Genomic DNA, 117779 nt, shown 5'->3' on the forward strand with positions numbered 1-117779 from the left:
CACTAACGTAAACAATTTTCCATAATATTTTCATACATTTTCAAGTGTTTGTTATTGTTTATTTTTCCTATTTTTCTTTTTTCTTTTTCCTTTTTTCCTTTTCTCTTCTTTTATTTTTCCTTTTTTCCCTCCCTCGTCTCAGGTGAGGATAGGGCTACCCTCTCAAGCTCAAGTGAGAGCAACCCTCGCATGAGCAAGGGCGAGGGTCACCTAATCCTACAAGGACAATCCTCACCTAAGACTGCCAACCAACGTTGGCCACCAATGAGGTCCAGCCACAATGGTGGCCAACAAAGGAAAAAAGGGAAAAAAAGAAAAAAGAGAGAGAGAGAGAGAAAATTTATATTAATAAAAAAATAAAATTTTAAAAAATATATCAAAATATTATTTGAAAGTGTCCATATTAGAGCCAGTTGTGCCATGTAGGATACAAGTGTATGTCAGTAATTTCTGGGTAAAATTGGTTGAATATACTTAATTGGCAAAAAAAAAAAAATCGAACTCAATTGGCAAAATTAAAAGGTTTATAACTAAATTGACAAATAACTTTTTGGATAATTTTTCCCGAATTTAAGTATCATCTGACTTTGAAGAAAACCTTCTCCAGCTCTTCTTTAAATTGACATTTAAATTTTATTTGCCTCCAAAGTCTCATTTGCATTTCATGAAAGTTAAGGGTCAAATCCGTAGATAATTTAAGCTCTTATTAAATGCATTTACAGTCTCGCATTCTCATGCAGTGCTTTGCTGGGGATGAAAGTATCATCTGACTTTGAAGGAAACCTTCTCCAGCTCTTCTTTAAATTGACATCTAAATTTTATTTGCCTCCAAAGTCTCATTTGCATTTCATGAAAGTTAAGGGTCAAATCGGTAGATAATTTAAGCTCTTATTAAATGCATTGACAGTCTCGCATTCTCATGCAGTGTTTTGCTGGGGATGAAAGTATCATCTGACTTTGAAGAAAACCTTCTCCAGCTCTTCTTTAAATTGACATCTAAATTTTATTTGCCTCAAAAGTCTCATGTGCATTTCATGAAAGTCAAGGGTCAAATCCGAAGATAATTTTAGCTCTTATTAAATGCATTTACAATCTCGCATTCTCATGCGGTGTTTTGTTGGGAATGAAAGGTCGTAGCGATTAGGTGGCACACCTGCACAACTTGACAGAAGAAGAAGAGTGAAGTTGGGAAAAAGGAAAAGAAAAACCAACAAGAAGACAAAAAAAAAATAATGAATTACAATACATCTTAGCCATTGAATTCATATGCGCTAGTCATGCGCAAATCTAAAAAAAGACTAACTGGTCCCTTCTTTTTTTATTCCCAGTTCATTATTAGGCTTTCCTGAACAACCAAGACGAGGACAATTAATCTCAACAAACTCTTAGGTGCAAATTCAGCTACTTGCGCAGCTGCAACCTAAATGCTCTAATTGAATTTTCAAGAAGAAAAGAGAAAAAAAAAGAGAGTAGAAGATAGAGTGGAACTATAAAATATATTAAGACATGTCACATTTTTAACTAATTTCTTTTGCCAAACATATTTAACTTATTGAGCGTTGTAAAAATGAAGAGAGATGAAATCAAATAGAGAATATTAAAGAGGGCAACGGGGTTTTTTTTAACAATTTAAGCCGTTAAATATTCGAACATTCAAACTTTTGTGTACTCTTTAGTTATTTTTCTTTTGTACTAATTTCCACACTCCAACTTTAGATTGACATTTTAATCACTTTGTGTACTCTTTAGTTATTTTTCTTTTGTACAAGAAAATTACCAAAAAAAGTTCTGAAACCTATGCACTTGTGCCAATTTAGTTCTAAACATTTTCACATTTTGTCAATTAAGCCTACCCTATCAATTTTGGCCAAAAATCGTTGATGTGAAAGCCAACTAGCTTACATGACATAACCGAAGCTAACATGGACGTTTCTAATAATATTTTAATGATTTTTTTTATCTTTTTTGGTTTTCTATTTAGCTTTTTAGACTAAAGGCGGACCCTCACAACCATAGATGACCAGCGAAGGTTGCAAAGCCTTTGTTGATTTGGGCGGGAGCCGCAATGCCCTCGCTACAATTAGCAAGGGCTTTGGGAGAGGGCCACCATGCCCTTACTGGCCATAGTGCAGTTGAGGGTTGTTCTACAACCCTCTCCAGCCCTTAAAAAAACCAAAAAACTAAAAATAAAAAGATTGAAAAATTCAAATTATTAAGTATTATAGAAAATGTCCACGGTGGCATCATTATGCTAGATAATTAGCATCTACATCAGTGATTTCTAATTAAATTTGACCGAATGAACTCAATTGGCAAAACATGAAAATGTTTATGATTAAATTGGTGAAATCGAAAGGTTTATGATTGAATTAGCATAAATACGATTAGTGTATGACTTTTTTGTGATCATCCCGCTACTATGCTCGAGATGGTTTCTAAGGTTGCTAGTTTGCTGGGCACGATGGATGAACAATTAATAACGAACTAATCAATTTGACTTTGAGAATTAAGAAAAAGAAAAAAAAACAGAAAGGCAAAGGATGCTGATTAATTGGTTATTCTTTATGAATAGAATATGAATTGACCTATAAAAAGACTTTCTGGTCTTTGTTTAGTCCAAGTTTCCAAGATCCGATCGCTGCCATGTTGTTAAGCTTCCATAAGCCATCACTACGAGCACAATCTCTTGCTCGAGCCACTTCATACATATGTTGAAATTTGTGTGTTTGAGATATGAAGGCAATTAATTTCAACCAACTCTTAGGGGCAAATTAAGCTAATTACCCAAATTAAATTTTCGGAGAACTAATAAAAGAGTTGAAGTATAAAAAGGTTAAGACTTCTCACATTTTTAATTAATTTATTTTGCCAAACATGTTTATCTTAAGAGAGATTATATCAAGGAGAGGAAATTAAAGAGGGTATCAGTTTGTTCTAACATCTTAAGTTGTTAGATCTTGTAATGTTCAAATTTTTATAAACTCTTTATATATTTTTTATTTGTGACTAATTTCCACACTCGGCTGTGATTATGCCTAAGAGATTGCTTGCATATTAAGTAAATCTAAGGTTGCTAGTTTGCACGATGGATGAACAATTAATAAGGAACAGCTAAGCAATTTGTCTTTTAGCATCAAGAAAAAAGAAGAACATAAATGAGATTGATTGGTTGTCTATTTTTTCATGAATATAGTATGAATCGATATGAAAAAAAAAAATGTACTTTCTGGTCTTTGTTTATTCCAATTTTCCTATGATTATTTTAATTGGATTTCTTTATAAAAAAAAAAGAATATGAATTGATCTAGAAAAAGACTTTCTTTGTGTAAATATGTGAATATCATTAATCAAACGAGACATAAAAATTTAGAAAAATTCTCTAATATTTTAAAAAGACTAATTACGCAAGAAGACTTTCTGGTGTGTGTTTATTCCAATTCCAAGATTTCAACTTTTGACTATTATTTCAGTACTAGGTTTTCATGAACCATCATATGAATTGATCTAGAAAAAGACTTCTTGGTCTTTGTTTATTCCAAGATTTCAAGTTCGGACAGTTGTCTTGTTGATCTAGAAAAAGACTTGTTGGTCTTTGTTTATTCTAAGATTTTAAGTTCTAACAGTTGTTCCGTTGACCTAAAAAAAGACAGACTGGTTTTATTTATTCCAAGTTCTGACTGCTGATCCAGAAAAATTTTTGGTCATATTACTAAGCTTACGTGAATCACCACAAGGACAAACTATTTCTCAAGCCACCTTCGTTGAATTCTTTGTCAGAGATTCAAGGACAATTAAGAGATCAATATCTTTTGTTACTATTATTACTAGCAAAAGCATACGGACACAAGATTTGTCAGCAAAAGGTTGACATAAAAAAATTTCACAAAATCGTCTTTGCACGAAATATTTGAATCATTAGTTGATAGAACAAACTTTTCAATGTAATTGTAGCGATTGTATAGATACGTACAGAAAGAGAAATTATCTTAATATTATTTTTATCTGTTTATGAGATAAAAAAAGATTCAAAATTTCAAATTGAAATATGTTAGATATGAGACAAAGTTATTAATCAATACATTTATCTATTGATAGAATTTTTACAAAATAACTCATGAAAAATAAGAATTCTTCTTTATTTTACATGAATAATTATTTTTTGCTTCAAAAGACGTAATTGACTTGAGCACGGTGTAAACAAAGCCACGTGATTGCTGCTAAGTGTCCGACGGAGCCACAGCCTCCGTTTTGGGATGAAAGTTGAAATAATAGGCAAAAAGGTGATGGGTTTAGGAGTTTGGATCACTCCCTCTCCTTCACAAGTTTCTTCTCTAAAGCTCAAATTCATCGTCTAAGGTGCATTATACTATACAAGGAATGCCTAAAATCAACAATTGCGATTCACTTGATCTGTTTGACTTGAGTCTGTATAATTTTTTTTTTTTGTAAAGGATCCGTGAACCCCTTTCACTTATATCGGGGATACGATGACACCATTGGACATCGTGCAAACACTATTTAGATATCAATATCTCAGGGGAAACTGGCCCAACAACCCACCGTCAGGCCCCCACTTAAATCGCGATAGTAACGCGGGGATTCAAACTCTCGACCACATTGAAGCCGAATATTGACAGGTGAGTTGAGTCTGTATAAGTATTTCCTTCTCTTTTTATCAAAAGATGCATTTTTCCGTTGTAATTAATTTTGGCATGTCTTGAACCTCTACGTACGGTTCGCATGGAACATGAGGTCTTCTACTCCTTTTGGGCAGATTAAAGGCGGTGCAATAATTATTATACCTTGCATGGGTTAGGTGGGCATGTTTCCTCTCCCCCACCAAAGCATTGACGAGTCTTCACTCCATTTCCTTCGATAATTATAGAATGTGCAAAATATTAAATTCTCTATTAGGGCGGAATCGACGTAACCTCATAAGGGCTAGGATCTTATAAAGCTCGTTTCGAATCTCCATGTTCGAAAAATATCTTCTTCGATCCAATATCCCTAGACATTAGAATCTCACCTTTTTTGTTGCTCTGAATCGATTCTTCCCGAGAAAATGGCTTTCATACGCAACATATGGCGTGTGCGGTTATTTACTCGCAAGGTCAGAGTAGCTGCGCAATCAGCGCGCAAGAACGGAACAATCCGCAATGCATCCACAGAAAGATTGAAGCACGGCCACCCACACCAGCCTGAAGACCACCACGTTCAGCCGCCACGGCAAGGACCATCCGAGGTTCTCCAGATTGTGGTCGTGAACGATGGGGCTGAAACCGACCCTGAACAGCTCATCTCCATCAAAGAGAAACTTGAGCAAGCTCACAGGCACAACGAGGAACGCCCATGGGAAAAGCTCTCCATATACCGGATCCCGCACTCTCTTAAGCATGGCGAGGACAAGGCCTACGTCCCTCAAATCGTCTCCCTTGGACCGTATCACCATGGTAAGAAGCGCCTCCGCCAGATGGACCAGCACAAGTGGCGCTGCCTCGACCGCATCCTCTCGCGTACCAATCACCAGATAGACCTCTATCTACACTCCGTGAAGCAGGTCGAGAAGAGAGCTCGCGCCTGCTACGAGGGGACGATATCCATGAGCAGCCCCGAGTTCGTGGAGATGATGGTCCTTGATGGGTGCTTTGTGATCGAGCTCTTTCGGGGATTTAACGAGGGGTTTGAGACACTCGGCTACCTTAGCAATGAACCCGTCTTCTCGATGCAGGGGCCAATGCACATGATTCAGCGGGACATGATCATGCTCGAGAATCAGATCCCCTTTTTCATACTCAACCGGCTGTACTGCCTCCAACTCGGCCAGCTTGGCCACCCCGACCTGGAGAAGGAGTTGGCCCTGCTGGCGCTCTTGTTCTTCGACCATATGAAGCCAACAGATGCGACCAACCACAGCAACAGGCTGGACTTCCCGTTATCCGACCAGAATGATCTCCATTGCCTCGCATTGTTCCGGCAGAGCCTCCTACACCCTGGCGTGAAACAGGAGGAGCACAAGGACCCCTTGCAGAGGCAGCAACAACTCGTCCATTGCGTGACAGAGCTCCGACAAGTCGGGATCAAGTTCAGCAGGAAAAAGACAGACAAGTTCTGGGACATCCACTTTGAGGACGGGAGCCTCAAAATCCCCCGGCTTGTGATCCATGATGGGACAAGGTCACTTTTTCTCAACTTGATAGCCTTCGAGCAGTGTCACTTCAAATACAGCAACGACAGTAATGACAGCAAAGACAGCAACGACATCACCTCCTACGTAGTCTTCATGGACAATTTGATCAACTCCCCAAAGGACATTAGGCACCTCCACGACCGCGGGATCATTGAGCACTGGCTTGGGAGCAACACCGAGGTCGCTGACCTCTTCAACGGGCTTTGCCAGGAGGTGGTCTTCGACATCAACAGCAGTTATCTTTCTAAAGTGTCTGCGCATGTGACAGAATACTCCTGCCACAGGCGGCATGGCTGGGCGTTCCTTTTCAAGCACAAGTACTTTGGCAATCCCTGGTCAATCATTTCCTTCATTGCTGCTTTGGTTTTGCTTTTGCTTACTTTCACACAGACCTTCTATGCAGTCTATAGCTACCACAGGCCAGGATCTTGATTTCTCATATGGTGGAAATCATCTATTGAGCACTTTACGAATGTTAAACTTCTGGTGAAATTCAAATAATTAAGATTGTGGTTAATTGACTATTAGCAGCCAATATGCAGATGAATGCTTGAGATGTGGAGGTCTCACCTCCTAATGAAGAGAACAATGTGATGGTGGTCAAACTCAGACGGCGTGAACTATATTTGTCACAAAACTTTGAGTTTAATATGGCAATATAATCTCCAAGAACTATCTTATAATTTTTGTAAACCACAACTTTCCACTCGTGAATCTTTCTACCTTTATTTTGCTTTTGTTAAATATTTAAATTATATAACAAATCTAATGTTTTCCGATGTTTCCAGATGAAATTGAGCAAAAGTTGTAAAGCATTCCTTAGAGGTGATAAATGAGACTACGAAAAAAGTAAAAGACAATTGATCAAAAGAAAAAATTAAAAAATTTGCCTTTTTGCTAGGCCAAAAAGAAACTCTAAACCTCTCTCTCTCTCTCTCTTTTATTTTTTGGCGGTAACCTACGTGAATTCTGAGCGGCCTCCTCTTTCCTGATAAAGTTCGAACAATTGGCAAAAAATCAGAAGATTTTAGAAGTTTGGAGGACTAGCCCCTCTCCCTCGCCAATTTCTTGCTCGGACTTGTGTGCATCAGACAAGGTGAATTGCAACCATTGATTTTATAGACCACATGCGAATCCCTTATGTGGATCTCATAAGATCAAAGGTGGTGATTCCCTTAATCTACTAGACTTGAATCTGGATAAGTATGTTCCTCTCTTCTTATCAAAAGAAGCATTTTCCTGCAATATCAAGTACAATTAATTTTGGCGTGCCTTGGGCCTCTAGATACACTTCACCTATCTACCCAAGCCTGTGAGCTACGCTCTGCTATTCTATAATTCATCCTAAAGTATCACTTAAAATAAAGAAGTTTAATTAATTTGACTTCGAATCTTACCTATGTAAAATGGATTTAAAAGAGGGCATTCCTTAGTAAGGGGATCTACAACAATTCTCTCTAGTTCTTTTCCCAACAAATTGAGCTAAATGAAACTTCACTCCATCTCCTTATACACACCATGTGCATGATATGAGAATGATACGAGAAAAGCTTATGGGTGGACAAGATAAATGATCTTTCAAAGTACTGTTAAATTTTTGATGATATAAAAACAAATAGTGTAGACATATGATTGGTTATGCAAATGTCGAATCAGATTAATTAAACAATGCGGGGCAATTTCGTTTGTTCTTTGATATTAAGTATTTTCATTAAACTCTTTCAAAAAGCTAAAATATAATAACTCGGTTGAAGTGTCCGAATTATATATCTCTGGTGCATTGTGATAGAATAGCTTCCATTCTTCTAATCCTTTCTTTCAGATTCAAGCCATAGCATGCGGTAATATAAAGCGATATGATCTTGCTAATCTATGGCTGCGTTTGGTTCAGCATTTGCAATGGGCTTTGAGTCCAATGCAAATGCTGAAAGCCCTAAGCTACTTGGGGAAAATGCAGTTGCGTTTGGTAAAAAAAAAAAATTTGCAAATGGACTTTGAGTTGAGTGTGTGTTTGGTAAAAAAAAACTTTCACAAAGGGCTTTGATGGGTATTATTTTTTCTTTTCTTTTTTTTTTTTTGAAAATTCAGCTAAACCCTTCGCCGGACCGACGAAGGGCTGCGGCCGCCGGCGAGGGTCGCGCGACCCGGCCGAGGGCTGCCGGAGGTCGCCCGACCTCGGGCGACCCTCGGCTAGGGTCGCGCGACCCAACCGAGTGCTACCGGAGGTCGGGCGACCTCGGGCGACCCAGCCGAGTGCGCCGGAGGTCGCCCGACCTCGGGCGACCCAAGCGACCGCCCCGGGTCTCGCAGCTGCGGCGGCCCTCGCCAGGCCTCGCGAGGGTCGCGCGACGGCAAGGGCCGCCTGCGGCCGCGAGACCCAAGCGGCAGTCGCCTAGGTCGCACGACCCCTAGGTCAAGCGACCTTGGTCGCCCGAGGTCGGGCGACCTCATCCGACGGCCGCCGACACTAGATCGGCTCACCGGCGGCCGTCACCCTTCGCCGGTCCGGCGAAGAGTTGCTCCTTTTTCGTTTAAAAATAAATAAATATAGGAGTAATAAAGGAAATATGAAAAATTAATGATGATAGTTTAGGAAGAAATAAAATGATTTCAGCATTTCCAAGGACTCTACTTTCATTTGAAAGCTCCTTCAAGAGATTGCCAAACACCCTTATTTTGGCTGAAGGGGCTTTGGGGGCTGAATGGGCTTTCTAAATGCCCATCCAAACGCACCCTATATCAAGCAGGTTATATATAAGTGTCGCGACCTTTCGAAGGTGAATTACCCGAAAGAAAGCTAATGGATTAATAAGTTTGAAGACTTAGCATGGACCCCCCAAGTCCTACCAATCATAACTTGACACTAAAAAATTAATCCATTTAAATGTACATTTATACTCAATTTGGAGCTGCCACTAACCAATTAAAGTTGATTAGAAACCCAAGTAAAATATGAAAGAATACTTTACTTTTGCAAACTAGAGATTCAATAGGTTCGAGGACATGGTTACGCTAGATTAATTTAACGTCCTTTCAGTACCTTTTCATTTTAATTTCAAAAATATTTTTACAAGTAATCTTGATTAATTTTAACATAAGCTACTAACATGCGAAGGGTGGTCATGCAGATGCACAATCAATAAAATAACATTCAATAAACCGGATTGATAGATTGTAAGAAATTATAAATTACAACTTTTATCAAGGTCTACTCTCTAAAAAAACTTACAAAAATGCTGATAAAAAATGTATGCCCTAAACATGATTTCTAAATGACATGACACCTAATTTTTCTTCTTTTTTAAATATTAATTATATGCAATCTTAATTTAAATTTAATATGCATGATTTTTACTCTAATGACATGTGAGGTGCAATTCACCTAACATAACTTGAACCATCACAATATATATTTGCAATCCGATTTACATGATCCTAAATATGCATGTGCTACATGATACGGAATAGATGACATGGTAATTCTATATGCATTTTTTATGATTTTTACTTTTCTGTTTTTTATAACTTTTCTATTAGAATCATATTTAGTATCCTATCATCTAAACTGAAGAATAACTAAATCTATCTTAACCACAAAATTTCCTACGTTCCTATATTATCCTTTAAAAAAAAGGTTCTAACATGAAATGCAAGCTAACCTATTATGTAATGCGATTTTTATAAAAAGGATTTTAAGAAAATTTACTAAAAATTAACATGAGAAATGTAATTAGCCACATAAAAGATAATTCACCCCAACTCAAGATGAAAAATCACAATAATCAAAAATCTAATCCGACATCTCTCGGCTCGGTATTTCTTATCATTGTGATTCTCGACATAACAACCTTCTTAATCAGATAATGTCTAACAAATCACAATTAGAAATAAATAATAGCACACTAAATAACAAAATATCAAAATGACCAAATTAAATTCGGTTAAAAAGGATTACCTAGTTCGGAGAAATTATCTGCGAGAATGAAACCAGGAAGGAAAAATGCCAAGCTCACATGGCTGAATTCCCAATGGACATGAGAATTCTGGATGGCTCGAGGATGTTTTACAGCGTCGGTCAGAGGCGTCGAAGAAACGTGATGATGATATTCATGAAGGTGTGGGCTACGAGAACACGTGGCACGGCAACCGGAAGCGCAAGAATAAATTCGGTGATGACTGGGGGCGCGACTGGTGTGTCGAACAAGATTGCAAGAATGCCGGGAAAACTCGTCGGCGTGGCCGAAAAAGGGTCTTCACCAGAATCGGGCCATGCGAAACAAGGAACGGAAGCGTCGCTGGAGTTACGAGTTGTGCTGGGGAATTTGGCGGCTGCAGGGGGAAGGCTGCAACACGCTTGGAATCTCACTGGTTTTGGCTGCAAATTTCTTTCTCTCTCTCTCTCTCTCTCCTTATCTCATTCTCTCTCTGTGTCGCTCATGAGCACTTGCAAACTTCTTTCTTCCTTCCCTTCAACCAAACCCCACCTTAAACGAAGCCTCACCAACGCTTTGCAATTTTTTTGCGCCCCCCTTTGAAATCACACGAGCACTTTTTGTCAAAATCTTCACCCCTTTCAGATGAAACTCCACCAGCACTTTTTAAATTTCTTCCCCACACTAGCACGAAGTCTTGCACTCTCTATTTATAGAGAAAAAAAAACAAAAACAAAAAAGAGGGGATATGCTCAACCGTGGACACACTTTTTCCACTACCTCCAATAATATATCTCAAATTGTTCCTTTAGAGTTTAGAACGATTTGTATAGGGCACAACACCTTGAGATCTGATCCCGGGCCTGCCTTTATCGTGTGGAAATTTTCTAGTGTAGATAATTTACCGCGATGGTCAAAAGCATACGAATAAAGTGATCACATGTGCAATGGAGATGGACCCAAGTGCTTGTAACATGCAGCAACAGATGACATCAGTGGAATAACGGTGGAATTGGATTTATCAGAAATTTCCCTTAAAGATGAGACTGATGACCACGCGGTGCACCTTAAGAGGTATCGAATCCTCCACCCAAAATTAATTAATAAGAAAAAAAAATTGCAACAATCTCAAGTTTTCTTCTCTTTCTTCCCTCTTTAATGGAAAAACGATTACTTTCCTTTTCGTAGTGATAATAATCTAACAGATACGAAGACCTAGCAGGAAAAGTAAGTGTTTGCGTGTTTTTTGTTTTCTACTAAACGTGGAATCAAAATTGAGCCCTCTCATGACCTTCCCCACGTAATTCTTTAATATTAAGATAACATTTTATATTTTATATAATCCTATTGTTTCTCACATTTGCATTTAAATTGCCCCGGATTTGGCCAACTTGCCCTAGTTAATGGCCTGAATTCAATTGGTTTATGAGGATTGTTGGCCTGATCTTAATTGGTTTATGAGTATTGTAGGTTGTTCCATGGGTTTACATCCACTAGACCTCCTTAATTCGTTTATGAAAAGAACCATATATTAATATTCTTTCAGCATGATTTTTTATATTTGTTGACCAGAATCCATTAGCTGACTATATTTTTAAGATATGTTCACACAATTAAGTTCTAAAAATTGCAAAAAGTATAATCAATTCTTACAACTTATTAAATTGGTACAATCGAGTCCTTCGTTAACAATATCTAATTTAACTAACAGAAAAATGCTGACATGGCTTTTTTATTACTTTCTCTCTACTATGTGGCGTTGACGTGGTTTAAACAAGTAAAATAAGTCCAAAATGATGTTGTTCTAGTCTAAATTTATTTTTATTTTTTAATAATAATACTAAGAAGATTAAATTTATAATTAAAAAAGCAACCCGACCATTGCCACTCCACTATCTCCACAAAGGGTCAATGCTGGTGGGGCGAGAGTTGGCCAGAGTCGCCGGGCCTTGACCAGTGGCCGATGACCTTGATCGATAGCAAGCCCTCGCCTAGATCTGGGTGGGGCAAGGGTTGATCAGGGCGAGGGCTACTACTAGCTGTGGTGGGGCTAGTGGCCGACAACCCCCACCTTATTATAGATGAAGCCAAACATTTATTTTTAGGGGCTTTTTGTCTATTCTATCATATTTACTTTTAAGTTAAAAGTGATATCTTTATATTAGCGATAGCAAGACACTGGCCGTCAAGACGCTAAAAAGGAAATAGAGAGGCAAGAAAAAGAGAAGAAAAAAAGTGAGTTTTTTCTTGATGAGAATTTTCAATCTCTTTGTACCCCGATCTTGAGAGAATAGAGAATATCATCATTGTATTCCAACTTTTTTCGAAGCCTAGTGGATTCGCAAAGTGCCTCTGCGCAAAGATGTAGCCTAGGTTTGGGTGAACTTCAATAACAAATTTTCTGGCGTATTCATCTTATTATGTTATTTTATTATTATGTTTTGCTTGATGAATTGTTTGCGAACGTTATTTTTCTAGAATCGACGTGCGATTTCATAACAACTGGTATCAGAGCCTAGGTTGGCTAATCGAGAACATCGAGGGTTTTTCGGTGATGTTCGATTGAAAGCAAACACGATGGCAGAAGATAAAATCAGAATCGATAAGTTCAATGGAGAGGATTTCGGATGGTGGAAACTACAAATAGAGGATTATCTTTATCAAAAGATCTCTATGCACCACTTAAAGGTTGGAAACCCGAGATGGCGGAAGTGGATCCAACAGCAAAATCTGGATGGAAAATTCTTGATCGAAAGGCATTAGGTGCGATTCGTCTAGAGTTGACGAAAAAGACAGGGTACCATATTGCGAAAGCAAAAAAAAAAAACCATGGATATTCTAACAAATATTTATGAGAAGTCGTCCACATCAAATCGGGTATTTTTGCTGAAAAAACTGGTTAATATGAAGTTATCGATAGAGGTTCTGTGGCAGAGCATATTAATAGTTTCACGCAGGTCACGGGTCAATTGGAATCCGCAGGCATAAATTTAGATATGAAACTTCAAGCTTTATTATTTTTATGTTCTCTTCCAAAAAGTTATAATACCGCAGTGCAGGGAATTTCGAGCACCATGAAGGATGATTTAACTCTTAATGATGCTATGAGTAGTATCATGGATGAAGAGATGCGAAGGAAAGTCTCAGGTGGAGATAATTTTTCTGCATCTACATCTTCAGTGGCACTTGCAGTGGAGAACCATGGAAGAAGTAAAAGTAGAGGAAATTTCAGCGGGCGTGGCAGATCACAATCAAGGGGTAAGATACAGGTTGCAAAAGATGAGTGTTGGTTTTTTCATAAAATCGGACACCAGAGGTTTCAGTGTGAAGCCTACAAAAAGAAGCAACAAGATGAGAATCAGAGAGCTAATGTGGTTAGCGATGAATCTTTGCTAGATAACTTGTGTTTGTCTACAGGGTTTGACTTGACAACAGATAAATGATTTATTGATTATGGTGCTTCTTTTCATTGCACCTCGCAAAGAGACATATTTGATGATTATGTCAGTGGAGATTTCGGACAAGTGGTTGTGGGAAACAGCCACATGTGTCCCATTATTGGAAAAGGAACCGTGACTGTGAACATCTCAGGTGGTGGACATCTAGTTTTGCGTGAAACTAGGCATATTCCGGAATTAAAGAAAAATCTAATTTCAACCAATAAACTTGACCAAGAAGGTTTGGTAATAACCTTTGGCTGCGGAGAGTGGAAGATAACCTCAAAGGTAAGAGTAGTAGCAAAGGGAAAGCGTATGAGTACACTTTACCTTCTCCAATGAGACAATATCAGTGATATGGTTATAACTTATAACTACAATGGCTACAGGTAATTTATCTACTATTTGGCATTATCGTTTGGGACATCTTGGTGAAAAATGTGTAAAGCAGTTACACTCGAGAAAATTACTCCCAAGCTTGCAGAAAGTTGGAGTGCGGGACACCTGGAGTGCCATAACTTGGTACGCCGGGACACTTAAGTGCCATAACTTTAAAATGGTACACTTAAGTGCCATCATCGGAGTAAAATGGGACACTTAAGTGCCACTCCGGCGAAAATCCGGCCAAATGGCTGACGTGGCGACTTTCCGGCGAGCTCGGTCCAAAACGGCGTCGTTTTGCACGCTGACATGGCGGAAAAAATGCAAAAACGACGTCATTTCGCGTCTACGTGTAAATAATAGTATATAAATTAATTAAATTAGATTTAAAATATTCAAAAATTTAAAAAAATTAAGAAAATTTTAAAAATTTTAAAAATTAAGAAAATTTTAAAAATTAAGAAAAATTTAAAATTTTAAAAATTTTAAAAATTAAGAAAATTTAAAAAATTTAAAAATTAAGAAAATTTTAAAAATTAAGAAAATTTTAAAAATTTTAAAAAAATTAAGAAAATTTTAAAATTTTTTAAATTAAGAAAATTTTAAAATTTTTTAAAAATTAAGAAAAATTAAAAAAAAATTAAAATTATAAAAATTATAAAAAAGGGGGTGGGAGGCCGAACAGGGCGGCTCCCTTGCCGCCACCGCCGGCTCCCTCACCGCCGCCACCTCCGCCACCGCCGCCTCCCCCACCCCCCTTTTTTTAAATTTTTAAATTTTTTAAAATTTTCTTATTTTTTTAATTTTTAAATTTTTTTAAAATTAAAATTTTTAAATTTTCTTATTTTATAATTTTTTAAAAATTTTTAAAATTAAAAATTTTAAAATTTTCTTATTTTTTAAAATTTTTTAAAATTTTTAAAATTTTTAAAATTTTTTTAAATTTTTTAAAATTTTTAAAATTTTTAAAATTTTTTTAAATTTTTAAAATTTTTAAAATTTTTAAATTTTCTAAATTTTTTTAATTTTTTAATTTTTTAAAAATTTTTAAAATTTTTAAATTTTTTTAAATTTTCTAAAATTTTTTTAATTTTTTTAAATTTTCTTTTTATAAAAATTTTTTAAAATTTTTTAAAATTAAAATTTTTGAAATTTTCTTATTTTTTTTAATTTTTTAAAATTAAAATTTTAAAATTTTACTTTTTAAAAAAAATTTTAAAATTAAAATTTTTAAATTTTACTTTTTTTAAATTTTTTTAAATTTTTTTTAAAATTTTTATGCCGATTTGGAGCTCCGCGAGCCACGAGGCAAAAAATAATAATAAAATATTGCCACGTAGGATTTCCAAAAGAGTCGCCGGAGGTGGCACTTAAGTGTCCCACTCGAAAAAAAAAAAGTGGCACTTAAGTGTACCGCATTTTGAAGTTATGGCACCTAAGTGTCCCGTCGAATTATGCTGCGCACTTGTGGTGTACTTCTGCCCAGAAAGTTGAGTTAAATTTTTGTGAGAGTTGCATTTATGAAAAATAGAAAAATGTTAGTTTTCAATTAAATGGGCAACAAAATAAAGGCTAGAAGCTAGAATTGGTTCATACTGATGTATGGGGACCTGCTTAGGAACTCTCTTATGGCGGTAAGAGATATTTTGTCACCTTCATTGATGATGCAACAAAGAAAACTTGGGTCTATGCTCTTAAAGAAAAATCAGAAGTATTTAGGATGTTCAGAATGTGGAAGACCATGGTACCAAAAGAAGCAGGTTATCAGATTAAAGCTCTGAAGTCTAATAATGGTGGTGAATACACAAGTAAAGAATTTGCAGATTATTTGAGTTGAGAAGGCATACACGGGTTAAAGACTATTCCTAGAACTTCTCAAGAGAACGGTGTAGCTGAAAGGATGAACAGGACTATTTTAGAACGTGTGAGATGCATGAGGCTACACGCGGGTCTCCCACTACACTTATGGGCTGCCACAGTTGATGCAGCTGTTTATCTTATCAATAGAAGTCCATCTAGTGCATTGGATGGAGAGATACCACAAGAACGGTGGCCAGGTAAAAAGATTAATTATTCTCATCTAAAGGTGTTTGGTTGTATTGCATATGCTTTGATTGACAGGAGGATAGAAAAAGCTTGATGCTAAGTCCAGTGCATCTTTATCGGATACGGTGGTGACGAGTATAGGCTTTGGAATTATGAGAATAACAAAGTCATCCGTAGTCGCAATGTGGTATTCCATGAAGAAAAGATGTACATAGATCGTCAGACAGAGTATGAGAATGTAGTAGAACCAGAGTATGTTGAATTAGACATAATACTCGTGAAGATGTTTCCAGTAGATCAAAATGCACTTGAAAGAGAGGTTCAAGATAAGCCTATTACCAATGAAGAGATAGTTCAAGAGGAACGCAATGATTCGAAGCAAATTAACAACCCTGAAGTACCTGTCTTGAGGAGGTCTACATGTGTGAGAAAGCCAAAGGTAATTTTTGATCCATCAGCTAATATTGTTCTGAGCCATGTCTTATATACACATTTAGGAGGACCGGAGACTTATGATGAGGCAAAGGCAGACATGTCTCACTTGCAGTGGGAGTGTGCTATGAAAGACGAGATGAGCTAGTTACTTCATAACAAAACTTGGGAGTTGACCAAGTTGCCCACAAGTAAAAAAGTTTTATTAAACAAATGGGTGTACAGGATTAAAAATGAAGCAAATAGTAGTATTAGATATAAGGTGAGACTTGTAGTCAAGGGCTTTTCTCAAAAAGAATTGATCGACTACTTCAAGATATTTTCACATGTAGTGAAAATGACATCAATTAGAGTTCTGCTGAGTATAGTTGTAGTGGAGGATCTTCATCTTGAGCAGTTAGACGTAAAAACAGCGTTTTTACACGGTAACTTAGATGAAGAACTATATATGGCACAACCTAAAGGTTTTGAAATCAAAGGTAAGGAGCACATGGTATGTCACTTGAAGAAAAGCTTGTATGACTTGAAACAAGCTCCACGACAATGGTACCTAAAATTTGATTGTTTCATGAATGAAAAAGGATTTGCACACTATGAATCTGATCATTGTGTTTATTTTCGCAAATATGATGATGGTGACATTGTGTATCTCGCTTTATATGTGGATGACATGCTAGTAGCTAGTTCCAATATGAAGAGAATCGTAGAAGTGAAAAGGATGTTATCATCACAGTTTGCTATGAAAGACTTGAGAGAGGCCAAGAATATTTTAGGCATGAAAATCATCAGGGATAGGAAAAATAAGAAATTATGGTTGTCGCAAGAAGACTATGTGAACAAGGTGTTAAAGAGATTTAACATAGATAAGGCAAAACCGGTTGCAAGTCCTCTAGCGAGTCATTTCAAACTTTCCAAGGATATGTATCCAAGCGTTCAGGTTTTGAAAGATGAGATGGCAGTAGTTCCATATGCATCAGCAGTGGGGAGTTTGATGTATGCCATGGTGAGCACGAGACCAGACATTGCACAAGCAGTAGGAGTTGTGAGTCGATATATGTAGAACCCAGGTAGAGAGCATTGGAATGCAGTAAAATGGATATTGAGATATCTAGTAGGTACTTCCAATTACTCACTTTGTTATGGTGGTACATCTCTAGAGTTGCAGAGTTATGTAGATGCAGATCATTCGGGTGATCGAGATAGTGATAAGAGTACCACTGAATATGTCTTTACAGTTGCAGGTACAACAGTGAGTTGGGTATCTCAACTATAAAAAGTAGTGGCTTTATCGATGACAGAGGTAGAATACGTGGCAATCACAGAAGCCTCCAAGGAAATTATGTGGTTACAAGATTATATGGAGGAGTTACATCGAAAACAGCCAGTCAGTACACTTTGGAGTTATAATCAAAATGCAGTGCACTTAGCAAATAATGCAGCTTATCACTCAAAGACTAGACATATCAAGAAGCGTTATCACTTTATCAGGTCAGCATTGAAAGGTAATGAGTTAAAGTTACAGAAGATTGATGGCTCGAAGAATCCAGCTGACATGATGACCAAGGTAGTAGACAGAGAGAAGCATATTTTCTATACTACTACCATTGATATTACTCCATGTTGATTGCCGTGCGTCCTTCATCTTTTCCAGCAACGGCCCAGCAAATTCCAGCGAAGCCGAAGCCCAGTCCATGAGTTCTGCCGCAAGGTTTAGTCAATCCAGCCTGTCTTTCGGGCCCAGCAACAGCCCAAGTTTCGGCCCAGCTCATTCGTGGATCAGTCCATCAACAGCCCATCTTCTCTTCAACATTTGAAGCCCACGAAATTTCAATAGTCCAGCCCACAAAGAAGGCCCAACCACAGCCAAGTCCAAGCCCAATAATTTTCGGTGGGCTTGCAAGTCCTTTGGGCCCAGTCCAAGCCCGTGGGTGTTGTCCCGAGCCCAAGTTTGGCCATCATCGCGCTGCCGTCACGGTGATCTGGTATCCGCTTTGCTCAAGTGAGTTGTGCTCACTAATCCTTGTTTATTTTGCTAATTATTCTTAAGCGTTGATTAGATTTAATTAATTGCAATTAGGTGGTTAGATTAGTTTAGAGTAATTTAATTAGTGACTTAATGATGCATGTTAGGTGTTTGGTTCGTGTAATTAGCCAATAGAGACGTACCTCTATTTATTAAGTACATCTCGGATTTTTCCCGATCCGTTCTAGCGTTCAATTAGGCATTACAGCCTAAATTGGATTTTTAGTATTTAATTATTAATTTTCGAAATTAATTAAATTATTTATTTATTTTCCAGAAATTAGATCGGGATGGTCGACGACCGGAATTTTATGCTAATTGTCATGGTGCAATCCGTTTATTTAATTGAGCTTTATGTTGTGCTGAAATGTATTAATTGTGATTGTAAGATTATTTTCCTGAATTGATTAACTTGGATAATTAATTGGAAAATAACCGAGTGTCAGTTAATAGCACCAAAAATGTTTTGATGGACTATAGATAAGGGTGGGATTTGTGGAAAGGAAATCATAATATTTTTTCTAGGGCCAACCGTGTGCCCATGCACGTGTACTTTTGTCAAAAATGAATAAATTGACAAATTGATTGTACGTTCGAAGTATCATGTTATAAATATTGGCTCAGTGACCCTATAGATCATTTTGTAGAATGGACGGTATGCAAATGTCTGCTCAGTGACCCTATAGGGCATTTTGTAGAATGGACGACATATAATGCCGGTTTGGTGACCCTATAGGTCATTTTGTAGAATGGACGGCATGCCATAACGGCTTGGTGACTCAATATATCATTATGTAGAATAAACGTTATGATGAATATACTTGGTAACTTATAATGTCATTTCAAAGAATTGATCATTTAGAATACTGGCTTGGTAACCCAATGGGTTATTTTAGATAATGAACAGTATTGATTGAAATGACCAAAAATGGTTCATTTGACATGTAATCAACTAGGTTGATTGATCGATGTTTGAATTTGTTGTGATCATTTGGGTGCCAATTAACTGTACTGAATTGTAGATGGAATCTGAGGCCAAGGTAATTCCTCCAACCCGTGTGTGCTTAGGCAACCCATAGTGTATTGGTTTACTAATTGGGTCTTAGGGGGTAGAACTTGCTGAGATGTTATCTCAATGGTTATTGAATAACCATTTTCAGGTCCTTAGATGGCATTGGTAAAGGACTGGAGACCCGAAGTGTGGAAGGGGAAGCCTGAAGAATTGATGATCCTATTGGACTAGCTAGTCATAGGACAAATTCTCTTTTGATAGAAGTCAATTCCATTTTGTAGACTCTGTTTTAGAAACTTGGGGTTTAAACCTGACTTAACAATTCGACTTGTATATATTTGCACTGTGTTTGGCAATGTATATAAGTGTGAATGCTTTTAATGTAGAAATTTGGAATCCTACTTTTCTATCACATTGCTTTATTGTCTGGGGATTTTATATGCTTCTGCATACGTATATTAAATAAATGGGTCGGCAATGCGTCCTCAGACGTCACTATTAGTTGACCAAGATAAGAGATGGGTGCGTACGCGAGGATTGACATATCTATTGGGAAAATCACCAATGTGGTGATTGTTGGAAATTCCCTTATTGTTTTGACGATGACAAAAACAATCAAAGGCTACTATGTGTATATTGATTGAGTAGTACCATGTGGCCCATGAGTCAAAATGCAGTATGACAATAATCAGCACCAAATATTATAATATGAAAAGTACTTTACCATATTTCCAAATTACTATGTCAATATCTGAAATGAACAAGATATTGAGCATTGAAGATGTCGACAAGCTGGAAGAGTCTTTAGATAAGACGAACAAGGACCTTGATCAAGGGTGAACAAACCAAGAAGAACGGAGATGTTCGTGATGGGTGGAGATATAAAGATTGGTGAACAAGCCTTTAACAAGAATGTTTGGTAAAGCTTGGAAAAACCATGAAAATGAACAACTTGGCAAAGTCAAAATTGCTAATATACTTGGAAGCATAAGAAAGATTAGCATGGTTATCGAGTGGAGCAAATTGTTATCGGAGCAGCTTATTGTTGGTAAAGGGCAACTACCTTATACAAGCGAGATGGAAGATTGAGAAAATATCAATGACCTATGTGAGTTTAGTGAAGACTAGGTACAAGGATGAGGATCTTGACAGGGAGGTAAACAAGTCAAAGATGACGAGATGTTCATGATGACTTGGAGGCACCATGGTCAATCTTTCATCAAGGTGACGTCTTTGCAAGCTAAAATACTTAAGAGGATCACTGGATGATTGATCACAAGTCATTTCTCATGGTTTATCAACAAACAATATGAACAGACTAGTAATAATCTTCACATCTTGATTATGGATGAGGGATTTTGCTGATATTTAGTATTGGAAGGTGCTAGTCACTTGATCACTTGAATAGAATATCAATCAAGATAGAAATAGCCATTACAAAGGTTTTGAACCTGAAAAAAGATCACTAGAGTTGAGCAAGGACAATTATGACAATAATCAGCAAGACTAACAAAAATAACGCTGACACTAGTCTAGGAGATTGCCACTAGCTGATGTCAAAGAGCGATTCCGACAATTTCTAGCGACGACCTGCTGCTAGCAACAGTAGAACCATTAGCTACTTGAGGATTTCGATGGGTAATACTCATTTAAGGGTGGATGACTATATAATGCAAACAAAATGGATCACGTGATTTCAAAGTCCTTTGCTCTGTTTTTGTGATAGTTGCTCTGTACTCCTGATGTTAATGTCTGGGTCGTGCCAATAATTGTATTCAATGATAAGAGCAAGTGTACAAAAATAATAACAATTAATGAGTCCCGATAGTGTGATCTATTGGAAACACGGTGCTCGTTATTTGTAACTTGTCTTGAAGATTACTAGTAAATTCCAACCTTATTGTGGTTGTTACTTTTGAGAGTGGATATAGGCTTGGTGATAAAGCCAAACCACTCTTCTATCTCTTCACTATTAACATCATTTGTTCATTATTATCGCCATATTTTAAATAGCAGCACACATACCTGATTTTTACAATTTGTTTCCATGATGTTTTAAAGTCTAACTTGTTATATTCCACAAATGGTTTTTTTATAGTATTCAAATAACATATTCACCCCTCTAGATTATATTATTACCCCGACATTATCAACTAATTATCACATGCAGAGTTTTTATCCAAATACAAATTCTAGAGTTCTCGTCTATTAAGACTCCATGTAATGTTTTTGTGTTTGTTATTGTCCTAAAAGTTAACCCAACGGTTCAGCTTAAATAAGCAAATCCCAACACAAAAAAGCAATATAAAAGAATCACAATCAATTCATCAAGGATAATAATGAAAGAGCAAGTAAAAAGTAAACTGTAGTAAAATAACCCGATATAAGGCGGGCAAATAATACAGCCTCATTATTAAACCCCGGGATAGCAATCTCATGAGCTAATTCATTTAAATCTAATTTTCCCTAAAAAGGCTAATATGCCTACTTAAACTTACTTAGGCTAGGAAATCACCGGAAAGAACCAACTAGATTGAGTTTAAAAGGCAATCCCAATCTAAAAGCAGATGAGAGATTTTATTTTTTTTTATCACTTTTCTTTCTATTATTTGTTTTAGCCAAAAGATACCGAACAACTACATTATCAATAGCGGAACAGATCTCATAACGGGCAATTCAACGTTAATGGCGAAATGGACCAACTCAAACCAGTGATGAAATCACTTGTATTACCTTAAATACATGATGATTTTCTGAAGGAACCACAAGTTTAGTAATGACTCTAAGCCCAAAAAAAAAGGCAAACGCATACTTTGCAAACACATAGCACGCACTTATTTTTACATTCGCTCATACCATTCTCAGCTCACTCCCACTCACCTAACGCACACGCATGATAAGCAAGCAACGCATAGGACCAGTGAGTACATCAATTCACTCAAAACACCTTCGAAGTGGAGATGCACACGATGAACAGATTGGCCATAGACGACAATGCATTCGGAAAGGACACACAAAAGATGAACGGACCAGCAACTTCGAATGCATTGTATTGACTGATACCAACAAGTAACAAGCAACCACAAGTTAAAAAAGTTGACCCAGGCTATAATTTCCATGAAAATCTTACCTAGGCCTACCCTCGTAATTCTCTTTAAGAGTGACAAAAAACATATTGATAGCTTTGGAGGCAAGAGTACAATTCTAAAGCAACTGGAATATACAAACTTACTCGGCTCACTTCACCAACACACAGCGGATGCACTATTTCTGTATACCCACTTCGAGTACACGATAGGGAAAACTAAAATCAGCAAAATACAGGAGAGAATTTTACTGAAGTACTCTGCTAATTCAATGGCTGAACAACATCAAGAGTCAATTCCATTTATTTACTTTCTGTTCTCTTGCATAAGTACCATGAAAGGAATTAAGATAACACTGGTTTTTTGGGATGATGAGTAGGAAGGGTTCAGCATGTGTCATTCTTATGCTATTAATGAAGGAGCCTTGTACAATGACTTGCCAGAGAGTTAAATAGAAAACGACATGTTTTTTGCACCCATGTACTTTACGGCACATCACTTCATAGGAATGTGACATCACATGTGCCATAATTTTCATATAATGCTTATTTAAAAGCCATAATTTTTTTTCCAATCATTTGAATATCAAAAAAATTTAAAACATTTTACCCAAGTGCCTAAAATTCGAGATGGCTTAGGCATTTTTAAAAAATTATGATGCTTAAATAATCAATTGAAAAGTTATATGTCACTTATGTGATTGAAAAAAAAAAGTTATAAGACTCAATTGAGTATCATATGTAAGTTATTGCATTCAAGTGATCGGAAAAAAAAATTGCCACTCAAACGAATGTTGTATAAAAGTTATGAAATTTCTGATATTCTTTTCTTCACTTCACTTCACATCACTCAATGCATTCATAAGTAACATATCTCGGATAGGAAGACCACGCTAATTGGAACCCGCACACACGTGTTGAGAGGTCCATCAAGCACACAACACGTACACAAGCACACTTCACTCATGCAATTCAAACGTACAGAGCATTCACTAATTCACGCACGCTACTCACGACAAAATACATCATCATATTACTTCTCTCGGTCATCTTATCAAATGCTTTCTCTGCATCACATCAGGATTGCAGGCAACGGCTTCAGAATATATTTCCTCAATGTACACGAACAGAGTAGTACAGCAACAAAAGGAAATGGAAATTTCCCTCGTAAAATTTCTAGTCATCATTGTTCTCAATGCAACCGTCGTATCATCAGTGAGGTACGAGAGTTTCGAATTAGGCAATATTTGTGCAACTGGTAACTGTATGACCGTTATGACGGTTAAGTGCTGCCGCCGAATTGTTGTCCTCCTATGAAAGTTGGACAAGTGATTTTATTAAAGAATCTGTTGTCAATCTCCGAATTTAACACAGATCGTTGTCGGTCTCCTAATTTGTCACAAAAAATTGTATGTGATTTTAACATGCGTGTACAAAATTCTCTAGATTTAATTTCATGTGGCTTAATGTTTTAAAAATACTATAATTTTTTAGTTTTCCTAAAAGAAAATTATTGAATTTCGCCATTCTACAGCTTAGCGTAGTAGTTGCAACTTATGTGCGAAATGTGAATATTAAAGAATTTAGTCAAATAACGTAATGTGCGTTAAAAAGTTCGACTTTTCTCTCGTCTGTGCGAGCGCCTCTCTACCGCCATGGTAGTGTTGTCTCCTTCCAAACCCTAAGATCTCCCTGCATTTCCATTACCATTTCCCATTTCACCGTCCTTTCCCGTTAAGCATCCATTGGAAAAAAAAAAAAAGACAAAAGACCATCCTAAATCTTCAGATGTTGCTATGTTCGAAATCTGATTAGCTAATCAACAATGGGATATGCCGATCCAGTCATCTGAGCAGCTTTGACAAATGGGTTGTGCCGATTTCGCCATCGAGGTTGCATAGGTTTGGTTTCAGCAGTTTCTGTCTTTGATTTTACTCTGGGGGATTGGAAAACTGTCGTTTTGCTGGATCTTTCGCCTTGGGTTGTTTGCTTAAATTTTCTGCTCTCGGAGGTTGAGGAGGAGAAGAGGATGTCGATTTTCTGAGTAGCCACTGGTTGATTGTCTCAAGTCTGGTCTTGACAGTAGTGAAGGAGTACTAAGTGTTTGCTTTTATGTGCCTGAGAAAGATGAGTATTATTGCTATTTCAGAGCAGGTAGATTAATTGATTCACATATCAAGGTAGTATCCATGGAGAGTAAAGAAGAAAATGAAATGCGAGTGGCAGCACTTTGCAAACGTCTGGGTTACCTTTGGTCTGAGGAGGACATTGTTGAAGCACCCACTGAAGTACATCCGCAAAAAAAGGAGGAATGTAAACGTACACTCCTTGGCAAACTCTATTCCAAACCCAACGTCAATTACCCAGCCTTTGTATCCACAATGAAGAAAGCATGGAAAGCTGAAACTGTTACCTGTTCACAAAAGAACCTGGCCTATTTACTTTTATCTTTCAAACGGAGGAGGAAAAAGAAAGGATCATGAGGTTATCACCTTGGTCCTATGCTAGTAACTTACTGGTGTTGAAACAGTGTGAGCCGGAGGTGTCAAAGCACTGTTATGAGTTTTCTAAAGCTGCTTTCTGGGTGCGTATTGGCGGCATACCTCCTGGCTGGAGAATGGAGCAAGTCTTCAAAGATCTGGGAAGTAGGATCGGTCAAGTTATAGATGTTCACCTTGATACAGCAGATTACCATCAACATAAAGGAGGAAGAGTGAGGGTAGAAGTTGATCTGAATGAGCCATTGAAATCGGGGGCAATTCTGGACATTGGATCCAAAAGGCTTTGGGTGGAATTTAAGTACGAGCGCCTTCCACATTATTGCTATTCTTGTGGGAAAATAGGGCACTATGCTTCAGATTGTACTGACATTCCCTATGCACAATCACCTTGGGGAAACAAAAAAAGTAGGGCTATATGGACCCTGGCTAAAGACAGAAGCAAGTGAGCACAGCCCTTATTGGGAAACATTCTATGGCAAAATAGAAGAAGAAACTACTGTGGAAGAGACCGTACCTGTAACACCTTCCCCAGATAGTGACATGGATATTGCAGCTCACGAGGTAACTCAGAATATGCAGATGGTAACTTGCAGCAAACGAAGAATCGACAGCTCCTATGGCATTGAGATATCCCAAGAAAAAGAAGGGTCTGTCAAAATAATCAGAGAACATGGCAAACAGGTACAAAGCTCTGAACACCATAAACTAGTTCTCTCAAAAGTAGGGAAATGTAGTAAGAAGAATATGAAGATTCAGAAGGCAAAAAAACAGAAGTGCATACCTGAGAAAACCCTTCTTTTGATTGATGATACTGAACTTCTGGAAACCCCTGTGAAGTTGATTGAAGATGAACAAGTACGGGCTTTGGTGGCTAGCCCTAATAAGCCATCGATGACGCCATGAAAATAGTGAGTTGGAATTGTCGGGGCTGGGTAACCCCGACAACTAAGAACTCAAAGCCTTAACGGCTAGAGAAAGGCCCAATTTACTCTTTCTTATGGAGACTAAGAATAAAGAAGCGATGGTGGATAAAGTTTGCAAAAAATTAAAATTCCAGAACGTTTTTCTAGTAAATCCATCAGGTATAGCAGGGGGTTTGGCACTTCTGTGGAATGAGGAAGTATCTTTAAAGGTGAAAACCAGTTCAAAGCACTATATAGATGTGGATTGTACTGATCCAGACAGCATGCAACATATGCAAATTACTTTTATTCATGCATCTACTAATTTTGGAGAGAGACTGACCTTATGGCAGATATTGGAACATCTCAAGCCTCATAACTCCTGCCCGTGGATCTGCATGGGAGATTTTAATGAGATTTTGTATGTTTGGGAAAAAGTTGGGAAAAAAGAAGCTGACAACAGTCGCATAGCAGCATTTAGAAACATGATAAATGAACTTTCTTTCATGGATATGGATACTCATGGGTGTGCATTTACATGGGCGAATAATAGAGATGGGGAGGAGCTCGTTAAGAAACGACTAGACCGAGTACTATGTACTTTGGAGTGGAGACTTACCTTTCCTGAAGCTGAAGTGCAAGCATTTCCAGCTGTTGGTTCAGACCATAGTCCTTTGGTTCTTAGCCTCTATCCTGGGAAGAAGAAGACAAGAAGATCTTTCAAAATGGAGGTTTTCTAGACAGAGCATGAAGAGTATCATGATGTTATCCAACAAACTTGGAAATCTGAACAGGTCCAACCATGCACACTTTCAGAAAAATTACAGCAGACATCAAAAATATTGGTACAATGGAGCAAAGAGAAGTTCGCCAATGCAAGGTTGCAGATCAAAGAGCTAAACATGGCCCTAATAAAGCTTACTAATCAGTCTGAACAGCACACCAGCAAAAAGCAAAAACAGAGTATTATTTTCCAGATTGAAAAACTGCGAAGACAGGAGGAACAATTCTGGGGTATGAGGTCACGCATTAAGTGGATGCAATGGGGAGATAAAAATACCAGTTTTTTTCATGCATCAACCATACAGAGGAGGCAGCGAAATAGAATCACAATGCTGAAACTACAAAATTCAAACTGCAGAGATCCTATGATACTTCGCAATCACATACTATCTTTTATAAAGAGCTATACAAATCAGAGGGTCAAAGGCACTATCAACCGATCCTCAATCAGTGTCCATCACCCATAACACAACACATTAATGAAGAATTGGTGGCTGTACCTTTGATGGAGGAAATTCAGGATGTTGTTTTTCAGATGGGAGCACTTAAAGCACCTGGCCCAGATGGCTTCAGTGGCATTTTTTATCAACACTCATGGGATATTGTGAAAACTGACCTGTTTCAGTTAGTTCATAAGTTTTTTCAGACAGGTGTTCTGGATCCCCTGCTTAACCGAACTCATCTTTCCTTAATCCCGAAAGTAAAGATCCCTGAAAACATCAGCCAATACAAACCTATCAGTTTATGCAACTTCAGTTATAAAGTAATCTCGAAACTTTTAGCCAACAGATTAAAGAAATGGCTGCCATCCATTATTGAACCGGAGCAGTGTGCATTTGTTCAAGGCAGACAGATACAAGACAACATCTTCATTGTGCAAGAAGTATTGCACCAATTGCGCATCACAAAAAAGAAGAAAAAACATCAGGCCATACTGAAATTAGATATGCAGAAAGCATATGACAGAATCGAATGGGATTTCTTGAAAGATTGTATGCTGCATATGGGGTTTTGTGAAAAGTGGGTAACACTCATTATGCAATGTGTGTCTACAGTGTCTTTTAGTGTGAAGATTAATGGAGAATCCACCCCTTTCTTCCATCCTTCGAGAGGAATTAGACAAGGCGACCCTCTATCGCCTTATCTATTTATCTTGATTTCAAATGTCCTAACTTGGTTGATGAACAAAGCAATCACCGATGGCAGTATCCAAGGCATACAGATTAACAGGTTTTGTCCTAAACTTTCACATCTGTTGTTTGCAGACGATGCAATATTTTTTCTGAATGCTACTATTTTGGAATGTCAAAATCTGGCATTGATACTTAACAATATTGCTATGCTTCGGGACAAGCAATCAATTTAAACAAATCAGGGGTGTATTTTAGTGCAAATTGTCCCCTACCATTGAAGAGAAACATGGCCACAGAATTAAGGGTCCCTGTGTTTGAAAAAACAGGGAAGTATTTGGGGATTCCTACAGACTGGGGACAATCAAAAAAAGAACTATTCGCATGGATATTGGCCAGGGTTAATACGAAGCTAGAAGGGTGGAAGGAAAAACTACTTACTAAGGCAGGAAAGGAGGTGTTGATCAAAAGTGTTGTTCAGTCCATACCAATGCATGCTATGTCCATCTTCAAGCTGCCCGTTTCAATATGCAGAGCAATAGAACAACAAATTGCTTCATTCTGGTGGAAAAAAGGCGATCATAAGAGAGGAATTCATTGGAAAAAATTGGAGGTAATGAAAACTCGAAAGGATGAAGGAGGAATGGGTTTCAAAGACTTGATTACCTTTAATTATGCCATGTTAGGCAATTTGGCGGCTATCAACGTCCCCTTCTGCCTTGTGTAGTAGAGTGTTGAAAGGAATCTACTTTCCTACAGGGGATCTTTGGACAGCAAGCACAGGCATACGCCCCTCATGGGGATGGCGGAGTCTGTTAATAGGCCGAGACACTATCAAAGAAAATATCAAATGGTCAGTTGGGGATGGTCAATCTATACGTATTCGAGAAGATAAATGGTTAATGAAAGGGGTCATTGGAGGTCACACGAATCAAACAGAACCAATGATGGTTTCTGAACTTATACAAACAGATGCCAGAGAGTGGGATGCACAGAAGATTCAACAATTCTATAGTGCAGACACAGTCGAGGAAATTCTAGCTATCCCACTGAGCTCACAACCGCAACCAGATTCCCTACTTTGGACAGGCAATAATTCGGGGAAATATTCGGTTAAGAGTGGCTACAACAAAGCAACCTCAGCAATCACAAATCACAACCACAATACGGCCTCATGTTCATTTCGACCACCACGCACCTTATGGACCATCATCTGGAGCCTTGCTGTGCCCCCAAAACTCAAAACTTTTCTTTGGGCTCTCTGCCAAAACGCCCTTCCCACGAGAGAAAACCTATACAAACGAAAAATTGTGAATGACCCATTATGCCTACTCTGTCATACGAAGGTTGAAACGTCTGAACATCTGTTCTTTCTATGTAAGTGGACAAAAGGTATATGGGAAGACACAAACTGCAGAGGAATCAGTCCCACAAACAAGATCAGACGGACAGAACAATGGCTTATGGAAGCGTTCCGAAAGCATACAGACATACCCGAGAGAGAGTATACCGGTCTGCTTCTGTGGCACATTTGGAAGGCAAGAAACGAATGGATCTTTCGATCAAAAGCTCCGAAACCTACAGATCTCCTGCAAATCGCTCAAGATCAGCACCTTACCCTAATCAGAGGAAAGAAAATCCAGAATCGTGCTAACCCTTACAGCACTTTACCTGGGCGATGGAAACCTCCTGATCGAAGTGAACTGAAGATGAATGTCGACGCTTCTTGGATACCGGGTGAGTTTCTATGCTATATTGCTGGTGTCGTGAGGAATTCGTCGGGGCAAGTACTCGAGGGCTTCGTCTGTTCAGCTAGGGTTTCTTCATCTCAAGAGGCAGAAGTTGAAGCCATCTCACACGGTCTCTTTTATATCAAGGACTTAAAGAAGCGGCACGTGGGTGACTTCCGAAGCCAAACACTTCGCTGGATATGCGAAAGTGACTTTTCCCCCGTTGTTGACCAGCTCTTGGGCCGGGCCGACATTCACTGGAATTTAAAAGAGAAGATCCTCCGCTGCAGACGTGAACTGGATCAAATTGAAGAGGCTATGGTCACCTGCTGTACCCGAGAAGAAAACGGTGCCGCGGATTGGGTAGCACGAAATTTTCGTTTACAAAAGCTTCCGCTTAACTGGTGGATTAGTCCTCCATTGCCTTTATGGAATATTTTATGCTCGGACATTAGTCCTATTTCGCGTTGTAAGACTTTTATTAAGTGAGTATAAATCATCTTTCGTCCAAAAAAAAAAAAAATAACGTAATGTCAAAGCATGCAATCTGTTGGAGGAAAAGGAATCCATGCAATATAACAGTTGAAAAATAGATCTTTTGATTCAAACGCACACATAATGTTCGTTATGAAACAAAACTCAAACTTAATCGAGATTTTAATCTTATTTATATTGTCTTAACTCGTTCAAAAACATAACTCACTCAAATGTCAATTGGCTTTGTAAGACCAGACATCGAGATTACATCAATAAATGACTCAACCGTAGCTTTTGCTTGCCCAATTTATTTTGCATAGCACGATTTTGTGGATGGTTTAAGTATTGACGTAGTATCGATAAATGAAATTGGCTGATATACAGCTCTTTATGTGCGTGGTGCATACTAAACGAGTTTCTTACTGGAAAGTATATCACATGATAAGATAATGTAATAAATCAAACTTAAAAGTATAGTATGTTTGATCACGTGGACAATTCCATTTACTTAAAAAAATTATTTGATTTTCTAATTAAATATAAATATAATATAAATTTTGAAAATGAAGAAAAGATAAGCATTTGAGTTTGATCACTTTCATTCAAGCAATTTGTTTCAGCGAATGAAAAAGTTTCACGGAGTCAGAAAACTCAATTAATTAAAGTTGAAGTAATTAAGAATGAAAAGGAACGAAGGAAAATCTATCTATTATTTATAACATAAGTGGTCTTGTTTCCAATAGTTTTGAATTCGATTAACACATAAAAAAAAAATGAAATTGACAAAATCTGTTCGAAATATTGAGAAAAAAAGAAAGGACTTGCTGGAACGGTATTTTCCTTATAATTTATATATTCTTTTTCCAAAGTTTAAGTTTCGCTCAATTTAGAATAAAAGTATTCCATCCAAGCATATAAATAAATAAAAAATCAGTATACTTATCCCTTTAAGTCAAAAAATTTCATATAATATAGGAATATATGTTGACACTTTAAATTTTGATCCAAAAAAATTCCAAAATCCGTCGACTTTGCTTTTTATGGGTTGACTCTGGGCTAGATTCATTTTGGGAAAATGTCACAAATGGTCCCTATACTTTTACCCAATGTGCAATTTCGTCCTCGAACTTTCGATTGGCTCAATTTGGTCCCTGAATTATTGATAAATGTCCAATTTAGTCCCTGAACTTTTGATCGGCTCAATTTGATCCTTGAACTATTCATAAATGTCCGATTTAGTCCTTCGTTACTGTTTTTCCTTTTTTTTTAATTTTTAAAAATTTTTTAATTTTTTTAATTTTTTTGCTTTTTCTCCCTTCCCTCCGCCGGAAGGCGGAGGGAAGCCGGGCGTCCGGCGAGGGTAGCCCTCGCCGGCGTCGGGCGAGGGCCGTCCTCGCCGGACGCGAGCGAGGGCGGCCCTCGCCGTCGGCGAGGGGCTCCTCGCGGATCCGGCGAGGGAGCTCCTCGCAGATCCGCAAGGGGCTCCCCTCGCCGGCGTCGGGCGAGGAGCACCTCGCCGGATCCGGCGAGGGCCGTCCTCGCGGACGCAAGCGAGGGCGGCCCTCGCCGTCGGGCAAGGGAGCCCCTCGCCGTCGGGCAAGGGAGCCCTCGCCCGACGCCGGGTGCTCCCCGCCGGCGTCGGCGAGGGGCTCCCGGCGTCGGGCGGGGCTCCTCGCCGATCATCGGCAGGGGCTCCCCTCGCCGGCGTCGGGCGAGGGGAGCACCTCGCGATCCGGCGAGGTCCGGGCGAGGGCCGCCCTCGCCCGACGTCGCGAGGGAAGCTCCTCGCCGGATCGCGAGGGAGCCCTCGCGGCGTCGGCGAGGGAGCCCCTCGCTCGACGCCGGCGAGGGAGCACCCGGCGTCGGGCGACCCTCGCCGGACGCGGCTTCCCTCCGCCGGAGCCGGCGGAGGAAGGGAGAAAAAGAAAAAAAAAAATTTAAAAAAAATTTAAAAATTTTAAAAAATTTAAAAAAATTTTAAAAAATGAAAAACAAGTAACGAAGGACTAAATCGGACATTTATGAATAGTTCAAGGACCAAATTGAGCCGATCAAAAGTTCAGGGACTAAATTGGACATTTATCAATAGTTCAGGGACCAAATTGAGCCGATCGAAAGCTCAGGGACGAAATTGCACATTGGGTAAAAGTATAGGGACTATTTGTGACATTTTCCCATTCATTTTTCTATTATCAATATTTTAGTTATTTAGTGGTATAATTATGTATAACATAAGTGGTCTTGTTTACAATAGTTTTGAATTCGATTAACACATATAAAAAAATGAAATTGACAAAATCTGTTCGAAATATTGAAAAAAAAAAAAGGACTTGCCGGAACAGTATTTTCCTTATAATTTATATATTCTTTTCCAAAGTTTAAATTTCGCTCAATTTAGAATCAAAGTATTCCATCTAAGCATATAACTAAAAAAAAATTAATAGACTTATCCACTTAATTCAAAAAATTTCATATAATATAGGAATATATGTTGACACTTTAAATTTTGACTCAAAAAAAAAATTCCAAAATCCGTAGACTTTGCTTTTGATGGGTTGACTCTGAGCTAAATTCATTTTTTTCTATTATTAATATTTTAGTTATTTAGTGGTATGATTTCCGATAATGTCAAGGAAACTTATGCTGTAGTAAACAAAGTTGAAGCTATGAGAGGATAGTACGGAGAGGGGGGAGGCGGGGGCTGGATTTTATTGTTTGTAAAATTTTAAACGCAAGTGAACCTCGATCAACTAATATAATAATAAGAAAGAGTATCTTTCCCACGGAGATCGATTATTAATAAACTAATTAAATACTAAAATAGATTAATTCTAAAATTTATCTAACATATCAAAATATAATTGAGAATAAATTAAAAATAAAATTTGGAGATTAACTTGGTAAATCAAGCAGATAAATATGTTAGAGCATCCGATTTCACCATAACCACTAGATATGAATTCCATAGTGTTGTGGGTACAAGAGCGATCAAACATGTGATAGCGAAATTTCCTAATTTATTTACTATCCTAACTCTAGGTATATAAACATAAGTGCATTAAAACTTATGAATATTCCCAGCTTACAATGAGTATTTTGGATCACCTTATCACCGAATGCTACTCAAATAACGTGGTATATATCTATCCACATTTAATTCATGGTTATATATTATAATAAGCAATTGCATATTATCATTTCTTAGTCTCAAACATACACATCAAATCATTCAAGTGGTGGCCAATCACTCAAAAGCATTATGTGCAATAATATATAACTCACATGAATGAAATCAATTGTAAGATATAAAAGTTATGAAATTCACATCATTATGGTTAGATTACATCGGAACCCTAACAAAAAAAAAATTAGAACATAGTAAAAGAAGAAATAAAAATATAAATCAAACCCGGCATCTTGAATCAAAGAACAAGAATTTTATCACAATTTTTGTCTTCTCTTCAAAATACTTGAAAAACTCTCAGAAGAGTGAAAAAAGATCTAACAAAAACCTAGCTGCTCTCTATGGCTCTCAATGTTCTCTATTCATAGGATATATTCAAGATCCTTATCTCCAAGCAATTGCACATAAAATTGGGGAGTAAATCATAAGATCTTTGATTTGATATCTATCTCCCACTGCTTTTACGGCGATCTCTTTATGTATCCATCTTTGGCGACCTTTTTTCGTGCCTTTCTCTTGGAAGTGAGCAGAACCATGAAATTTTCATTTACTCGTATGCATATTAGTTAATTAATCTCTTTCAAGCAATCCAAAGATCAATCAAATCATTCTCTTGATCTCACCTTATGCATCCACGTAGGTTTTGTTTCATGAAAAATGGATAATTTGAAAAATGTTTTCCTTAAAATGATCAATCATATCATTTGAAATAATTAGTTAATGAGAAAAGTTTTAATTATCGACAACAACAACAAATTATGTTTCAATAGTTTCATGAACAATGAAAATATTTTTGATTTATTCATTTTTATATGTAATACAAACAATCGTGTTTAGGAAAATTATTTTCCAAATGATACATTTTCCGTAAAACAAACCAGGCCTCAAACTTGACCTGATTTTTTTATCAATGTTCTTTTAACTCATCGAGATAAATGGCTTGCTACTGATTATTGCTCATAAGATGAGCTTTGAATATGCATTAATAAGCATTCTTTGGAGACCAAAAATAGAGTTATGCATAGGGAGAAATTATCAAATAACTTTTGCATGAGCTACTTTGGGCTTTTGGCGAATTTGGAAGTTCACTGCATATATTGGGTGCAGAAAATTCCTGAGTACACTTATGGACTCAACTAATCGGAACAAAAACTGTCACATTAGTATCTATGTCTGTTACAAAGCACTATATACACTTGCCATTTGAACCTATCCAATGCATAATTCATCAGGAAAAAAAAAAAAAAAAACCTACAAGAGTGGCAAAATTCTCCATCAAAAAGTCAAGGAGGACCACAATTGATCCATGAAATTAAACTTCCACGAGCACGAGTACTTCCTAACCTAATCGAGACTCCAACAGCTATCCTCAATAACCAGATAATATATAATTACCTAAACCTAAACATTAAAATTTTAAGAAATGTAAAAAGAAGGAAAAGGGACATTGCAAGTGCCATAAAATTTGTATAGCTAGCACTCGTTTGAGTGTGGTAATTTTTCTAATCATCACTTGAGTCCATGGCTTTTAAAAATCATTCACTTGAATACTATAGCTTTTTAATTGATCACTTAAAAATCATTCAATTGAGTGTTATAAATTAAGTGTGATAACTTTATCACAAGTTCCATGCCACATCAAATTTTTGGTACCTACAATGGATATTTTAAAAAATTTGAAAAGTGATTGATTGTTATAGTACTTAAGTGAGTTATGCATTCAAGTGATTATTAAAATATATATAATATTTTAGTGAATGTCATACGAAAGTAATGTCACACAAAAGTAATGTCACTTGTGATGTCTTTATCCTATAAAAATAACATAAATTTGACTAGATATGTAAAGTTACTTTAACACAAAGAAATTTAATCAAATATCTTCATGAATAAGAATGACAATCACTCATGAGTAGCTATATTTTCCACTGCCTGGTGTTTTAACCTTCACGAGGCAAAAGCAGAGGTTGCCATCCACTCTAAAAGACCAAAGTTGGATGACAACATCCTTTGTGAGTTCGTTCCGCTCGTAGGGATGCGCAACCGCATTCCACCTCTCCGTCAACATATAAGAAAAATTTTTACTTGTGTAATTCCACTTCTTCAGTTGCAAGCCGTGAAAAACTTCGAGACACGGCTCAATGAGGGAAACCTTAATGCCCTCCTTCCTGTCTAGGGTTCGAATCTCTTCTTCACTCAAGAAACATTGCCTTATCTGCTTCTTGGGTATAGAGAGCCTACTTTGGCCCCGGCTCATGTCGGTCGCGGTAAGTTTCTTCTCCACCACGAGCGTCACATCCCGACCACATATCTCCTGTACTTTGTCCTTGTAGTCTATCGGCAATTCGCTTGGTCCGATTAGGGTCCCGAGACCTGTCTCCTTAGTTTTCTTGGGTATCCTACCCGTTTCTCGGATTTCGGTGGAAGGAGTCAGACTGAGCTTTCCCTCGGAGACCAAAGCAGCTGTGTCCGCCAAGAGACGAAAAGATGAGAGATCGAATTCCATCTCTCTCTCCCCCATTGAAAGACGATTTGTAAACCGAAAACGGACCATCGCCTTCCAGAAACTTTGGTTCCCCTACTTAGTGCTTCCTTCTACCTCTATCAGCAATTTGGGTGTTAGGGTTTATGATGATGGAGGGTTTTCAGAGAGCGAGAGCCAGGGAAAGAACGAAGCCGCAGGGGATTTCAATATATACGTTGCTGAGAGAGAGAGAGAGAGACCAGACGTGGCGATAAACAAAGGATAGACAAGCTGGCAATTCTTGGGGTCACCTGCTGAATGTAATGGAAAGTTGTGCGTGAAGAAATCAAGAGATATTAGGATTACTGTAGGGATTAGCAGATCCATCCTAATCGGAAACATTTAATCCATCCTATTAGGATTCGGAGAGAAATAATTCCCTTTAGTAAATCTTCAAGAACGCAGATCTGATAGTTTCTTGCATTGGATGGTATCTATTTGAAGATTTCTTAGATTTCACTTATGTTATACGTCAATATCAATATCCATGACTCTAATGATTTCATCGTTGATAATGAGACATGAGAGTGAATTAGCTTTTCGACCTGCATGTATGTAGGTATAATGTGATCAAAAAAAAATTCATAAAAGATAAAATCTTCCAATTCTATATTTTAATGCATTAAGATAGTGCATTAAGGGAATAGCTTAAAGTGTTGATGATGAGCAGACGTAGATGAAAATCAACTCAAACATTATGTGATCGCTCTAGATAAAAGTTTTTTTTTTTTTTTTTTTGAAACTATATAACCTCTCTGCATATTAAAACGAAACCATAATTTATTTATTTTTTCCTAAAAAGGGAATCGAGCAAAAAAGAAAAAGAAAAAGAAGATGAGACTCGCAATATTTGTGCGACAATAAGATAGGAGAGTTTCAAATTAGGCAATATTTGTGCAACTAGCAAATATGTGTTAAGTGCTTATACCCGCCAAACTCAATCTCCAAATCACTCTCTCTCCCCTCCAAACTTTAATTCTCGTGTTTGGCGGATTATTTCTTCTTCTTCTTCTTTTATAATTTTAAAGAAATTACAATTCTTATAGACGCTACATATACACACGCCTTTATGGCAATCTATGTTGTTTTCATGAGATTTTCTTTATGACAAATAATATTAAACTATTATGAAGCAATATTAATTGAATATTTTAGTTGAAGGTTCTCAGTAAAACATAAATTTTAAAACCTCGTATAATTATAATCGAGAGTCACCACGAAAAGAATACTTTTCTTGTTCAAATACTAATTCAGTTTCATATGAAAAATTCAAAAACAAAATTTTCAAAAAATGGAACTATATTTTGGATAATTATTAACTGCTATAAATTGAATAGTGTGCAGGTTTATTCAAAATTACCATGTTATGATTTTTTTGACTCCATATTTCGTTAACGACTTTCGCCTCCCTCCCACGGTCCCACCCTACCTTCAACGCCTGGCTCCGTCATTGGTTAAGCCCTAAAAATGACTGGAAGTGCTATAATTAATTCAATTTATATTATTAATTACTATTTTTATGCTTTTATTTAAAGTATAATTTAACTCGCTGTTATAATTAACTCAATTTAATTTCTTAATTATATTTTATTTTTTTGTGAATTACTATCTGATTGTCAAGAATTGTGAACGAAAATGGGATTTCTACTATTAATAATGAGAATTATATTTGGTAATACTGGTGTATTGTAGACACAATTTATTGATAAAAACCCTAGGTAGTTATTAAGGTATGAAATGGAAGATGCTCCCGGTTGCATTAGGAATGGCCATTCCCGTTGACTCAAATCAGGAGTGCTAAAAGGAATTAAACGTTAACAAGTTGGGCCCAATTTCGTTACTTGATGAGAGAAGAAAAGAGAAACGAGGTTGAAATTTTCAAGATGGAAGTACAAGAATTGGGCCGAGCCCATGTGAGGACACAGTTCATGGGTTTGCGATCCGACCCGATTTAATAAGATGTTCAGCTTTCCAGGCTTAAATTAAACTGAGTTCTGCGGCTACCCATACCAGATCATGGTGCGGTGGCATTGGCAATTGCAGTGGACAAGGTTTGACCGTATAACACTCCTATCCTTTAACCCTGTGATCAACGAATATCATTCTTGGAAAGCTTATAGTATTAAGGAAATTTGATTACCGATGAAAATAGAGCGATAGTTATAGATCTTCGATACTTTGATGCGTAACGACAATCATTGTTATTGAAGTATTATTAACCCCCACTATTATTGTTGTCGAATTTAAAACTAATATATCCTTAGGATATACACTAAAATCACATAAAAACTAATTTAGCAATTACTCAATTTCTCTCTTGAAATTTTATCTTGAAGGTGTTATCAAACTTAAAAAGAGAGAAAGAAGAGAGACTTGTTGTTGTTATAAACAATTGGGATAAACAATGTATGATTTGGTCATATTTATAGACAATCAATCAACACATCTCTCGTACATTTTCCCTATTATCATTGCTTTTTATGATCAACTATCACTTCTCTTAATATCAACAAATATTTCTTTTCATATCCAATAATCACATCTTTTCATGTCCAACAATCACTTCTTTGCATGATAATAAACTATATTAAAAATCATCTGCTTAGTTTGTTATTTATACTAATTTACATAAATTCATACATACATGAAGGTATCCGTTAAAATTTGAACTTTCAATTAGCGTAAACAATTCTATCAACCAAATAGATAAAAACTTTTAACCATGACTCCATTTGTTAATCAAATTATCACACATATGAATTTATACATATTCAATTAGAAATTTCATATGCCTTAGCACTTTTATAATCTTGCGCTTCCTTTACATGCATGAACATTTACAAAAGTTCTTTTGACTTTTGTTATAAGTGGCACCACTTCTTATGTTCATATAGGTGAAATTCCTAAATTATTGCATTGGCCTTGCTTTGCTAAACCTTGAATTTTATTAAGAGTGCTTTCTTATTCTCATCCCTCTAACTTTCCGTGAGTATTAACATTGCGCCCAATACTCAATTATTATCAAGATACGATAATTTGCTGTTACTCATTAACTTTGACAATTTTGTTAGAAATTGTAAATTTGGGTTTCCACATGCTTGACTATTATCAATTGGTCTAAGATTAATTCATATGGCAATACTGCTACCTAAACCTCTCAAAAGTCCCTTAATGGATGAATCAATCAAGTTATAAATTGTTCGAACATAAATTATTGAAATGCTTCCATTGGTAATTAGTTGTCAAACATACTCATGTCACAAGTCAATAGCTAGATTTTCTATTGTATATTTTAATATATAACTTAGATATTGTTACCTCACTATCGCAACGTAAAGATAAGGCTATCATTGGTTGTGGTTATAACTATTTATTCAATAGCAAATTTCTTAACCATTTAGCCTCTTTTCCAACCCCAAACAATGCTATAAATTCATTTGCATTCATTAAATGAATTAATATTTGCTTCTTTGATGCCCCTAAGATTTCACCATTTACAAGATTGAACCCATCCAAATGCCAACTTGTTATCAAATTTTGCTAGTTATCAAACTAGCATCTAAATATTCTTCTAGTACTATTGGTTGTCTTCCATAAAATAGACTATAATCCATTGTTTTCTTTAACTAACCAAGAATTCTATTTATAGCTTCCCAATGCATGGCACTATAACAACTAGTAAATTTGGATAATTGACACACAATAAAAGATATATCCAATCTAGTGCAATGCATCAATCTTCTAATTGTACTAGCATATTCTAATTATGCTAAAGGTTAACTAGTATTTTTCATCAATTTAATTGATGCGTCATATAGTATATTTGATTCTTTAATTTCCATATCTAATATTTTTGAATATTTTCTCCACATAGTGGGATGACTTAAAGCATGACCTTTACTATCTTTGGTCACTTTCATATCTAAAATTGTATTCACGTCTCCCAAATCTTTCATTTTAAATCGAGAACATATGCACTTTTTAGTTTCATCTATGTCATGCATATTTGTACCAACAATCATTTTATCATCTACACATAAGTAGATTTTAACTCCACATTCTTTGATAAACTTTGAATAAACACACTAATTAGCATTGTTATGCTTAAAACCACATGATAATATCACTATTTTTTTTTTTTGGCCACTGTTTCAATGCATGCTTCAAACCATTTAATAATTTGTTTACTTCTTATTCCTTTGTCTCCAGTTATGTTGTCATTCTCAACAAATTGAACATTGTTTGCATCTTTTATTACATAATTAGTCTCATGATCTAGAGAACCATCTTCAATTCGAATAGGTTTTGTGAAATCGTCCACGATTAGGCTCTCAAACATGTGGAGAAGTTTCTTTCAATAATCATTTCAAGTTGAAGGCAATTTTAAAATAATTGCAACAACTTGAAGAGGTTTAGCAACTTCAATCATAAGGTCTTTGAATTTGGCAATATAAATTTGGAATTTTTCCACTTACTTAGAGACAAAATTTCCATAAATCATAGTAAATTGAAAATATTTTCAAACAGTAAATCTATCCATACATTGTTTGTCAATATTGCATTTGATCTCCTATGCATTCCAAATGCCTCTAAGATTTGTGCAAAATTGGAAATTTTCATATAAATTATGTGACAAAGCATTGAGAATCCTTCGTTGGGCTCCCTTCATTATCAATTGCTTCTTTCAAAATGATGCATCTCTAAATGGAATTGTCTCACTATTCTTGGATCTTCATCTAAGTAAAATAACATGGGTAATTTATTTATAATATATTTCCTATCTCCTCCTACTAGGAGAGTTACAAAATGATAATAGAAATCTTTTGTTTTTGTCACTCTTTGACTTCTTATATGCTCACTTGGAGAATCAAAACAATTTTCTTTTACTTGATGAAGGATTGCTTGCATTAATTGCTGTTTGTGAATATGTTGAGGTATCACTTGAATCTTCAAGAAAATTGTAATCGAGAAATTCAACTTTTCGCGATTCTATAATAATAGTATATTTAAAATCTAATCATTGATAAGCTTTTGGATTTTCAGCATATCTAACAAACATGATTCTTAATGCCCTTAGTCTTAATTTGGTTCGCTTAGGATTAGAAATACTATAATACACTAGGCATCCTCATACTTTAAAGCATTGGATATTTAGTACCGTTCATTTCCATAATTCATATAGAAATATCTTCAATTTATTTGAAGGAATTTTGGTGTGAACATGACATGCAGCAAGTAGTACTTCTCTCCATAAATTAATTGGCACTTTTGGTTCTAAGATCATGGAATTAACCATATCTAGCAAACATCAAAAAATTTCTTTCTATCAATCAATTTTATTGTGGTATATAATGTCATTTATTTGATCCATGATACCATTTTCTTCATAAATATCATAATGCACCAGTAAAAGTACTATAGTAGAATTTTCTATTTTGAGAATGAATTTTTAGTCATCTTTATTTGTAAGCATATTTCATAATCCTTCTTCACTATATTATTACATAAAATTTTAAAGTAAATTAGCAACGTTAGATAATCAATCTTGTCACTAGGAAGACAACTCAAGCATATAAACCACAATAAAAATTTCAAAAATATTTAACTGTCAAGATTGCGAGCACTTGAAGTATCCATTATATCCATCTCCATAATCATAATACCTCAATATTGTTGAGGAGATTCAATTGTTGATGAAAATATAGCTATGGTTATAGATCTTTGATACATTGATAGGGCCAATTCCATAAAAAAAGCACGAACTTTAGGGTTTGGGACAAATCTGGCCCGAACTTTATTTTGTCTTGAAAAAAAGCACCAACTTTCACTCCTGTCCCAAATCTGGCCTGCCGTTAACTCTCCTTCACGATCATCCGACCTGGCATTTCCAGGTGGCGGATCTGGCCGGCCGAAACCCTAACGGAGCCGACCTCCGCCCCAACCCAAAGCGAAGCGATGAAGAGGATTTCGCGAAGGAGCTGCTCTATCGCCTCCCTCTTATCTGCGCCTCCGCCCTCTGCCAAAACCAGCAATCTCTTCTCTTTTTTCCTTTTCCAGCTAACTTCCCTTTAGCGGAAGCAACAACCCCTTCTAACTCCTCGGTAAAATTCTCCGACGAGACCGTCACCTCTTCTTCGTCCCGATCGTGCGCCTGCTCGCTCACTTCCTCCCACTCGAGCTCCGCCGCCAGATTCCTCTGCGATTCCAAGTCGAACGAGCACACGTTCTCGGATTCCGGATACTCGAATCCGAATCCGAATCGATGCTCACCACTCGCAATCCGCGCGCAGCGGATCCGCCTCGTCATCCGCGGCGCGTCGGGCGGATTCGGAGACCGATTCCCGCAGATCCGAATCGATCCTCGGCCCCGATTCCGCACCACCACCAGCGGCGGCTCCGGGTCCGACCCCGACGGCGTCTTCAGCACCGCGGGCCGAGCCGAAACCGTTGGATCCCGAATCGGAATCAGAATCGGAATCGCAGGCCAGCGAGTGCGCGGCCGCGGCGGGGCGACGGAGCCTCCGGCGACGTAGAAGGGCGAGGGAAGGTGGGGTTGATGTACCACTCAAAGAGGAAGCCGGGTTCTAGGTTTCGGGATCTTCGGGCGGGCGCGCCATCGGGCGGGGGGCAAATCGGCTAATCGGAATCCGCTCCCGGAATTCCCTCGGACGGAGGATGGCCACGAGAAGATCACGAGGCGGCGGCCATTGACGGACTCCTCTCGTTCGTCAGTGATCCAGCCATTGATGTTCTTCTGGTTCAGGAGGCGTTCTCGTGTGGAGGGAGGGAGGATAGGCAGGGGAGGGGCAGGAGACGTTTTCGGATCCGCCCGCGAATTTGGCCGGCCGAAACCCTAACGGAGCACCAACCCTAACGAATGACCGTGAAGGAGAGTTAACGGCAGGCCAGATTTGGGACAGGAGTGAAAGTTGGTGCTTTTTTTCGAGACAAAATAAAGTTCGGGCCAGATTTGTCCCAAACCCTAAAGTTCGTGCTTTTTTATGGAATTGGCCCTACATTGATATACAATAATGATCGCTCACCTTGATGTATTATTTACCCAACTATTGTTACTAGCGTGTTTAAAACATATATACTTCCAAAATAAACACCAAAGTGTAGAGAAACAAGTTCAATAATTACTCAATTTCTCTCTTGAAATTTCACCTTAAATGTGTTATGAAACCTATGTGTGGAAAGAGTATAATAGAATATTATGAAGAAGGAAGAGTTGTTGTATGAACGATTGTGATGAATATACATTTGGGATATACAATAAAGTCATAGAGGCTCTCATGGAATATCATCTTGAATATGTTATTACACCTGTGTATGAAAAGAGAAGAAGAAAGAATATTACGAAGAAGAGAGTTGTTGTTTTTATAAATAATTGTGATTAACAATGCATGATTTGATCATATTTATAGACAACCAATCTACACATCCTTTGAGAGTAGGTATCTTATCTACACCACCACAATCACTTTTTATAATCAAACATCACTTCTCTTCAAGTCAATAAATACCTCTTCTCATATTTAACAACCACCTCGACAATGGTGGCGCTGAGGTGGTTGGACCAATAGGGTAGTTCGTCAGAGGGGGAAGAGAGAGGGGGAAAGGGTTAAGGATTTGGGTTTGCATCGAGGGCTAAATCAATCGTTTTGGCTTAGTAGTGTTTTGACTGGACAGCAAAGTGTACATTTCCAAAAGTTGAAGATACCAATCGCTATTGGTGAAAAAGCCAGGGAATAACATCCTAAAATCTTCATTTCAGCAAATGATTGGATGGATAAAGGATTATGCGACAAATGTGACTCAATCCATTCTTACCCGCTCCATCGTGGGATACAGCGATCTCATCTCTGCCCTAAACTTCACAGATGATAAATTTTGCCTCCAGTAATCAGGCTGTATCATCTTGGATGGCAGAAGTACAGTAGTCATCCCTGACCCTACCAACCTAAAGGAAAATTGAAAAACAAACCGTGACAAAGAATTCGAAAATTGTACCATGCTGGAAATTAAAAAATTGGACCATTTTCCAGAACATGACATTAGTAGGTGAAACCTAATGGGAAATGGGGTCCATAAGAGAGAGCTCTTCATAGTTTGAGCCAAACACTGCTGCTGCAGAACATGATGAAACCTCCCAATGTACAATTCAGACACTTGCCCGTATTAAAAAATAAGTGCTGCGCCGAGAGATTCAAAGACACCTGCACACTTTGTCTCCTTACAATGCATTTGGCCCATTGACCACATCAAGCTTTTGCCTTTCTTGGTTTTCATATTTTAGCAATTTCCCTCTTATTGAGGGAATGCCGTGAGATTTCACGAGAAAATTTCACCCACTGGCCATAGCTATACACAGTCTTTGGTTCTTCCCCGTTTCAGATTCAGTAAATGAGAAAGAACAGTTTTGAGTCTTGCCATTTTTTTTCCAAGATGGGTATAGGAAACAAGGCTGCCCAGCTGCTTCCGACCATCTCTTATGCTCCGTTAATGCCGCTTGTTCGTTTTGTCAGCACATCTGCCTCTTTTTCGTAGTAGTCATGGTTGTGGAGGTGTTTGACAAGCTCCTCACAACTGTGACGCCCTCGTAACTGTAGTTATTTGTTGCAACTTTCAAGAAATTATGTCAGTTTTGAGTTCTTTAACTTTCAACCATGTATTACCAAACACGTAACTTGCAACGCTACACAAAACAATTGCAGTACAGCTTTATCTCGAAAGGTAATTAATTCATTGTCGTGGTCGTCATTATACTTGGTTCCAGGACAGATAGAAACAGACATAATCATCTCATGTTAAGAGTTGATTTACTCAGTCCTTATAAACATTACGCATGAATCAAACGCATAGGAACCTCTCGTGTACTTCTGGGTAAAATGGTATTTGTTCAAATGATCTAAAATTGATCTTAATCTATTCCTGTGCATTTTCAGATATGGTGCTTCCAGAAAAATCTAAATTTGATCGGCTATTTGAAGGACTGTAATCTTGCTTTTCATCCAATATCAATCTCCTTTCTTGACTCATGTTTGCCCAAAGAACGCATTCGACGAAATAAAAAATTAGAAATGTCTCCATTGGACATACCTAGAATGCACAATAGTACCACAAATGAAAAAACACTCCTTATCAGCATAAATGTTCACAAACGCAGTGTCCATTCACGATACTGAGCGAACAAGGATACCATATGTGTAATAAGTTAATAACCGTGCCTCTAGACCTCAGGGCACGGTGCTCCGAAGCGCCATAGAGAACTCGATCAATCCAAACATTTTTGGTTCAAAATAGTGTGCCAGGAAAAACTCAGTTAGTACAAATTAGATGGTCATTCTCATCTCTCAATCGACAACCCTTGAAAGAGTAATGCGACATTTCACAAAAAGAATTTCAATAACATTGACCAGGAAGTTTGATATAAAAACATGAACGAGAAATTCTTGTCATGGACACTGTCTATCGATCTAGCCACAGAAATTCACTAGAACCGGATTTTCAAGTCTCTATATCAATCCCAAAGGGTTGAACCATTCAAACTTATGCTCCACTCAAGTGCCAAATATGATAGTCATTAGCGATTACACAGAATCTGCAATCTGACTTCATTGATGATAATATTGGTGATGAAATAAAACTGAATTATATACTTCTGCTTTTCGCACTGGCCGAAGGCCCGAAGAGTTCTTTCCTCTGTAGAGGCAAGACGATGGAATGATTTACCGCCATCAAACTTCTCACAGAGATTTTGCCTGCTCCCGCTTTCAAAAGATCGAGAAATGATGGCTCAAAAATTGCTCGTCGTGTCCCTCTCCATAAACCCGTGCTCATTTTTACTTCTCCTACAGAGGAACTACGGTCTATGGCTTCTGATATGAAGCCCAAGGTCAGGACTTCTCAAGACCACAAACATTCGATCAACACCGGCTCCTATTATTTTAATGTTAACAACATGGCACGTTCAGAAGCACGATGATTCGAAAGGCAATTCAATCACAAATCTCGTATGCTCCTTCAGTTTATACAGGGGGCATTGAAGTCTCGAATGACACACTCACCCCAAAGGAAATCAATGCCGTACCCTTAGGAACTTGGAGAGATAGGGAGTACCAAATTCTCAAGCAGCAGTGGCACATTCTATAGAAGCATAAGCACTTACCCAAATAACAAGTAGACATCACCAACTTAGAACACATCAAATTAGTCATCACCAACACCAACAATCTTCATTTAGTCAAGAAAGTTGTCAACATGTCTGGAATCAGTGGACGAAAGTCTTACCTTTAGAGAGAGAGAGAGAGAGAGAGAGTTTTGTGAATAACTGACTCTCTGCAAATCCAACAATATATTTATTATATACATATATATATACACACACACACACACACTAAGAACTGGTGGACCTGTCCAGAAAAGACCCACATGACAACTGGTGGGGTGCTAAGTGTAAGACTCCCCAGCTGCTCTAACTCAGCTGACTTTGTGTGGAAAATTGGAACCTAGAGAACCTACATTTTCAAACAAGTCACAACTACCATCTGTCTAGGGAATGAGATGCTTGCTTATAATATTAAGCATCGTTATTTATTCATCTCGATCGATGCAACTCAAGGACATGCTTCTCACCTTGCTTTCAAGAGAAAAGAGGGTTGTTTTCCAACTTTTATCCCCCTCTTTTCTTCCTGATAAGTGTGAAAGAGAGGATTGAACTAGTCATCCAATCTGCCTTTAACAGATCTGCTAAGGCGAAAATAAAAAAGAACAAAAAAATTAAATTTGAAAAAAAGAAAAAAAAAAAAGGCAACGACTAAGTGCAACATCCTAGAAAGGCTGAAAAAGTATTCGGGCGACTTGAGATGTGCATAGTCCAAGAGGATTAAGTTAAAAGAACTAATCACATTTAAGTTAGCTCTAGAGATGCGGAGAGATGTCCTGAGGACAGGATGAGCTTGTCGGCCAGCGGGAATTCTGTTGTCCCTAGCAAGGACTTTGCCTCGTTTGTTTGACCTTGATGAAAGAGCTCTTCCACATCAATTACCTAATCTATCTCTAAAATACAACACATAGGTCTAATAAGAGTATGAGAACTTCAACATCTCTCTCTCTCTCTCTCTCCCCCCCCTCCCTCCCTCCCTCTCTAACAGAGATATTTAAATGTTAACTATGCAACTGTCATCCATTCGGGAAACCCAAGACATTAATCTATTCATTCAAAGTTAACATCTAAAGACCCCCTTGCCATTCATATATACCTTCATTCTCCCACAGTGATGCCAATTTTTCAAAATGACAACCAAATTAATTGAAAAAGATATATTAGGGTAAACATGTGCTTTTGCAAAGCAAGAACTACCATCACTTCTCACCTCTCTTTCAAAAGAGTCTCAATAACCCTGTCTTGAATCAAGGAGGAAATTCCAAGTCCACCCTTTTTCAGCTTATCATTATGCATTGCATATCTATCGAAGAAGGTGAGGCAATCAAAATCCAAACAATTAGATGATAGTCCACAAGATTAGATGCCGCAAGATAGAAGCAGGGGAAAGACTGCTTTATAGCATGTCCAATCAAAGATAATAAGCTAAGACTAATAAGAACTATTAAGCACACCCATGGATGAAACATTCACAGATGGCAGGCCCATCTGTTGATCCTGGAATCTGCTCCTCTTGAACCGAGGCTCCGGTGAAGAAGAAACAGACGATGCCACACCCCACGAATCATTTGAACTGTCACAGCTGAAAGAAGCATCAATCACACCACTGGGGCTACTGGGTACTGATCCCCTCTTACGCTTGTGCTTGTAGTTGAGGATCTCAGGATGGTCAATTGACAATTCAAGAATGAGTTCATAGCACTCATTTACTCGGTCCTGTTCAAGAGCAAGCACAACGAGAAAACATAACTAACAAGCCATCATCAATGAAATAGCTAGAACTAATTGCAGGAGACAATATTAGAGCATGTGGATACAGGGAACGACGGTAGATATACACACAAAATCAGACCTCATTGATCTTGAGAAGGCTCAGTAACTGGTCCAGGAATTCACTGCATATACACGGTTCTATCTCCTTGTTAACATACAACATTGCAGCCGTGGCAACAACTGACGGAAGAAAACTTGCAAGCCTCACATCTGGAAACAAAATTCAGTGTTAATCGGTACTCTTACACTGAGTGGGATCATCAGAAAACGATACGTATTGTCTATGCACTTGCTGACTAATGAGAAAAGGAGCTAATTCACTGCTTACCTGCAACCAGAGCGAGAAGTAAACGCTCGCACATCCAGAAAAACTGCCTGTGCAAATTAGTCGTCAAGCCAAACCTCCTAAGGATGTGATCAAAGAACGAAATCGGAGTCACCGAGTTCATTCTCCAATCAAGTGTAGACATCAGCAAGAGCTCCATTCTCTGAATCGTCCTCGATTCAAACACAAATTTCGCATTAGCCACCTACAAAAGCACACCAAAGCTAGCTCTTTCAACACAAATGCAACAGGAAGTGTCCCAGAACTTTTCAGTCGGACATTTAACCAAACATTTAAAGCACAGTGACGCAATGTGCATACTTGCAGGTCAAGGAGAATAGGCACTTGGGTTTCCTCCACTTTGGCAGCAACGGAGAGACAAGCCACAGCTACGAGCTGGCTTATCCAAGGCCTGTCCCTCTGGTAACTCCGGCTCAAAAAGAACCTGTCCAAGTAGTTCACGGCCAACATAGCAGTCAACGGACGGAACCCGTAATGCCCATGGACCCTCAAAATCCACCCAACCGCATCCTTCCGAGCAAGCGCCACCGACCCATCAGAGATTAGCTCGTCCCAGCAGGGATGCGTCCCGGTCTCTCTCGAAACCAGGGAGGCGAGCTCGCCATCTTCCCAAAACAAGTCCTGCCCGAGCAACGACGGAGGCAAAGTTGGGTCCTTTATCTCGCGGAGGCCATCCCGGGCTCCCCCGCCGGCGTATTCGCAGGCATTGTCGGCCAGATCTTCACCGAAGGTCTCGTCCTCGCAGTAGAGGCCGTCGGGCGAGAACGGAGGAGCGGTCGGGTAGTGGCGGCGGGTGTCCTCCTCCTGCAGAGCCATGCCCTTCTGCGGAGAAGAGAGCGAAGGCTTTGGTCATTATAGATGGAGCAGGAAAGAGAACGAGCCGGTGCCCAGATTCATGTCTGCGCTTCTGATGTGTCTCTTTCAAGAATGTGGGATGGACAGAGAGAGGGAGAGAGAGAAGGAGGGAGGGAGGGAGTGAGGGAGAGAGGGCGCTCCAAGCGATTGCGTGAGGAAGGAGATGAAGGGGCCTCGCCTTTTGTCTTGGAAGATTTTCGAGAAAAAAATAAAAATTTGTTCATATCTGCCAAAAAGTTTAATGTAGAATTTGTGTGATTTTTCGTCGGAAAGATTTTTCCTTTTTTTTTTTGGGGTGTGGTCAAGGCTGGGTTAGACCAAAGGCAAGAGCTGAGGCATGGCCTCTCTAGACTTTATATAATTGACTTACAAAAATAGCATGATATAAATCATGAGTGGTGAGTAAATGTGTCACATTAATATTTAATAAAGAGTCTATCGTATCATTTTATAAATCAAATTCATGAAATTTTATTAATATTTTTATGTATGTAAGTTTAAAACCCCTAATCCAAAGTGCATCGATTGGGTGACATCTCTTTTCACGTACCACCCAATAATCACTTATCTTCGAGACGATCAAATTAATGGAGTAGATCAGACTTTGATATCTAGGCCAATTGTTGAGTTGGACTTTAGGTTCCCGATATATCGTCTTTATATCATTTAGTTTAGTTGGGTCTTAATCGGTCCAATTATATAGAGGCATTTTTCTGTGATGAGAGACTATTGTAAAGCCTGTCTCACTGTGGGTTAGATTAAATTGAGGTGAATCAAACTTAATGACAAAAATCTTACAGTTTTCAACAATTGCCCATCACATCACATAAACCTTGAAAGAACCTATTAGGTAAGGGACTAGAATCCTTATATGGACAGACCAAGATGACTCAACTATTATAAACCCCAGATTCGGTGAGGACTTTGCATTTGATACTTGTTGAATAAAATCGCTTGCCACTAATCTTATTTAGAAAGTTATTTGTCTTTCCTAACCTACCATGTGAGTATCGATAGTTATTTAAATTTAAAATATTCCATGTAATTTCTTTAACCACCCTCAAAGTTAAGTGTGAATTGCTGTCTGAAGGACATGGAATAACAAATATCTTGTGATATCCTTGTATCTAAAATGCACCACCTAACACAGTAGCCCAGTAGTAAAGGCTTTGCATTGTTTAAGGTCAAAAGATCGAAGCTTGGCAAGAGTAACTATTTGTGTCATTTTTTCTTTTGTTTTTACATAACTAATTTTTATTTGTAACCACCCAAATAATGTTTTTCAATAGTTGTTTTTGTTTGCTTTCAAAAATAAAAAGAAATTGCTATGCAAACGTTAGCAAACAACCTATTAACTCGATGTCGATGAGTTTTTATAACCTTTGTTGGAAACATAGAAGACTGAAATTTTATGATGTGGGATGAGGGATGAAAAAATACGGAACAGATTCGACATTACTATTATATAATCTAGCTTCATATTATCACGAGTTTATCAAATCAACTGTGTTATAAACAAGAAAAAATTGCATATCTATATATGACCACTATAACTACAAAATTTTATATACATGCCGCATTTAATGACTGAGTTTATTACTAATTTGATCCTATTAAAGAGAAATCAAATCATTATTACATTTATCTCTGTGAAGATGATATATTATAATCGATATTTTTCGGCATACGAGTGATAATTTACTTATTAGATCACTAATTGGCTAAATAAAAGATGATATGCAAGCTAAAAATTAAAGTACTTTTTCTAGGATATAATTATCATATGTGTTTTATGTGACCCTAATACCCTAAAAATCCCTCAAATTTCAGTTAAGTTCCAATTCTACCCTAATCTTTTAAGGTTTCGATAAAAATGCTCAACTTTTGGTCTAATCACAATTCTACCTTAAACTTTTTGTCATAAAAAACCACTAACTTTATGTCAAGTCCTTAGTCTAACCTAAACTTTTTTTGTCTCATAAAACACCACTAATTTTTACTTGATTCTCATTCCGTTATCACTCCATCTAAAATTGCACTTAGTTAATACGGCATGTCGTTGCTGTAGTTTTTTTTGCAAATTCTAGATCCAAGAAGACGACATCAACTCAACTCACGCTCTTCTTCAACCTGAAATTTAGGTAAAAACTATACAATTATGGTTGGCTTTCTTCGATTGCTCTTACTTTTATGAGAGTTTTCATTGAATCTTGTTTGGGGATCTCAATTTCTCATGCTTGAGAGTTTTTGTTCTCTTGCGATTAGAGAACTCGCATTTAGGATGCTCGAACAACCTATGCTTAGGAGTTTTTTTTATTTCTCTATTATTACAAGAAATTTTGGATCAAGGGCTAGTGGGGATAGATTTGAAACTTTAGTAAAAGTTTGTAGTTTTTATGAGATAAAAAAATTTGTGATAAAATTGGGATATAATCTAAAGTTTGGGATTTTTTAAGGTATTAGGTTATTTTATATGTGTACAATACATTTATGCAGTATGTATGTATAATTAAATAAATATTTTACTCCTAATGTTCTATCATGTTTGATTTCCTGTTAATCTTTTCCTTTTTCCTTCGACTTTTAGTAATTTGCGCAAAAACGATGATAAATGACCAAAGGTCAGTTGAAAATTTCGACGTGTTTTTTAATTGAAAAGTTTTCGGCAGTCCCCTACTACCCAACACATGTTTACATTATTTACCATATGTTTCATTTTTTTTTTTTTTTGACATGATTTTCTGTTTCGACATGGTGCAAGAAAGGTAAGCCAAGTGTTATTTATTTTTTTTTTTGGGGGGGGCACCGCCATTTGATCTTTCGAGCCAGAAAATTTCGGAGTTATTTCGAGGGGTAGTTTTGTCCCATCACCCAGAAAAGCTGTGGATTTATTTTTACCACTCTGTTTTTACTTTTCTGCCCTCTATTTAATTTTTTTAATTTTCCAACTCCTTATTTTTCTTGAACCTTGCCTTAATTTGACATTACCTATAACTATATCAAAACCATTAGAAATTCATTTGTTCTATTTAGGTGGTTAGGGTTGCAACTACAAAATGCTGTGCAAAGCGTAAAGTATCCTGTTCATCCTCAAATGTTGGCATTAGGTACATGATTTTCTTGGATTTTCATTGACAACACATAAGTTTTACTTCAATTTTTTTTTTTTTTTTTAAGTTTGAGATTATGTTTAGTTCGAACACCACAAACCTATATGAATATTAATAATTTTTAAATTAAAAATGATTTTCTCACTTTGTTGGTAAATTAGGTATTATGGCATTCCTTGATTTTGTTAAATTACAATAGCAATACTACATGTAAAAATTACGAAGACACTTCTTATTAAAGTGAAACTTCTCTTGTCTAAGGAATTAAAAATAATTACACATAGAAAGGAATTAAAGCTGTTGATCAACGAGCAAAGTACTTTATTTCCGGTCAATTTCTTTCATGATAGTTTATACTTTCAAATGCCTCCCATTGACGAAGTGATCTTAAGTTTAGTTTTTACGAGATTATTCTGTTGAATCATTTCTATTGCTATCCTTTAGTAGTTAAAGTTGCAGCCGATGTCGTGCAAGGGGGGATGGCAAGTCACATCGAGCATCTAAGACCGTATTGAAAGGGGACTCCAAATTGATGGGGAAAGGCAAGTTACATCGAGCATCGAAGACCATATTGAAGGGGGACTCCAAATTGATCACAATTGATTTTCTCATAGATATCCAATTGATCTTTAATTATTCCAAATTCAGGATGCAAATGTTAAGTACCATTTGCCAAGCAAGATCGATGGCAATTGCAATGGTTTTATTCTATTTGTAAAAGTCAAGTGCGCAAGTATCTAAAAGTTAGACTATCAAAGTGTGACGACAAAAATTTGTTCTACATCTTGATAGGCCCCCTCACACTACTTTGAACCCAATAAACACGGATTGAAGAAAAGTGGAGAAGTCCAATAAATGTAAACAAAGAAAAACGTATACAAACGAGTACCAAGGCATGTGAGAAATTGAGATCCAAAACTCTAGCTTGCTCCCAACGAGAAGGATGACACGACGAGTAGAAAATTGGAAAAATTATCCAAAAATTTCAAAGCTTATCGCGTTTTTGTCAATTCAATTATAAATCTCTTTGGAATTTGGTCAATTCAATTATAAATCTCTCTTTTGAATGAGTGTGGAAATTGTTACTTTTGTCAATTCCATCATAAATATATCTTTTGAACGAGTGTGGAAATTATTAGTTGTGAAGCTTCAATTAGTAGAGAACGGTCGCTCAACATCATCTATAAAAGTGCATTTGATTCACACCCACAAGTCCTCCAAATTCATTAATTGAGCCCCAATATGCACAGTTCTCTCCTCCTGATATCACCATCTACAACCTCCCAGTCTCCATAAACAAAGATGTGTCAGTCCCAAAAAGCTTTACTCAAGGAAAACTCTTAATTAGCTACAAATACTACAATCGAGTCGGATTGTGGCCATTGGAATAGGAAAATTAGAGTTTGTTTGGTAACCATGATATCTTTTATTTTTTTTTTGTTCTCGAGAATAAAATTCCGATTAGTAATGTCGGTTAATTTTTTTATTCTTCAAAATAAAAAAAGTAGTTATGGAATATATTTATTACATAAATAAGAGATAACAATCTATTTTTTATTCACAAAAATAAAAATAAGAAGAATTATTTGTAAATAAAAAATATTCTTAAAAGTGAAAATGTTACAAAATGCATCCTTAAATAGCTGATTAAACTTGGAATCCGTCCCCCTGTTTCGTATTCGTGGGGGAAGTTTCTGAAAAGTGAAAAAGACGTGAAGGACAAAACTTTTGGAAAGGAAGGAAAAAAAAAGACGAGAGAAAACACGAAGCAACTACGCAGAAAGAGCCCCGACGATGACAGCGGGGATGTAGTGCATTGTCACGAGAGCCACTCGAGAGCTCCCCTCCCTGATTTTGAATATTGTCATTGATCTTTAAATTAATCTGGAAAAATGTTCAATAGGATTCAATTTACATAAAGATAGAAAAAAATTATCCAAACGATTATAAATTTAATTGATTAATTCAGTCTTAAATCTTTTAATTGTGTCAATTTAGTTCTAAATTTTTAATAATTTGTCAATTTAATCATAGGCCTTTGGACGATTTATTAATATAATCATTTTGGATTTAATTGGTCAACTCTTCAAAAGATTTATAACTAAATTGACATAATTAGAAAGTTTAGAATTAAAGTGGCAAATCGTCAAAAGTTTTAAAACTAAATTGACATAATTGAAATATTTAGGACTAAATTGACCATTGTACAATAAATCTAGGACATTTTAAACAATTATCTCTAACAAGAGGTGACATATAAAATTTGGCACGAGATCGATCTCGATTGAGTTTGAATTAATTGTTCTTTTTTAGTTTTTATCTTGGGACTTTGAAAGCAATATGATGGACAAATTAGCAGTGCCCTAACTATTTTGTTGTGGTACCATATTAAAACCTCTGGATTAAACACCAATAAAGAAAAAGTCATTGAACTGAATTATATCCTTGAGGCTAATCTCGTGTTCATTGAGCACCCGAGCATGTTCATCTTCTTCGTTCGAGTCTAAAATGTGAATCCCTCTATTTGTGTTCTTTCTTGGGATTGCTCCAAGGAGTTTGAACTCACGTGCTTTGTTATGGTCATGATATTAAGTCTTGAATGAAAGAGTCATAGATGAATACGCCTAGATGAGTTTAAAGTATTGGGATCCTCTAAAATAAAATGGTAATTTTATCATGTAAAGTTACACTATCATCTTATTTCTTTGTGGAACTTACTAAAAAATGTCCACTCTAATCCTTGACTAATGAAAATCTCACTCTCTTCCCCACCCACTACTAGTCAACCTCTCCAATGCTGTAACATCACGTTGCCATCGTAGCTAGCAACTGTCGCCCCCTATCGTCATGTTACGCTCTGTTATCCCTTTGTCAACAAAACGAATAAGGACTTGGGGTGGACATCGTGAGAGCGAATCCTCCTTAGGTGACCTCAAGTCTAGGATCATGTAGGTTCAAGAGTGAGTATTAAAGGTTGCGGGGTAAGTTTTAGCTTTCAAATTTTCATTATTGGTGAATATAGGCAAATTTCGGGGCTAGGGTTCATGCTCATCTTGTTACTCTCCACCATTCTTATGAAATCAATCTATTTAATTAAGTATACGCACATACTTATAGTCAAGATTCTTCTTTTTCTTCACAGATTATTCATGTTTAAATATATGAACATGGGAGGAATCTTATTTAGGATTTGAATTTTTCTTTTTAAGTTATTATGTCGTAGGATAATGTTTACTTTCAAATATGAATATATATATACCTTCTTGTGAATGGGCTTGTCATTTTGTGTTGAATGTCTAAATTATTAGAATTGCAACATTTATAATTCCTAAAATGTATAAAATAACCTACAATTTTGCGAAATTAATATTTTCAAGTTTCAGGATGTTCAGATCCTACTAGATAAATTCCGAGTTTCAAAAATTTAGTATCAATTCCTGTGAGCCACGTTTCGCGATAGGGAAAATATCCTATCCACCCCGTACCTGTACCCAGGTGCTCCGGACATGGATCAAACCGGCAAAACTAGACAGGTGCGCTTGAAGGACTTTTTGTCTCTTACTACCGATTTTAGGTTATGATTTCAATGAAACTTGTTTGGCATTGAAAAACAATCTAGGAGTAAGAATCGCACACAAAAGCTAAATTTCCTAAGTTTTATTTTATACGTATCTTCGAATCTTTAGCAAGCGTAAAATTGAAAAGTTGAATTGTTTAAATTTTTCAATAGGGTTGTGGTCTAGTATAGCAATAAATCCATTTCTTGTTCGGTCTATGAGTTTACTTGGTAACCGAATTCTCAATTCAGGTATTCCTATCATTTTTGCGACTTAACCATTGGGTCACTCATGTCAATCATTGGATCGAATTTGTCACACGATAATCTTTTATTTTATTTTTAACCTGAGGAGAGAAATAATGTTAAGATTAATGTACATTCACACTCCGTTTGGTAATGTTTCTATTTTTCTCAATTTCTGTTTTTTTGTTCTCTGGAATAAAGAAAGAATAAAAATTCATTTGGTAACGTCAACTAATTTTTTTTATTTCTCGGAATAGAAAAGCGACCAAAGAATAGATTTAGAATGGAAATAAGAAATATTAAAAAAGGAATTTCTTAATCCTGTAAACAATTTCTATAAATGAGTTATTTTTTCTTTTCTTCCTCCTTGGCCCTCCACGACCGATGGTGGCGATCGGTGACGGCAAGGAAGAATAAGAAAAAAAAACTTAAAAAATTATTAAAAAATTAAAAGAAATTCTACGTTATAAAAAAATATGTGAATAATCATACTAAACGTATTTATGTTCTTTTTTATTTTGAGAATAGAAATTTTATGAGGTTACTAAATATATTCTTTTTATTAAGAAATTATTTTGAAAAATAAAAATAGAAAAATATTATTTAAAAAAAGAAACCGTTTAGTTGGAATAAAGACGTTACCAAACTAACACTTAATATTCTCTTTCATTCGCATCCCTCGTTCACGATTTTTGTGCAAGATAACACGCCACGAGGACAAAAATGTACCGAAATTTAGAGTGGCCCGAAAGGCACTGGTCATGACTCATGGGGGTGTGGGAAGGAGCAGGGGATGGTACGATCGGATGGGAAAGGTGGAGGAAGAAAAGCAGATATCCAGCCAAAATGCCCCGGCTACCCAAAAAATAACCCTCTGAATCTTTCTACCGCGAGTTTTTCACGTGTTTTGATTTCGATATTAGATGTGACTGCACTATATAACCGTGCCATAATTCGCCCATTTCGTGCAGTGCCGTGATCCGTGCATTTTGGTAATGCAGATTTCACTATTGCAGCGCCTAAAAACCGAGTGGAATTATAGAAATCGAAATGAGTAGGTGAGAGTGTAATAAAGGAATTAGAACGAGGGAGAAAAGACACGATATTCAAATGGCAATTAATACCGTAATCACGTATGCGGTCGTCTTGAAATTAGATTTATGATCAACCGACTTGAGAGATGCATCCATCATATCAAAATTTATCCTCGAAAAGACTTCCTAGCTTTGATATCATCCGTTACCCTTGGTTAGTCCGTGCTAACCAAACGTGGCCCATGAGAGGATCTTGGAGATGATCCCCGGGGAGAGGCGGGGGGGGCCACACACGAGAGCACAGCTGGGGCGGGGAGGCTATCGAGATTCGAGAGCAAAGCTTGTCTCCCTCTTACAATCTCATTATTTCGCGCCGCCCGTGGCAGGTGGAATCGCAGGCCGTGCGCCTCCTCGCGGTCGTCCCTCCTGGGCCTCCCCCCCGCGTTGTCTCGTAGCTCCCTCTGCAGAGCCGAACGAAAGCCAGCCAGCTCTCCTAGCTGGGGCGTTGCGTGCTGTTTAGCCATCTAAAAGAGCTTGATGAATCACTCTCGAATTGGACTCATGTGTTGGCTTTGTCTGCAATCAATCTGCCCATGATGCTTACGCTTGAGACTTCGAAGTGCAATAATTGATTCTCGACCTGTCTGTCTGTAAGGATTCAATCCGCTTCACGTGCTGAGTTGTCAAAAAAATGAACATTCCGAGTGATCCCAAGAGGTGATCTTCAATTGGTAGTTAGCTGGACTTAATTGGTCTGCAAAATGCACGTTTGCTAAGGGTGGCCTTGCCCTGATACAATTTATAAGGACTCGGCATAGGTGACCCGAGCACCCAATAAATGCTTTTGATCTTCCGTGCTAGATAGCCATCAGTGGAGACCTTTCTTTCTTTCTCTTTCTTTTTGGTCTCAAAGAATCTCCTTTTAAGGTGATTTAATCAGTGGCAATCTTACTTATCAATAAGATTGTCCGTCTGATTTATTCTTCGAATGTCATGTATATATATTTTGGAATGGGAGGTTTTTTGTGCCTGTAGTCCACTTCTAATGTACTTTTACTTTATCCAATTAATCTGGTGTTTTTGAGATTGTATCTGGAGTGAACATTAGCATTTGTGCTTAGGTCAATGCGGATGTGCGGACATCTTTGTAATATTTTTATCCAAGGAAAATTGCATCAACGGTTCTAAATTCTTTTCCAATGCTTAAATATTTGAAAAATGTGCAATTAAGCCTCAAACCTTTTGAATTCGGTGCAATTAAGTCCTTACGAGGACCACTTAACAAATTTTGTGGACATGACATGCTGGAAATCCCACCTGACATTTTTTTAGTTTTTTGAGCTAGTGCGGCATCTCGTTGAAAATAGGTAAAGCAAATTTAAAAATGAAAAAAAAAAAAAGCAAAACAAAACAAACAAAACGAAAAAACGAAACTAAAAAACAAAATTGGAAGAGGGAGGGAGAGGCCCCTACGTTGCCGCCTGCCAGCGAGGGCAGCAGCAAACCCCACTCCTCCGGCGCTGCATTTTCTGTCTCCAGGAAAGTGCATTTTTTGGGGGCTTTTTTTTTCTTTTTCTTTTTTTGATTCTCCATTTTTTTCCTTTTTTGGCCTGTTGCACTTTTTCTTATTGTGTATTACTATTAATAATTTCTTTGCACTATTTATAAAAGTCAAATATTACAAAAGGGGTGCGGATATTTGCTAGTGAACATCTAAATGCTTATGGAGATGGGCATTTTTCTTCGTAATATTTCCTTTATCTTTTGGCAATTAGAAAAATTTATTATGCCACGTTAGATAAATTTAAATGAGCAGCTTATGGTACACTTAGTGGCGGCAATTCTAGAAAGGACATGTGATTAAGCATGTTTTGATTGAGTTTAATCATGTTCATTGCATCAAATGACAGACCGTTTATATACGCTTAATTAATATGTCATTCGTAGGTCGAGCCTTTCAACTTATTTACTCCCATTAATGAGGGAACACATCTAGATATATTATATGCCTATAACATACATCTCGTTACATTTTTACATGTCTATATATGACTCGTATGTCTTGAACAACTTGTTAATTACATGTTTGTCGAGATTTCAAAAACATGGCACAATTAATACCGTGTCATGCCCAAGATAAATCTAAATTCTGACATGACACATTACAATAGGACAACCCAAATTGAATACCCTAGGTATTATTCATTGATGAGAGGAGCTCAGTTTTTGTCCGGTAAAGCTCTATAAAAATAAATGCCGAAACTTATTTACTAAATTTTAAATATTGATAATCTCAATTACCTATAAATACTAATAAAAGGTTGTTTGATGATTGAAAATTGATGGTCGAACATTATTAATTTCTCACCAAGGTAGAATAGCTATCATTATTAATAGGTTTAAGTAGTTTATTTGGTAAGATTCCCATTGGCATCAATTATTTTTTCAGTTTAGTAAATTAAGTAGTCCCTTCCCTCACTTGTAAAATTAAGTGGATGTCTGACTAAATTCCAAGTGAATGTCAAGAAAGATCAATAAACAAACTTAAGTTTATTCTGAATTTTCAATTGGGCTCTGCTAGAATAACAATATATGGGCTACTATGAAAATACCTTGTCATGAGCCATAAATTCTTGAAAGAGTTAACTCACAATAATTTATATTTATTTGGCGTTTGGTATTTTGTGGTTTGGAATAGATTATTATTTCATAACAGATTAAAAATGTCTCTCAATCATTTTTCTTTTAATCACACTTAATTTGATTATCAAATTGGTAAGTGTAACTTGCGTTGATTGATAACATGCTCATTTTATTATGATCCAATACAAAGTTTTGCCAATGTGAGTTAAGTTGGAAACACAAAATATCATAAGATTTGCACATACCTTACTCAATCTATAGACCTCACTCCAAAAGTAGACTAGACAAAAACAATGAAACAATGTACAAACCAAGAAGTTGCTAATGTGTTATGCAAAGGAGGTGAGCCTGATGATCCATGGATGATCGCACGGAGGATACTAAACTAGTTGGCTTCCATTTGAATCTTAGCAGGGCCCATTTGATTCAACTTATTGGGCCCCCATGATACATGGCCCAAATAAAGCACTCACCTCTCCATCAAGCCCATTGTCTGGCCCGGGGGGATTTTAATACATTGTCTAAAATCTTTAAATTATGCTAATTTACTCCTAAACCTTACAAAAGGTTTATGACTTTTTTGGTACCTTTCCCACCCACCAGCTATCTTGGATTGCTCTCAGTGGCTCCATTAGTATTATGTTTTAGCCCAATCTACGAAGGATGGATCCTTGACCTATCGATGACCGCACATTTTCTCTCATTAAACTAAGTGTTGCTTCACCTCGGTTGTTTTCTTTGTCATCGTAAAAACCAAATGGTAACAATGAAATATACAATGATGTTCTCCCCTATTTTTTAATGCCCTCCCTTGAGCAAAGGCTAGTACCCCTGCATAAAGGCTTGAAGCACCTGAGCTTGAAGCCGGTGACTTGTATATGGACATAACTTGTGTATTGGCAATGATATTTTGTCTTAATTTGGGGGTTAATATCACAAAAAACCCTAAACTATATCTATTGTGACACAAATACCCCAAACCTTATTGTGTCATCAAAAACTCTGAACTTGTCTATTGTGATACAAATATCCGAACTCTTTTTTTGTCATAAAAAATTCTAGAACCTATACCAATGTAACAAATATATCTTGGATGAATTCGAGATAGATGATATAAAAAAGTTGGGGGTATTTGTGCACAATGAATGACTTTAAGGTTTTTCAGGAATAATTTGTGATCTTTTCTTTTTTTTTGGGTAGTATTTATCCCATTAATTTATAAGAATGTGAGTCTTTTATCTTCTGTCGAATGAAAGGTTTTTTTTTTTTTCCTCCTCGCGATTCAACGCGCGTAGGCCTAATCAAGAGCTTACTGGGCCTGCCTAGGACTACTGGGCTTGAAGTATGATTCACGTGGGGCTTGCATAAGCATATTCTCCTGGGCTCGGGGCCTACCCACTTAAGCCTAGTCAGCCCACCTAGGCCCAATCACTTTATGAAGAAAATATAATTCGTTTAGGGTTTTGCGGACCAATTTTTACCCATCGACAGGGTCTACAAAGCACTCGGCGCTCACATTATCTAGGTGATAAATATAAATTACAAATGTCCCGATAATAAGGAGCGATGGAAAAAAAGGATCCTGTCATATGTCAAGACAACTTATTTTGACTTACTCGTGATAGTCCCCTAAAATATAAAATTTAAAAGCATATTGAGTTTTGAAAATCCACGAAACAAAAATAAAATTTTACAACCAACATTCGATTTTTTAAAAATTTATGGATGTTATAATTTTCGCATTAAATAAAATCAATCGTAAGTATGATGAAATCTGCCAAAAAAAAAAAGAAAAAAAGAAAAGGCGAAACGGATCTTATGAAAAAAAAAATAAGAATAATAAGACAGGGTCGACTGGTCTAAAGCCCCTTGGGCCTCCGCGGTTCGCGTTTTGCAACCCCTACTTGAATCTCTTGCCTCGCCACGGTCCTTTCTCTCCTTTGGCTCGCTCTCTCGCTCGCTCTCTCGCTCGCAGCAATGGAAGACCAGCTGGACATGGCAGAGAAAAAAGTAAGCTTTCCCCTTCTTCCTCCATGTTGCCCTGGTTCTGTCTGCATCTGCAGCTCTTTTGAGGCCGTACGTTGCCGTGCCTCCGCGTGAATTCATCTGGGTTCTCTTTCTTTGCGCCTCTCTTGACCCGTTAAACTGTAATTTGGAACACGGACTAGGTCTTTCGCGGGTTTTTTGGGTATACTATAGTTCACGGTATGAAGCCCAGGTACTTGTTTGCAGTTCTAGATAAACGTACTTTAGCGGGAAAAAAGGGTGTTGAAATTAATAGCGTGACCGAATTCACCAGTTCTAGCAGTGTCTGGCCTGTGGAAGGCGTGTCATTGCGGGTTGTTCGAAGAATTTCTTCTAAAAGAATGAATTGGCATGCTTAAATCATTCTTGGGTCGGTTAATTTGGAGTGACCAGACTTCTGTATCCTGGAAGTGTCAAGTTTCTTGGTTTTTCTACTGTTGGCAGGTTCTTGTTGAAGTGGTGAAAATGGCCCAGAAACGGGGAATGAGCGGTGCTAAAGGAGTGTGGAAGGATTTTTTGAACAGTTATGACAAGCAATTAGGGGCCTCTTTGAGTGATCCCTCCAGGAGGTCCAAGGAGGTTTTGGCTGCTTTCTTGAAGACTTTCACTGATGAGAACGATTTGAAGGTAATTAATTTTGGAGAATTGGTTTATTTAGGCTTAATTTAGCTCTCCGTAGTATAGTGAACGATTAAGATGGCTACTGATTGTCATTTGGTTGTTGCAGCTTTTTGCGAAAGTTATTCAGTGCCATTCGAACCGTGCCCTAACGGAGCTATTCAAAGAGGAATCTCCACAGCATAAGTCCCCGGAGCAGGTATGATTTGGTAATTTTGGTTTTTAGTGCTTTACTCCGTCAGAAGATGAATGCTACTTTGATGGAAGACTCTATGATCGTAGTCCTAACTGGTAGGTATTGCGCCATTGAGCCACTGCATCTGTTTTGGCTAGCAGTAGAAGTTACACTATTATGTTTGTTTTCCCTATTCCTGACAATTGTTGGATTCCGCCTACTGTAGCTTTTTAGGTTTTCCATCTTGACCAAGGTTACAATTGTTTTTCTCTTAATGTACATTTTCCTTGGATCTTTCTTTTAGGTGATAAAGTAATTGCACTTTTGTTTGAAAGATGAACTTATATTCTCAAATTGCATGCAAGAAGTGAATTTTCTCTCTCATTCTATTTCTTATAACTCTGCTTGATGGTAATCTACTTTGCTGTGGAATGATGTGCACCTATTGGTTTAGGGTTGGTGATGTTGCTATTCATCTAGATTCTCCTTAATGGTTTGATAATTTTCTTTCTTTCAAGTATGCTTACACATGTATGGTTACAAACGTCTCCATCCATGTCAAACGCAGTACTTCACTTATTCATTCTTAGGCAATTCTATTTGTTCTTTTTCCTGTGTCTAATGTATATAAATAAAGTTACAAATTTTTTTTTCTTTGTTTTGTTTTGTTTCATTGGTTCTACTGTTGTCTGTGGTAAGCTAAACTTGTGACTTTGTATGATTACATCTTTCATGCTAATTGCTATTGCTTAGTGAAATATTGTGAATCTTGGTATACTCTTTTTCTTATGTCTAGTGTTGATAACTCCTTCTGCTATACATCCTTTAGCCTTTCATCTCCTGCATGGCCTCCAGTTAGAAATGTTGTAATACTTGTTAATTGGGATGGTGGCAGTGCAGAGATTAGTTCGTCTCACTTTGGAACATCCGCAATACCCGTCGGAATATTCTTTCCCATCATACGAAGAGGTTTGTTATCAGAACTGCCGGTTTTCTTTTTAGTGCTACTTGGCAACAAATGTTCTGAAGTTCACATTATCATTTGTTGCTGCAATATAATGAATTATGTGTAGTGGTGTAGAATATTGACTTGTGAGATGTTCAGTGAGGTTTTTCATTGAATTAGTTTTCTAGTTTAATACTTGAATCTGCAGAAATCCTGTCTAAGTGTCAAACCTCGGTTTTATTCAGGGCTACATAGTCTGCAACAACCAGTTATAGTGTGGTAAGGAAGGCTCCATTGACATCAAAGGCTCAGTTGATGTAATTAAAATCTAGGTCGACCATTTTGGATGGTAGCAGCAGTGGCTTTTTATATTTTAGTTCTCCTCATTCTTTCTTCAGCTCAAGGTATGACAAGGGAAATAAAAAATCCAACTAGTTTTAGATTTGGAAGATCTGCAAAAAATCACTATAAGTTAGCATGTCTGCAGTGTTAATCCCTTGATTTGGAGCTCCCAGTTGAGTGTGGCTTAGAGAATGGGGTTGAGCATGTGTTCACTGAGGATGTCATAACATAATCACTGTAAGTTGCAGGATTAATTTGTCCAGGGCATCTTGTCAAGTGTGCCCTTGTGGGCCTTTCAGTTAGTAAATATAAACTTGAACTATAGGAATATCTATTTAAAGAAATAGAGTGATGCTGATATGCTGATGGGTTGGTGGGATCTCCTCCACCCCTGTCAATCATGCATTTTCTCATTTATCTGTCCAAATTTAAGAATGAAATTTGCATCAAATCTAATGCGGAACAACCTTCTTTTGATGCTTTTCATGCTATAGTTGCAATGAGAATCAAGAATCATTCTGTATGATATAATGTTGTCTAAAATACAGACATATTTGAAATATTAAAGGCTAATTTGTTATTTGCAAATTTCGGAGACAAAAATGATGAGATAGTTAACTGCTGTTCTTAATTTATTGATGTTTTACCATAGTCGTGTTAGCTAAGGCAATGAAATTGCAGTGATGCGGATTGCCATCCTCATGGTCATCCTTGCATCCTTCAAACTAATGCCTATGAAATTGCTATATTTTGATAGGCTGCTGGGATCGAGATCCTATTTAGGCAGAGCTTACTCTGTGCTCCAAATTCCAATGTAAAAGTTTCTGATAGGTCTCAATTTTGTGGATGAAGATATTCCATATTTAATCTAAGCGCAGGACCACCAATGGTGAGGAAAAGAGTGCCTTGTTTGGGTTAAGTCCTGTCAAAGGGCACTTTCAGTGTGTAGCCTAATTTTCATCATGAGGGATTACTAAGCGTAAGTTACTAGAAATTCACTGTTGTAGCACTTATCTGCAACTAAAGATAAAGTTAGCAACTTAAGTTTAATGTGAGTTTTAGAAGGAACAGCAGATTATTTGGCTTTTTTTTTTTTTTTTTTTTAGGAAGCCAGAAATTGTAGTAATATGCTATTTTGATCAATTAGTTTGTATGGCCTAATGTGTGGTTTCGTATTGTCAAGTTCGTACTGGGTGCTGATAAGACCAATGAAGTTTTACTTCAGTTGTTTTTCATTCCCTAAATGATCTTGATAAATGTGCTGCACAATGGATATGTGCATTATGCTTTTCTGCATTGTTTTTTCCCCTAATATGGTTAGATGGTGAAGCAGGAATGGGTGGTTATAAAGCTCAAGAAAAAGTCCAAGGTGATGAGATCAACCAATTTGGTTGCTGTCGACTGTGAGATGGTGCTATGTGAAGATGGCACTGAAGCTTGTGTGAGAGTATGTGTTGTGGATCGCAATCTGAAGGTACTTGTTTGTTCATGGCCACATTCGATGATGTAGTATGATGGTTGAAGGGCCTTTGAAGAAGGAAGGATACATAAAACCATGCTGTATTTCTCCTTTTAGTTTTAACTTGCTGCATTTTTTGCTCTCTTTTTATATCCATTTTTTTTTTTTTTGGTGGGTGTTGGTTGTGGAGCTTTTGTGGTGGAGGAGAGAGACGCAATTTCCACACTAGAAATAATATCATTTGAAGAAAAAAAAATGTTCTCCAAAAACAGAAGGTTCAACAGCTTCTGCTCCTTTCCAAGATTTGTTGTTGTACATTTTGACCTTCATTGAGACCTTTGTTGTTGCAGGTCAAACTTAATGAGTTTGTGAATCCTGGTAAAGCAATTGCAGATTACAGAACTGAGATTACGGGAATTGCTGCAGCTGATTTGGATGGAGTTAAATGCTCATTATCAGATGTACAGGTGCATTCTCTGAATGGCCTTTTAAACTTAATGCTTAGTCTATATAGTTGAGTGCTACTTCACTGGGACAAAGTTGGCTTATTTTGCAGACATCTATGAAGAAGCTATTATCACATGGAACTATTCTAGTTGGCCACAGTTTGAACAATGATTTGCAAGGTAATTGAGCTTTTTGATTTGATACATTAAATTTTTCTCTCTGTCAGTACTAGAACTTTGAGAAATCATTTAGAATTGGTAGTTTTCCATTTGGTTGAATACATCCTTGTTCATACTTTTCATTCTGTATCTTTGGTTTCAGCACTGAAGCTGGATCATGCGAGAGTAATTGATACCTCTTACATCTTCAAGTATTCTGATGCACCTTTTCAAAGAAAGCCATCTTTAAATAATCTGTGTAAGGCAAGTAACTCGAAATTTTGATGTATCGTGTCCACTTTCTTTGCCAATACAGTAATAATTTACTTTCTAGTGTTTTAAAGCCAAAGCATCTATTTATTTTGAAGTTTCCCCTCAAATGCTTACATCTGAGTTTTCTGCCTTTTGGATGTGGTATAGCCCTTACAAGTCTTACTTCTCCACTCTTACGTTGGACATCCCTTTGGCAGAATTATAGCAAGCAGAAGATGCATTCTGTGCATTATTGATGAGTTTAATGCGTCATTTTGGCAGTCTGTTCTGGGCTATGAAGTTAGAGAGAAGGGTGCACCACATAATTGTCTAGATGATGCTTGTGCTGCAATGAAGCTTGTTCTTGCTGTTGTTGAGCGTGGATGCGATACAAATATTCCGTGTCTCCATGATGTTGTGAGTTTCTTTGCTTGCTACTCGAGTTTCTGTGAATCATTAACCTTCCTTTCTTGATCTCTTGATTTTCTCATTTTCTAGGTACCTGATTCCGAAGTGGCCAAGCTGCTGCTTCACAGGATACCTAGAATTGTGCCCATTGGAGAATTACATGGAGCAATGCCTGGGGAATTTAGAGTTGAACCAAAGGTTTGAAAATTTGAAACACTGTAATATGTAGTTGATATGGTTATATTATCTGTGCCATCTAATGTAGTAGTTAAACCCACCTTGTTGGTTATTGGTGATGCTTTCCTTGGGAGTTTTAGCTGTGTATGCTTTCTCTTCTTGCTTGTTTTCTGTGGATTAGTTAGAGAAAATAGCATGGCCTGTCTACTAAATGTTGAGACATGTTACAAGTTTTACTTGGCAAGCTAAACTGTTCCTATATTGTTATTTTTGGCCAATTCATTTTATTCTCTACAGACATGGGAAATTTTGTATATGACTGATGAAAGAACAGTGCATTCATGCTTGCATGTATTTATTATTTATTATGACAAACTTGTCAACTTGAAAATATTCTCTAAACGGTACTGTCAACTCAGGAAAAAAATGAAGTTGGGATGTAAGAATTTTGCACTTTGCATAAGTTAAAGTTCTTTGGTGATAGGCTATTGGATAAAGGGCATTAAATCTATACAGCAAGATTTCAATCTTTATACTTTAATTTTAGCCTTTAATTAACTATCTTTTTAAGCTTGCTACATTTGATGGTTTGCTGAAGTGATCTGGGAGTTAATGAGATGAACTGGTATATCGCCGAGTACCTAGATGTGTGGCTTGACATGCTATTATGCCATACTTTGTTATGGCTTTCATTATGTTTGTTCAGTGGTGGATCATTTCTTCCTGCAGTCATCTAAGAATGCTCGTGGGGATACGTATTCAGCTTTGGCTGTTTTCAGCAGTATGGAAGAGGCACATCGAGTCTATGAAAGTTTAGAGGCACTTTAGAGAAGGTAAATTTTTTTCCCTTAACCTATAATTGATCCATGAGAGGATTGCTTTCTTTCTATTCTTTTCTTGATGGAGGCTCTTGATAATTTTGCTCATTTCGCTCTTAATTTCCGAAACTAATTGAAATATTTTGTTGGGTTCCTTAAAGGACTCATTTGGACGGTCTCAGAAAGTAATTACATTTCATCTCAGTACCGGTACTGAGGCTAATTTATGCGTCCGTGAAACAATGCACGACAACTCCCTCGGTCAGTTGTTAAAGAAGAGAGCAGCCGAGATGTTGGATTCTGGGGAATTGAAAAAACTGAAGGTGAGCAAGATTGGAGAGATTGAGGTGGCAGCTGTTAATCAGTGCACTGATCACTTGAAAGAGATCGAGAGATTGAAGGAGGAGCTGAGGCAAAAGGATCTTCAAATAGTAAATCGGTGTGAAGACCACTCAAAAGAGATTGAAAGATTGAAGCATGAGTTATCCCAAAAGGATCTTGAGATCTCTGTTCTCCACAAGATTGTGCAACAACATAAGGAAAAAGAGCTGCGGAGAAAATCAAAGAAGTTCTAAATCAAGGATCTGACAAAGAAAAAGTCAATGGCTTACGCGCATGATTAATTGTGCTCCTACCAATTTGGCAAACACAATGACGAATTTTGCCTTTGCACCAGAATGGTGCAGAGATTCCAATTTTGGGTAATGACGGAACTGTGTGGATTATTTAATTCATAGATAAGTTAGGTGGTTTTTTTGGCCCGCATTTTGTTCTTCAGGCTTTGGAAATCATCTGGATGCTGCTACTGCTTTGACGATGGAAATTAATTGTCAGCTGATTTCCGCATTTTGGTTTTTCTATTTTTTCATAGAAAACTTAGAATGGAGTTTGTATTTCTGAAGTATTATGTATCAAGAGACATACTTAAAACTGTGTTGTTTCATCACCCCTAATGTAAAGAGCGTATTAAATTACGTGGGCACAGGGCTGATCTTTTCACTCCTTGAGCTCTGCTTCATTTAGAATGTGATGGTTAATCGAGATGGAAGAACCTACACGATTTGCACGGTTTGAAGTCTTAGAAATTTCTTGTCGACTGGGATTCAATGCATTATTCTGCCATTTGGAAATGGCAAATGCCTAAGACATGAGCAAGTTCATCACAAGCGCTTTGACATATGCATGACAAATTTCAGCATTCAAGGTTTGTTTTCTAAACATCACTAAAATATGAAGCATTCGATTCTTGGCCTTCTGATTTTGTTATGACCATTGCAGCGAAATATTTTTCTCAGCCTTTCTGAGGAGATGAAGGTTATGGTTACATTATAAGAAAAAGAAAAAATGAAAGGAAAGCAGGAAGAAGATTTCAATGTGACATCTGAAACTGAAACGTAAGCAATTGAGAAGAATATGAATTGAACTTGATAGGGACGAGAAATATATGAATGTGATAAATATGCATGAAAGCCTGTTAACCAACTCTTCTCAAGTTTAGATGCTCCTGTACTCTTCCAATCTACATCTTGGGATTCTTTGTAGTGTTCAAGGTCAAACAACAATGGATTGTAACGCGTCATTCGCTTTCATAATCTTCTTCATCTCCGAATGTAAAAACCGAGGCATCAGCTGCTATGGCTTTAAAGTCACTGACTCCACCAGAGTCAGGCTTAGGCATCTCCAGGCCAGAAGCAGATTTCTCAGCTCCATCACTATGCACTTCCTTATTAGCGTAACCCTGTGAATGTTGCTCACTGCCTAGTGACAGCTTATCAGCACTTTGCGTCAAGGTCTCCATTTGCTTCACTGATGAACTCCCGGTATCAGGAACAAGAGTCGGCTCATCACCACGCCGTACTTGCTTGTTATTTGAGGGACGGGTCTCCTCTCCTTCACTGTCAGAGAAAACATCATCATCGTTGTCATTTTTTTGAGATGCCTTTGTGCCAGTTGATTTGCTTGTGGCTCTGCCATCTGGATCTGAACTTCTTGACATTGTATCAGGCTCCTTGCCAGTGGAGTCAGTATTGGCCTTTGCTGGCATGGTGCCATCATAATCTATCATTACAACTTCCACGTGGAATCCAGGAGAAGGAACATTTCTCTGCGTGGTGATTAGCAGTAGTTCTTAAATGAGGGAAGAATAAAGTTATCGAGAAACTTACATATGCTCAAAGTAGCACACAGGTAATAACTACTTTTACCTTGTCAAAGCCATCAAGATCAGATGAGGTTAGAAGTGTTCTGTTTTCCATCATTGTCGTATTTAACCAACTGAAAGAGAGCAACGAATGAGGTAATTATAATGATGCATATGCCCTAAGCCAACACAAGAAAATAAGGAAACTCTGTCCATGATCAATGAATTTACAAAAGTCTTTCAAATAGTATCCAATAAACCAGGTATTGCAGACATGCTTAATTTTAGCAGGTGGTTCATAAGCTTTTTTTTTTTGTTGTCAACCTCAATTTCCATCGCATCTTCATGGACAGAAATAAGCATGGAAAAGTAAAGCAAGCTGTATAACCGAAATACTACTTTGAGATTTGAGGCTACCCTAGTAGTTATTGTTTACACAGTATTGTATTGAGTCATCTTTTTGCTTTATTTATTCATTGAGTCATTATAATAATTATGTGGTCTTGGCTACAATATTGAGCCATCGTCATTTCCGATCCAAGTGGCACATGGTCCAATAAAAAAAATAGGAGAAGAATAAAGTAATTAGCAAACCAGTAAAAATCTCCTTGGTACTCATGAAAGTGGATTTTAAAGTCCCCCTTCAACTCTGTAAGGCCAGGCTCTCCTGGTATAGCAAAAACGACCACTCCCTTCTTGGGTGGTTTGATCCAGAAATCTTGTGGCTTCAAACGCATAAAAACTCAGGTTAATATGACTCCACAAAGAAGAAATGTCCATAGAGGCTGATGTAGATGAAGTTGCCAAGAAGTTGTTCAAATAAAGACTTTTCAAATATAGGCTTTACCATTAGATCTTTAGTCTTGGGATGCTTTTTGGAGGAGAAGAGAACACCTATCAATTTGAGAGACATCCATAAGTAGTCTTTCATGTAGCATGTGATAATGGTAATTGGTTAGAAGCAAACAAGAAACGTGAACAGCCAAGACAGAATTTCAGAGGCTGAAGATTTTCCTATTTTGAGTCTTGTGCAATTGACATAAATGAAGTGCAGGAAATTTGACTTATTCAACTTGACCCTGAAGACCTCACTAAACATCAAATGCCTCAAGACCAATGATGGTACCTATAGACAGGAAATCTATGCTGCCCCATACAGATGCGATGAGACACAAGTTTTATAGACAGAGAGTACAAATGAAATGGTAAAAAGATATGTTTCAATTGTCAGGCTGACTTTTTAAGGGGGGAAAAAGGCACTTGAATGAAGAAAGCCTGACGTTACCAAACATTAGGTGCTCCAAATAAGCATCAACCCGGTCCTAAGTTAAGTGATGAGGGTGCAATATATGGGGAATTAGCAAACAGAAAAAATTCGACGGAAACTAAAGACGGTAGACTTTATGAGGTTTGGCATGAACTCCTAAATAAGATAATGCTTCAGCTGAAGAGAATGCTATGTTTCTTTCTGACATCTTTGTTCATTTAGTATGCAAAATGAAGCTACAGTAGCCTTCCAAGTAAACTCTTTTATTGACATCCTGATGCCATGGACATTTGGACTTACATAGTCTTCTCTACTACATGTCAGAAGCATCAGAATTTTAAGCATCAAAAGAAAAGCAAACAGGCATGACTACTCATATCAGATCTCAAGAAATCCAGAGAAAGCCAATTTGAAAATTCAAAAGTAGCTTAAAATCCAACTTTTTGGCTGAAGTTCACTTACTTAAACGTGAAACTATCCAGCTCCTGACTTTTAGATTGCATATTGGGTTTATAATCATTTCGAACTTAATTTGACCATCCTAGTTCTTTCAGTCCAGTTATCAGTATTTCTGTTTTAAATAATAGTTTGGATTACATAGTGCCTAATTATTCTTTTGGTTCTCCTTTTCTTTCGAGAAAGTAGCAAAGCTTCAAAAACAACTTGTATAAGCAAAGAAAAACTCCCAATTGAGAATGTGTTTACTGAAGATTATGGAGGAGAGCATGTAACATAGGCATAGAAGTCCTCGAGCAAATGACACCTGTTATGAATACTTTAGGGATGGCTACATTATTCCCTTTTTTTTTTTTGGGCTGAAACATTACTACGTATTAAGATGAGTCATATTGGCCACTAATTTTCATGGGTGAAAATAACAAAATATCCTTATATAGTAGAGATATATGTATTAATATCAGACCAGATTCTGATGAGTGAGGTATGTTATTAAGAGCATCCACAAGTAACTTGAATACAAGCCAGAGACAAAAATGTTTGTCTCCAATTTGCAAAACATATGGAGAGAATATGAACAGTACAATCTGCAAAGAGATGCAAAACATACCATTATGATCAGATATCGTAATCGCTGGCCTTATCCAGGAGGGACATCTGTGAAGCCGGAATCCTCTAAGCATGCATCTGATGAATTTCCAAATTTAGGATAGTGTGACACCAATCAATGTTATTCTATAACTGATTCAAAGGAGCATACCTACGTCCAGCTGGAATTTCTCTACTGAAGCCGGTTAAAACACGCTCAAAGTACTGGACATACCTCTGTTCACAGAATTAAAAAATTGTCAGAAAGATGTGATGGTGGATGGTGATTGACACCTTGCATTAGAAATTGTTGTGCATGTGATATTGACTGACAATTTGACTTGGAAGAACTAGAGCCTTGCCATCTATACATCTTTTCTGATTGTAGTAAGCAACGGCCTCATCAGCTGTAGGGAAGATCTGCATCATGTGGCAAATACAAAACAGAGGAACAAAGGAAGTCAAGTAAATACTAAACATAGACCAGTTCCATAAACAAATATGAGTGCCCAGCAGATGAACCGTATGTCTCTGTATCTGATTACCTTCATGAACAAGAGAAGGCTACAGATCATCAACCCTGTCCTACCCATCCCAGCTTTACAGTGAACTGCCACAACATTTTCTATGTCCTCCTTCAACCATGAGGATGCACTTTGACAAAAGGATAGTATAAGTGGCATAGGTGGGCAATTGTGATCAGCAAATGGAAAGGTCGCAACCTATGATGCATCCAAAAAGTCAAAAGCCCATACTTGGGAATTAACAGAAAGCCATAATGATCATGGCACTAACAAATAATCAACTTTGACTTTGAGAGGTCAAAACCTCCCCCACCCACAGAATTATACGAGAGAGTATAAATATTACCTTTCCACCAAAAAGTGATGCATCATATAGCCTTTCTGAACAGAGATTATAGACTTTGTATTTTCCCTGCAGATAAAGTGCTTGTATGAAGCAGTAGTTAAGACAATGGCAAAGGTGGTGATAGGAAACAATGCAATCAGAATGTCAAACGAATCTTCCCAAGCACCATCTCTTAATGAAGGAAAGGTGAGATCAGTTGCTAAACTAGTTCAGCATGGGAGCAAATTAGACAGCAATGACATTTTTGTGGGAATGAAGCACACAAGCAAACTGAACTCATCTCAAGATTCTCAACAATTTAATCTGCTGACTTAAGTTGCCCAAATAAAATGCTATCTTGCAGAAAACACTGATCCAGTAAACATATGAAATCGTAGAAAAGGAGTAGACAGTGTTGTTTAGCAGGAATTTGAAACAGAGTGGATCTACTATATCTACCATTAAGACGAAATAACGCAATCCCTCACATCTTGGAAAAAGAAGCAGCCACCCTGACTAGGTCATGGATAAGAAGTGCAAAAAATGGAAAGTGACAATCTGTCTGTTTTTTCCCTGTTAGATATTGAAGCTAAAAAAATAGTTGCGTAGTACTAATGGACAAATTTTGGGGACATCATCTCATTTCTGGATTCCATCTCATTTTGTTAGAAAGAAAAAGTTTGATGTAACAGAACAGACTATGTTCACATATAAGCTTTGTTATGCCATGGCTAAATTTTGAATGATTGCAACAGAACTATCTGCAAACTCAGCAAATGTTATCTAACTCATCTGACTCCTCAATAACATGTCTTAACATAAAATATGTGCAGATTTACAGATCCCAGTGTAGATCAACACACGGATTACTAGAAAGTGCGTTTTATAGGGGGGCAAAAGAGAATAAAAAAATAAATTAACAAATAACTCATAGAAATAGCTTGTTTGAAAGATAACATTACCTGGTGGTGCGTCTCAAAAAAATTAATCACCTCTTCCATATGATTACGATAAAAGCCCTGGAAAATAAGCTTCAGTTACTATATTGTTGGATAGTCTGAGGTCGAACAAATATTAAATTTTGGCAGAGCTTTTCACCTCAAAATACCCAAATAGACCTGAGCTTATATCTCCAGCTGGGAATCCCATTGCAATTACATTCTCAGTGATATATGTCATATCCAAATCAAATCCTCCTTCCTATTAAGTACATGGCATGATTAGCACAATTGAAAGACTAAGCATACTACCGAATGAGCATATAAAAGAGCTATTACCAGACAAATAGGAGTGTAAAGAGATAAAAGGAATGTATGTGACAGCATTAGAATTGAAAATAACACGAAGTTATGCTCAATAAAGCAACCGCCAATTTATAACAGAGAATTATGAATTCATAGAAGAGAATGATAAGCATAAGTATTGGAGAATATGCATATGGAGTATCCATAGCTCTTCTCCACCAGCTTTACATGTGACAGTTTACACAAGACCTCCATTCAAAATACCTACGCCCAGCCTCTTCTGAAGGGTGATTACTACTCAACCTTTGTGTTTTCAAATGCATATTTCAAAACAGTTGGTCAGTATTAACTCAACTCATTCCTTTAGATATTAAGATTGAAGATTTAATTTGCATCTGTGAAATACAAACATTGCAAGATTAACACCTATGATTGGGGCTGTTGCATAGATCCCTTGGACAGGGTTTTCCTGGAATTAGACCTAAGTGCAAAGACCCACTTGTAACTTCCCTCCATGTCATGCTAGTTGTTCATTTCCTACAAGGTTTATATGATGTTGAAATGGTCCATAAAACATATTAGTGTTACCTGGTATCTCCTCTTATTTTGTGAGACAACATGTCGTGCCTTGACCTGCACAGCCTTCACAGCATTGCGAGATGAGTCAAGCAACCCTTTTGCCACTGATCCGAGGCCACCAGATTGAGCATTTTCTGAGGTGCCTCGATCAGCCTCTTTTGTTGGAGTTCCTGCGGGTAATCGAAATCCCATGCCATTGGCAAATCTTGATAGTGTCCCAATCCCTGAATTTGGACTCTGTGAACTGTCCTTTGAAGTTGCTAGAGGCTGCGGAAGTTTCAAATTTCTTGTCCAAGATGATATGCCAGAGGCAGATAAGAAAGATGGCAATTCATGGGAAGGGGTCCCTGTCTGAGAAATGCTAGGGACGGTGGGTTTATCTTCAGAAGAAGTGGAAGGAGATTGAGATGATGAGTCCACTGGTTGGGCATCCATTTTGCCACCCAATGCAATGATCAAAAGCTGTAACTCATCCAAGTTAGACCAGCAATTTGAAGCATGTATTGTTTGAATCTCACAAGCTACTCATAGGGCACTCACCATCATCTGACCTAAACATCTACCGATATAATTGGCAGAAAAAGATTCATGGAAAAAGACAGTCAATTTCAGATGGCTAATTAATAGTCACATGGAACAACATACAGAGGTAATTGAAGAGAACAGAGTTCAAGGAAGCTGGACTCATGTCACGATCAGCATTACCTTTCAGAGCCAAAAAAACTCGTGGATGTATTAGTTGGCATTCAAGGTCGTAATTACAAGTGATGCTCATAAGCAGCTATGCCACAAGATCGTGCCAAAGAAAAAACTGTGCAGTGACACTTGTGCAACAAACTTCTGTCGTATGATTAGCGCATCACATCACAAACAATTCATTGATGAGATTACATCACCAGAGATCTAGCCTTCCTATTCAGAAATTAGAAGCAGCTCTTCCATACGACAACAAAGATCAAACAGTCAATCTTTGTTAAAATCGAAAATTCATTTGTGGGTATTCAGATTAACCCCAATAGCATACATCAACACAGTCAAAGAGGCCTTCCTTGGCATGAGAAACAAAAAAACCCTGGAAATCTCCCGGCCAAATTATCAAGCATATAAAGGAAAAATGTCTGCATAAACACAGGTTTTCGCCAATTATCTGGTTGAGGCCAAGCCCAACCGAGTTGATCTTGTGAAGCATTGATAACTATGTCTATCGACGGTCTTCAGAGATGAACAAGAACAGAGAGAAAGAGAGATCTGGGCAAGAAGGCTAAAGGGGCACGCACATTAATACATACAGATCAAGAATCTATGCACATTGAGCAAATGGGTATAGAGATAGAGACACAAGAACGATGATTACGTGCAGATTACTTTAACTCTAAGAGATGGTGAGATCCACTGAAACGAACCAGCGAGCGAGCGAGAGAGCTTTGTCTTTCCCGAGGAAATGCAGGCCCAAAGAAATGGCGGACTTCAAGTCTGGTCACTCCCAGTTTAAGCCATTTTTTCCCGGGAATTTTCTTATAATTAAAGAAAAACAATGACGCCAAAAAAAGGTTATGCGTTACATAGATCAAATCCAAGTTAAATTGAAAATAGAAACACTGCACATTCTTAGTTGGCACCCCTTTAATTGAAGATTGAGAAAGTGCATGGTCATCTTTTAACTTGGCGTTCTTTTTCGAGAGGGATAAGTGTATTAGTTAAAATTTATTATGAAAGTACAATTAAGTCTTATGACTTATAAAAAGTGTAATTAAGTCAAAAAATTGTCAAATTAGTGTAATCGAGTCATTATGTTCTGATTTCACTAGTGAAAAATGCTGACACGATTTTTTTTATTAGTTTTCTCTTTGCAACGTGACGTTAACCTCATTAAAACGTGAAAGAAAAGTCTAAAATAAGGTTGTTTTGGTTTAAATATAATTTTTAAAATAATAAAAGAGAAAGCAAGGCAAAAGACGAGGGCTTGTAGCCATCCCGCCATTGCAGAGATGGTGGGTGCCAACTGGCTAAGGGTCGGCAATCCTTGCTACCTACAGGTGAGATCTTGCAAGCCCTCACCCAAATCTAGGCGAGGGTGACGGCTCTCGCCTAGATTGGGTGGATTCACTAGCCACTAGCCACTAGCCTCGTTAGTTAGGGCTTGGCAACCCTCATTGTCCATCCTTGCTTTTGCCTGGCCTTCTCAACGATAGCAGGCCACCGATGGAAAGACTGCAAGTCCTTGTCACCCAGTTTCACCCTCCTCCTCCTCATTCTTCTTCTTCTTCTTAATTTAGCTTTATTTTAATTTAATTTAAAAATCAAATTTAGATCAAAACGACATCATTTTAGCCTCATGTTACATGTTTAGCCACGTTATTACTGTGTAGGAGAGAGAAAATATTAAAAAAAAATGTATGTCGATATTTTCATTAGTTAAGTTGGACAGAGTTAACTTAAGGGTCTGATTATATCAATTTAACAAGTTTTAAAACTTAATTATACTTTATACTATCATAACTATTTAAGATTTTTAGTGCACTTATCCCTTTTTGAAATATAGTACCTTGAACTTGTTATTTTTCCAAAATTCTTCAAGTTAAATCCTCTAATTTTTTATTCATCGAAATTGACATAGAATCAATGCTAGTCAAAGTAGGGTATACCTGTAAGTGAAGTAGTCTATTAATTGATACATCTTAGCTAATGGTATAATGATGATATTTCTTAATTATACTTAAAGTAATTTGAGTATGTTATATTTATTAATTATTGAATCTATATATTTTTCTTTCAAAAAATGAGGGAGGTGATCCCATGAAGAGAAGGAAGAGCCTATTCTACCTCTTGTGGAGCAACCAAAGACAACTTACAAGTTCAATGACAATCATCCGAATCACAATTTCTAAGATCACATAAAAAAATATATCATAAAATTAGAAAATCAACAATGTACCTTCATCTATTGATAATTGTTTTCGCCCATCTACAATATGTGGCAATCAATATTCCAAAACGTACAAAAAAAGAAAATTACTATTCTCAATTTGAGCACCAATAGTTTATATCTCCTTTTGAATTCCATCATATGATTCCTTTCGAATTCTTTCTATTAGTGCAGTCATATTCTTTCCTCTCCCACCGCTACCATCATCGTCCAAAAAAGTAAAAAAACATCGATGCCGCATGCCATTATCATAGCCGCCAAACAGATCCGAAGGATGTGATTCCCAAATTGGACGGATTCACAGGAAATAGTAAAGACAAGTGATGACGACCCGGCCCGGACCCACGACCCGAACCCGTCGGGTCGGCGCAATCGGGCTGCGTCGTCCATACCCGCTCGCAACCAGGACCATTGAAGAATCCGCGATGCAACGCGGACCAGAGACCCCCGACATAAAAAGTAAAAAACAGAGAGACCAGATCCTCGAAACGCTCTAAACCACGCACGACAAAAACGAGGGAGCCAAAAAAAAAAAAAAAGAAAGAAGAAGAAAAACGCGACCATGATGGATCCCGGCACCTCCACCTCCGCCCCCGCCGCCGCCGCCGCCGCCCCCGCCCCCGCCGCCCCCTCCGCCGCCGACTCCCCCGCCTCCCCCGCCGTGTCGCAGTGGGCGTTCGCCGTGTCGCAGCGGTACCAGCACCTGCTGGACAGGTCGGTGCCGCACGCGCAGCGGCGGTGGGTCGCGACGCTTGCGGTGGCGTGCGTGTACCTCGTGCGGGTCTACTTCGTGGAGGGCTTCTACATCGTGACGTACGCGCTGGGCATCTACATGCTGAACCTGCTCATCGGATTCCTCTCCCCTCAGGTCGACCCGGAGCTCCAGGAGCTCGCCGGCGGCGGCGGCGGCGGCGGCGGGTCCCTCCCCACCCGCGGCTCCGATGAGTTCAGGCCCTTCGTCCGCCGCCTCCCCGAGTTCAAGTGCTGGTAGGTTTACGGGTTGGGATCGCTTCGCATTATTGTTATTTTTGATTGGTGATTGCGATCGGCTACCTAAATTAGATTCGGTGGATTTGATCTGCGTCACTTCGGGGGTGGAAGATGGAATTGTGTGTTCCTAATACTCTGAATTCGAGGTATTTTGTGGGTGGGAAGGCTCGTTGTAGTTGGCGATTTGTGCCTTCTAGTTTGGATAACTTGTAGGCAGACGGTATAGATTGAATTTGTAAGAGATCGGTAAAGTTCATGTTTTCAACGTTTAGGGAGTGTTTTGTGACATTTTTCAATCGAAGACCGATCCCAGGTTTTCTCAGTGGGAGTTGATTTTGGGGGCACTTTGGTATTGGTTATTATGATTTGCTATTGATTGGATTTGGTGGAATTGATCTCTTTCATTTTGAAGGAGAAAGATGTGATTGTGTGTTCTGGGTATTCCGACTTCAAGTGGAAGGATTTGAGTGGCGTGATGATTTTTGCCTTCAGTTTGGATTGCTTGGAGGAAACCGAGCAGTTTTTAATTTGTGAGAGATCGGTGAAATTGGTCTTTATTATGTTTTTTAGAATGTGATGTCTTTTGCGGGGTTGGGGTGATAAAGAGGCACCAGAGGTCTCATGACTAGATTCAAAATTTGGCAACTGAAGAAGTTGAATGGTGTGGAACCATCATGGCGTCTCAGTTTCGTGTTTGAATTTTGTTATCACAGGCAGTCACTTGTTCTTGACTTGAGACTGGTTTTAAAAATGCTTGCCATGATGTAAAAATGCCTTTTGATATGATTTTACTGTTCCAGCATTCTTGATCTGCTCCGTATACGTTTTTTCTGTCCAATTACACGTGGATGCTTGAGTTTATTCATGAGGGGCAATTGAAATTGACAATCTAAACTTAACTCCGGGAGCCAATTGAGAAGCTCAGATTCCCTGTGATGATATGTTTCCTTCTTTTATGTCCTTTAAGATGTATAGCCTTTTTTTTTAACAATCTTTGACTGGCAATATTCTTGTCATTTAATTGATTTAAAACCAAACAATGTTTTGCACTAAATCGAGAATGTCATACAATAATTGTTCAACTCATCAGTCTCTATAGAAGGTCTAATGCTTATGCTTTTGAAGATTTGAATTTTGATCTGCTGATTTCATTGGTTCCATTGGGAAAGCTTTTGGATATAAAAATTCATTTCCTGCTAAGATTGGATGGTTACTTATTTAACATATTTTTCTTGTCTCTCGATGGAAGGTTACAAATCACATGGGCATTTGTGATTGCTTTCGTGGTGACGTTCTTCAGCGTGTTCGATGTACCTGTCTTCTGGCCAGTACTCCTTTTCTACTGGGTCATGTTGTTTACGCTTACAATGAGGAGACAGATAATGCTTATGATCAAATACAAATATGTCCCATTTACTTTCGGCAAACGGGTATGCTAAACTTTATGTTCTCTCTTTCTGCATGTCTGCTTCTGCAATTCTTTGGTATGTATACTTACTTTGCCTTTTGACTCTACTTCTTTTCCATCAGCGCTACGGAAAGAGAGCATCTTCAACTGATAGTGCAAGCCTTCCAAGGGATTAAATATTTTGAGTATGATCTATCTATAGTTCTCGAGTAGGCTTCTCTTATCCTGGCGTCATGGCAGCAGATGGAGCTTTCTCACAGCAAAAGATTGGCTCAAAGATTATTTTGGCATGTTGCCTGATACTCCACCTTTCTGAAAGAAATTTTATAGATAAGCCTACTGAAAACCATCATGGAAACTCCTCAAGAGGAGTGAAGTTAATGTACTTTTTCTATCTTAGCTTTAGTGAGGGGTAGTCCCAATTTGTTCTTTAGACATGGCATTTTTTGTATTGCTGTCATTTTAATATAGCTGAATTTCCTCCTTACCAAAAAAATATAGCTGAAGTTCTTAGTTCCCTTTTTGTTACCTATTATGTGTTTGTCTCCACTTGTCTTTTATTAGCTGTTCCTTTCCCATTTTGGTTGCATGGCCGATTTACGAGAGGATAAACTGTTGCAATATGGATTAGCTTCGAAATGCTCATGATTTCTGTATTCAATCACTATTATTGAGTTTGTCTTGGTGCTTTAAGGAGGATGATTATCAGTGCTGGATGTCTGTACTTGCAGGTTCATTGAGCGAGGATTCCATAACATTTATTGGTAATGGTGTTGTTTTAGACGATGACCTTCTGCTGGAAGCTAAGATTGTTTCTGCTCATGGGTAGACAATGAAAGTGTCAGCCTTTGCCAGCTCAGAGTCCCTCTCTTGTTTGCCTTTCATGAGTTCACATTACATATACTGTCAGCGATGATTTGTTCTAATTTAAGATGGGAGGGGTCACCATAAAGCTGATTTAACGATGCCTGTGGATTTGTTAGGAGGTTTGGAGTTTTGTTCTAATGGCATGAGGCTTTTAGGAATTGTTAGAACAAATCAATTTGGATACAAACCGTTAGGACATTCCGGCAGGACTCGCATCTCAGCCAAAACTGATACTTGTACAAACTGCATACTCGTTGCTTCCCTTTCTGTAGTTTACAACTCTCTTTCAAATTTCATACAAGGAAAAGATCAAAAGGAAAAAGCAACAGATTTGAATGAAATTTTGCGTAAAATCTTTCAGGGGCATGTTCCCTGGGAGGAAAACCAAGCGAGAACGAATCTGAAAAATTGCAAGGGCCCGGCCTGTAGTAGCCATAGACTCCATAGAAGGTCTGCTTCAAAGGAAGCACAAGGAAAATGAAAGCAGCAATGACAGAAATATTGCCCAGGGACTACTGAAGTAATTGTGCTTGAGACTGGCTCTCCAGGCATTCCACCTTTGGTTGTAATATCTGTTCACCTCCACGGACAATGTAGAGAGGTAACTGTCATTGATGTCAAAGACCACCTCCTGGCAAAGTCGGCTGTAGAGGTCAGCGACCTCCGCATCGCTCCCAAGGCAGTGCTCGATGATTGGAGGTACCCGACGTCCTCGGGGGATCTGATTAAGTTGTCCATAAAGATTACGTACGAGGTGATGTTGTTGCTGCAATCAAAGTGGGACTGCTTGAAGGCTATCAAGTTGAGGAAGAGCGACCTCATCCCATTGTCGATCAGAAGCTGTGGGATCTTGAGGATCCCATCCTTGAACTGGATGTCCCAGAACCTGTCCGTCTTCCTCTTTCTAAACTTGATCCCAGCTTCCCGGAGCTCCCTCACACAGCGGATGCGTTGCTGCTGCCTCTTCTCGGCAACTTGGTCAGAGTGCGACTGTCGCTTGATCCATGCCCTTGGCTTTGGCATCGGGCCTGAGAGGAGAAGGCTCTGTTGGAACACTTCGAGGCAATGGAGCTCGCCTTGGTCGGATAACAGGTCGAAGGCGGTGGTGTAGCTGAGAGACTCCAGCCTGTTGCGGCTAAGCTCGGTCAAAGGCTCGTCTGTTGGCATCAGAGGGTCAAAGAACCGGAGCGCCAGCTTGGCCACTAGCCCATCCTGGTTGGGATCGCCGAGCTGGAGGCTGAGCAGCTGGTCGAGTATGAAAAGAGGGATCTGAATCTTGAGCATGATCATGTCCTGCTGGATCATGTGCATCGATCCCCGCATCGAAAAGATGGGGTCATTGCGAGGGTAGCCGAGTTCCTTGAACCCCTCAACGACTCCCCGGAAGAGCTTGGTCACAAAGCACCCATCAAGAACCATCATCTCCACGAACTTGTTGCTGCTCATGGATATCGTCCCCTTGAGCACGCACGAGCTTTCTCCTCAATTTTCCTCACAGCATCTAGATAGAGGCCTATCTCATGACTGGTGTGCCTGAGGATGCGGCGGAGGCAGCGCCACTTGTGCCAGTCCATCTGGCGGAGGCGCTTCTTACCGTGGTGGTATGGCTCAAGGGAGACAATCTGGGGGATGTAGGTCTTGTCCTCACCATCCTTGAGAAATCGCGGGATCTGATAAATGGAGAGCCTTGTCCATGAGCAGGCCTCATCTTCTTGGCAAGCTTGCTCAAGCTTCTCTCTGATAGAGATGACCCATTCGGACTCAGCCGGCCTTGGCTCATCTTCTGACATGTTTTCACCCCCTTTGTTCTCGACCATGACCTGGAGAGCCTCGGATAGTCCTTGCTATAGCTTAAGAAACTTGTGTTCCTGAGGCTGTTGCTGCTGGTGGTGGCGATCTATTATTTCCGTGGATGCATTGGAGGTTGATTCTTGGACAGTCCGGATTCCATAGTTTCTCTGAGCTTGAGGGTGATCAAGTACCAGCTCAAGAGCTCTTTGTTGAAAACAGCAACCATTTCTTCTGCCTAACGTTTCTCTGCCTTTGCCTATTCATCCAAAAATATTTTTAATTAAAATTAAATTAAATTAAATTAAATTAAATTAAAAATAAAAACGGTAAATGTTTTTTTAATAAAATCGAAAAAATAGGCCAGAGGCTCCCTCTAGCCTATGATCATCACCCTCTCACCGGTGAGGCGACGGCAATGGCTGGCGCTTGGGCAAGTCAGCGACCCTTGCCAAAAATAGGAGAGGGCAACAACCCTCTCCCAAATTTGAGTGAGGGTCGCTTGCCCTTCCCCCAATCTAGGGGCCCTCGATAAGAGGGGCACTAGATCACGTGAGGGTTGGTGACCCTCGCCTAAGCCAAGGAGCCCAAATTAGAGAGAAGGTTGCTGCCCTCTCTTGTTCCTAGCAAGGGCCTATTGGCCCTCACCTCTGGTCGGCGAGGATTGCTGGCCCTTGTCTAGTCCTTGATGACCCTACCAGCCATTATTGTCACCCCATTGACCCTTGCCCCGATCTGGGGGAGGGTTGATGGCCCTTGGACTTATGGATGAGGGTGGGGCGAGGGTCGGCGAGCGTTGCCCAGATTTAGGAGAGGTTCATGGCCCTCTCCCATTTCTGGTGAGGGCCTATTGGCCCTTGCCTCTGGTCGGTGAGGGTCATTGGCTCTTACCCAAGCACCAGTGACCTCGCTCCCCCATCAGCGATAGGTGGCGGTCATAGGCAAGAGGGAGCCCTTCCTCCTTTGTGTTTCTTTATTTTATTTTATTTTATTTTATTTTATTAGTTTTAGTTTTTTTAGTTTGTTTTTATGGAAAGAAGAAGAAAGAAAAAAAGGAACAAATTAAAAAATTTAGAAGACGAAATTGCACTTCACCAAATAATGAGTTTAGGTACTTCTTTGAGATTAATATAGTCACTTTAGACTCTTATTTGAAATAAAATTCACTTTAGGCCCTTATTTGAGAGAATAATGATATTTCAAGTTCTTTTTTAGAAATAATATTTATTTTAGGCTCTTATTTGAGTTAATGAAGACATTTCATGCTCTTATTTAAAATTTTCCCTTTTTCATGTTTAGGCTTGTAATTATTACTCATCTAGAAAACCAACATCAACCACGACTTTTGAAGACCTAACTCCTCAAGCTATGTTTGTAGTTAGGATAAAATTCATGATAGAATAAATTTTATCATAACTTGCATTTGGTTCTTGTCTAAGATAGGATAAAGTCAGATTTAAAAAGGGATATAGTTTGAATAATATTATCTTATAGGGGAGATGGGATAATGTAGATAATATTTCTAATATTCGAAATATAAAAGTTATTTTGATCAAATAACAAACTTCTTAAATTAATAAAATTAAAATAATATTTGAGTATACATAATATTTGAATTCTAATATAAAAATTCAAAATAACTATAATTTTTTTTATTTGTTCCTATTTTCATTTATGTATTTGAATTTCTTTTTATCTTATAGTATAAATTTATACATATTTCCTATTTATATTTATTACATAATTTACTTATTTTAGGTATATTAGTATAGTTTAATATATAATAAAATTTTATTAGAGAACTATGAAAGGGGAAAAGAATTAAAAAAGAGGGAAAATAATTAAAAATAGAAAATAAAAATAAAAATAAAGTAGGCAGGGGTGTCGTGAAAGATTTTTATCATTTCTATTTGCGCAATTTTCAGGTTCATTTACACTGATATATCATTCATATAAAAAAATGGACAGGATGGATATGAAAATTTTCCACTTTATTATCGTGATTTATCAAATAACAGATAAGATATAACAAGATTCTTGAATTTTATGTCATATCCTATCTATATAGAAATCTAGATGATCAAATGCATCCTCAAAGTTTTATTTTAATCTTTAAGGAAAAAAGTAACAAAAAAGCCATAAACTTATCGCAATTGTGTCGATTCAATCATAAACCTTCAATTATGCTAATTGAGTGGTGCTAATTGACTGCTTCTAATCAATTCTGGCCAAAAATTGCATGATGTGGATGCTGACTATTCTAAGTAGTACTATCATTATTGATATCGATTTTTTTATAATACTATAATTTTTTTTTTTGGAATTTTTATTTAATTTTTCTTTTTTTCTTTTTCTTTCTTTCTTGGGCCCTCACCTATCACGGGGTGAGGGCGCAAAGGCACTCGCCGGATCTGGGCACAAAACTTATTCCCATATAGGACAAGGCTACTTCTAAAGCCCGACCCGAGTATTCCGTACACAAAGCTATTCCTATATTGGGCAAGCCTTGGCAAAAAATTGGGCCCGATCTCTATGGGCCCGGCCCGAGCCCATCAATTGATCATTCCGGTCACGACCGACTCCCGCCGCCCCACCGCCGCCGCCGCGTCGCGGTGGGCGTTCGCCGTCCCGAAGCGGATTCCAGCACCTCCCGGACAAATCGGTGCCGTCGTCTCGACGCTGGCGGTGGCGTGCGCGTAGCTCGTCCGGGGCTACTTCGTGAGGGGCATCTACATGCTGAACCGGCTCATCGGCTTCCTCTACCCTCAGGTCGATCCGGAGCTCCAGGAGCTCGCCGACGGCGGCGGCCCATCCCTCCCCACCCGCGGCTCCGACAAGTTCAGGCCCTTCGTCCGCCGCCTCCCCGAGTTCAAGTGTTGGTAGGTTTACTGGTTGGGATCGCTTCGCATTATTATTATTTTCGATTGAGAATTGCGATCGGGTATCAATTGGATTTGGTGGACATGATCTGCGTCATTTCGGGGGCGAAAGGTGGAAATGTGTGTTCCAAATATTCTGAATTCGAGGTATTTTTGGGGTGGAAAGACTCGTTGTAGTTGATGATTTGTGCCTTCAAGTTTGGATAACTTGGAGGCAGACGGTGTAGATTGAATTTGTGAGAGATTGGTAAAGTTCGTGTTTTAAACGTTTGGGGAGGGTTTTGTGATGCTTTTCAATTGAAGACTGATCCTAGTGTTTCTCAGGGGGAGTTCATTTTGGGGGCAGTTTGGTGTTGGTTATTACCTTTTGCTCCTGATTGGATTTGTTGGAATTGATCTACTTCATTTCGGAGGAGAAAGATGGAATTCTGTGTTCTGACTTCAAGTGGGAGAATTCAATTGGCGTGATGATTTTTGCCTTCAATTTGGATTTCTTGGCGGAAATGGATAGTTTTAAATTTATGAGAGATTGGTGAAATTGGTGTTTATCAAGTGTTTTTTGCTGGGTTGGGGAGAAAAAGAGGCGCTGGAGGTTCATGACTAGATTCAAAATCTGGCAACTGAAGAAGTTGAATGATGTGGAAGCATCATGGTTTCGCGCTTTCATTTTGTTATCACAGAGCGGTCGCTTGTTCTCGACTTGAGACTGGTTTGAAAAATGCTTGCCATGATGTAAAAATGCCTTTTTGATGTGATCTTACTGTTCCAGCATTCTTGATCTGCTTTGTATACATTCTTTCTTTCCAATTACATGCAGATGTTTGAGTTTATTCATGAGGTGTTATTGAAATTGACAATCTAAAGTTGACTCCAGCAGTGAATTGAGAAGCTCAGATTCCCCCTGTGATGATATGTTTGTTTTATGTCCTTTCAGATGTACAGCCTTCCTTTTAACAATCTTTGATTGGCAATATTCTTGTCATTTAATTGATTCAAAACCAAACGATGTTCCGCACTGAATCGAGAATGTCATACAATAATTGTTCAACTCATCAGTCTCTATAGAGGGTCTTATTAGTTTATGCTTTTGAACATTCGGATTTTGATCTGCTGATTGCATTGGTTCCATTGAGAGAGCTTATGGTTTTATACATTCACTTCCTGCTTAGATTGGATGGTTGCTTATTGAACATATTCTTCTTGTCTCTCAATGGAAGGTTACAAATCACTTGGGCATTTGTGATTGCTTTCGTGATGACGTTCTTCAGAGTGTTCGACATACCTGTATTCTGGCCCATACTCCTTTTCTACTGGGTCATGTTGTTTACGCTTACAATGAGGAGGCAGATAATGCTTAATACAAATATGTCCCATTTGCTAGTATCCTGAACCTTATGTTCTCTCTTTTTCCTGCATGTATGCTTCTGCAATTCTTTGGTATGTTGCTTATTTTGCCTTTTGACTCTACTTCTTTTTCATCAGGACTACGATGGAAAGAGAGCATCTTCAACTGATAGTGTGAGCCTTCCAAGGGATTAAATATTTCGAGTTTGATCTATCTATAGTTCTCAAGTAGGCTTCTCTTGTCCCTGGTGTCATGGCAGCAGATGGAGCTTTCACACAGCAAAAGATTGGCTCAAAGATTATTTTGTCATGTTGCCTGATACTCCACCCTTCTGAAAGAGATCTTATAGATAAGCCTACAGAAATCATCATGGAAACTTCTCAAGAGGAGTGAATTTAATGTAAATTTTCTGTCTTAGCTTTAGTAAGGGGTAGTCCCAATTTGTTCCTTAGACATGGCATTTTTTGTGTTGCTGTCATTTTAATATAGCTGACTTTCTTAGTTCTCTTGTCACCTATTATGTCTTTGTCTCCGTTTGTCTTTTATTAACTGTCCCTTTCACATTTTGGTTCATGGCCGATTTATGAGATGATTATTAGCTTCAAAATCCTCTTGGTGCTTGAAGGAGGATGATCATCTGTGTCGGATGTCTGTACTTGCAGGTTCATTGAGCAAGGATTCCATAGCATTTATTGGTAATGGTGTTGTTTTACCTTTTGCTGGAAGCTAAGATTGTTTATGCTCTCGGGTAGACAATGAAAGTGTCAGCCTTGGCCAGCTCGGAGTCCCTCTCCTGTTTGCCTTTCATGAGTTCACATTACATATACTGTCCGCAATGATCTTTTCTGATTTAAGATGAGAGGGATTGCCAGAAAGCTGATTTAAAGATGCTTGTGGAGTTGTTAGGAGGCTTGGAGTTTTGTTCTAATGGCATGAGGCTTTTAGGAATTGGTAGAACAAATCAATTTGCATACAAACCGTTAGGACATTCCGGCAGGACTCGCATCTCAGCCAAAACTGATACTTGTACAAACTGCATACTTGTTGCTTCCCTTTCTGTAGCTTACAACTCTGTTTCAAATTGCAATACAAGGAAAAGAATTAAAAAAAGAAAAAACAACAGATTTTAATGAAATTTTGTGTAAAATCTTTCAGGGGCATGTTCTGTGGGAGGAAAACTGAGCGAGAACTAATCTGAAAAAATGCGAAGATCAAGAGCCCGGCCTGTAGTAGGCATAGACTCCATAGAAGGTCTGTGTCAAGGTAAGCACAAGTAAAACGAAAGCAGCAATGACAGAAATGATTGCCCAGGGACTGCTGAAGTAATTGTGCTTGAGACTGGCTCTCCAGGCATTCCACCTATGGTTGTAATACCTGTTCACCTCCACAGACAGTGTAGAGAGGTAACTGTCATTGATGTCGAAGACCACCTCCTGGCAGAGTCGGTTGAAGAGGTCAGCGACCTCTGCATCACTCCCAAGCCAGTGCTCGATGATCCCGCAGTAGTGGAGGTACCCGACGTCCTCGGGTGAGTTGATCAAGTTGTCCATGAAGATTATGTACGAGGTGATGTTGTTGCTGCAATCGAAGTGAGACTGCTCGAAGGCTATCAAGTTGAGGAAAAGCGACCTTGTCCCATCATGGATCAGAAGCCGTGGAATCCAGAGGATGCCATCCTTGAACTGGATGTCCCAGAACCTGTCCGTCTTCCTCTTTTTGAACTTGATCCCGGCTTCCCGGAGCTCTGTCACACAGTGGATGAGCTGTTGCCGCCTCTTATCAGCGACCCGGTTTGAGTGCGACCATCGCTTGATCCATGTCCTTGGCTCTGGCTGCGGGCCCGAGCAGAGAAGGCTTCGCCGGAACACTTCAAGACAATGGAGCTCACCCTGGTCAGATAACGGGTCAAAGGCAGTGGTGTAGCCGAGAGACTCCAGCCTGTTGCGTCTAAGCTTGGTCAAAGGCTCGTCTGTTGGCATCAGAGGGTCGAAGAAGCGGAGTGCCAGCTTGGCAACAAGACCCTTCTGGTTGGGGTCGCCAAGCTGGAGGCCGAGCAGCTGGTCTAGTATGAAAAGAGGGATCTGATTCTCAAGCATGATCATGTCCCGCTGGATTGTGTGCATCGATCCCCGCATTGAGAAGATGGGGTCATTGCGAGGGTATCCAAGTTCCTTGAACCCCTCAGCAACTCCCCGGAATAGCTCGATCACGAAACACCCATCAAGAACCATCATCTCCACAAACTCGTTACTGCTCATGGATATAGTCCCCTCGTAGCAGGCACGAGCTTTCTCCTCGACCACCTTCACCGCATCTAGATAGAGGCTTATCTCATGACCAGTGCGCCTAAGGATGCGGTGGAGGCAGCGCCACTTGTGCCGGTCCATCTGACGGAGGCGCTTCTTACCATGGTGGTATGGCCCGAGCGAGACAATCTGGGGGATGTAGGCCTTGTCCTCACCATCTTTGAGATATTGCGGGATCCGATAAATGGAGAGCTTTGCCCATGAGCAGGCCTCGTCGTCCTGGCAAGCTTGCTCGAGCTTCTCTCTGATGGAGATGACCCATTCGGACTCAGGCAGCCTCGGCTCTGCTTCTGAGATGTTTTCGCCCCCTTTGTTCTCGACAACGACCTGTAGAGCCTCGGATGGTTCTTGCTGTAGCTTGAGAAGCTGGTGTTCCTGAGGCTGCTGTTGTTGCTGGTTGGGGTGATCTATTAGTTTTCTGGATGCATTGGAGGTTGATTTATTGGGGAGTCCAGATTCCACAGTTTCTCTGAGCTTGAGGGTGATTAAGTACCAACTCAAGAGCTCTCTGTTGTAAACGGCAACCATTTCTTTTGCCTAACGTTTCTCTGCCTTTGCCTTTCCTGGGTTTTGATCTTTGAATTGATGCTTTCTAAGCCCCCGCCCACACGCGCAAAAGAAGAAAGCAGAAGTGGTTTTTTAATGGCCAGGGAAACTGGAACAAAGGAGAGATTTTTCCAACATCGAGATTCAAAAGGAGCTTGATGCTTACTTTTTCTTCATTGATTCTTATAGATGAAGCTCATCAGATAAAGGAATTCAGTTTTTCAATCGAAACCCAATAGTCAATTCCTCAGTTCTAATTCTCTCGAGTTCGTGAAATCCACCATCTCTCCATCATGCGTCGATATGCTCTGTGGGTCTGCGCATATGGTGTTGATAATAGTGATAATTGGTATTAATTTGACCAAACACCCAATGGAAAATCCAACATTTTGCACATGCGATATGCATAGAAAGGAGGTGGAGCGAAGGCTCATCCATGATTAGCATGCCCCACCTTACCCCATGCATGCCATCATTATTGGCCGTCGCCAGTTCAATTACGTAAAATGAAAATGATGGGGTCACGTAGAATATTAGGTGGGGAGGGTCGTGAGATTTAGAGGGCTCATTTTTGATTCAAAGTTGGCAACAACAAAAGAACCCACGCAACACTGACTTTTTCCTCTAGGTTTCCAGATCTATCACGTAATTATTACCATAAAACAAAGTTTGAGGTCCTTTGATAAGGAAAATAAAGAGAAATTGCTTACACGGCTCATTCGCCGCTTTCTGGAGGATAGGGGTGCGTCATTAGCCTCATGTTTTGCCTTGAGAACCGGATGATTTATATATCCAGATTTTAGAGCACATCTATGAAATGCAACTCGGACATATGTGTAAGAAAATAAAAATCTTAGTTACTTTACAATATAGCTGGTTGTAGACATTTGTGTGAAATAAATAAATTTTGTATGTAATGATTTTGGTAGTACAATTTGCCTCAGACAAAAAAAGTCAGAATACGTAATATTATAAAAGAATTGCATCTTCGGTATATGACATTTTCGACAAAAGAAAAGTATATGAGAATTTCTTTGAAGTACTAACCCCTCAATATCTAAATTTTATTTAAACATAATGTGGAATGTTAATGCAATCTTATATTACATAAATATGTGATTATAATTTGTTTTACGTACATGTATTTGAATGTTGTGCGGTTATATCAATAGCTGCAACTGAGGTGATCACCGCAACAAATGCGACCGCCACCGTCGCTATAACCATCGTGATTGCAGTAGTTTGATATTGTCAGCCACCCACAATTTTCTCTCCCATTTTTTTTTTTTTGTAATTTCTTTATAGCGTTGTTAAGTGATTCTTTTGAATATTATTATTTTTATTTTTATAACTACATCGGACATGATATCCTATGTTTTGCGAAACAAAAAATAAGTTATACAAATTTCTCATTTTTTTTAATATTTTTTTTTATCATATCTTAGTCATTATTTACAACCAAATATAGTCTACAACTTTCAAGATCGCCTCCTTTTTTTTTTTTTTTTAAAATTATTTCTCGAGGTTCTTTGCAATTGTCCTTCAATAGAATATTGTTGGCATGCAAACTTTTGCAAATTTTTTACCCCTTTTTCTTTTAAAAAAATAAACCAAACCTGCATTTCTAAAAAGAAGAAATAATAATAGTGAAGATAAAAATAGAATTAGTAGAAGGAAAAAAGAAAGAGAGAATAAAAAAAGAAATAGAAATAAGGGGGCCTATTTCGGTCAAATTGGAAAGGCTTAACATGATTTCATGGGCCTGATGGAATTGACGCAGCCTACTAGCCCATTCGACCAGACTCCAAGCTTGGTTCGTAGCCCCAGGCCCATTATATCAGCTGAGCCCGCAAGCTTATTTGAATTGGAAAGCTTTCTTCATTGATTTCAGGCTGCTGTAACCACCGCTGGTCGACGCGGTCCGCCGTTCCACCGGGTCGATCTTCTCTCTGTTCCACTCTGTTTTCTGGTCGGGAAGCTCGAAGTGCACGAAGCTCGGTCTCCTTGGCCGGCTCTGATTTCATCAGTTGACACTTCCCAAAGCTCCTTTCACTGATTTGGTCGCCAACCACGGCTTCAATTGGCTTCACGGACAATGCAACGGCTCACGCTCTCTTTTTACAAACAAGAGGCCGTCATGATATACTCGTCTCTGTTTAGATCAGGATTGGCTTTACTCGAGACTAAGTCATTGATTCTGAATATCCTGAACTGATTTCATGTAACTATCTAGTCCAATGAGAACATGAGTGGTCACTGGGGTTAGATGGCTTAGATAAAGAGTGACTCTTGACAGGTTTTTAAGATGATGAATGGGCTAGAATGAATCGAATTGTGTACCGAACATGAGAGGGCGATATGAGATATAACTATATGTGTGTGTGCACATGCACGAGCACGAAAATTGGAATTAATTAATGAAAGTGCATTTTGACTAATGGCAATAAGTTTCAAAGCTTAGTGTACTTAGGTGGAGCACTTTCAAGATACGTGACCTCTTGGAAATGTGCTCACATGTACGAAAAGACAAAATCATGAGGCTCAATATAAAATTGGCTTTGTCAAAGCAGATGATACCATTAGTTAAATCTAGAGCGTCACATTTTATATTTAGTGTAGTTTACAATCTGAGCCCATTGATGTGTCATCGTCCTATTCCTCAACTAGTTTGATGATACGTCTGTCTGAGTTAGCTTGTTATGGGTTTGCTTTCATTATTGGTCAACCTGAAAGTAATATTCACATGATTTGAACGCTCTTGACTGATATATTGATCTGATTGCCTTATAATCTTTGCTGGCCGAATCTAGAACTCAACTCGTTGATACCTGACCATAGCCAGTCATGCTCGAATTGGTCTATGGTTCACGCTGTTTGCGAATCACCATGAACAGAGTCGATTAATCAAGTTGCTGCGTATGTATTCGGTTCTGCCATTCTTTGGCATGGTCTAGCTTCCTTTTTCTGCATTCGTATTCTCTATACGCACTGAAGCTTATGAATTTCGTTCTCTCGCGCGGTGTTCACGTGATATGTTGCTTAAGACGAAGGATGGACATCAATGGTGTATAGTGAGTAGAAGCTTGGATAGTTTAGCCAGTACTAAAACATGGCGACCAAGATGAATTAGTTCACTTCAATGTTAGGCTTAAGGTCGGTTTGTTTTGGGGAAAATATTTTCCTCATTTTAGTTTTTTTTTTTGGTAAAGTTCCTCTTTTAGTGTTTGGTTTGCTTAAAAAATCGAATTGCTAGTTAATGGAAAATGTGTTTGTACCAAAGCTTAAATTTAGGAAATTGTTTTCCTTTTTGAAAAAAATGGAACACTTTTTCCAAAATATGACTAGATATCGATGCTTGGACCCAAACTCTACACTTGGGACACGGAAACCCCAACGTTTGTTCTTAGATCACCACGTTTAGGATCAGTTCTCTAGTGACCAAACCTAGATCAATTGAGGCTAGGCCTGGGACCTTGGTGCTCGGGCCTAGGTCCTGGGCCTAGGGCCTTGGCGCCCATGCCAGGTCCATCCAAGCCGGGCTAAACCCTTGGTGCTAGTAGTCGTGCTCGAGTCCTTGATGCTTGAGCTTTAATCCCAACCCTTAGGGCTGGGTTCACAAAGGCCATGCGCAGATTCTGAGCATTAGGGCTTTGGTTCTTGGTTAATGAAATGTTTGTTCTTACAAAAATATTTAAAAAATTCAAATTTACAGTTATTATTAATTTTTTATTTTATGTATTTTTTTTTTTGTTTTGTTTTGTTTTTCTTTTTGCTTCTTCTCTAGCAATTGGCCACGGGTGAGCTTGAACTTGCCCGAGGCCAACAAGCTAGAGATCTTGAGGCCTTGCCAGGTGAGCGAGTTTCGAGTTTGCCACAAGCTGCCGAGGTTGAACTTGCCTAAGGCGCTCATCGATCTGGTGAGGCTGTGGTGAGGCCTCAAGCCTTGTTGGTCATCGATTGACCAATGAAGAAGAAAAAGAAAATAAAGAAAATAAAAAGTAAAGAAACAGAAAATAAAAGAATATATAAGCATGCAAAAATTAGAAATACAAGCTTTTTTGATAATTTTTCTGATAAGATTTTCCTTACCGAAATTAAATTACAAAATACTTTGTGTCTTTTTTACATCTCAGACACTAGAAATTAAAGTTATTTTCTTAGAAAAAAAACTTTCTGAAAAATCTTTTCTAGAAATGACATATTTTTCGTGAAACAAACGAATCCTTAAGCTGTTTTAGAATTAGGATGTTCTATGTATAAAAGGGAGTAAAGGAATGAAAAGAGGAAAGCATAAAGAGAGACGAAGAGCTCGTGCTTTCTGGAGACAAAGACACAATATGTATACGAAAATAAAAAATAATAGGAAAAGGAGAGTCTCATTTAGATGGCTAGATCTTAGGCGTAGATTTAGTTGTGTTTAAATTAGTTCATGTTCTTACAATTTAGAAGGTTCCATTTTGTTGTTTTTATTTTTAGGTTAAAAATGAATTTTAGATAGATTTCTTCTAGGTGAATTAAATAACAAAATAAAATGAATGAAAAAGATGAAATAATAAAAAGAATGATAAAATATCCCTTCATGTCACTTATATTAAAGTAACTATTAGGGGTTAATTAGTTCATCTTCATTTTAGGATTAATACCACCAAAAATCTTAAACCAGTACACCCGTAACACATTTATTCAAAACTAATTATAGTCAAATCCCAATTTAATACTTTTATGATAAATTTACCATTCATTAGTCTCCATTAAATTTTACTTTAAAATTGCTAAGTTTGATGACATGTAGTAGTTGATGGCTACACTAGTTTGGGGTTTTATCCTCCATTTCTCATAAATATTTTTTGATTGTTTGTGGTATTAATCAAATTTAACAGAAATTAGCAGATGAGCAAATGTATCATTTTGGGTTTTTGTCGATAAAAAATTAGTTTGGAATAAATTTATCATAAGTATATTAGTTTAGAGTTTTTGTGATAAAAAAATTAGTTTGAGATAATTTTGTCATAAGTGTATCAATTTAAATTTTTTGTGATATTAACCATTCATTTTAATATTATGTGATTTTTAGTAGTAAGCAACTCTTTTAACCAAACGTAGACTTCAACTACAACTTTGAGAATTAAGCTGACGGGAGTTCATCTCCCGTGGCTCAACAATGAGGCAGTGTATATTCTTTTCTCAACTTGTATTGGGTTACTTTTTTCCACTTTTACTTTTAGCCATTCTTTCGCGGCTCTTGAGTGACGTGAGGTTTCATTTTTAACTCATGAAATCATGTCTCCAGACTTTATAACAGGATAATATAATATTATTTATCTGATTCGTATTAGGTTTACTTTCCCATATTTTCCTTTATAGTCTTTATGACTTTGTTTTATTTTGATTTGTTTGATTTCTTTACATGTCTGATGTTTTGATTTCCTTAGATTTTGTTTGATGATCAGATCGCACTTCGAAAATAATCTCTATCAATGCAAACAACCGTTCATGGACGCTTAATGAAAAAGAATCTACAATTCCATAATTTGATAAGACTGCATGAATCACTCTCATAGACAAATAAATTGAGTTTAAGTACCAAAAGGGCATTCGTTACACGTTAACCTAATCAAAACCCAAACTTAGGATCTTTGGTTCATAGAAAGTAGAATGTCCTCTTGCGTTTTATTTGGCTCTTAGCTAGCTCTAATAAGTTAGTGGCAAATCTCTTTCATAAGATATAATTCCTCATCTTTAGATATTTCGAATTTAATTAAATTTTCAATGTCGCGTAAAATAAGAATTTGGAATAACCTATATCGAGCAAGAATGAGCAAACCTTCAACATGAGGTGACATTTGGCTCGACAATCCACACTGATTTTCCCCAACCCTGCTTTGGGAGGGTCATGACAAATATTTTTCTAATCCACTTCTCAATAATCATTCCTGGTTGCAAGTTGCCAGGAAGGGAGTTCTTATGATCTAGAACTCACCGTTGTCAACAGTTGAGTTTTGTTCGGATCACCACAAATGCCCTCACCGAACACAACGGAAAAATGTCATCTGGACCCGAACCGAGACATGAACCGCATAATGTCTGAACCGAAGAAAGATTCAAGTTGGTTCGGGGATCTGTTTTTCCTCTTGTTTTTTTGTTGGGGCCTTTTTCTTCATTTTCTCCCTTCGCATGCCTCTCTGTTTGTCCGTTACAGCAAGCTCCAGAGTCCCTCTATTACAGCAAGTTTGCAAGCTCCAAGGTCAAACACAACGCCATGGACAGATCTTGAGATGGGACGGGAGCTCCTTAACGCCATCGACGGGACACTCTTCACCAGCGACGTGTCTCCTCCAGATCTGGAGACGATGAGGCTCCATGACCACGGTTCTCGTTGAGATCTGGACGGTCATGGAGAAGAGAAATAAAGCTCGACCATGGACAACCATGGACTCATCCAGATCTGGGCTGCCATGAAGAGCTAAACGATCATGGACGACGGGTCCGGCAAACTCGATGGTGAGCTGTTAGCTTGGATCTGGAGGAGGCGCTGTTGACCACGGAGGCCGGAGGGAGTCAGATGAATACAGAAGACAGAAAGCACCCACAGGCGGGAATCGATGGAGTTCAGGCTTTAATCGCCATACTCATTTTAACTATTGGAGGACTGTAAGTGCTCTAATTTGGTTTCTAACCGAGCTCTTGTTGACACATGACGCCCAAACGAAGAAGAGGACCACAGAACCAGAGGGATTTAATAACGATTGGTTCGATTTGATTCGGGTCAAATACTTGAAACGAACCGAACCCAACCGTCTAAATACTCTAATTATTTTACTTATTACCTGAATCGAAAACACCCAAAAAATTTTGCGTAGGTGGTTTCGGGTATTTTTGACACACTGCACTCTCTGAGGATATGATTGTACCAATCTCTTAGCTGGGTTTAAAAGTTAAAAAAAGAAAAAAGAAAAAGAAAAAGAAGTTGAGGTTGGTATAATTAATTATCGTTTTTGCTTCTTAAGCTTGGGTCAGAAGGTGGTTGATGACTCGTTAGGCTACATTTCATAGTCAGAATCAGGATAGGATAAATCTTATGTTTGATTCCTATTGAAGATAAGATAAAGTCGAATATAAAAAGAAAATGACTTGAATAAAAACATCTTATAAAGTATGTGGGATAAATGTTGATATGATTCTAATATCTATAATATAAAAAGATAAGTATAGTCAAAGTCTTAAAATTTATTGCGAAAATATTATTGAGTCTTAAAACTTTCGAAAAAGAACAATTAGGTCTTAAAACATGTCAGATTGGTGCAATCAAGTTCTTTTATTACTTCTGTTCAATTTGACTAATGAAAAATGCTGACGTGGCTTTTTAAAATATTTTTCTTATCCTACGTGTGGTATAAGGTTAATTAATGCACTAATACATCGTCATTCTAATCTAAATCCTAATTTTTGCACCAAATCTTAATTAAATTAGGTTAAAGAATCAAAATGTTTTTCCCAAAAAAAAGACAAACTAAAAAAGGGCTAAAAGTTGAAAAAAAACGAAAAAAAAAAACACATACACAAAACTTAGGCTCTTCGCTTGTGGCCGCCGCCGCATTGCTCGCGGGGTGTTGGCAATGGTGGGTGAGGTCACTGGTGCCTCCACAGGGTTGGCAACCTTTGCCAATCATGGGTGAGGTCGTCAGATATCGCCAACACTCCACAAGGGATGGAGTGGCGGCCATAGGCTCTCGCCCCTCCCGCCTACATTTTTTTTTCCTTTTTAAAATCTTTTAGCTTTCTTTCTTTAAATCTAAATTAACTAAAATTTAGGTTAAGAAATTGAAACTTTGATCAAAATAGTGTCGTTTTAGTTTTTAGTTTACCTTAACGCCACGTAAAAAAGATAAAATATTTAAAAATTTATGTTAGCATTTTCTGTTAATTAAGTTAGATGGCGTTAAGGAAAGATCTTCATTACACCAATTTGACTAGTTTTAGGATTTAATTATTTTTTGTAAGTTCTAGAATTTAATTGCACTTTCATAACAATATAAAAGTTATTTTTATTGAATAAAAAACTTCTTAAATTAATAAAATTAAAATGATATTTGAACATAATTAATATTTGAATTCTAATATAAAAATTCAAAAAAAAATAACAACAATTTCTTTTATATTTATTATTATTATTTATTTATTTATATATTTAGATTTAATATATATATATATACACACACACACACATACATACTAAGAGTGTACATTCATTACATGTTTTAGTATTTTAGGTATATTATTATAGGTTAGTATTCGATAATATTTATTAGTGAAAGATGGAAGGGAAAAAAATAAAAAGGAGGGGAAAAATAATAAGAAATAAGCAAATAAAAATGAAATAGGACAGAGTTTCGTGAGAAATTCCTACTAAATTCATTTGTGCAATTTTTAGGTCATTTACATCGATATGTCGTCCATATCAAATAATGGACAAGATAATATATGAAAATATTCAATTTTATTACTATGATTCAACAAACAATGAATATATAATATATCAAAATCCATGAAATCCAATGACTAAACACAACATTAAGGCACACACTTGATCCTAAATCTCATCTTAACGGACACTATTAGTTGAGTTTAACTATATTGAACACAAAACTACCTGGCCGAATATAATTTATGCGGTCTGAGTTTGACCACCACCGCATATTCTTTTTAGAGGCGAGACCACCACATATTGAGCATGCAAATAGGTAATTAGCCACAATCCTAATTCCCAGATTTTCACCAGAACTTTATCATTCGTAAATCCCTGATCAAATGATTTCCACTGTATGAGAAATCACGAACCAGGCCTGTAGTAGTCATAGACTCCATAGAAGGTCTGTGTGAAAGTAAGCACAAGCAACACAAAGGCAGCCATGACCGAAATGATTGTCCAGGGATTGTTGAAGTAATTGTGCTTGAGACTGGCTCTCCAATTATTCCACTTAAGGCTGTAGTATCTGTTCAAGTCAGCAGACAGTTCAGAGAGATAACTGTCGTTGATGTTAAAGGCCACCTCCTGGCAAAGCCGGTTGAAGAGGTCAGCGACCTCTGCGTCGCTACCAAGCCAGTGCTCAATGATTCCGCAGTAGTGGAGGTACCCAACATCCTCGGGGGAGTTGATCAAGTTGTCCATGAAGGTTACATACGAGGATATGGCGTTGCTGCAATCAAAGTGAGACTGCTCAAAGGCTATCAAGTTGAGGAAGAGCGACCTCGTCCCGCTGTGGATCCGAAGCCGGGGGATCCGGAGGGTCCCGCACTTAAACTTGATGTCCCAGAACCTGTCCGTCTTCCTTTGCTTGAAATCGATCCCAGCTTCCCGGAGCTCCACCACAGAGCGGATGTGCTGTTGCCGCCTCCGTGACCCCCGCTTAGTCCACGTCCTCGCCTCTGGCATCGTGCCCAAGCGCAGGAGGCTCCGCCTGTACACTTCGAGGCAGTGGAGCCCACCCTCGTAGAAAAGTGGGTCGTACTTCAGCTTGGTGCGGCTATGCTCGTCTGTCTGCATCAGAGGTTCGAAGAACCGGACTGTCCGCTTGGCCACGAGCCCCTTCTGGTTGGGGTTGCCTTGTTGGAGGCCAAGCAGCCGGTCGAGTATGAAGAGTGGGATTTGATTTTCGAGCATGATCATGTCCTGCCGGATCCTGTGCATCAATCCCCCCATCGAGGAGAAGACGGGGTCATCGCGAGGGTAGCCGAGTGCCTTGAACCCTCCCTTGACTCCCTGGAGCAGCTCAATCACAAAGCACCCGTCAAGAACCATCATCTTCACGAACTCTTCGCTGCTCATGGATGAGAATTTTTCATCATAGCAGGTGCGAGCTCTCTCCTCGACCGTCTTCACTGAGCCTAGATAGTAGTCCACCTGGTGATTGGTGCGCTCGAGGATGCGGCGGAGGCAGCGCCACTTGTGCTGTTCCATCTGGTTGAGGCGCTTATCACCGTGGTGATACGGCCCGAGGGAGACGATCTGGGGGACGTAGGCATCCTTCTCGGCATCCTTGAGGTAACTCGGGATCAGGTAAATGGAGGGCTTTGCCCTTGCCCAGGCCACCTCAACCTCGCGAGCTTGTTGAAGCTGTTTGATGTAGACGACCCACTGGGACTTGGGCAGCCTCGGCTCACCATCGGGGACGGTTTTGCCCTCAGATGGTTCCTGCTGTGGCTCGTGAACCCGGTGGTCCTGAGACTGTTGTCGTTGTTGGTGGTGATTTATTGACTCTGGGGATGCAGTGGGGCTGATCTCTTCGGGAGTCCAGATTGCACGGTCTCTCCGAGTTGGAGAGTGATTAGATAATACGTCAAAAGCTCCTTACTGGAAACAGCAACCATTTCTTTATGAAGAATTGGCCTGTGTGTTTCTATGCCTTTTGCCTGCCTTTCTTCGGTTTTTTTTTCTGCGAATTGATGCTTTCTAATCCCAAAAAATGAAGAGCAGAGTATAGTACTTTAATAATGTAAAAAGGGTGATAAACAACATTCCCCCAGCTTACCCCCCACAAGTGGTCCAATTATTTGGACTAGCTTTTTATCTGCCCAGAAGGAATAAACAACATGCCCCCAGCTTACCCCCACAAGTGGTCCAATTATTTGGACTAGCTTTTTATCTGCCCAGAAGGAATCGGACATCTCATGCTCCCACGTGAAACACATGTAAGCATAATCCGCTGGGTCGCATCACAGAGAATGGTTGGATTTTTTCTTTTTTTTGCCCTGCTTAGCCTTTCAATTAGATTTTCGTAGTCCAGAAGAATCTAACCAGAAGAATCTAATTATTAATGGGAGAAATAGACGGTCAATTATAGCACTATTCTGCATACCGGATTGGTGAATTTTTAGTCTAATTTTGCTTTTTGGAGCCTCTCTGTCCCGTGCTGTTCCCTTAGGAAAAGTGAAAAGTGAAAATCTGAGCTGAACTGAACTGAGATTTCAGTTTGGTTTGTATTTGGTGTGGTCACATCTGGTTCGGTTTAGCCGTTTATCATAACGGTGCGGTTTTGTTTTCCGGGAAAACCGAACAATTGACACTATTTAACATGATGTGTGTGCTCATTCCTCGACCACTAAATGTTTGGCCTGTTGTATATGGACTTGAACAGGGGTCGAAAAAATATATCAGCTACTTGGCACACTGGTTTAGCATGATCTTCCCCAACTAATTTTTATTTTTTTGATCAGTGTTACTCTACTTTTCAACTCACTCTTAGATTTTCGTCTTGTTTCTTTAGAAGTGTGGGAGTCAAAATCCATACCTAAAACTAATCGTCCTTGCCCCAATCCCTTTAAGAAAGTAGGGATTCGAACCTCTCATATTCTCTTCTCATATGAAAGGGGTGGTCATTAAAGCAAATCCCTTTAATTTCCCCCAGGTTAATCACCCTACAAATGAAGCAAGCCCCACTGCCATCACCTCAAGGACTTAATCAAACCCCAATAATTGAGATATTTGATTGCATGCATGCCATAATTGCGCTCTTGTACTCGCCTACCTCCAAAATAGAGAGAATATTAACTTCTTTCCTTCTTGGAGGAGCTTTTGCTTAACTTATTAATATATTGCTCTGCCTTCGATGGTTTGCCTTGTGCCTGGAAGCCTTCTTCTTCTTCTTCTTCTTTTTTACACATTTGAGCTATGCTAGATAATTCCCAGTCGTGCTTTCTATATCGTCAGTTGCGCTTTCTATATTTCTAAGTTTCCTTCTCTCCACGCCGAAAATGCGCATGTTAGGCAAGCAAAGGTGATGACCCCATGATATATCATTATCTAATTTATGAATACGATTGATAGGCCCAAATATCAAATTGTTTTAGATCTGTAGAGGATCGAACCTTTATCGAATGCTTAATCGTAACAAAAATCAACGGTAAAATTTGAAAAGGATTTTCTTAAGGTGTTCATATAACTCACACTGAAATACTTTGTTGAGAAGGTATTTTGCATAATATTCATATAATGTGACATTAACACGTAAAAAAGCTGGTTGATAAAGAATGAGAATTCAAATTTATGGATCGGGTTGATTGTATTTAAGCGAGAAATGCTATATTCACTATGTTTAGGCTACTGAATTGATATACCAAATAACAAGGAAAACTGTTTTTAGGTGTTGAAAATGACCTACTTGCTTTACTGCCCACTATCAATACGCCATAAATTTTGTCGACCAATTTTATAATATCCAGGGTTGATTGAATGTGACGATATCACATGAGAAGCATAATAGTTGATATATGTCATCTCAGTTGTGTACCAAATTACCAATGCGTACAATATTTTTCTTATTTAGGAGTCGTGTTTTGCTCCACCCTTTTCTCCTAACTACTCTTCTAAGATAGGTTATAAATATGAATATCATTCATATTGATAATTAATTAGTTTTCATGTAGGTAGTGTTCATAAGTCATAATCTAAAAAGGGGACAAACGACAATGTAGTCTTCTCTTCAAAGTAATAATTGAACGACAGTGGAGGGCACGCATCTTTTGGCGAGCGTGCCTTGTCCAACTGAGTATCTTGCCCCTTGATATTAAATTTAGTTTAGTTTCATTTGATTAGATTTCATATAGATGGGAAAGTTCTATTCCTTGATTTTTAGTGTAATTCATAGTTTTATATGATCGATTGATGATTTGTGTGCTCATTACCGATTAGATTTAGGATTCCTAGCTTAGATTAGGATAACTTATAATTAGTTTAGCTAATTAGTCCTAATGAATAAAAAATAGATTTAGTTTGAAGAAATCTAATGGAAGAAAAAAATAGTAGTTTAGAAACATTACTTTAAATGATACAAATTGTAGTAAAAAGCTTAGTTGAATTCAAAACTCGCCTCAAATAATTAAATAGGCAACATGGAAGGTGACATAACTTAGGAGAGGCTTGAAAAGGACTAACGAGGGCCTACTATTCTAAAGTCAGATTGCGACCCCAACTTAGGATGACAAGGCACCAACCTGGGATTTCTCGCTTCCCCGAAAGTTTCGAGTGCCCATTTGATCCATTTTAAGATAGGGAAGTCTTTAAAATCAAGCTCATGGGGATTGTTATTCTAGGGCTTAATAACAAAGTTATGTCATATTTTTTGTCTGATTCATATCGGAATACTTTTCCACACTTTATCTTTTAATTTGTTCTTTTATTACTACTATTTAATGACTTGGTTGTGATTCTTTTATACTGCTTTCGTATTATGATTTGCTTGTTGCAATTGAATAATTATGCTACATTATAGGACCATAGAAACACGTGAACATTGCATGGACATTCAGATGAGAAGTTAGGAATCATTACTGAGTAAAAGACCGAGTAGAGTATTTGATAAACTAAGCTATGTTCATAACATAATTGCTCACGACCTCCTTGAATTTTGACACTATCATACAATAGTTCTTGATCTTTGCAATGAGATAGATTACCCCCTCAGAAAATTTAAGAAGTACTTGGTAACTTCTCAAAGTTCGAGAGCTGTTGTGCAAACTGTGCTAAAGTTTTGAAGGATATGAATAATTACCTAAGTTTATCTATAAATTTTACTTTTCACCATGAATACTAAAATAATTAGTCCATATATCATGACATTGCTAACTTTAATTTATGTACTATGGAAATAGAATTTAGTCTGTTTGTTTCTATTTGTAAAGTCAAGCACTGGAATCATAATATTAATTGTTTTTAGTTTGTGCCACTTATTATTTATGGTCAAAACCTATAATATCTTTTGCTCGTTATAATTTTTTTTTTGAAAGAACAATACCAGTAAAATTGTCCATTAAATTTTATATTGTTAATTATATCACATATTGTCGGACATGCTTAATATCGATCACACTGTTTTGTAATTTCATATAATTGGTTTGTTTTAATATCTCCATCAATTTATCGATCGCACTGTTTTTTTCCGACAAGAATCTCGGAAGCCAAATTACAACCTCACATCACTCAAATGTGATAAAAAGAACAACAAAATCTAAAGTGCAATAAAATAACTCGAGCTTGATCGAAATTCAAGCCTACATCTAATTCTAAACCTAAGAGAGATGCATAACTAAAAAGGTAATCACTAAATGTAATCCGAACATAAACGCGATTGAAATAATTTTATCAATTTTCTTTTTATTATTTTAACAATATTATTTTATTTATCTTGTCCTCTATTTATTTAATCTAAATTTAAATGACAGAAAATTCATTTTATCCTAAAAATCATGAATTGTAACTGTAACTCCCTAAACTAGATCATGAACTAAATGAAATTCAATTAAAACTACTCTGAAGACCTTTTTTTTTTTGGACAACTTCACTACCTAATTGAGACATGCATTTTCTCACCATTTTTATTTTCACTTATTTATTTATTATTTATTTATTTAATTTTATTCATTTCTTTTTCTCTCCCTTTATCAGTACATCGTCTCTAATTTACAAACCGCTCAAAACTCTTCGTGCTTTCCTTTATACTGCTTCTGATCAATCACGCCAGGATCTTCATTGACACAGATTCTACATGTTAATCAATTAAGCATACCTGAACTCCGCTGGAGAACAACAGGCCCCAGTTTATGCCAAGAACAGCACAGCACAAGCACGCTTACTCCATCGCCCATAGGCCTCCGACCGACCACCACGGGACTCACATCCACACTTGCCGGTCACCGCACAAACACGTCCAAAGCACGCTCAGGTTGACAACATAAAAGAAACACCACAGCGGGAGAGCATAGCAGGACCAGTTTATAAGCAACCTACTGAATCACTTGATTCTGTTTGAGAGATCAGCAGCCTCAACACGCAATTTTCATGTCATACTGACGACGACGAGAATCATAACACCAATTGCATTACAAATGAATGCCGTATTTCAGCACAAAACTACTCTCAATGAGTCAAGAACAGGTTGGATTGAGGTGTTATAATTTTGGTTCAAGAATCGAATAGAAGCACATCCTGATTTAGTTCCAGCATTTCATGAAACAAGTTATATGCATTTCGATCAAGGAGCTTATACCCATATATATAAAGGGATAATTCACGTCCATATTATCATAATAACATCAACACAGCTTCAAGACATAACAATAAAACCGCAGGTTCAAGACATTAAAAGAGCTTCAATCACAATCGATTGTCTGGCAATCATAAATGTAGAATGCGAGATCCCCTTCCTTTCGCCGAATGCGAGATCCTCTTGGAAGTGTAAATGTAGAATTTGAATGGGGATCAAAATAGGATGACAAGGCTGCGACGATGGTCGGAGCCAATGAAGTGGGCTGGCAACAATTCATGTACACGTGTAATTATAATCCGGAGAATTGTGTGCACGAGTAATTAAAATCAAAGTAAAATTTTTTGGCGACAAATCCGGATATTGACAGCAATTTTGTTTTGTTTTTTGTTTTTGTTTTTTTTTTTTTTTTTGGAATCACTCATCCAACAAGGCAGGAAGCACTCAACGGGCACAACAGTCATAATGGCCACGGAGTCGCTACTTGCTCTATTTTTCCACTAGGTTTTTAGATATATTAAATTATTATTACCACAAAAATGAAATGTGGTGGTGGAAGACCCAGAAGGAATCGTTGCAGATGAGGACGATAAATTCCCCTTAGCTTACTACAAAATGCCCCCTTTCATATCAATCTTAGCTTTAGACATTTAAGGGCATGTATGACAAAATTTCTATTTTTCTATTATTTTATTTTTCTATTCTCCAAAATAAGTTCAGAACAGAAATCCATTTGGTAATGCAATTTCATTTTTCTATTTTTGGAATAGATTTCTATTCCAAAAATAGATTTAGAGCAAAAATTAGATGAAATTTTTTTTTAGCTTTTCAATTTATGAAATAAAAGTAAGAAATGAAATTTTTTTTTTATCGTTCACTATCGTCACCGTCTACCACCCACCCACCATCCATGGGACACCGAACGCTCGCCACGATCGCCTTATTTGTCGGACGCTCGTCGTCGGTCTCCAGAATTCTATTATTAAACAAATTTATATTCCAAAAACAGAAATTTTAAGTCGTTATCAAATGTGTTTCTTTACTTAGAAACTCGCATAGGGAATAGAAATTGAGAAATCAATTTCTGGTCAAATATTGATTTATGGAGCAAAGATGTTGTCATGCACGCCTTAAGCTTCGAACTCCAATTAACTGTACCTTTCTTATTGTTATAAATTAGAAACGAAACTTAAAGAATTAGCGAGAGAAGCTCAAGGAAAATGCTTCTTATACTAGGAAGAGAGAAATACTTGTCAGGACCCAAGTCCAATGGACCAAATGATAATAATAAAAAGCAGCCGTTGATCTTGTGAGGCTTACATGTGGGATCCATATGGATTCCATAAAATTAAAGGTTGCAATTCACCCAGCCTAATGACCATCACTTTTTCTTTCCACTAGGAGATGAGACCTCCACATCTGGAGCAATGATCTGCAAATGGGCTGCTAATAGTCAATTGGCCACAATTCTAATTCCCAGATTTTCACCGGAAGTTTAGCCCTCCTAAAGTGGTCCACCGTGGGAAATCAAAAACGCGGCCTGTAGTAGCCATAGACTGTATAGAAGGCCTGTATGCAAGTAAGCACGAGCAAAACGCAAGCAGCAACCAAAAAATTGAATGACCGGGGATTGCTGAAGTAATTTTGCTTGACAATGCTTGCCCAGTCAATACACCTTTGCTTGAGTTGGGCTCTCCAGGCATTAAACTTGAGCATGGGGTTGGCTTCCCAAGGATACGTCCACCTCCTCCCACAGTCCAGCTAAATAATGGTCATCGGCGTCGAGGACCACACCCATGGAAAGCTGGTGAAAGAGGGCAGTGACCTCGACCTTGCTCCCAAGTCAGTTCTTGATGATTTTGCATTGGTAGAGATACCCGACGTCCTCGGGGGATCTGATCAAATTGTCCATGAAGATTACATACGAGGCAACATATTTGCCGCAACTGAAGCGAGATTGCTCGAAGGCTATCAAGTTGAGGAAGAGCAACCTTGTCTTATCGTGGATTTGAAGCTGGGGGATCTTGAGGGTCCCCTTCTCGAATCGGATGTGTAGAAATTATCCACATAAACAAGTAATTAATCAAGAACAATTATATCCATTTATGACTGTAAAACATTGAAATCGATATGCATAGTGGAATTAAAACGTACCTATTTGAGCTATTCCTCCACTTGAAGAAAAATAGATCAGTATGATTATAATTAGCGATCTATTGGAATGACGGATCTTCCTCTTATGATCTATTTAAGTATAATAGTTTTTTTAATGTAATTAAACAACTGATAGGTACAACATATTCTTTTATAGGCTAGATAGGAATTATAGTAAATCTTAATCAATAGTGTTTCAATTGGGTCTCTCCCTTTGTGGGTTTTAGTTAAACATAATTGCCTACACTTTGCTGCTCAACTAAACCCGTTATTAATAGATGCTAAAAACCTAATTCAGTAAGATCACTTAAGGGTTTAACATATATCGGAATATCCATTAACCCGATTATTTAAAATAGAAAAATAATTAATTAAAAATACCGCAACACATGACCTTAAGCATTATATTTTCATGGATCATGGGTCTAGTAGTGTAGTAAGAAATAATATCAACATGTAATTAAAATGTATACTATTTATTATCGGTTCTCAATGCAATTTCTCAACGACATGAAACTACATTAGCCCAATTTCTATACAACATGAAATTGCCTAAGTGCGATTTCTAAACTACATGAAATTGCACGATTATGTTACAATCCAACATGAGATCCACAATTAGTGACATCTAGTCGCTTTTAAACTAAAATTTGTTTAAAAATACTATTTTATACTTCTATTTCTCAGTCGATAGGAGAAAGGATAACAATTGTGACGGCTTGAGTGGCGGTGCGCGGGGAGGAGGGATGGCGGTGCTTTTGCGTCTCGGTCCCTGGATGTGCGCAAGGAAGGGGTCCCTCTCTTGTCTCACATCACCTAGGGAGGGAGTCCTGAACTAGCTTATAAGGCTTGGGTCCCTCTAACTGTATATACGCATTTTCTTGGGGTAGTATGGGCTGCTCCGAGAGGAACAAAACCATGAGGAAGCGGACAATATGTGTACAGTGGAGACCTAGGGTGTTACAAGTGGTATAGAGCCGACTCCCGATCGTGTGTGGGGCCACAGCAAGGACGCTGTTTTGTTAAGAGGTGGAGAGTGTGACGGCCCGAGCGGCGGTGCGCGGGGAGGAGGGATGGCGGTGCTTCCGCATCTCGGTCCTCGAACGTGTGCAAAGAAGGGGTCCCTCTCTTGTCCCACATCGCCTAGGGAGGGAGCCCTGGACTAGGTTATAAGGCTTGGGTCCCTCTAATTGTACATACGCATTTTCTTGGGGTAGTATGGGCTGCTCCGAGAGGAACAAAACCGTGAGGACTTAGTGTCCAAAGCGGACAATATGTGTACAGTGGAGACCCAGGGTGTTACAACAATAGAATCAATAATAATGATTATCAAAAGTAAACGCTTTAATAGATATCATAAAAGTATTATCAATTTGCATATAACTATAATATTCAGAAATACAAATCATATAACTCCCACTAATAAAAGAGATCAAAAGAATCTAAAATACTCACATTCTTTACATATTCTTTAAACAAAATGGGTCGTAAACCTTTTGTTAGAGGATCGGCTAACATTGACTCAATTATGATATTCTCGATCACAATATCTCCCTTTTTGACTAAGTCCTTAATAGTATAATATTTGATCTCCATGTGTTTGAATATATTGCTGATTTTGTCATTCTTGGAATAAAACATAGTTGTAGTATTGTCACAGTAGATCACTATAGGTCTAGTAACAGAGTTCATAGCTTGCAATTCTAAGATCAAATTTTTGAGCCAAATAGCTTGAGTTAGCATATTGTAACATGCTACAAACTCAGCATACATTGTAGAGTTCATAATTAAGGTTTGTTTTGTGCTCTTCCAAAAAAAGCATCTCCAGCGATCATAAAAATATATCCAGAAGTTGATTTTCTATCATCAGAACAACTAGCAAGATTAACATTTTAATATCCAATCACCTTTAGGTCATCTACTCTGCTATATACAAGCATGAAGTCTTTGGTTGTAATTCTCATTACTTTTTTAACTGCAACCCAATGTTCATGACATGGATTCGACAAATATCTCCAAAGAGTATACACAATAAAAGCAATATCAGGTCTAGTACATATTTGTGTATGTTGACACCTAAATTTTTGCCCAAAAATCATTTTCAAAAAATGGGAACTTGTTTTTCTACAAAAATATTTCATGTCAAATTCTTGCATATAGATTATTTAGGTGTTTAGTAGAGTTTTCTTAAATGGAAGATGTTTTTCCTTAAAAAAAAAAATAAAAAAAAAAAAAAAAAAGAAAAAAACAAGGGGTTGGAGCTGATGATCTAAATGTGACTAGCCAAGCTCAGGAGGTTAGATTGTAATTAAAAAGGCAAGTTGGGGCCAAAATGCAATTTTCAAAAGTTGAGGGACCAATTCGCAAATTTTGCAAATTTTGCACCCAAGCCCTTTAATCATCATCTTGGCCCCCATTTGAGTTTAAATTGAACTTGGTTCAGGTCTAAGTAATTGAATCGAGCAAAAAGGACCAAATTGCATTGAATTGGACATTCTCGGGCTAGAAAATGGCCAACTTTGAGGGACTTTCTTGAAAAATTAAGAGGAGACAATTGCGAAAAATGATCAAGATCTTAAACTAAACTATATTAGTTTGCTAATTGATAAAAAACAGCAGCCAAATTGATGAATTAAAGCACCCAAAAAAGCTGCCAAATCTCAGTCCACAAGTTAGTCTCAATTCGGAGTTGCTGAGTAAGCAACTTAGTGGCCGCATATCCTCCTTAGTTGCCCAACCAGCCTGATCTTTGCACGTGATAGAAGAACATAATTAATAGTGCAAGTGGACAAAAAATGGCCAGGGATAAGCCGCTGAAAGCACGGGAAAGTAGCAGCAAAATCCTCACACTCAACAGTTGCAAAATTTGAAAATTTTAGCTAAGTCAGAAAGTGGGTAGAGACTGCTCAGTTGGTAGGCTTAGTAGGAGGGCAAAATCCGATCAAGAGATTGCTTAATGCAGTATATAAAATCTATGAAGGATGCTCTTTTGAGGGATAAGAGGGAGAAGACAAGAAACACGAGAGGCAGCTCACGATCGTGCCCAAAAAACACCCTCGGAAGCAACTTCTGAAAAGCAAAAACCCAGAAATTCCAAATCAATCTTTAGAGAGAAAAGTGAAATTTTCACAAACTTGCAGCCAAAATTAGCCAAAACCTTCAACTAGAGATTGAAACTTCACTCAAAGATCTTTCCAACCATAGGTCACATGTCCAAAATGGAGATCGAGAAGACTTCCTAAAGCCCCATGAAAATATACCTTCTTGGCGGGCCAAGGGAGTACTAAGATTTTTCCTAGTGTTGAGCCTGGTTGGTCACAAGCAAGGAAAAGTGAGTGTCTTTTAAGACAATGGAGAGATAAATGAGGAAAGCCATGGGTTACAAGCCAAACTAGAATACATATAGTTTGGGTTGGTTTTAAGTTAGCTAACAAAAGAGGTTCGAAAGCCTATTTTTGGAGGTCAACGAAAACCTTTGTTGTCAGATTTTTCTTTTGCAGATCTCACTTTCAATTTCAAGTAGCCATTTTCCACGTTCCCCCCTTGGAGGATAATTTCTCATTTCCTCGACCAAGAGTCACTTGAAAACAAAACTAGGAAGCACGGTAAGCATCCTATATGTATTTTTGTTTGAGTTCGAACATGTTTTGATCACGAAAATCAAGAGGAAAACTAGTTCGGAGAACTGATTTTCGAGATTGAAATTTCTTAGTGTTTAAAGCCTCTTCAATACCCCTGCATGCTTGACTTGTTACCCTCCTTTGTATGCGTTTTTTTTGTTGTTGTGAATTTGATGAATGTTATATGAGAGTACAAATAATGCATAGGACATCCCGATTTAGTCCTTAAATTTCCTTGTGAACCATGAAACCATCTATAACATGAGCAAAAAACCAAGCTAATCCACATTGAGACATGGTTGGCTAGCATAGATCATGCATGTATGCTTCTTGGAGAGTTCGTTTTGATGCATCCAGTTGATTGTTTTCGGTGATGTTTGTTGCATTTGAAAGTAAATGTTACTTATTTTCATCTGGATGGAGTAATATTTCATATAGATGTTGCATGCGATGGTTGTTGGGCTTCAATCTGGGTAGTTAACATGGCTGTTTGACTTGGGTTCAACACCAAATTTGCAAAACGGCTCCAACTCGTATTGGAGGCCGTTTTCAGTTTGTTTTTTGTGTGTTCTAGGCTGTAATTTATAGCTAAACTTGTTCTTTGCATGTAATAGTATATCCTTGATACTTTGCTTTCACATGAGATTACTTATGGATCGAGATTGAAGGCCACGAACATGGCTCGAGGAAACCATTTTGAGGTGATTTGATGCAAGCCAATTATTCAATAAAATGTTGGAACCAAGCTTCGATTTTGAAATGTTCTATTTAAGCTCAATTATTGTGATATTCATGTACTGTGTCGTTCAATGCTAGTATATATTGGTTTAGGGAGCTATTATTATTATTTAAAAAATAAAAGAAATCCAAAAAAATCCATTTTTTTTAAAAAAAAATATGAAAGTGATAGATGGTATCAAATTAAGGCAAAAATGACATCTATAAAATTTTATTAATTTTATAAGGTCATTTTTCCTAATTTAATGCTATTTTGATATTTTATAATCATTTTTGTAAATAATCTATTTTCGGTAGATTAAAATTATTTAGAGTAGTTTCATGCATCTAGAGTAATATCATGCACATTTAATTTCCATTTTGCTCATGGGGGTCCTGTCTCGGGCGTGATAACAAGGTCATGTAATATTATTTACCCGACTTGTATCAAGTTTTCCTTTTCCGTTCAAGTCATTTCAATTTCTTGGATATTTACTTACGCATCACTTTTCATTAATTTGAGTGTAAATTTCTCTTCTAAATTATGTTAGGATTAATCTAGATATTAAGGAAAACAAACCTAAAAAAAAAAAAAAAAAAAAAAAAGACATTTGCATGGACGCTTAGCGGTTTTATAAGAATTATAATTGATAATCAAGATTGTGTGGCCATTTAGATAAACAACATTCCAAGTTAGTGGTACCACAAGGGTGTTAATAGAAATTAGCGTAAACAAGTCTCTGTTCCTAAAAATCTCTAGTTGTGTAGGAATTGAGACAACACTCCCGCATTTTGATTGGTTTCTAGCTAACCCCAATAGGCTAGTGGCGACTCCTAGAATTACATAGGTTGTTAAGAACTAAAAATAAAAATTCAATGTCGCGCGAGGTATGGGTTTGGGAGAGTCCGCGCCTAATTTAGGGCCATTGGTTCGCCTCTTTAGGCAAATACCCCTAAACCTTCTTCCTTTTTCTCCAAATGGAAAAAGAGAGGTCGCGACAGTGTATACATAAGATTGCCAACTACACTAACATATGGAACATTCTTCATTACTTATTTCTCAATATCATTCTTGGGGCATCGTTCTATACTCAATTTATCCCCCTTCACAATAGGAGCTTCACCAAACTTGCAGGTTTGCATATTGAATCTTTTAAAAATGCAATATATATATAAATTTTTTGATATAATCCCATAACCTTCTAAGATTTGTCATGAAGAATCTCAATGCTTAGAACAAAAGAGACTTCCTCTAGGTCTTTCATATCAAACTTTGTAAATAGAAAACTTTTTGTGTCATTCAATATATAAACATCTTTACTAGCAAGCAAAATGTCATCTACATAAAATATTAAGAAAATATATTTATTCTTACTTACTGTCATATAGATGCATTGATTAAAATTGTTTTCCATAAAGCCAAATGATCTCACAACCTTGTCAAATTTCATGTACGTGACGCTTGTTTGAGACCATAGAAAAACTTTTGAAATTTGCACATCATATGCTTGTTTTTGGCTTATTTAAATCCTTTAGGTATGCATCCCTAGTTTCCATCCTTGCAAGGCAAGACGGGGGCTTCATCCATCAGCTGGACACAATAAAATTCTCCCTTAAGAGTACCTTTATCCTGGGGAACCGAAACAATAGTCATTTATTCTTTATGAAGGTATTGTTCTCACAGGATGATAGTGAAAAGAAATCTGGCAAATGCAAATTGGCGGCACGATGGCAATGTCTCACTTTGAAATGACAAAGTAGAGAGAGAGAGAGAGAGGTGGTGGACGATGCTATTTCGATTGGTCAAACCAAATCTTTTGCCTGGATTCCCCACTAGTCGCTCTACAGATCTTAGGAAATCCTTGGTAATGTGCATGTGTCACGGGCCGAGAGTTTCCTTGGCCTCGGAACAACCCGTGGGCGCTAGCGAGCGGAATTCGCCAGGCCGGCCTTTCTTCTGTAGCTGTTCCACGAACGATATGGTGAATGCTTCTTCGTATGAGATCTTACCAAGCCTAGCGTCGCTCAAGCGTTTAGTCCATCGAGCAAGACATCAGATCCATTTAGGTTCAACAACTGGTTTCGGCATGCCATGGTCTTGTCAGGAGAGCGGCATCAGCTCCCAAATAGTTTGTGCACGGGAGGCCTACCCCGCCTTCAGAGCTCTAAGTGATATAATCTTTATATTCTAGAACTCCTAGCACCAACCGTCTTGACGTCACTCCCACGGACCAATTGTGTTCGTCCTTTCTGCCTCCTCACTCTTCACTCGATAACCCCAAGCACTACTCACAAGTGTCACGAGTACAAGAGGATTCACGGACCATGACATTCTCCCCCACTCAATTTGCAATGCCCTCGTTGCGATCTTCTTTGTCGCTTCCTTTGCGTCTTTTAACCATCGATATGTCACTTTTGGGATTTCACATTGAATGGTCACGCTCGCCTAACAAAACAGGTTTTGCTCAATTGGTAGCCTCTTTTGATCTCAGCTGCTAAGCCATTCTCGGTCACTTGCACTTTTTTTTTGGCAAGTGTGGCATTTTTCGCCAACTGCATCTTTTGGCAGCACCATCTTTGCCTACTTAGCTCCTTTGACCCCAACAAACTAAATGGAGGTTTTTTCCTTGTTGAAAACGTGGCAATAGACCTCTTCTTCGAATTCACCGATTGATCCAGGAACGTTATCCTTATTCAGTGAGGATTCAGTTCTTCTCAGACTCACTTCTGCTCGGCGACAAACCGACTCTTCGACCCATGGACGCCTGGCGAGTGGAATTCGCCAGACTAGCCTTTCTTTTGTAGCTGTTCCACGAACAATACGGTAAATGCTTCTTCGTATAAGATCCTACCAAGCCTAGCATCGCTCGGGCGTCTAGTCCATTGAGCGAGACAGTAGATCCATTTAGGTTCAACAACTACATTCGGCCTGCCATGACCTCGTCAGGAGAGTGGCATTAGCTTCCGACTAGTTTGTGCACGGTGGCCTACCCCGCTTTCAGAACTCCTAAGTGATATAATCTTTCTATTCTAAAACTCCTAGCACCACCGTCTTGATGCCACTCCCATGGACCAGTTGTGTTCGTCCATTTTGCCTCCTCACTCTTCACTCGATAACCCCAAGCACCACTCACAAGTGTCACGAGTACGGGAGGATTCACGGACCATGACACATGGCTGACAAAAATAAAGAAAAACAGGGGTTATGATACTGGTTCTTTGACCTACCCACTTGTTAATATATTCAATCGTTTCTTAAGACTGATTAAAGGTTCCGCCTTCAGACTCGATACATACTTGGGATTGATTTTAGTACAAAAGCATTCTTGCCAGAAGGATTTGAGATAAGGGTAGCTAGCTTCTGTGGGGCCCAGCTAACAGGTCAAATTAGAAAGAAGGTCAAAAATCAAAAGATGAAAAGGAGGGAGCTGCTCGTTCGTGTGAGAGTGAAAAAAAGAGAGGAGGGAGAGTTCTTCCTGATATAAAACAGGGAAAAGAAGAAACAGGGTGTGCAGCTTTGCTGTCCCAATTTGAACGCGAAAAATTGTCGAAATTGGTTGAGCCAAATTTCAGTATGTTATTCATGGGACTAAGAGCTAGGAATTGATAGATTTCGTGAGTTAAAAGCCTTCTCCAAGTCATCTCTACTCTTCTCTAATCTCGATTACAGTCTCGCGCTATATATGTTAACCCATCATTGTGGTGATGAAATATTATTGTATTATTGATATTTAGCTTTAGTGCGTTATTAGAGAAGAATCTTTGTATATCATTCTATTTCTTGATAACTAATGAAAGATTTTGAGACTTTGTGATTTTTTTCTGCATTAGGTTTTTTTCTTGGTAGTGGTGTTGTCATCTGTCTCCTTATTATTTTGACATTATATTTATGTATTTCGAGAATTGTGTGAAAGGAATATATGATATGGGATTAAGCAGATTCTAGGTCGGTTTAATTTTGAGGAAGAAATCAATCTTGAGTTGAGTGAGATCTTATTGGATTGTCGTACGGTTCCCCCCATCACCAACCGAACCAATCTCACTTCCACTAAACTTGAAAATAGAAGATTTACTTACGGATCATAATCTCAAAAGGTACGGTGAAGATGATGCATGACAAAACCTCCAAATGTTTCACTTTGATTGCGAGGCAGATGTTTTGCACAGTTAAGGTTTGCATGGGCTGGCTACTTACATCTGTTGGGACTCTTATAAATCGTCTGCTGAATTACGGAAGTCAAAATAGTAAACATGAAAGTCTTCATCATGCCCCAGAACAGACTTGCCTCTTTATGTTCTTGATTATTTCCATCAGTGGTCAAACCTAAGCTGTCGTTTCAAGATTTCTGAATATTTTCAAGAATAGGATGGTCGACTGAACGTTTGTTTGTGTCCTGGAAATTAAACGCACGTGTTCGAAAAGTACCAAAGAGTACAGCTTTTCACGTTGACCACATCCAGAGTACAAGCGTGTTGAAGGATTGGGATAGTCAATCTTTCAGAATTTGGAGCCTTCATCAGAAGGGAAGTTTCTATTGTATGTGGTGTGTTTCATGACTAGTGGAGAAGATGTATTATTTAACGTCACTGCTGACAAAGGCGCAATGTATCTTGGGTCTAAGACGCACTACAACAATAGTCTATTGCAAAATTTTGTCTTTTCCTAGGTCTCTGATCAATCACAAATCAGCGTTGGCAATTGCATCTAGGTTGTACTTATCTGGGGGAGGTAACGCAACACTTAATTAACCTCAAAGCATACATGTTCATACGTTTTATATGCTTCCATGGTCCAATCAACGTCCAGATGTACTTCGTATAATACTTGCACCACAAAACCATAATATATCACATATCGCCCCCAGATCCATAACTTGCAGCGTTTTACTTTGGAAGACTCAACAATGCAGTATAAAATATAGCACATCATATTTTTTGGGTAGAACATTGATACAAATGAAAGTTTGGTGCATTTAGGGAATGAAATTTAAGGATAATGACATGAATATAAATCATTCCAAACTACACTGATCAATAGTTGACATTAGTTAACTGGATATTTTCTTGCCTGACTCGTTGAAACGTTAGAAATCGGAAGATGCTCTACAAAGTTGTATGGCACTCTCGAGCAGGTGTTACTTTGCACGATGTGCTTTTGACTTCGCAGCAAGCTTTCCATTTAGTTTATTTAATTAATCATTTTTTTATCATTATTTTTGCCTCCCCCACTAAAAAAGTTCTTCGTCACCACATAAAGAATGGCAAAGTTTCGTCTAATTTCAAACTTGATGAACCGGTGTTGGGTCGCCTTTTCTCATCAATTTTCATTCGTTTGTGGAATTAATTATTATCCGCTGATCTCACCAATGACATAGGCAGCTTTACTTCACTTGCCAAAATCAACATGGATCTGTTTCACACTAGGCATACTCTCTTATACTTGGATTCAGACGAATAAATTATGCTCCCCATTCATTGTATTTGATTTGATTTTTACTTTTCTAAAATTATAATAGTACCTTTCATTTTAAATTCTTGGAGGGAAAGTAAATGAAATAGGAAAAAGTATGTTCCATTAAGTTCAAGGAAACATGCTCATTTAATGCTGAAAAAAATTGAGAGATGAAAGACTTTTGGGAAAATTATCAAAAAAGTTTGAAACCAGTTTTTTTTTTTTTTTGGCCAATTTAGTCCATTTGACTAATTTTGGCTAGTCCGCATTGACATTAATACCAGCTTTTTGGCTGATAATGACATGTACAATTTTAATAATAATTTTTTGAATATTTTATATTTTATATTTCTTTTCTTGTTGTTATTCCTCTTCTTCCTCCTTTTTCCTTTTTCCCCCATAGTGGTTGACAAGGTTGGGCAACAATGGTTGACAAGGTTGGGCGACGGCCATGAAGCCCTTGCCAGCCACTGGTGAGTTAGCATAATTGTTGGTTGGGCAACAATGGTTGACAAGGTTGGGCGACATCCATGTCAGCATTGGTCGGTTAAAATTGATTGGATGGATTGAGTTAGCCTAATTACAAAATGTTTATGACTAAATTAACAAAAAAAAATGTTTAAGACTGAATTGACACAATTGTAATAGGTTTATGACTTTTATGTAATTTTTCATAAAATTATTAGAGCAATGAATTATCTTAATTAAGTTCAGGGCTTTCTTGCTTATAGTTGTAACTTGAGTATGTCTCCAATAGAAAGTGACATTTTATACTTGTGTGTCCAATAGTGGGGTCAGTCCACACTTTACCATTAATGCTAAACGTGCACAACTTATTGTGCTTCTAGGAAGAGCAAGTTCCCAATTTAATTGGAATTATCTGCTCGTTGATTATCTATGAAAAAACAGTGTTATGATATTTTATTTTCCTGCTAAATCACTCTTTTAATTAGAAGTGTTCTCCATCCCCACTAACCAATTAGGATGATCCTCGTGTTGTTGATCATCAACACGAGACATTTGGATTAGTCATAAGTAAATTTTTGGGGTCCTCTATAGTAATTATCTAGGGATAATGAATACTAAAACGATAGTTATGACTCATCTTTCTCTAAAAAAATTTAGTATCGGCCATAATACGAGTCGACCTTTGCCAAATTTCCACTTCTTGGAAAGACAATTGATTGGAAGAAGCCAAGAAGGTTCGAGCTAGCTAAAGCATTGAGCAACAAAAACCCCAATAGATAGAGTAACCATAGAGTTGAAATCCTCCAATGGGAACAGTGACCATTTATATT

General features: G+C 38.0%; 10 protein-coding genes, 1 long non-coding RNA gene and 1 pseudogene across 17 annotated transcripts; 5 read left to right on the forward strand and 7 right to left on the reverse strand.

The window, feature by feature from the left end:
* The first annotated feature begins 5062 nt into the window (after positions 1-5062).
* On the forward strand, positions 5063-6619 carry LOC104420376 (UPF0481 protein At3g47200). The gene has a single exon (XM_010032230.3). The coding sequence runs from the start codon at positions 5063-5065 to the stop codon at positions 6617-6619; it is 1557 nt and encodes a 518-aa protein (XP_010030532.2).
* Positions 6620-25014: 18395 nt separating this feature from the next.
* Positions 25015-25482, forward strand: LOC120288433. The gene has a single exon (XM_039302415.1). The coding sequence runs from the start codon at positions 25015-25017 to the stop codon at positions 25480-25482; it is 468 nt and encodes a 155-aa protein (XP_039158349.1).
* A 3063-nt stretch (positions 25483-28545) lies between these two features.
* Positions 28546-29732, reverse strand: LOC108956557. Of its 3 annotated transcripts, XR_005546706.1 has the most exons (4): positions 29523-29732; positions 29346-29440; positions 29050-29143; positions 28546-28682 (listed from the first exon to the last, which is right to left on the reverse strand). It is a non-coding gene; the product is annotated as an uncharacterized LOC108956557 (long non-coding RNA). The 3 variants fall into 3 exon arrangements; XR_005546704.1 differs by lacking the exon at positions 28546-28682 and having other exon boundaries at positions 28984-29143; positions 29523-29721; XR_005546705.1 differs by lacking the exons at positions 28546-28682; positions 29050-29143 and having other exon boundaries at positions 29193-29440; positions 29523-29713.
* A 5416-nt stretch (positions 29733-35148) lies between these two features.
* LOC108955175 (B3 domain-containing protein At2g32645-like) lies at positions 35149-35763 on the reverse strand. Its single transcript, XM_018862384.2, has one exon. It carries the CDS (start codon positions 35761-35763, stop codon positions 35149-35151), a length of 615 nt encoding a protein of 204 aa, XP_018717929.2.
* An 11302-nt stretch (positions 35764-47065) lies between these two features.
* Positions 47066-49044, reverse strand: LOC104418505 (cyclin-D3-3). Its single transcript, XM_010029876.3, has 4 exons — positions 48354-49044; positions 48036-48237; positions 47787-47917; positions 47066-47650 (listed from the first exon to the last, which is right to left on the reverse strand). The coding sequence occupies exons 1-4, from the start codon at positions 48867-48869 to the stop codon at positions 47366-47368; spliced, it is 1134 nt and encodes a 377-aa protein (XP_010028178.2). The 5' UTR covers positions 48870-49044; the 3' UTR covers positions 47066-47365.
* A 12326-nt stretch (positions 49045-61370) lies between these two features.
* LOC104418506 (small RNA degrading nuclease 3) lies at positions 61371-68296 on the forward strand. The gene is given in 13 exon segments (XM_010029877.3): positions 61371-61507; positions 61967-62149; positions 62250-62339; positions 63216-63284; positions 64937-65077; positions 65413-65529; positions 65619-65688; positions 65831-65931; positions 66202-66336; positions 66418-66525; positions 67234-67318; positions 67321-67337; positions 67484-68296. Coding segments are annotated over 13 exon segments (1563 nt in total). The 5' UTR covers positions 61371-61474; the 3' UTR covers positions 67898-68296.
* A 250-nt stretch (positions 68297-68546) lies between these two features.
* On the reverse strand, positions 68547-75977 carry LOC104418508 (phosphatidylinositol 3,4,5-trisphosphate 3-phosphatase and protein-tyrosine-phosphatase PTEN2A). Of its 5 annotated transcripts, none has more exons than XM_010029879.3 (13): positions 75849-75977; positions 74455-74907; positions 73721-73822; positions 73585-73641; positions 72644-72709; positions 72319-72495; positions 72107-72193; positions 71946-72010; positions 71796-71872; positions 70310-70356; positions 70057-70187; positions 69527-69596; positions 68547-69426 (listed from the first exon to the last, which is right to left on the reverse strand). In XM_010029879.3, exons 2-13 carry the CDS (start codon positions 74878-74880, stop codon positions 68899-68901), a joined length of 1833 nt encoding a protein of 610 aa, XP_010028181.2. In that variant the 5' UTR covers positions 74881-74907; positions 75849-75977; the 3' UTR covers positions 68547-68898. The 5 variants fall into 5 exon arrangements, with proteins under 5 accessions (XP_010028181.2, XP_010028180.2, XP_010028183.2 ...); XM_010029878.3 differs by having other exon boundaries at positions 75800-75925; XM_010029881.3 differs by having other exon boundaries at positions 75817-75921.
* A 1834-nt stretch (positions 75978-77811) lies between these two features.
* LOC104418509 (protein RER1A) lies at positions 77812-80297 on the forward strand. Its single transcript, XM_010029883.3, has 3 exons — positions 77812-78358; positions 79611-79791; positions 79892-80297. The coding sequence occupies exons 1-3, from the start codon at positions 77934-77936 to the stop codon at positions 79943-79945; spliced, it is 660 nt and encodes a 219-aa protein (XP_010028185.2). The 5' UTR covers positions 77812-77933; the 3' UTR covers positions 79946-80297.
* Positions 80298-80929: 632 nt separating this feature from the next.
* Positions 80930-82565, reverse strand: LOC108955349 (annotated as a pseudogene).
* A 608-nt stretch (positions 82566-83173) lies between these two features.
* On the forward strand, positions 83174-86779 carry LOC120288434 (protein RER1A-like). The gene is made up of 3 exons (XM_039302416.1): positions 83174-83290; positions 85125-85303; positions 86521-86779. The coding sequence occupies exons 1-3, from the start codon at positions 83174-83176 to the stop codon at positions 86690-86692; spliced, it is 468 nt and encodes a 155-aa protein (XP_039158350.1). The 3' UTR covers positions 86693-86779.
* Positions 86780-87605: 826 nt separating this feature from the next.
* On the reverse strand, positions 87606-89695 carry LOC120288068 (UPF0481 protein At3g47200-like). The gene has a single exon (XM_039301372.1). The coding sequence runs from the start codon at positions 89480-89482 to the stop codon at positions 87860-87862; it is 1623 nt and encodes a 540-aa protein (XP_039157306.1). The 5' UTR covers positions 89483-89695; the 3' UTR covers positions 87606-87859.
* An 8356-nt stretch (positions 89696-98051) lies between these two features.
* On the reverse strand, positions 98052-104140 carry LOC104420380 (UPF0481 protein At3g47200). The gene is made up of 2 exons (XM_039302417.1): positions 104062-104140; positions 98052-99847 (listed from the first exon to the last, which is right to left on the reverse strand). The coding sequence occupies exons 1-2, from the start codon at positions 104138-104140 to the stop codon at positions 98331-98333; spliced, it is 1596 nt and encodes a 531-aa protein (XP_039158351.1). The 3' UTR covers positions 98052-98330.
* Between the last annotated feature and the right edge of the window lie 13639 nt (positions 104141-117779).

The sequence above is a fragment of the Eucalyptus grandis genome, chromosome 9, assembly GCF_016545825.1.
Source record: "Eucalyptus grandis isolate ANBG69807.140 chromosome 9, ASM1654582v1, whole genome shotgun sequence".
NCBI lineage: Eukaryota > Viridiplantae > Streptophyta > Magnoliopsida > Myrtales > Myrtaceae > Eucalyptus > Eucalyptus grandis.

Excerpts from the sequence above, each read along its gene's own strand:
- LOC104418505 (XM_010029876.3), bottom strand. The coding sequence starts at position 48,869 with ATGGCTCTGCAGGAGGAGGACACCCGCCGCCACTACCCGACCGCTCCT. Across the intron at positions 48,238-48,353 it reads CTATTCTCCTTGACCTGCAA|GTGGCTAATGCGAAATTTGT; the intron begins GTATGCACATTG and ends GTGCTTTTGTAG. Across the intron at positions 47,918-48,035 it reads ACTTCTCGCTCTGGTTGCAG|ATGTGAGGCTTGCAAGTTTT; the intron begins GTAAGCAGTGAA and ends TTTTGTTTCCAG.
- LOC120288068 (XM_039301372.1), bottom strand. The coding sequence starts at position 89,482 with ATGGTTGCCGTTTACAACAGAGAGCTCTTGAGTTGGTACTTAATCACC.
- LOC120288433 (XM_039302415.1), top strand. The coding sequence starts at position 25,015 with ATGAGGTTATCACCTTGGTCCTATGCTAGTAACTTACTGGTGTTGAAA.
- LOC104420376 (XM_010032230.3), top strand. The coding sequence starts at position 5,063 with ATGGCTTTCATACGCAACATATGGCGTGTGCGGTTATTTACTCGCAAG.
- LOC104418509 (XM_010029883.3), top strand. The coding sequence starts at position 77,934 with ATGATGGATCCCGGCACCTCCACCTCCGCCCCCGCCGCCGCCGCCGCC. Across the intron at positions 78,359-79,610 it reads CTCCCCGAGTTCAAGTGCTG|GTTACAAATCACATGGGCAT; the intron begins GTAGGTTTACGG and ends TCTCGATGGAAG. Across the intron at positions 79,792-79,891 it reads CATTTACTTTCGGCAAACGG|CGCTACGGAAAGAGAGCATC; the intron begins GTATGCTAAACT and ends CTTTTCCATCAG.
- LOC104420380 (XM_039302417.1), bottom strand. The coding sequence starts at position 104,140 with ATGGGCGATGGAGTAAGCGTGCTTGTGCTGTGCTGTTCTTGGCATAAA. Across the intron at positions 99,848-104,061 it reads TGTTCTCCAGCGGAGTTCAG|GAGCTTTTGACGTATTATCT; the intron begins GTATGCTTAATT and ends GTTTCCAGTAAG.
- LOC120288434 (XM_039302416.1), top strand. The coding sequence starts at position 83,174 with ATGGCCCTTGGACTTATGGATGAGGGTGGGGCGAGGGTCGGCGAGCGT. Across the intron at positions 83,291-85,124 it reads CCTATTGGCCCTTGCCTCTG|CTCGTCCGGGGCTACTTCGT; the intron begins GTCGGTGAGGGT and ends GCGTGCGCGTAG. Across the intron at positions 85,304-86,520 it reads CTCCCCGAGTTCAAGTGTTG|GTTACAAATCACTTGGGCAT; the intron begins GTAGGTTTACTG and ends TCTCAATGGAAG.
- LOC104418508 (XM_039301609.1), bottom strand. The coding sequence starts at position 75,634 with ATGCTTCACAAGATCAACTCGGTTGGGCTTGGCCTCAACCAGATAATT. Across the intron at positions 72,710-73,584 it reads TTTTTGAGACGCACCACCAG|GGAAAATACAAAGTCTATAA; the intron begins GTAATGTTATCT and ends CTTTATCTGCAG. Across the intron at positions 72,496-72,643 it reads CATCACTTTTTGGTGGAAAG|GTTGCGACCTTTCCATTTGC; the intron begins GTAATATTTATA and ends GATGCATCATAG.
- LOC108955175 (XM_018862384.2), bottom strand. The coding sequence starts at position 35,763 with ATGGGGGAGAGAGAGATGGAATTCGATCTCTCATCTTTTCGTCTCTTG.